Consider the following 144,179-nt stretch of genomic DNA (forward strand, 5'->3'; position numbering starts at 1 on the left):
GGGGAGTAACTTCAATGCCATAGAATCCAATTCCCAAAGCAGCCATTTTCTCCAGGGGAACTGATCTCTATAGGCTGGAGATCAGTTGTAATAACAGGAGATCTCCAGCTAGTACCTGGTGGTTGGCAACCCTATTGACTGGGTCATTGGGGAGCTAATGGAAAACCAAGGCCATTGTTACAGAATGAATAGAGTTGCCAACCTCCAGGTACCAACTGGAGATCTCCTGCTATTAAAACTGATCTCCAGGCAATAGAGATCAGTTCACCTGGAGCAAAAGGCCGCTTTGGCAATTAGACTCTATGGCATTAAAGTCCCTCCCCTCCCCAAACCACACCCTCCTCAGGCTCCGCCCCTAAAACCTCCCGCCGGTGGCGAAGAGGGACCTGGCAGCCCTAAGAACGAAGGACCATAAGCACTACATTCAGCAAAGTAAGTGGGTTACCATTCTGTCAAGGCAAGCTCAAATTCCCTATGCTTGTTAAAAGAGTTGGCTGAATGGAAAGTTATAAATAGCAGCTGCATGAAGATTCAAACTTTAGTTTTATATAGATTCCCCACCCCCCATTCTGAGCCAGGTGACTTGATCTGAGATTTTTCTTCACCTTCTGGTTCATCTCTTTGAAGAGTGCCAATTCAATAAAGAATTAAAGTTAGGCTTTTGGAAGCCTCGACCAAGAAGCCTTTTGAAATGAGGACTCGGTGTGCCTGCTTTCATCTCCTTGAAGCTTTTTTCCATTTCAACGAGTAACTAAAATCTCCGTTAGGAAACCTTAGGTGGTGTGACCATCGTAACAGAAAGACATTTTTCAAACAAACTGCCTATTATTAAACTTGGCATGCTGCTCTTCTGAGCCCACTTTCAACCCATGGGGGGAAGGCATGGGTCAGGAATGGCTATGGTTGCCAACTCTAAAATGGAAAATTCCTGGAGATTTGGGGTGAAGCCTAGAGAGGGTGGAGCTTGGGGAGAGGAAGGACCTCAGCAGGGCATAATGCCATTCAGTCAACTCTCTAAAGCAGCCATTTTCTCCAGGGGAGCTGATCTCTGTCATTTGGAGACCAGTTGTAATTTCAGGAGACCTCCAAGCCTCACCTGGATGTTGGCAACCCTAGGAATGGCACATTGGCTTGTGGGTTAGCTGTGGTACAGCAGAACCACCAAAAGCCATGATTCTTACCAGTTTTAGAAAGGACCATCCAATACCATTACCAATACCAGTACCAATACCAATACCTTTAATGGCATAAAAAAGGACTATAGAAAAGACTATATTCTCAGAATGCTATAAAGGGGATTAAGGTTGCTAGTGAATTTCGTTTTATTTATTGTATCATTAGAACATAAGAAGAGCCTGCCTGATCAGACCAATAGTCCATCTAGAAGAAGAAGAAGAAGAAGAAGAAGAAGAAGAAGAAGAAGAAGAAGAAGAAGAAGAGGAGGAGTTGGTGTTTATATGCCGACTTTCTCCGCCACTTAAGGAACAATCAAACCGTCTTACAATCACCTTCCCTTCCCCTCCCCGCAGATACCTTGTGAGGTAGGTGGGGCTTAGAGAGTGTGACTAGCCCAAGGTCACCCAGCTGGCTTCATGGGGATAAGTGGGGAAACAAATCCAGTTTACCAGATTAGCCACCTCCGCTCTTGTGGAGGCGTGGGGAATCGAACCCGGTTCTCCAGATTAGAGTCCACTGCTCCAAACCACCGCTCTTAACCACTATACCACGCTGGGTCTCTAGTCCAGCAACCTGTTTCATCCAATGACCGACCAGCTGCCTTTTATCCAGCCCTTTCCCTAAAGAGTTCAGGTCTGCCTGTCAGGTTCTTCGCTGAACACAAGATTCAGTCAGGCTCTTGACATAAGTTCAGGCCGTGTTCTGGCCACAAGTCAAGTCCTTGGTTCCCAGGGTTTGGAAGCTCCTGTGTATCTCCTGTTTGTGCCAGTGCTCACAACTGTGGCGTGTTTTGTCTTCATTCACGGGAACTGCTTATCTTGTTGCTGCCTAGCAATGTTTATCTTATTCTCCTGCCCTAATGTTTTTAAGCAAGTAACCTGTACTGGGTCTCCATTGCTAACCTTTCCTGCCTGCGTGCAGTCAATTGTTTTATTTTGCCTTTTAGCTCCTAATAAAGTATTACTGCTTCAGATCTGCCTGTCTGGATGAGTTTGCTTGAGGGATGCTAGGAGCAGACGCCTGAGTCTGACACTGCCAACCTAAGTCTCCCTTCCACATTTTATCCTCAGAACAACCATAAGACGGAGTGGCTTGCCTAAGCCGTGAGCTTCATGGCAAAGTGGGGGCAGTCCCACTTGACACTGCTGGATAGAGCAACAGCGGAGGAAGACAGGGGACAAATCTGATAAGACGCGGCAAAAGCTCATTTTAAAGCATACTCCACAGCAGTGACAGCAGCTGAGAAACAACACTTTTCTGCTACCATTGTGTTTGCAGTGTAGGCCAGTGGAGCTGTTCTGGGTTGTCAGAGGCATGTTGGGATCTGGAGGATGTGAACAGCCCTGTGTCCCATGGAAAGTGTGTTGAACCTGGAGTACATCACCTGCAGTCTCAGATAGTGCCTTTTATTCTGCCACCTTGGCATTCTACCACCTGCTTCTCCTGCATGCATAGGCCAGGCCTTAGTTTTGTTGAAGTGCTCAACTGATCTGTCAGCTGATTCCCATTATTCTGCTTCCTCCTACCTTGACCAAGAAAGAGAATTCAGGCCAAGGCCATGGAGGCAGAACTTTCCCTAAGGTTGCCAACCTCCAGGTACTAGCTGGAGATCTCCTGCTGTTAGAACTGATCTCCAGCCGATAGAGATCAGTTCCCCTGGAGAAAATGGCCACTTTGGCAATTGGACTCTATGGCACTGAAGTCCCTCCCCTCCCCAAACCCTGCCTTCTTCAGGCTCCGTCCCAAAAATCTCCAGGTATTTCCCAACCCAGAGCTGGCAACCCTAGACTCAGTTGATCAAGGATACAAGCTTACTCAAAAGGTACTGGGAAAAATTCACCATTTTCCTGGCTCTTGCAAGGATATTAAATGACAAGAGGAAATGCTCCCATGAGAACCGACTCTCTCGCTCCTTAACATTTCCAGACCTGCTTTATCGCCTACTTTGTCTGCTGGTAAACATTCCCCAGCCGTAAAAGTGTACGGCTTGCTGAAATATCAAACACTGACAAACACAGCAAACAGCGGTCATGGGACTGTTAAAAAAAGGCAGTAAAATGACATCCCAGGATGAGAAATATCCTAAAAGGATTCAGGATTGTTTTCTAAGAGTCAGTTTGGTATAGATTTGCTGCATCTTCTCTGATGGATTTGTGGAAATAGTTTTGGTGAATATCGTAAAACACTCTCACCACTGCGGCAGCCCAACCATTTTACAAGACTCTAAACAAAAACTTAAAAAATGATACTTTACCTGCAACCCACTCATCAGCAACTATTAATCTTTTTGTTTGAAAAATCCCAGACTTTATTGGCTCAAGACTTCCAAGGCAACCATATAGTTTTATGGATGGTATAATTCTAGTAGAAATTATTGTGATTCCATTGATTGGATTCCTGTTTGGCTTAGGAAAGCTCCATTTATTTCCCTAGTGACCTTTTCTTTTACCACCTGAAGTATCCCAGCAAACAACAAATAAAGCATCCATCACAGCAAGAATCTCAAAATGTGTCTGTTGTGACCTGGATGGCCCAACCTAGCCTGATCTCATCTAATCTCGGGAGCTATGTAAGATTTGCCCTGGTTAGTACTTGGATGGGAGACCACCAAGGAAGTCCAAGATCATGACACAGTGGCAGCCAATGGCAAACCACTTCTCAACATCTCTTGCCTTGAAAAACTCTATGGGGTCACCATAAGTCCACTGTGACTTGATGACACCTTTCCCCACCTATGAATAGTACGGGTTCATGGAAATTACACCAGATGCGCAGCAGAGGCACAGATCCACTGGAGCTTTTCTGTGGATTGAAAGATTTTTGCCAACCCCCTGCAGCTTTCTCCTCCCTCCTTCAATAGCCCCACATGCCTCTCCACATACTGCTCCTGAGAAGAGCAGGGGACGGGCTGTGGCTCAGTGGTAGAGCATCTGCTTGGCATGCAGAAGGTCCCAGGTTCAATCCCCGGCATCTCCAGCTAAAGGGACCAGACAAGTAGGTGACGTGAAAGACCTCTACCTGAGACCTTGGAGAGCTGCTGCCAGTCAGAGTAGACAATACTGACTTTGATGGACCAAGGGTCTGATTCAGTATAAGGCAGCTTCAGGTGTTCAGGTGTTCATTTTGGGAAGCATTTTGGGCTGTAGTGGGAGGGAGCAGACCAGAAAGTCATGCTCTGCGGAAAGAGATTCTTCTGCCCATGGAAAAGCTCCGGTGGATCCTAACCAGAATTTTATAAATCCTTGACATTTTGAACCTTGCTCTTTTTTTAAATGCAACTTTAAACTAGTACAGACTTTGCTGGCTACCCTTGATGGAGAGGTGTGATCTTGGTCCCATCCCTTTGGCCCTAAAAAGAGCAGGAGAGCAGCAGTTTTGAACTAGGCTGGTTTGTTGACTTGCAAGTTGCATTAGCTGATTCAAAATCCTCCAGGACTCACACAGGCTGCAGCCTGTGTGCTGCAGTGTCCTCATAATGTCAGCGCTTCGTACATTTGCACATGAGCAGATTATTAAAGACACCAGAAGTCTCCAGCGCTTTCTCCCCCACAAGGGAAACATATCTTGTAAAAGGTAATTTGAGATTGCCTCTGCTTGGTAAAGGGAACATTCACATGACCATTATCCATCCTACCAAATGTCAGTACCCCATTGTTTGGACATGAAAATCCCTCTTTTGTTTTCATTTCTCCTCTGTGCAAATCAAACCTTCAGTTTTTATTTTCATGCCATTTTTCTGTATGCTCATGCCAAATTTTCTCTTCACGTCCACTCCATTTTAATGTGACACGCAGTTGACACGTTTGTAAGAAATGCCGTAAAAGAAACAAATCAGCTGGAGGTAGGGTTGCCAGGTCCCTCTTCGCCACTGGAGGGAGGTTTTTGGGGTGGAGCCTGAGGAGAGCAGGGTTTCGGGAGGGGAGGGCCTTCCATGCCATAGAGTCCAATGGCCAAAGCGGCCATTTTCTCCAGGTGAACAGATCTCAGCTGGAGATCATTTGTAATAGCAGGAGGTCTCCAGCCACCACTTGGAGGTTGGTAACCCTACCAATCACACATATAAAGTTAAAGCACACATGCGTGCATTTATTTATTTAGAAGATTCCAATGCCAGTCCAAGCATGTATGGTCTGGCCCATAAAATGCTGTATGTCCCTGAATGCTAGCATGGCAATACTGCATGCAATTTGGCTATGGGTTGCCAGTACATGAGCAAAGACTCTTTGCCACCAGTCATCAGCAGCTGAACATCTGCTTCATTATTTAGACTTTAACCACACTGCAAACGAATAGGGACAAAAATGGCATTACTGTTAATTCCCTTATGAAATCTTGTTTCTTCTTATATGTTATATGCTTCCCCTCCCCATGCCCTGCCCCCCCCAAAGCGCTGAGGGGTTGAGGGCAGAGGCCTGACAACTAGGGTTGCCAGGTCCCTCTTCGCCACCGGCTGGAGGTTTTGGGGCGGAGCCTGAGGAGGGGGGTTTGGGGAAGGGAGGGACTTCAATGCCATAGAGTCCAATGGCCAAAGCGGCCATTTTCTCCAGGTGAACTGATCTCTATCAGATGGAGATCAGTTGTAATAGCAGGAGATCTCCAGCCACTATCTGGAGGTTGAGCAATCAAAATATACACCACCACACTATTACACACAGTCAGAAAATTAGTATGGAGTCAGCTGGTTAATTTCAAGTCAATCACAGACACAAAATACTCCAGAACTTAACAATTTATCACATAGGTGCAAAAGTGCAAAAGTGCAGCGAAAGACTTACAACTTACAACATACAATTCTATATACAACCCTATGTTCTCAATCCTATAAAGTAACAATCTCCACAATCTTCTCTTGAGTAATCTTCACAAAGGTAACTGGAGAGCAAAATTCAAAAAGTCCCTTGAGGGTAAGGTTTCAATAGTATTTCTAGAAGAATGAAGTGGGGGACGATCGTTTCAGTTCTTCTTCAGCCCCTTTTCAGTTTAATTCAATTGTATATGTTCACAACCTATCTCCATTTTTCCATTCAGGATAAAGATGCAGCCACGTACGGTATATATTTTTTCAAAGTTCCCACACAGGGTATATCATTTCACATATGTGGTTGCTCAGATGCTGTTATCATTTGGGAACAGTCTTATTGCAACATCTTATTCACAGCTCCACTTTCTGGTGACATGCTTTTGTCATTTTGAACATTCGTTGATAGGGTTGCCAACCTCCAGGTACTAGCTGGAGATCTCCTGCTATTACAACTGGTCTCCAGCCGACAGTGATCAGTTCACCTGGAGAAAATGGCCACTATGGCAATTGGACTCTATGGCATTGAAGTCCCTCCCCTCCCCAAACCCCGCCTTCCTCAGGCTCCACCCCAAAAACCTTCCACCGGTGATGAAGAGGGACCTGGCAACCCTATTTGTTGAACATTCTCCTTGGCACCAGCTGCAGCAGAAGTGCCTTTCTTTATGTCCGTGCACATCCCTGGCTGATATTAGCTAGTGACCCATAAGCCATTCCAATCATGCTCCAAAGCAGAGCAGCTCAGACTCATACATCCAAGCTGCTGTTAGGTCGTGTGCCCTGTTGAGACAATATAAGGCAGCTGCTGTTTTTCAGCCTGAGCAATGCTTTTGGGTAGATTTTTCCTAACCTACGGTGTTCATAGTACGTGCTTTCCATAAATTGCAAGTTAGATTATAGATCGAGGGAGAGGCAATTTTATTATCTGTTGCCTTCTGTTGCAGAAGGGGGAAAGGTATTGTTTCACCTTCTGATTATCTTTGGAAAACAAACTTAGTGCCAGCCTGGGAGTGTGTGGAAATTTGTGTGTGTGGGAGTGTGTGGAAATGGGAAGTTTGTCACTGACTTTGTTGGGAACAGGGACAGGTAGGGTTGCCAACCTCCAGGTACTAGCTGGAGATCTCCTGTAATTACAACTGACCTCCAGCTGATAGAGATCAGTTCCCTTGCAGAAAATGGCCCCATTGGCAAATGAACTCTATGGCACTGAAGTCCCTGCCCTCCCCAAACCCCACCCTCCCCAGGCTCCACCCCAGAAACCTCCTGCCAGAGGCAAAGAGGGACCTTGCAATCCTAGAGACAGGTGTGAAGATTTTACAGTAGCAGCCTGAAGCTGGTGCACACGCACACACCCTGCCTCACTGCTGTTACTTCTCTGCCTGGTTCCATCACCCCAACCCTCATCCATGCCTTACTGCCACCACCCCCTACCCAGGGAGGAGGAAGAAGAAGAGTTGGTTTTTATATGCTGACTTTCTCTGCCACTTAAGGAAGAATCAAACCTTCTTACAATCACCTTCCCTTCCCCTCCCCACAACAGACACCCTGTGAGGTAGGTGGAGCTGAGAGAGCTCTAACAGAGCTGTGACTAGCCCAAGGTCACCCAGCTGGCTTCATGTGTAGGAGTGGGGAAACCAACCTGGTTCACCAGATTAGCCTCCGCCGCTCATGTGGAGGAGTGGGGAATCAAACCCTGTTCTCCAGATCAGAGCCCACTGCTCCAAACCACCGCTCTTAACCACTACTCCATACTGGCTCTAGAGGAACTAATGTTTCCTACCCTTTTGCTCCCCCAGTGCTTTCTCAAACTAGCATGGCTTATGGTGTGCAGGGCTCAGGGTTGCGGGGTGAAGCATAGGGAGAGAGACATCACTGATGTGGTGATGTTGCTGCCCTCTCATGATGCTTTAGGGCAGGGGTGGGGAACGTCAGGTCCGGGGGCTGTATAAGGCCCTCGAAATCATTTGGTCTGGCCCTTTGTGGGTCCTGGCAGAACTCTAGTTCAGAAGGATCTAAGACTGGCGATCCACCCCCTCCTGCGAACAGGAATAGCCTCTATTCAAGGCAGATGTGAGTTTGTTTTGCAGAGAAAAGGAACCTTCTTTCCCCCTTGCAGAAGAGTTTTTAGCTATGGAGTTGCTAGGACCGCCCAAGAAACTGTGTTAACCCTTTCCCACCCGGGCCGTGGGGAAACGTATCCCCTCTGTACTACAAGAGGGTTGGGGGCGGAAGCAAGTAGCTATACGTGGCAAGACACTCGGAGCCGTCTCCAGTCGTGCCTCTTGTCTAAATGTTTGACCAAATATAGCAGGCTAATTTTTAAGTTGATAATTTTGTATAGCCCGCGAATGATGTTATAAATATCCAAATGGCCCTTGGCCGAAAAAAGGTTCCCCACCCCTGCTTTAGGGATTCCCCCAATCTCCACAGTGAGACCATAAACATCGAGGAAATTGCTAGAGCATCGTGGACACGGCAACTAAAGTGATATTGCCGGGTCTGCGATTCCATTCCTCCCCCACCCCATTTTCTCCTGCTGCAAGAGCCAGCGGGGGCTGGAGGGCTACCTGGCTAGCCTAATAGGGTTTTCCCTAATCTTCTGAGATTCGTTCTTCCTTTTGTAATGCCTGAAATTATTATATACTATGGGAAATATATTTGAACGTATGTTCTCATGTTCAGTCTGCACATTTGCAGTTATGAAAATACTAAGCCCAGAATGTAAGGGCTGGTTTGGAATGCTGTGTATTCATATGCACACACACCTGAGGACTCTTTGGGAATGGTGGCATCCACAACTAAGAGACCAAGCAAGCACTGTAATCCGTTGGTGCTTGCTTGGTACGGCCTGTTACCAATAGAGCTTCAGAGTTACCTATTACTTAAGGAATGTGTTTTGTACAAGACCTAGCATCTGCTTAGAAACAGCTTCTACCAATCTCTATACACTATGTTAATTCAAGTAAGAGAGATAACCAATGTCTAGTAAGTCTACGTAATTGGAACATCCCTAACCAGAAGTTATAATTGGAGTTGCAATCCTTTGTTCGGTGTGCGAGCTGTCCTCCGCTTTTGGGAAGCTCCCACCCGGTATGTATTGTTAAGCTTAATAAACAAACTGTTCTAAATTATCAACCTCTTCCTGTGTTATGGTTATTAGGACTTAAAACCATTTCACAGTCATAACACTTTGAGAGTTTGCATGTCATTTTGGTCAGCCTAGCAACCGTGCATTCACTTCTCCAGCTTCGGGGCAGGGATGGAGGCTGTGGTGAGGAAGAGATAAGAATGAGGGCAGTGGAGAGTAAGAGTGGTTTATTAATCAGTTTATGTAAAATATTTATATCCTGCCTTGTCTATTAAGACTCATGTTAAATTGGCATTAAAGGTTTTATATTAATTTTGTAGCTGTACTATACGAGTTGTGACAGTGATACATAGGGCATAGTAGGTGTACAGTTCAGATTGTGTTGTCAAAATCCTGGAGGCAGGTGTCATTGGAGGGCAAGCTGTAAACAGCATGATGTCGATGTGTTTCTCTGTGTCTTGGTTCAGATGTAACGCCTAACCCATGGTTTGGCGCCATGTACAATGAGTGTAGAACAGGGCCCCCCAACACGGTGCCCTTGAGGACCATGGATCTCACCAACATCTTTTCTGGTGCCCATCAAAGGTTTTTAGGAGGTGGGCGGGACCAACAAGGGCTTTTTGCCAAGCAAGGCTCCTGATTGACTATTGGAGATTTGATTGGCTGTGCAGATGGGTGTGTTTGTTAGATAATTTTGTATTTGATATCATGTTAAATTGGCATTAAAGGTTTTTATATGAATTTCTAGGATTTTGACGCTAGAGCGTACGACAAATAAAGGCTGGGTCACATTGCCGTGACAAGTCGCAGCATCTTTGCTTATGGGTGCTTTTTGTCTTTTCCATCAACATTTGAGAGATGCCCGATGACCTCGTTTACCACCTCTCCTCCCCCTCCCTCAAACCCCAGCCCCTTTAATTGGATTGAACATGAGCGCACAGGATGTGCCCAGCCGTTCTTCGATAAATCATAACCAGTGGAAAGTTCTATGCTTTCATCTGGAGCTTGAAATCTTTTCTCATCAGTCGCACAGGTGATTTTTCATTCTAGCAGCTTGCTGGTGGACAGTCACTTAGCAAATAATTCTTAACTGTGTCAACTCAATTGCCAGTTATTTTAAACTCCATTTTCCCCTCAGAAGTTATGACCGTATATCTCTCCCTAGAATTCGTTTCTGGTTCTTTTCCTGGAAATAGCATTGCGAACGTACAAAAGGGAGGTTGCCAGCTCTTTTACTGAAGATCCCCTAAACATTGAAATATCTAACTGGAACGGATTGACGGTGACCTTCACTATTGAAATGTCTTCTCCCACACAAAGTTAAACAGGGTGACAAGATTGTTCTGTTCTGTTCTGTTCTGTTCTGTTCTTCCAGGGACTGGTGCTTTTCAACCTGTTCATCAATGACCTGGAGTTGGGGTTGAACAGTAAAGTAGCCAAGTTTGCAGATGACACCAAATTATTTAGAGTGGTTAAAACAAAACCTGGCTGTAAAAAGCTCCAAAAGGATCTCTACAAACTGGAACAATGGGCATTAAAATGGCAAATGAGATTCAATGTGAGCAAGTGTAAAGTGATGCATATTGGGGCAAAGAATCCCAACTACACATATACACTGATGGCATCTGTGCTGGCAGCAACAGACCAAGAAAGGGAACTCGGGGTGGTAGTGGATAGCTCAATGAAGATGTCAACCCAGTGTGCGACTGCTGTGAAAAAGGCAAATTCCATGCTGGCCGTAATTAGACAAGGAATAGAGAATAAAACTGCTGATATCATACTGCCCTTGTACAAATATATGGTGAGACCACACTTGGAATACTGTGTACAGTTCTGGTCACCGCACCTAAAAAAGGCTATTACAGAGCTTGAGAAGGTGCAGAAAAGAGCAACCAAAATGATTAGGGGACTAGAGCAACTGTCCTATTGGGGAGCGGTTAAGACGCTTAGGGCTGTTTAGCTTAGAAAGAAGGCAGCTGAGGGGAGACATGATAGAGGTCTATAAAATATGAAGAGAGTGGACAGGGAGAAGCCTTTCTCTCTCTCTCATCATACTAGAATGCGGGATCACAGTTCTCTCCGAACTCTCTCAGTCCCACCTACCTCACGGGGGGGAAGGGGGAAGGGAAGGCGATTGTAAGCCAGTTTGATTCTTCTTAAAAGGTAGAGAAGATCCGCATATAAAAGTTTTGTATCCCTACTCTGTCATGGAAACTTGCTAGGTAAACTTGGACCGCCCACACGCCCCCTCTACCTTGAGCCCAGTCATACTTCTCTCAAGGTTTTGCAAGAATAAAATGGAGAAGGGGAGAATGTTGCAAGCAGCTTTGGGTCTCCATTGATGAGAAAAGTGGAGAAGGAGAAGAAGAAGAAGAAGAGTTGGTTTTTATATGCCAATTTTTCTTTTAGGGAGAATCAAACTGGCTTACAATCTCCTTCCCTTCCTGTCCCCACAACAGACGCCTTGTGAGGTAGGTGAGGAAGAAGAAGAGAAGGAGTTGGTTTTTATATGCCGATTTTTCTTTTAGAGAGAATCAAACTGGCTTACAATCTCCTTCCCTTCCTCTCCCCACAACAGTCACATTGTGAGGTAGGTGAGGAAGAAGAAGAGGAAAAGTTGGTTTTTATTTGCCGATTTTTCTTTTAGGGAGACTCAAACTGGCTTACAATCTCCTTCCCTTCCTCTCCCCACAACAGACGCCTTGTGAGGTAGGTGGGGCTGAGAGAGTGTGACTGGCCCAAGGTCACCCAGCAGGCTTCATGTGTAGGAGTGGGGAAAACAACCCAGTTCACCAGATTAGAGTCCACTGCTCTTATCCACTGGCTCTCTGAAATACACCACACTAGCTCTCCACAATAACCTTAGCATTTGTGTAGAGCAGGTGTATTTAGCAATGACAATCTCTGGGGCTGAGAAAAACCTCAGTGGATTCCACTACTAACTTAGAAGAATTCAATCTTGAAGTGGTATATGTATAACCCATAGCACACTGCCTATACAGTGTTGGTCACAGAAACCTAGCTCTTGCTATAGTTTCTTAAAAAAAAGAAAACCATCTTTGAACAAAACTAGCCCCTAGACATCAATTCAGATTTGTGACAGATGGAATCTCTTATTCCATTTCTTGAAGAGACTTCCTCTGTCTCAATTATCTGTTCTCTCACAATTGTAACTTCAATCGGCTACATTTTACAAGGCTGGCAGGCTTGCCAAACAAAACTCTCTCTTTCTTCTAGGAACCGGAAAAAGATATGAAAAAGGAAGATTCTTTGAGAATTTTGAGACTCACTGATAACATATTTCATCTGGGTTTGTATAGAATGAATGGGGGGGGGCACAGTTTTCAGTGCACACAGTTGGTAAGAGAATGACGTCGAAAGAAGAATTATCCTGAAATCAGCACTGAGTGACAGCACGGGGTAATTGTTAGACCTTTAGACTAGGTCTGGGGAGCCATGAGTTCAAATCTCTGTTCAACCATGAAGCTCACTGGGTCCCCTTGGGCTTGTCACTGTCTCTCACAGCCTAGCCTACCTCACGGGGTAGTTGTGTGTATAAAATAAGGGAGGGAAGAACTATGTGTACCACCCTGAGGAATGGGGTGATATAAAGATAATCACTGGAAAACAATTTAAGTGAGGCACTACTGTACATTTGCCCCAGTTGCCCAACCCAAATAGCTGATCAGTTACCAGCTTTAGCTAGTGAGTACAATGTATGAGGAACAGAATCCATATTCTGTAGGGTAGGACGCAGGTCACTGAGAGTGAGCCCAGATTAAGAATGGTTTTTCATTTTATTGGGGATGTGTGATTGATATGGGAATATGTGATTGGAAGCCAGTATGGTATAGTGGTTAAGAGCAGTGATTTGGAGCAGTGGACTCTGATCTGGAGAACCGGGTTTGATTCCCCACTCCTCCACGTGAGCGACGGAGGCTAATCTGGTGAACCAGGTTGGTTTCCCCACTCCTACACACGAAGCCATCTGGGTGACCTTGGGCTAGTCACAGCTCTCTTAGAGCTCTCGCAGCCCCGCCTACCTCACAGGATGTCTGTTGTGGGTAGGGGAGGGGAAGGGAAGGAGATTGTAAGATGGTTTGATTCTTCCTTTTTTCAAATATTTTTATTATTTTATATATGGGATACACACAAAAAAATGAGGGAAAACATAGGGGGGATAAGTATAAGGTAAATCCATCTGCAAGTCTTAATAAGGGTTTACAGCATAAACACAACTATGAATATATCTAAATAAGAGGTTACCACATATGTCTAAATAAGAGGGTACGACATTGACATTGCTCCTAAGTTATCAGTAAATTTAGTGAACTACATACTATCATTACCAACTTTGGCTCCATAACAAAATATTTAGCTTCTTGTTCTGCATTTTAAAACAATCAATAAACCTATTTAGTGTTGCATTCTTCCTTAAGTGGCAGAGAAAGTTGGCATATAAAAACCAACTCTTCTTCTTCTTCTTCTTCTTCTTCTTCTTCTTCTTCTTCTTCTTCTTCTTCTTCTTCTTCTTCTTGATGCAGAGATACATAAACTTCTCTGTTCTGTCAGCTCTTCCCTGGCACTGTGTAAAGCTTCTCTCACGCAGAGTTTCACACAGACGCTGCCTCCTTTGGGAGGTAATTAACGGGAAGGTAAGCTTGTGGATGCCCTGCGTGAGTTAAAGTTAGTGGTTGCACTGGTCTCAGGATGTTGAGAAACAAGAACTACAATCTACAAGACTGAATCCAGGGATTCTGCAGCATCTCCTCACACACAGTTGCGGTTTTGGTAACAAGGGAACAGCAGGAAATGTGAAATGGCAGCGGCTTTGCTCACACGTCTGGCTTTGTCCTTCTGTTCCCAGCTGTGTGCTCTTTTAGGATCGATGGTGCGTCTTTCGTTTTATACCCCCCAAAAAAAATATCCTGCGCCATTGAACTGCTTAAGGGATTTGGTGGTTGATAAATCAGTGACAGGAGCTGTAAAGCAAGTCTCCGTTGGCTCCTTTCTCGCAAGCGGCATGCAGGGAGAGCTCAAGGCATCTCTGCCGTTCTGGCCCTTTCCAATCATTCTCTCGGACCGCGGTGCAAAGAGGCAAACTAATGAGAGGTTCTTCGGCCTGGTGCTCCTGCCGGACAAGAACAGCCACTGTTAACAATGAATGCCTTCGGTCATTGTCTGGTTATTTGCTGCTCCCATTTCTTCTGTGTTGTCATTCACGGCCTGGGGAGTTTGTTTATTTGTGATAATCACTTGCCTGTAGATGTCATTTCCCTTCTCTTTTACTGTCTTTTCCTCTCTTTAGTGGTCTCTTCCAACTACCCTCCCTCTCTCAGATTATATCTGTATGAGTATATCTGTCTCTTTGAGTATTAGGGTTGCCAGGTCCCTCTTCACCACCGGCGGGAGGTTTTTGGGGTGGAGCCTGAGGAGGGCGGGGTTTGGGGAGGGGAGGGACTTCAATGCCATGGAGTCCAATTGCCAAAGTGGCCATTTTCTCCAGGTGAATTGATCTCTATCGGCTGGAGATCAGTTGTAATAGCAGGAGATCTTCTGCTATTACCTGGAGGTTGGCGAAACCCAAAACAGCACTATGACAATTTCATAGACCTACATACAAACTGTTTGCGGTCCTGATGAGACGTCACCTACTAGGGTATTTATACTAATTACTGATACATGTAGCTGATGAAGCCATAAGCTAAACGTGGTCCCGATCTAGACGACACATCCTGACATCTTCTCTTTGTGGCTTTGCTTCAATTGTACAGTATCCAGCTGTTTGGAACCTCATAACAAAAAATTTTGAAATTACTAAAGACTTTATATCAAAAATACCTTAGTGGATTATAAAATTCGACTTACTTGTTGTATTAGGATTTGAGATATCCTTCTATTGGTCAATTTTTGCTGGATTGCATATTGTAAATTTTGTATCTTGTTGTACTTCCATTTTGTACTATTTTGTATATATTCACCTTTTCACTTTTATAAAATTAACTTATTCTTTGAATTGAAATTGTCATAATGCTGTTTCGGGTTTCTCCAATTATCCTTACAGCACTGAGCCTATATTTCTTGTGGATTACCTGGAGGTTGGCAACCCTATGTCTATGTGTGACATCTATGTCCTGATTCTCTCTCTCTCTCTCTCTCTCTCTCTCTCTCTCTCTCTCTCTCTCTCTCTCTCTCTCTCTCTCTCTGTGTGTGTGTGTGTGTGTGTGTGTGTGTGTGACCCACCTACCCACACACACAAAATCTGAGGCATTTATGGGCTTTGTTCATCTCTGTGTAATGGAGTTTGAGATTCCACTGAAAACTCAAAACAGGACTTAGGTTTCTGCCTAAATCGTAGGCCTATTCCATAACAGACACTGCCTTCAGCCGTTTAGAAGGGGGTTAGGCAAATGCATGGAAGATAGGTTTATCAGTGGTTTTGTGCATAACACAGAATTCAAATTTCCATGTTCAAAAGAAGCAATTCTCTGCTGAACAGCAGCAGCTAGGGATAAAAGTCAGGAGGACAGCTGCCTTCATGCCTTTTTTGTGGGTTTCCTGAAAGCCTGTGGCTGGCTGTAGACCAAATGACACCTCAAGCAAAGCGTGTTCTTGGTGCCCTTCCTCCATTTGTCCCCGTTTTGAACACCTGACTTTATTTTATTACATACACAGCCCATTTCACAAGATTTTCATGCACGGTTCCTGAATAAAGATGACAAGTTTGCCCGCTCGCCTCTGTAAATCTTAAGAATGACATAAGTGGAACTGTGCACCAACACTGTGCAGATCATTATTAAACAGCGTCACAGTGGGTGTTACTGGCTATATAAGTGAAAATACACTATGGTCATTCATGCGTGGGTACTTTCACATTTGCCCCTGGTCTGTCTCAGTTGTTCCTTGGAGTTATGCATAGGGTTGCCAACCTCCAGGTATAGCTGGAGATCTCCTGCTATTACAACTGATCCCCAGCCAATAGAGATCAGTTCCCCTGGAGGAAATGGCCACTATGGCATTGAAGTCCCTCCCCTCCCCAAACCCTGCGTTCCTCAGGTTCCGACCCCAAAACCTCCCACTCTGCCATGGAAGCTTGGTAGGTTTTTCCCCACACATGTTATTTCCATTGGTTGTGGGTCCATACTGCACTTTTTTTTCTGTATGTGTTATTTCTATTGGTTGTGAGCCTCTCCAGAGGTAGTTTTTCTTTTCTTTTGTTCATGGGTTTTTCTCTTTCTAGTGGTCACTTCGATCCTTCAAAGCTGTTTCTCTTGGTGGGGAGGTTATGAGCACTTTTAAATCCAGGTGACTTTGGGCCTGTCTCTCTCTCTCTCAACCTAATTCACAGGGATTTGTTGTGATGATAAAGTAGAGGAAGGGAAGAACAATATTGTAAACCACTTTGGAGCCCGTTGTGGAAAAAAGCAGGGTATGAATCAATTAATAAATAGACATAGAAGAAGAGTTGGTTTTTATATGCCAACTTTCTCTACCACTTAAGGAAGAATCAAACCGTCTTACAATCACCTTCCCCTCCCCACGACAGACACCCTGTGAGGTAGGTGGGGCAGAGAGAGCTCTAAGAGAGCTGTGACTAGCCCAAGGTCACCCAGCTGGCTTCATGTGGAGGAGCAGGGAAACCAACCCGGTTCACCAGATTACCGTCTGGCGCTCATGTGGAGGACTGGGGAATCAAACCAGATTAGAGTCCACCACTCCAAACTACAGCTCTTAACCACTACATGACACTGGTGTTACTGTGCTTAGGATTGCTCTGTATGTCTCGTAAGTCCCCCTTATGAGAATTAATCATCAATCCACCATTTGGATGCACGTCAATGTGACCTCTGATCAGTTGAGTGCCATTAGATATTTCCAAGGTCATTCCAGAAAAGGGGAAGTTACCCAGCATTTTCAAGCCCAGTGATATTTTTCAAACCATTTAATAATTGATGTCAAGGACACTCTTGATGCTGGAGGTTTCCTCTGCAGCAAACTGATATGATCCTCTATGGCAATTGGCTGAAAATGAAGCTTTTAGGAAAGGATTTAAGAGCAGGTTCAGAATAGAGAAAATGGACAGAGACTTCATTGGTCAAGAGTCAGGGTTTATAAGTCTGTGAAGGTTCTGAGATACGTTTTTTAGGCAGAAGGAAATTGGAAATTGGAAACATAATTCATGCATGGGCGTTGGTTTGCAGGAATGTTGCTTAACGGTAGTTTTCCCATATGAGTATTTTGAGGTATGAATATTCAAACCCTTCTGAAAGCAGTGAGTTCAGCGGGGTAGCAATTTTTGAGAGGTATGGGCCGGTTAATACCCAGCAATTGTAGGACGATGGGGGCTATTAGTGTGGCCCTCCTGCTCCAACTCAATGAAAATAAATTGAACCTTTTATAAACCTGGGGTGAAAATAATTACACCGAGGATTCGTGCGCCACAAGGAGCTGCAGTATATTTCCCCCCTGCCGGAAATATTCAAGTCTGGTAGGCATATCACCGAACATTAAGATTTGCTTTTCAAGCAGGCTTTATTAATTTTACCCCCACGAAACACAACAGGTTTGTGGAGAGGCACTGCAGATCGGCAGTAAAAAATAATTAAATAAAGCCCAGGAGCCATAAAGGAAGAGGGGGAGAATATCCACCCTGCAAGAGGCACTAATCATTGGCTCTCTTGCAATCAAGGCCATCAGCTCAGGGAATGAAGAAAAAAGATGAGGCATTCCATTCCATTGTAGGTTGTTGCTTTTTAAAATCACTTTAATATCTATCAGTCCTCATGTTAATACACCCAAGTATAAGAAGAAGAAGAAGAAGAAGAGTTGGTTTTTATATGCCGACTTTCTCTACCACTTAAGGGAGACTCAAACCGGCTTACAAGTACCTTCCCTTCCCCTCCCCACAACAAGACACCCTGTGAGGTAGGTGGGGCTGAGAGAATTGTAACTATCCCAAGGTCAGCCAGCTGGATTCATGTGGAGGAGTGGGGAAACCAACCCAGTTCACCAGATTAGCCTCTGCTGCTCATGTGGAGGAGTGGGGAATCAAACCTGGTTCACCAACAGTGGAGAAACCACATGTGCAGCACATGGGTTATCACCCAAGAATATGTGCGTTGAAGTTACATATGTGCTGGACTGCAGTGAGTGTCTGAATACATGTCTGGAATAGACAAACATTGCCAGCCCATGGAGTTTTCTACCACTTACCTGCTTTCGCTTGCATAAATGTGTAATGTTGGAAGCAGCTATTAATTCATAGGTACAATTATCACTACCATCTATACCACTGGCACATAATTCGACAACATCATTATTGCAGTATAAGGTACATTACTTCCAAATGTTTTCAGTAATGTTGTAGGCATAATTTCCCTAAAGGACTGAGTTTTTACACACAGCCACCACAAATGGAAGAACTTTGCTTTAGGTGCCTTGCAAAACCAACAACAACCTGGTGGATTTTTATATGTTTTACCAGTTTTCCAAGGCAATAATTGCCAGCGGTGTGCCATTTTCAATAAACTATTTCTTAAAAAAAGCAGATTAACTGAGAAAGTAGCATCATGTCCAATTGTAAATTTCCAAATCTCACCATCAATTTCACAGCCAAGATTGTTATGACAATCCAACATTTTTGGTTTGGTTTACATTCATTGTCTTCTTATGACTCACACTCACAGCTATATTAAAGGCTAATGAAGATCTGGAGAGACTCGAACTGTTGTGGTGAACTGTGTGAACCCTTTCTCTCCAGTGTCAGAGGAGCATGCCTATTACATTAGGTGCTGTGGAACACACTAGGGTTGCCAGCTCCAGGTTGGGAAATACCTGGAGATTTTGGGGGTGGAGCCTGAGGAGGGTGGGGTTTGGGGAGGGGTGGGACTTCAATGCCATAGGGTCCAATTGCCAAAGTGGCCATTTTCTCCAGGGGAACCGATCTCTATCAGCTGTAATAGTGGGAGATCTCCAGCTAGCACCTGGAGGTTGGCCACCCTAGAACACAGGCAGGATAATGCTACTGCAGTCATCTTGTTTGTGGGCTTCCTAGAGGCACCTGGTTGGCCACTGTGTGAACCGACTGCTGGACGGGCCTTGGTCTGATCCAGCATGGCCTTTCTTGTGTTCTTATTGATAACTGCAGTACAATGTATGGCAGCTGCCTCTTGACTAAGAATTACAAAAAGGGGTGGCTTAGTTAAATTTTGGTAGACTTTGCTATGGTCTATGGCTTGGTTCTATGAAGCACTCTGGGTGTTAGGTAGTCTGTGCCACAAAGCCCTCTTCCCCTTCCTCTGAAACTGTCATTTGCTCAAGATCAGTGCATTTCTATTAGTTCTTGTGCAAATGAAAGTGTGTACACAGAATTCATTTGTAGGAACAAGCCACTGTTTCTATCCTCTAGTTATATGGTACAATCCTGCCCTACTCAGGCTCTGTCCCAAAATCTCCAGGTATTTCCCAACCCGGAGCTGGCAACCCTACCCTTCAGGGAGCTTCAAGACTGAGTGGTCGCAAAGTATGTTTTATGTTTGTTGCCAGCTAGTTGACAAGGGGTAGATTTGTTTGTTCAGAGAGGAGAGTGAGCATGATTCTCAGGGAGGCTGGTCTCCTTCCCAAGATGGATGCCTGGGTTTGGCCTTGTGCACTGTAACAAAAATAAAACCAGTTGTTCCCTTGGCATCACTGGTTTGGCTTCCAAATATTCCAACAGGGATTTGAATCTGTGTCTCCTGTCCTTTACAAATACATTGGAACTAATGGAAACATATGGCTTGGATCTTATGAATGAGATCATGTGCACTAGATATTCTTACCACAGAACATACTTCCTTTTCCTCTAAATTTCAGTTTGCGAAAGGCCCATTGAAAAGCATTGATCTTATGCGAACATAAGTTTTAGAGGAAGAGGAAACCCATCTAGGGTTGCCAGGTCCCTCTTTGCCTCCGGCGGGAGGTTTTTGGGGCGGAGCTTGAGTTGGGCAGGGTTTGGGGAGGGGAGGGACTAGGGTTGCCAGGTGCCCACTGGTGGCGGGCAAACCCCTGGCAATTGCCCCCTCTGCCCACCGACCACCTAAGGGTAGGTGGGCAAACGTGCATGCGCGTGGTATGCCCGCGAACGGCACTTCCGGTTTAGAACCGGAATTTTGCCTCACGAGGGGCCTTTACGTCTTAGTTTGAGTGGTAAAGGGCCGCTTAAATGCAAGATCCTAGGAGAGGCAACCCTAGGAGAGACTTCAATGCTATAGAGTCCAATTGCCAAAGTGGCCATTTTCTCCAGGTGAACTGATTTCTATTGGCTGGAGATCAGTTGTAATAGTGGGAGATCTCCAGCTAGTACCTGGAGGTTGGCCACCCTAAGCCCATCCAGAGCAGAGGCTGTTTCTGGCCCACGCAACTCATTCATAGGATCCAAACCTATGTCTTTTTTAAGGATATGCCTGTATTATTGTATCAATTCCCAATGACAATAACACAGTAGGAGGTTGATAGTTCAAAGCAGTTTGTTTATTAGGCCCAATATACACACCGGGTGAAAATTGCCCCAAATGCGCAGGACAATTCACACAAACATCAAAGGAGTGCAAGCACGGATATAATCTTTGGTAATGGGAGGTACAAAGGCGTAATACATGGCGTCAACCAATAATAGATATTTAAGGATTTGAATACCCTATTAGAGATTCGGAGGCGTTACATAGAAGTGGTGATTTCTTTCTCACTAATGAGCAGTGAAGACCCTCATGGTCAGGTGCTTCTCTATTTGATCCTAAATTACTGCAGTTCTTCTTATCTTGGACCCTGGCAGCTGCCAAGGCTAACTAAGAGAGTTTTCCTAGCTGGCCCTTATGAGTGGGGAGCCAGCTTATGAAAACATACTCGGGCCTTCTATGGATTCTCTAATTAGCTTCTAACGAGCAAAGCTGGGCCTCTTATACTCAAGGCCTTTAACATATATATGTGCTTGATGTGACTTTAATCATAGATGCCAACTCTTATACACTGAGTATGGCATATTCATAAGTGCAGATTATACTTTATTGATTACAAAGAATATATTTCAAATCAGAGAATATGTTTCCAATACATTTTTAGTGAATGAATACATTTCTTCAGTAAAAGAATACATTTTCAATAACATATAATGATTTCAGGCATTACATTAATATCTGAAGGAATCTGGCATGAGAAATGATATGTTATCTTAGCCGTAACTGGTGAAACACAGGGCCTAGAAGATGGTACTGAAAATGAGGATGTCTCCAGACTGAACTGCTGTGAAGTCCCTCGGTGGGTTTAGACAAGCCATTCCCTCTCAGCTACAACCCACTCATCTGCACTACTGATCAATAATTTAGCATTAAGAATTAAAATATCAAGATGAATCTTGAGTGCCTGGAGTGCTGTGATCAACCAGGGACCAGAGCTCAGACATAGCAGAGAACATGCCATACATTCCACGGCCAATCCCTGCTTTCTGCCTCTAAAGAGTATCGTGTAGCCACACTGAAAAAGAAACCTGTGCCTGTGGGCTCATACACAGAAGATGAACATCAAATGTTGCATCCGTAAAACAGAAATTGCAGGTTTGTGCCTCATCTGTTTGCCTCAGGACTGTGCTGGGAAGAGAGAGAGGGGATTCAATGCTTCAACTTCTGTTTGGTTTCACTGTCTAAAACCAGTCTGTCAAATAGAGGAGGGTGCCGAGTTGTTTTCTGTTGCCCCAGAAGGTTGGACCAGAACCAACGGGTTGAAATTAAATCAAAAGAGTTTCCGTCTGGACATTAGGAAGAATTTTCTAACAGTCAGAGCGGTTCCTCAGTGGAACAGGAGGTGGTGAGCTCTCCTTCCCTGGAGGTTTTGAAGCAGAGGCTAGATGGCCATCTGTCAGCAATGCTGATTTTATGACCTTAGGCAGTTCATGAGAGGGAGGGCATCTTGGCCATCTTCTGGCCACTGGGGGTGTTGGGGGGAGGTAGTTGTGAATTTCCTGCATTGTGCGGGGGTTGGACTAGATGACCCTGGTGGTCCCTTCCAACTCTATGATTCTATGATTCAGTCTCTCTCCTTTGCTGTTATCATTTTAATGGAAAAAATAAGTATTTGGACACATCTTTCCTTCTTTAAAATGCTAATTAAAACAACAACAATAACAAGGAATCCTGTTTCAATCTGTAAAACGGAAATAGGGTTAAAAAGAGTTAAATACCCACTCCCAACTCTGGACAGCCCCAAGGAAGGCTACAATTTGCATTACATAGCTGGAATGAGATACATTTTAAAAATCTTGTTTGGACCCTAGGAGCTTTAAAAAGTCACAACCAGTCAGACTAGATGGATCTAGAAAGATCAGTGTATCAATGAGAAATTTATGTTCAGGGAGAAATTTATGTTCAAGCTGTAAAAAAACAGATTAATATTGAATCAGATTCAGGGATATTGTGGAAAGTCATGTACCTTGATTGGTTTTGCATCACTTTAGTTATAAGCAAAGCTACAGTTTCCAAGTTCTTCCAAAGATGGGAACGACGTTGTCACCATAGCAACCTATTACTACAATTCAAAAGATGTAGAAGACAGCTCTTGAGGCTGTATTATCAACCCTTAAGGCTATAAAAAGCACAATAGGCTGGTCTCAATCACCAACTATTTATATTATAATACTTCAGAAATGCTCGTCTCAGCTCCCACAATCTCTCCAGTCCTCTCTATTTGCTCTTTAAGCTACAACTGAAAAGTAGAAGGGAATTCACAGAACATAAAATACCCCACAAGATCAGAATTAGGGTTGGTTTAGCATGCCATCCAGTAGAAATGTGCCCAAAATATATTTTTTGTTCAGGTTCAGCTCTTAACGTTTATTGTTTTAGCAGATTCTTTAATACCTTTCTTATTATTGATTTAGGTTTCCATTGGTTTCAACACATTCCCACCTGTAACGTTTCTGTTTGCTGCCCCAATTGGGTGAAGTTCTCCAGGACTGTACCCTTCACAAAAGGGACTCCTCTTTCAGCCAGACAGAAGAAAGCATCATAATTCCAGAGACAATAAAAGTAACAACATGTTTCAGGATCTCCCCCCCCCACACTTCCATCTCTGATGAAATTCCTAGGGATTGTGGAAGCAACATGCTCCCCCAGTCTTGCAATCAGGCTATCAATTTTATTCCCTGTTCCTCCACAAGAATGGTGGGCGCTAATCTGGTGAACCCAGTTGGTTTCCCCACTCCAACATATGAAGCCTGCTGGGTGACCTTGGGCTGCCAGCTCCAGGTTCAGAATTACCTGGAGATTTTGGGGGTGGAGCCTGAGGAGGGTGGGGTTTGGAGAAGGGAGGGACTTGAATGCCACGGTAGCCATTTTCTCCAGGGGAACCGATCTCTATCACCTGGAAATCAGTTGTAATAGCGGGATATCTCCAGCCACCACCTTGGGCCAGCCACAGTTCTGTCCTAGGGTTGCCAGGTCCCTCTTTGCCACTGGGGGGAGGTTTTGGGGTGGAGCCTGAGATGGGTGGGGTTTGGGGAGGGGAGGGTCTTCAATGCCATAGAGTCCAATTGCCAAGGCAGCCATTTTCTCCAGGTGAACTGATCTCTATCATCTGGAGATCAGTTGTAATAGCAGGAGATCTCCAGCTATTACCTGGAGGTTGGAGCAACCCAAGACAGCACTATGAACAAATTTCTTATGCAAAGAGTGAATTTTATAGTGAAAAAGTGCAAAATATATACAATTATATACAAATAAAGATACAACAAGATACAAATGTACAATAAGCAATCCAAAAAAGGCTATAGCAAGGATATCACAGATCCTAATTGAACAGGTAAGTCACAATATATGACCCACTTAGGTGTCTTTTGATAAGAAGTCTCTGATTAATGCAGTAATTAAGTCCAGTTGTCAAGCAACTATATGCAAGAAAATGGAAGAAAGCCACGAAGGGACGATGCCAGACGTGTCGTCTAGATCGGGACCACGTTTCGCCTATGGCTTCATCAGTGACCTGTATCTGTGTATCACAGCAAACAATATACAAAAACATCAGAGCTACTCACAAAAATGCAATAATTTATGACTATGCCAACATTAAAAAGAATATAAAGAATCTTACCAGTAATAAAAGTATCAAAACCCTAATAGGTAAGGTTTCAAAAGGACCACCAAAAGTTGTATATGGGTCTCAAAAGGACAGAGTGAATGTAAGAAAGAAACCATGGCAGTTAAAGGTAAGGAGGTTCGTGGTAAATCAATTGCAGCTGCAAGACTGAGCACTATGGAAGAAAGCTCTTAAAGGGAACTTAGCCTAAAAAGCAGGAATAATCAAGTTTGTTGTTTAATCCATCTGGGGATAATGTGCCCATGAGAAAAATCAATTTGGTCTCCATTTGATGCAATATTTTTTGTATATTTTGTGTATCATGAAGTCTGCCGCGAAATTGCCATAAAACGCAAAATGATAAATCTCTGTCGCTATGTCCTTTCTCTAGAAAGTATGCAGTGAGGGGCGCTTCTAAATTTTTCAAACGAATTCTAGAACAATGTTCAGCAATTCTAGTCCTCACTGGTCGAATAGTGCTACCAATATATTTCAAACCACATTTGCATATTACCCAATATACCACGTTTTTTGAGGCGCAATTAAAAAAATGTCTAAGAAAAAATCGGAACCCAGTGGTGGTAGATGAAAGTTCCTTTACTGAATGACATAAATTACATACCGAACAATTGCCACACCAGTGGTGACCTGTAGCTGGAGGCAAAAGAAAAGAAGTGGAAGAAGATGGCTGAATAGAAGTATCTGTGTGGATCAGGAAGTCTCGTATGGATCACGGATGATGTAAGCCACACACGGATGGACTTTGGCAACCAGCTAACGTTTGTACTAGATGCCAATGCTTTTTGACTATATTATTAATCATGAAATACTTAGGACTAAACTGTAAAGACCAGGTAATGTTGGTGGATATAGGGTATTGTTTTGACTCCAGTAAAACTTTCCTATCAGTCAGATCGGCTCTAACTCGGGCTGACTGTAAAACCTGGGCAGGATATCCTTTAGCCACCAAGGCATTACTCAAATTAGTAGCTGTACGTAAATAATCTGAATGAAACGTGGAGTTCCGCTTTGTCCTTAAAAAATGACTGTAGGGTAGATTTTTAATTAAATGTGGGGGATGGAAAGAAGAAAAGTCCAGACCGGCATTCTTTGATAGGGGTTTGGCGTAAGATTTAACAGCTAAATTTGACTCTGTAGTCAAGAAAACCTCCAGATCTAAAAAGGGAATGGAAGTATCACTATATAAGCCAGTAAAGGCTAAATGGGTGTGACAAGTGTTAATCCATTCTAAGAACTGTTTATAAATGGTGATTGTCTTAAAATTAAAAAATAAATCATCAACAAAACGCCTGTAAATCAAAATATAATTCAAAAAGGGATTATTATGAAATATGAACCGGTTTTCAAAATGAATCATAAAGATATTAGCTATAGAGGGAGCGCATGCCGCCCCCATGGAAACTCCATTAATTTGCAAGTAAAATTGGTCTTTGTATCTAAACAAATTATGCTCAAATAAATAATATATCCAAAAGCTGTAACAAAAAATTGGTAGGAGGAGATGGATCGTTCCTTGAGTCCAAGAGATCTTGAATGATGTTTCGTGCCTCACTTAAAGGAATATTTGTGTACAGAGAAACGACATGTAATGTCGATAGAATGCTCTGAGCTGGAATCTTTTCCCCTTCAAGTTGAAAGACAAATTCTCTGGAATCTAAAATGAAAGATTCGGTATAGTTCGGCTTCGGCAAAATTCGGCCCATTTTTATTCGGGCCATGCCGAAGTCTGAACTCCCCCACTTCGGATCCCCAGAAATGTGGGGGGATCCAGAGTTCGGGGGAAAATTCCCCCCCCCGCGTGCCTTCAGGGGGATTCCCTGAAGGCGTGCGGGGGGCCCTTTAAACAAGCCCCTCTTTAAACAAAGGGGCCCTTTAAACAAGCCCCTTTAAACAAGCCCCTCTGCGCAGGCAGCGCAGAGGGGCTTGCCAGCCCCCCACCAGCCCTGCTGGGAGTCCCGGCCGGGAGGCGCAGATCTAGTTAAAGGGCCCGCCGCGCGCCTCCAGGGAAGTTCAGCGAATTCGGCTCCCCGGTTTCCCCCCCTTTTTGAGTTTGGTTCGTCTGAACCGAAAAACCGCCGAATTGCAGGAAATTCAGCTGTTTTTCAGTTCGGACCGAACCGAATGAACAGCCCTAGTTGTGGGGAAAGGAACGGAAAGCAATTGTAAGCCGGTTTGAGTCTCCTTTAAAAAGATAGAGAAAAGCGGGGTATAAAAACCAACTCTTCTTCTTCTGATAGCCATGGATAGGTCTATCTTGTATGCATTTATCTAACTCTTTTGTACCAAGGACTTTGTGTACTCCATTACTATTATTTTTTAATCGGGCCGTCTTCTCACTTCAACCTTCTGTTAATCAGAGAAGCCGCAGGCCATGAAACCTCAGTAGACAACACTTCACTCATTTGCAAGCTAAAATTAGAATAAATGCTATAGAATGGCACAAATTATAGAGTCAAAAGAGGAGCTTGAGGCCTCTTCGGAGAATAAGTGACCTGATGGTGTCTGCTATTCAAAACGTCCTGCACGATTTCCGGAAAGTGATTTAACTGGATGACTCAGATTTTTCCGCATATCAAATGCTCAACTCTTATCTCTTGCTACTTAGGGAAAGGAAAAGAGATCTCATGCCCTGTGCCGCTTCAGGCTCAAATGGATTTATCTTACATCCTCCGACAAATACATGTGTCAACTTAGCTCCTTAACACAAAGTAACTCTTACTCATTGTCAACCTTGCTTATTATTTATGCTCATTTTTTTCAAAGAAAACCTGTGAAACAGGAAGCAAGAAGCAGAAAGCATATTGAGGCAGGCAACAGCCCATTGTTTTTTTGGTTTTTTCGTAGTGTTCATTTGAAAAAAAAATTACCTTCAAAAATGTACACACGTGGTATTTTTTATTTCTTTTTGGTTTCACATGTCATTGAGAGCCTTTTCGTTCTGTCCATTTTCATGGTTGGTGTTCAGGAGCCATTTGTTTGTCTCACATCATGTTTAGGCCAGTCACGCATCATGTCCCCTGTATGTGTCATTTATGTTATGGACACCATCAGAGCACTGAAAAATGCACTGGCCATTTATGCAGGGTCAATTTTGATGCTCCCTCAAAGCTCTTCTTTTAAATGCGACCTTTAAAATGCCTATTCACAGTCACGGTGCAAAAGGAGAAATTCCACACACACACGCACGCACGCACGCACACTTGCCTGCTCCTTCATTACTGTTTGCATAGCCATTAGCAACCACCATGTGCATAGTTAATGTGCGGCTGAAATGTTGCATGGTTCCTTGAGGGGATTCTTTGCAGCGGGGGCAGAGCAAACACAAAAGGTAGTGTTAAAGGGGCTCTTAAGAAATGCGAAGCAAGTATGCACCGGCTTTGCAGTCACTTCCTGAATGATGGTTCAGCGTGAAAAACTAAAAAAAAATATGCGGGGCACTTCAGCCTGGAATGTGCTGCTAATTACTAAGCATAAATGGCCACTGCTTTTGGTGGAGGAAAGCTGGTGCAAAGGAATCAAAGATGGCATAGCAAATGCTTGTGGACACAGTTCGTATAAGAGAAAAGGACAAGTGGAATGGGGATTTCGGAGTCAAAATGTTGGGATGCAAAATTTGATTGTGATCCCTTCTGATTGTGAACTTCCATGGCAGAGTGGGGCTTGAACCTGGTTCTCCCAGATCCAACACTCTAACCACTACTCCACACTGGCTGTTTGTTTGTGTCCTCTCCTACTAGTGCTTTATAATGTATATCGTGGTTTGGGCAGTGGCAGGAGAGAGTTCTGTGGGAATGGGGTGGTGTGGATATCATTCCTAGGCATTCCTGCACCACTGGCTGCCGCCGCCATGGCAGATGCATGTTTTTGCTCTCCCATGTGGATGCAGACTAAAGTTTAAATGAGTAGAACAGGGGTCCCCAACCTTTCTGAGCCCGTGGGCACATGTGAAATTCAGACATGGTATGGTGGGGGCAGCAACAAAATGGCTGCCATAAAATGTCTGTCACAGGATGCGGAGGCAGCCACAAAATGATTGCCACAGCTTAACTTCAGTGGCACACTGCGGATCCTTGTGCTGTGGTGACAGCTGCTGCCAAAGCAGTATTTTATAAAATCTGCACAGCCAATCAGATAGATCTCCAACAGTCAATCAGAAGCCTTGCTGGGAAAAAGCTTTATCTGGCCCTGTCCGCTTCCTAAAAACACCTGGCGGTAAGGTTGCCTCTTCGCCATCAGCGTGAGGTTTTGGGGATGGAGCCTGAGGAGGGCGGAGTTTGGGGAGGGACTTCAATGCCATAGAGTCCAATTGCCAAAGTGGCCATTTCCCCCAGGTGATCTGATCTCTATTGGCTGGAGATCAGTTGTAATAGTGGGAGATCCCCAGCTAGTACCTGGAGGTTGGCAACCCGACCTGGCGAGCACCAGAAAAAGTGTGAGCAGGCTCCATTGCCCCCACAGGCACCACTTTGGGGACCCCTGAAGTAGCATGTTGGTTCTTTTTTGGGCTCAGATGGAGGAGATACTCTTTCCAAGGAGATTTCTGTCTTGCTTTAATGTGAAAACTAACATCTTCAGCCTGCAGTTCAAGAATCTTCTGAATAAGTGATCCTTAGAAGGCTCAGTGACATGATTGTGTCCCTGCAGGATTGCCACACTCTTCTGCTTTATATTCTTCTTTCTGTGGGGTCTGAAATTGTGATGATACAGATTTTATATTCGAAGAGTCCCAGAGATCCTCATTTAAAAAAAAAAAAAAAAGGAACCAAAGAGGGATGTATTACCTATTAGAATTTCAAATGAATACGCTGGCCAGGTGTACACCAAAGATCTGAATTCTTGGATTAAAAACTTCATAGATGTATTGCCTAATGACTTAAAACTGTTAACTCTCATTTGTTTCATACTTGATGGTGGAAAGTGCAATCAAGTCACAGCCGATAGGGTTTTCAAGGCAAAAGATGTTCAGAGGTGGTGGCTGGAGATCTCCAGCTATTACAACTGATCTCCAGGTGACAATCAGTTCCCTGGGAGAAACTGGCTGCTTTGGCAATTGGACTCTATGGCACTGAAGTCCCTCCCCTCCCCAAACCCTGCCCTCCTCAGGCTCTGCCCCCAAAATCTCCAGGTATTTCCCAACCCAGAGCTGGCAACCCTAAATGTGGTGCCCGTGGTTTCCATGGTCCCCACCAGTGCTTCCCTTGGCACCTGCCAAGCTTCAGAAACAGGTTGGGGCCTGTGGGTCACCGGCTTGGGGAGAGACCCCCCTGTGCCTCTGGGAACCAGGAGAGGTCTAGCTAGTAGAGCCTCCTCGGCCTCAGACCACTCTGAGGGGCAGACTGAACTAGCCTCTCCCTCAGAGTCTGCCAGGGTTTCAAGCCTTGCAAGATACAGCCGGATGTGTGGTTCTCCTTCCTGGCCTCAGCTCCAACTGCCCTTATATAGGGGCTGAGCCCTGTAGCCCCTCCCTGCCTGTCCTCCCGACTCTGCCCCGAGTCCATGAAAAGCCTGGGATGGGACTTCCATCAGCCCCATGCCAGCCAAGTGGTGCACATCAGGGCTCCTCACGTTTTGGCCCCACATTCGCCATGCTTGCCCAATGACCAGCTGAGAGGCGGCCGGCCAGGAGGCAGAGGGGCCGGTTCATGGAGCGGTGTGACTCTTCCGGCCAGGGGGGAACTGACCGTCCAAGCTCTTCCCTCTCCTGCATCTTCAGGGCCTTCTCCAGAGGGGGCCCAGCATGGGCATTGTCCCGGGGACAGTCCTGTGGGGAGAAGAGGAAGCAAGGGTGGTGCAGCTACGAGAAGCGCAGCCCTTCCAGAGGCATCCACAGCTGGCTTTGGCGGTCCCGAGGTAAGTGGCTTGGAGAGAGGAGGGCCCAGGATGCCCCGGCGTGGGGCCATCGCAGGACAGGGCCGTAGTAAGGCAGGACTTGTTACTGGCTGCCCTCATTCAAATGAAAGGGTTTTCCACTGGAGGATCATGACAACTGGTAAGCACCTGGGCTTTCCTTAGTCAGTGTGTGGTTCCATTTCCCCTTCAGGCTTTCCTTCTTTCCAGAAGGTGTGAGGAGGGAGGTATTCCATTCAGCTCTGCCTCCAGTGGCTGCCATTTTGTGATGGCACTCACCACCCCCTTACAAACTTCCAAATGTGCCCACAGGCTCAAAAAGGTTGGGGACCCCTGGTCTCCACAGTTTTGGAGTTACAGTGCTGGTTCTTCTGCAAGATCAGCTTCTAAACAGCTGGGGACAGCTCGGGATACACTCAAGGACTGGAGAAGCTGAAGAGGGCCTTTGGAATATGCAGGATTTTTCAGGATTTAAAGGAAAAGGACAAGTGGGGTAGGTCATAGAATCATAGAGTTGGAAGGGACCGCCAGGGTCATCTAGTCAAACCCCCTGCACAATGCAGGAATTTCACAACTACCTCCCTCACACACACCCAGTGACCCCTACTCCAAGCCCAGAAGATGGCCAAGATGGCCCTCCCTCTCATGAACTAAGTTCATAAAATCAGCATTGCTGACAGATGGCCATCTAGCCTCAGCTTAAAAACCTCCAGGGAAGGAGCATTTACCACCTCCCAAGGAAGCCTGTTCCACTGAGGAACCGCTCTAACTGTTAGAAAATTGTTCCTAATGTCTAGATGGAAAGTTTTCTGATTTAATTTTAACCCAATGGTTCTGGTCCAACCTTCTGGGGCAACACAAAACAACTCAGCACCCTCCTCTATATGACAGCCCTTAAAGTACTTGAAGATGGTTATCATTTACCCCCTCAGTCTTCTCCTCTTCATGCTAAACATACCCAGCTCCTTCAACCTTTCCTCATAGGACTTGGTCTCCAGACCCCGCACCATCTTTGTGGCCCTCCTCTGGACATGTTCAAGCTTGTCTACATCCTTCTTAAATTGTGGTGCCCAAAACGGAACACAATACACTAGGTGAAGTCTAACCAGAGCAGAGTAAAGGTGTATGTCAAGGATTAATGGTCAGGAACCTCAGCGATATCTCTACCCAGGCTCTGATCCAATGACGTGTGTTAATCTGGATGTTCTCCGGTGCATCTGAAGCACAGCTGCACTATGAATAATAAATAATGGCAAGACAAAGGTATCCCTCCGGGATTGACATCACTTCCTTCACATTCAGTCGAATAGGCAGAGCTTTCATCATTTCTGTGACAATCCTTGCTATTATCAAGCCTCTGTAGGCATCCCGAAAAGAAAAGAAACAGGAGGGGAAATATAGATTTTATTCTTGGAGGTATGCGACATTGTGTTCTTGTTGTTGCTTTGTTTTTTTGTATTATAAATATTACATGGTGCAGGTCTGTGAGGAATTGAGAGCAGAATAAGCAATGGAGATATCTCGACTCCTTTCAATTGCAGGAGACTGCTGAGCTCTGGGAATAAATGAGCAGCTTCCTACTCAATCAGTCCTGAATGTCACCAGCCTAGCGCTATAGTGTACTTGACCTATAGGTCACATGAACACATGAAGCTGCCTTATACTGAATCAGACCCTCGGTCCATCAAAGTCAGTATTGTCTACTCTGCCTGGCAGCAGCTCTCCAGGGTCTCAGGTAGAAATCTTTCACATCACCTACTTGCCTGGTAAAAAGAGGTTAAAGCAATGCATTTTAATAGAATAACAGCAGCCAGAATGACATTGAATCTTAAACAAAAGCAGTGTTTTTTTAGATGTAATATCAGCATGGAGGAACCACCCAAATTCATTCCCCCCCCCAAAAAAAAAGTACTTAGGGAGGGCTTAAAAAGAAAAGAATTGGTAAGAACCAAACATTTACTGGTTCATGCCAACTAGCTATTGTATCTAGATACCATGTAGCATAAAGCTACTCAATATATAAATAAATTATGGAATTTGCTATCAGTGAATGTAGTGATAACCACTACAGCAGATAGTTTTAAAAGGGGTAAGATTCATGGAAGGTAGGTCCATCGAGTAAAGGGGACAGCCACATCTTGAGGCACTAAACCTCTGACTATCAGTGCTAGGAGGTGACATCAGGGGAACACTGTGGCCTCTATGTCTTATTTGTGGTCCCTCCAGGGCAGCTGGTTGGCCACTGTGTGAAACAGGATGCTGGACTAGAGGGGCCGCTGGTCTGATCCAGCAGGGCTCTTCTAGGGATGCCAGACTCCAAATGGGACCTGGGGATCTCCTGGAATTACAGCTTATCTCCAGACTACAGAGATCAGTTCCCCTGGAGAAAATGGTGTATTCTATCGTATCGGACCCCACTGAGATCCCTGTCCTGCCCATGCTCTATCCCCAAATCTCCAGGAGGTTCTCACCCTAGATCTGGGAACCCTAAAACCCACCACCACCACCATTCCCCACCAGTGGCCAGAGGGGACCTAACAACCTTATCAGCTAACCATTAAACCATTAAATGATGTTTCCTTGGCAGTAGGCTGGTGCAACAAATACCAACACAGCTGTCATTCAATGAAATATAATCCAGGTTATACGTAAGCCTGCTCCTTCATATATTTCACATCTGCTTTTAATTCTCTTCCTGTGTATGTGATTACATCTCTGCAATTCATAGCTGCGCAGTTGAAAGTCAACCCAATAAATTCAAAATAGGCCTACTCATCCATATATTAAACCTTTTCAACATGACTTTTTCATTGCCAATGAAATAATCAGCATTAGGCCTGAAGCCTACTGTGAATGTATCCTGCCCTTGTAATTTACATGCAAGATGTAACCCGTGTGCCTCTACCTTCCAGGAGCCCCCCTTGCACTCTTGGCAGAAACTCAGAAATTTCATCCTTTAATTTTTTATAAGTGTTGAACAGGCTGCCAGGTTGTTTGAAAGCTTCCATCTCTCTGGCACCTTTCTTTCCCAGTTCTCCCAGAGCCGAAGGACTTCTGACAAAACAAATTGTGGCACTTTAATCTCTTGCCCAACGTTCACTTCTCTCTTTGTTTCCTCTTCCTTGATCACAGTCTGCTCTGTGGTCACCTCAGACAGGCCTCCCCGATGCACCCTTAACATTGCTTTTATCAATGAATGGCCATGTTAACCTCCTTGAAGAAAAAAAAGGTAAACATGTTTTTCGGTGTATTATCATCCGATGTCCCAATCTGTGTGCTCACAGAGCCTTCCTTCTCCCTCAAAAACTGGTGGTTAGCATTATAGTGTTGTACTGAATCGCTGAACATTCTTGAGGCCCAGATCCAAATGAAACCTACCTTCAGAGAACTAGCACAACCATCTTGAGTCTCTCTTAGTTCAGCATAGGGTTGCCAACCTCCAGGTAATAGCTGGAGATCTCCCGCTATTAAAACTGATCTCCTGCCAATAGAGATCAGAGATCACCTGGAGAAGATGGCCGCTTTGACAATTGGACTCTATGGCATTGAAGTCCCTTCCCTCCCCAAACCCCGCCCTCAGGCGCCACCCCAAAAACCTCCTGCCGGTGGCAAAGAGGGTCCTGGCAACCCTAGTTCAGCACCTTAAGAAGATAAGAGGAGCCCTGCTGGTAGTGGTCCATCTAGTACAGCAAGTGGTTTCACACAGAAGCCAATCAGTTGCCCTGGAGGGCAAACAAGCAGGGGGATTGTAAATCAGAGACCCCTGAAGAAATGATCTGGAGACTCATTAAGATCCACATTCCAGAGATGCTGGAGGGATCTCTTTGGGTCCCAGTAGTGCAAGGCTCTGATCACAACCAAGGGTCCTATACAGAAGCACTCCTTATCTGGGGAGGTGGAGCCAGATTGGTTTGATGGCCCATTATTAAAGACCACCACCTGATTCTGACCTTTGTTTGAGCAAGTTGTCCACTTTGGAGCTGTCCAAGGTTCTGCTATTGATGCCCTGCCAAGCTCATTCCTTACTATCCTGGCCTGCCCCCAGCTTTCTTGGGATTCCATACAGCAAGACCAATCTGGCAGAAAACGTCCTGTCATCCCACAGCCCTCCACATGGGACTGCCAGTCAGATACAAACAGTTGATAGGTTGTCTTGGGCAATGTTAGGCATGCTAACCAATAACAACACCACTATTCTGAGGCTGCAATCTTTACCCAGGAGTAAGCCCTTTGAAAAGAATGGTATTTCTGAGTAAATATGTGTAGGATTGCAAAGAAAATCTTTAAAGAGGACAAGGTGTGTGTACATCCTGACCTGGATGCCCCACACTAGCCCGATCATGTCAGATCTTGAAAGCTCAAGCAGGGTCAGCCCTGGCTAGTACTTAGATGGGAGACCACCAAGGAAGTCCAGGGTTGCTATGCAGAGGCAGGCGATGGCAAACCACGTCTGAATGTCTCTTGCCTTGAAAACCCTATGGGGTCGTCATAAGTTGGCTGTGACTTGATGGCACTTTCCACCACCAAGCCAGTATCTATGGGGCTATAAACAAATCCAGGCCATGTTCACCCATAACTCTGGAGCTGCTTTCTCACAGCAAGATCCCCAAACACATGAAACCAACTTCTACTAAATCATACCTCTGGTCCGTCAAGGTCAGTATAGTCCATTCAGACTGGAAATGGCTCTCCAGGGTCTCAAGCCATGGTCTTTTACATCAACTGCTGACTGGTCCTTTTTAACTGAAGATGCCAGGGATTGAACCTGAGACCTTCTGCATGCAAAGCAGAGGCTCATCCACTGTGCCACAGTTCTACTAAATGCAATGTGAAAGGAATAGCAGAGTCTTCACTGACAAAAACTAGCAGCTCTTCCCATTTTCCATTTTCCATTATGTACACGATAAGTACAGTTGCGATGATAGTACACGCAAGTATCTCAAGTTAAGAATTTCCCACTTCACTCTGTAAATGTTGGGTTTGCACTCTGTGAATACTCAGGAGTTAAGCTGCCTTTACACATCACCTGGTCACAAACCTTCTTGTATCTCAAAAAGATCAATGGCACTAATAATAATAATAATTAAAAAAGGATAATAAAGAGATGCAGACGGGCTTGGCAGGGCATGGATACAAAATGAATTGTAAGATTTTTCCTATCTGTCCTTTCCCTTTTTTCTTATTTTGTACCCCATTTAAAAAATGAATTAAAAAAAATCTTTAAAAAAGCAAGCTAGTTCTTTTCACTACCGCCCCTCCCCCCTCAATTCTTTCTGAATTCCAAGCCACAGAGTTTGGGGCAATAAAGTCATTAGTATGATAATGAAGGCCCTGACCTAAATGGCCTAGGCCAGTCCAATTTCATCAGATCTCGGAACCGAAGCAGGGTCAACCCTGGTTAGTACTTGGGTGGGAAACCACCAAGGAAGTCCAGGGTCACTACACAGAGGCAGGCAATGGCAAAATCATGATGCATACCTATTATCTCCAGGATCAGAGGAGCATGCTTATTATACTAGGTGCTGTAGAACACAGGCAGGACAATGCTGCTGCAGTTGTCTTGTTTATGGGCTTCCTAGAGGCACCTGGTTGGCCACTGTGTGAACAGACTGCTGGACTTGATGGACCTTGGTCTGATCCAGCATGGCCTTTCTTATGTTCTTAAACCACCTCTTTAAGTTTCTTGCCTTGAAAACCCTACAGGGTTGCCTACGTCAGCTGCAACTTGATGGCACTTTCCACCACCACCACCACCAGGTGTTTGTGCCCCTCCTAGTTGATGTGTGGGCATAGATTTGGGCTCCACACACATAAGTTCATTTGTACCCAATACTCTATAAAGAAACAACTATACATCCATAACAAGAGATTTGGTATCTGACAAAGAGATGGCATTTGACAACATGAGCTTTGACTCACCAATTCTTATACCCTGGAAAATGTTACTGGTCTTTAAGGTGCTACTGGACACAAATTTTGTTCTACTACTACAGGCTAAGAGGCCCATGGCACAAAGTAGTAAGCTGCAGTACTGCAGACCAAGCTCTGCTCACTACCTGAGTTCGATCCCTACGGGAGTCTGTTTCAGGTAGCCGGCTGAAGGCTGACTCAGCCTTCCATCCTTCCAAGGTCAGTAAAATGAGTACCCAGCTTGCTGGGGGTAAAGTGTAGACAACTGGGGAAAGTAATGGCAAACCACCCTGTAAACATAGTTTGCCTAGTAAACGTCATGATGTGATGTCACCCCATGGGTCAGTAATGACCAAGTGCTTGCACAGGGGACGACCTTTATGTTTACTACAGACTAACGTAGCTACCCACCTGAAACTAATTATACATCCATGATTGTTTCTGAGGCCTTTCAGAAGAAGCAAGATCAAGGATAATGTTTTTTAAGAAAAACAACAACAACACAATCTTCACTTGCATAATTAGGTGATGTCAAACAAACAAGAATAGTCATTCCCATACGATTTACAAGATTCTCATGCCTCTGAGCAATGCAACTTTACTTTCTGCATATTTATCAGTTCCCCCATTAGTTCGCTGGCAGTACGTGTGTGATCTCTTGTTATGGAAAAAGCAGCTTCAGAAGAAGTGAAAAGAATAAATTAGCTCAATCACTGAACCTGATGAGCAATTGCAGGCTTTCTAATAAATAAATTAGTACTTGAGGACTGTTAATTTATTTCCCCCCCTTCCGAACAAATCTCTTCTGCATTGATGTCACATTACTTCTCCATCCAAAGCAGGTGAGAGTTGGAAAGCTGAGCAAAAGGCATAAATAAAAATGTCGTGCATCTGGAGGTGCATCCTGATTACAGACAAAATGCAAATGAATGTGAATTGATTTTCCGGGTCTGACATCAGATGCCTTCAGGAAAAGCAACATTATATTAATGTATTTGAACATTTGTATCCCACCTTTCCACCTATTGAAGGCAGCTCACAAGCAAAAGTAAAACAATCCATAGCAAACAAAAACAACCTAGTACAATTATTTTTAAAAAAAAATCAAACAGACACTTGCAGCCACACCAGAGAAACATTTTTTTAAATCCTAAAAAGAGCAATTGGATACAGCCAAAAGCTAAGGTGAATCAAAAGGTCTTTGAATGCAACAAAAGGAAAACAAAGTATGACCCTGACAAACATGTATGGGGAGGACATGGCAAAGTCTGGGTGTCACCACAAAAACATCCCTGCTTACAGAAGCCACCCAGTTCATCTCTAAAGGTGAGGGGAACATGAAGAAAAGCCTCAGTACAAGATTGTAGCATATAGCCCCATTTGTATGGAAGCCCTTCAGTTATTCCAGTCCTAGACCTTTTAGGTCTTTAACAAGAAACCAAAATTATAAGTATGAATACTGTTTCCGCCACAAAACTGTAGGAGGTTATGAAATGAAACTATTTATTTGGTGGCAAACACAGGATCCCCACTTCCATATTTCCTACTGGTGAGAAAGAAGTAGCATGGAGGGATTTGATTTCCCCTCCTCTACCTGCCACTGGAAAAGACAATATTGCTAGGAAAAATTGAAGGCAGCAGGAAAAGAGGAAGACAGATTGACTCAATCAAGGAAGCCAACAGGAAAATAGGAACACGAGATGGATTGACTCAGTCAAGGAAGCCTCGGCCCTCAGTTTGCAAGACCTGAGCAAGGCTGTTAACGATAGGATGTTTAGGAAGACATTAATTCATAGGGTTGACATAGTTTGGAAGTGATTTGACAGCATTTAACACACATACACACTAGCCATTGTTCCTCTGGAATCCCACCTGGTTCCTGAATTCCATCTGGCTTGGAAGTTAAGATTTGAGGACAAAAACATCTGGCTCATTACCTTTTAGCCAGCCCCACATCTGCAATACTGGGACAGTCACTGTCCTAACAGACAGAGGTGTGAGAATGTCTTCTTTGAACATTTGCAAAGCACCATATAAATGCTAAGAATTGACTATTCTTGAGACACAAACTGGATGTTAACATTTGTATGCTTAAAACGAAAGCCGTGCTGCTTATATCACTAAGTTAAATGCACTGAATCCTATGTTAAATATCCCTAATGCATAAAACAGAACTTAGCATGCAAATAGGAGAAAGGTATAATGCCAGCTTTTGTTTTTGGCCTTGTAGATTTACAAGCACAGGAACCAAGAAACAGCCAGTTAAAATTTTCACTGTGTATGTGTGTGAACATAAGAACATAAGTAAAGCCATGCTGGATCAGACTAATGCCCATCAAGTATTTGGGCAATATTTGGGTTTTGGGTTGACCGAATACCCAAACCTGGGAATATGCCTGAAGCCGAATAGGTGATTCCCGAAAAAGCTGAATAATTATTCAGCTATTCGCCTTTGCTCAGAGGCATGGCTCTGTGCTTTCTCCTATTTCCCTTTCTTTTGACTGGTTTTATTAGAGCCCCAAAATGTCTTCCAAAAATGTCGTCCTATCATTAACAGCCTTGCTCAGGTCTTGCAAACTGAGGCAAAGGAGACTAGTAAACCAGCTCAGGATTCAGAACATAATACATTTCAAGAAGGCATCAGCTGCATTCAGTCATCATGGTACACCACAGTTTGGGCAACAAAATTTATGAAACATAGCCAAGGCTGGGGCCAAACACAAAATGTTGGCAGGCTGCAAGCCAAGCTTCCTCCTATGCTGTTTGTGAATTGGTGGGCTACAGACTCAAGGGGTGGTTTTATCTTGTCAATTCAAACCATGGTTTGGGCTGAGGCTTGACCCAAAAAAAAATCATGGAAGCTTTTCTCTCTCTGAGAATTGAAGTCAAGCTGACTGTAGCTTCAAAGAATGAGAGAAGGAGATGGGAGTCATGCCTAGCAGTTTCAAGGCCAAACAATCTGGGAGGATGCTTTCCATCTCTTTTGCACAAAGACTTTGCACAAAGACCGGGGGAAGGTGTTTGCTTGATAGGACCCTATACAGCTGCAGAGTATACAGTCTCATTAGGGCAACTCATCTGATTGGCTGAGTCACCTGGTTAGCAACACAAATGATTGGTCAAGCTGCATCATTTGCTATACATTTGATTGGTCCACTAGAATCATGCCAACTCAGGTCATAAAGAGAAGTAAGATTGTTCAGTTTAGTTTTCGTCCTTTGTTTGGGCCACCTCTTGATTCTAGGAGGGCCAGGCTGGCCAGAGCACCCCTTTGGACTTAGACTCTGAAACTCTTGGACTCACTCTTGCCAGGTCACATCTGGATTTAGAGTCAATGCTGGTAAAAGTGCTTGGTTTAGATAATTAGCGTTATTGTTTTATCCTTATTGTTCACTGCTCTTTTATTGGGCATTCCTGCACAATTGTTCAATAGAACACTTTAAATATATTTTGTGGTATTCTTGGGTTTGAGAGCTTCAGTCTGAATCCAGTACTTTAGCCCATATTGGCTACAGCTACCAAAATAACTGTTTTCTGGAACTCACCTTGTAAGTGCCTTCCTTGCAGGGTTGACTTTTTGTTCATAGACCCAGGAGGGCTAGAGGCGTAGTCCCTTGGTGTCTAGCTGCTGGGACAGCAAGGAGACTGGTGGCAACATTACACTGGAGTGTGAGGATTCTTTTGGTTTTGTCTGGACCAACCCATGATGTTTAAGAAAGTCTTTGGCTTTAAAGTCTTTTGACAGTGGTACCTTCTGGGTTCTTCTGAAGCACCTTCTGGTCCAATGAGTTGAAGCAAAGCCAGGACTAAATCTATACTTTGAAGGAGCCCATGGCACCATGTTGGGGATCATTGTATTAGGGTAGCAGGCATCTCTTTGAAGCTACCCTTGGCTTCAGTATTGTGGCTGCAGAGGACAATGGGAACATTCAGTTAATGAAAATCGAAAAAGTCAAAAGCCTTAATAAACCGGACTAATTTTTAAAGCTCTTTACTTTTGTACTCGGTTCATTTCACATTTCTCACTGTTTGAGTTTCTAATGTAAAAATTATCGTTCAGTGTTTTGTAGAGTAATCATTATTTCAAAATTATATACCTTGAGTTGTTTCTATGGAAACACTTTCCCCCATGTGCTTGTGAAACACAAACTATGGGTGAAGGTTTTCCTTTCAATAAAAAACCCTGTGTATTCTAAGCACAGCACTGGAAGATGCTTGAAAAGGTGCAATTACTTAGCTTAGCAACAATACTGGACCAGATTAAAATACTATGATTTGACATGAACTAAAGAATACCTTCATTAATCCAGTTTGCTCAAGGAATGGCCCACAAAAGTAGGGCAATTTGATGCAGATATCAAGGGTCCCATCATGACTGTGACATAATTTTTTTTCTAGCTCTCAGGATATTCAAATTTGGATTAGGTGCTGAAGGAGCCAGCATGGTATAGTGGTTAACAGCAGTGGACGTTGATCTGGAGATCCGGATTTGATTCCCCACTCCTCCATATGAGCGGCGGACTCTAGTCTAGAGAACCAGATCTGATTCTTCACTCCTTTATATGAGTGGAGGGACTCTAATCTGGTGAACTGGATTTGTTTCCCTACTCCTGCACATGAATCCTGCAGGGTGACCTTGGGCTAGTTACAGTTCTCTTTGAACTCTCTCACACACCCCTACTTCACAAGGTGTCAGTCTGTTGTGGGAAGGGGAAGGGAAGGTGAATGTAAGCTAGTTTGAGACTCCTTAAGGTAGAGAAAATCAGGGTATAAAAACCAACTCTTCTTCTTCTTCTTCTTCTTCTTCAATGACTTACTGAGGCTTTACCATAATCTATTTCCTGGCATACTGACAATCTGAATCCTGTTTTTCTTTATTATTCTTTTGACAGCATCCAGGCCTAGTGAAATGGATCACCCAGTTATACCACCCTATTCACAAGCATTAAAGTTTAGCAGACGATGTGAGGGATACATACTAGCTGGAGATCTCCTGCTATTACAACTGACCTCCAGCCAATAGGGATCAGTTCACCTGGAGAAAATGGTCACTTTGGCAGTTGGACTCTATGACATTGAAGTCCCCCCCCCTCTCCAAACCCTGCCCTCCTCAGGCTCTGCCCCAAAAATCTCCCACCAGTGGCGAAGAAGGACCTGGCAACCCTAGTGATATGGAAGGGTGCGGCCCTGCTTAGAGAATGCCCCTGCTGCCAGCGCCTGTGAGTATAGACCTGGTAGTAGGAGCAATTGTGCTTCGCTCTGGTGCTGGGTACCATGTTTTTTAAATTCCTTTCTTTTATCCATGTGACAGGAGTGAAGACAGATTCCTGCCCTTGCTCTGATATGGCTTCCTATTCTCATCCCATAGTCAATGAGGTTTGGCTATGGAATATAGGCCTCCCTGGGGAGGGGGAGCCACTTGGGGTGGGGTGCAAAACTGGGGCAGAATAAAGATGAGTGGGGTCCATATATAAGGCTCATGTCTAAAGGATTTCTTTGCTCCTAATTCCCCTCCCTTCCCAAAACTCAAAGTTGTTTTTCTTGCACAGAAGTGGCTGCCAGGTTACACTCCTTTTTGGACAATGTGTAGTTTTGCCCCTAAGCAGGACCAGTGCAATCCTAAGCAGAGTTCTACCCTTCTAAGCCTGTTGGCTTCAATGGACTTTGAAGGGTCTAACTCTGTTTAGGATTACAGAGTGATTTTCTCTAGAACAGGTCTGAAAGCCTATTCCACCACTTTCCCAGAAATCCGTCGAAACTACTGCATTGTGTAGAAGTTATAATCAATTTTCCACGGAGGAGGAAAGGTACCTTTAAGCCACACGTTCCACAAATATAAATAGAATCATCCTCCAACTCTCATACTAGAAAAGGAAACATGAAAGGAAGTACGCAGAAAGAACCTCTTAGCAGGAATAAAACTAATTTACTGTGAAATTATAGTGGTTATTCAATGCTGTCCTCCTGTATTTAGCTATTAACCAATCAGTTTCACTTTCTCACACTCCTTCTGGCAGTGACTAAGTGGAGTGGATACTAGTGAAGTGTGTTGAGGGGTGAAAAGCGGTGGAGTTTTAACTGCAGGCCCCAGCTAGGTTTGGATGCTGTTCTTTCCGTTCCCTTCTCACACAGTTTGGCTATGTCAGGAGCTCTGTTCTGAATTCTTCAAATGATCCTCTGCACATTTCTGTGAAGTTCGTCGTTGTGGATGTGCACACGGTGTAGATTTTGATATGTGATTTGTTTGTATTCAATGTGTGGTACAATTAATGCTTTCATGGTGTTTCCAAAATGTGGATCCATTATGCTCCTTTTAAAAATGGCGGAAAAGAAAACACGCAGTGTTCTGTTCTCCAAAATGACCCACCCATTGTGGGCACTTCTGAAATTTTGAGAACGGGTCATGGATGTCATAACAAAATGCCTGCCATGGAGATGAGACCAATCATAATATGTCAGGAAATTTCAAAAAATTAGGCGGTGCCAAGCCAAGCATGCTCCTACAGTGGAGAAAGGTGTTTCCAAATAGGTATTCGCTATGGGCACAAAGGTAATCCTTCCTGGAGTCTTTGGAATACCCCCAATTTTAGTGATGGGGAGAAAAGCCAAGGTTATGTCTGTGCCTTGCAGATAAGGTTGCCAACCTCCAAGAACTAATCAAATATGTGAAGCCACTATGGCTAAGAATATTTCAACAAAAACCAATAACACAGAATAGCTGCATAGCGTTATATATTAGTAATTTGTTACTTCACAAATGCTAGAAACAACATATGAAGTAGCTCAGTTGCACTTAGAACACAGCGTGCAACCCTTACTCACATGTATATGAAATACAGCAAGTACTATTCAACTCAACACAATACAAAAAATGTCAAAAAGCAACAGCAACAAGACAGGATTCCGGTAAGTACCCTGTTTCAAAACAAATTTCCTCAGTTGTTTGACATGAAAGTCTGTTTAAATGCTGTCCTTCTTTCTCTGGCAGCCGCTTTTCCAGCGGTGTTGCTTGCTGGTTGCCACTTACAAAGCTTCAGCAGTTTCAAATATTTCCTTTTGGTAAGGTAAGTGTATAGGTTGTATATTCCAGCGATGTTCTTATTCCAATTGTTAAAAATGTTATATCACAAAATTGGGACATTGGTTCATTATCCATATACATGCAAAGCCCCCTTACATATTATTTAAAAAGACTCACCAACAATTTTTCATCGCCTATCACAACAGATTCTTTAGAAGGTTATTCTTTCAGTAACATTGTGTTGGATACATCTTAATTAAACCTCCCATTATTTAAGGGAAATGGCATTCAAGGAGTGGTTCAATTAGCAGGCAAAGTGCTGATGCACTTACAAAAATGCTGAGTAATCGCACATAGCATTCAATCCGTTGGGATTTACTGTATTAAACATAGTAATGAAGCGTGCCTTTTGTTGGCACAAGATTTTATCAATGTTATCCTTGGCAAATCACTTTTTTTGGTACTGCCACAAAGCAAAAAACCTTAAATCCGTGTCCCGATGTCTGAGCTGATTGAAATGTGAAACTACTGGTACCTCTAACACGTTATTTCTTATGCGTGATTGGTGTTCGCTGATCCGTAGCTTCAGCGATAGATTAGTCTTGCCTATATAAATCAATTGGTACGGGCAGATCAGGGCATAAATCACATCCAATGAATTACATTTGGTATATGATCTTATCTCAAATTTGAATCCAGTTTTTATACATGTAAAGCTCTTAACCGGTAAAGCATAGGCACACATGACACATGAGCCACATCGATAGTTGCTCCTTACACTAATGTCTATGATGGGATCGATTCTATCTGTGTGCACCAATCTGTCTCTTAAGGATGTAGTTCTTCGGTATCCTAGTAGCGGAGGTATAGAGCAGCCCGGGAGGGATGCAACAACATGCCAATGTCTATTAATTATTTCACATTAAATGGCCAGAATGATTAGAATTAAAATGTAGTAACACCATTTTATAGGTTTTCGATATGGTGAGGCACAAAATAGGCTAGTCTCCTCCTTGCAATATATGCCATTGATTGGAGGTGTAAGAAAAATGGAAGGAATTCCCTTCTGAATAGAGGAAGTAAAACCGAAATCAACTTGTTATGGATCCTTTGGCTCCATTGTTTAGGGAGTATGTTCAATTGTATTCAATGGGACTTACTCCCAGGAAAGTGAAAGTAGGCTCCTTTGAATAAAAATAAAACTCATTTCTGAGGAGATCTGTTTAGGATTGCTCATTTAATCCTCGCCCTTGCTTGGATGAGTTTCAGACCAAGACTATATCTGATTTTTATCCTATTTTCAGACATTCACCCTGGAGTCTCCTTCCTCTCTCCTCCCTAACTCTTCTTAACATCTTCAGTGTCAAAAGTTGATTTCCAAAAGTGTAGCCTTCCATAGGCAAAATGAGTCATATTAAAGACAAATGAATTGATTATGGCACAGGTTTTCATCTCCACTTTGTGAGATGCCGTTTAGATTGCAATTTTGTTCTGGGAAGGAACCTTTCATTTAGAGGAGGTTGCTTGTGAGACCGGCAAATAGGGTTGCCAGCTCTGGGTTGAGAAATACCTGGAGATTCTGGGGTTGGAGCCTGAGCATGGCGGTGTTTGGAGAGGGGAGGGACTTTAATACCATAAAGCCTAATTGCCAAAGCAGCCATTTTCTCCAGGTGAACTGATCTCTATCAGCTGGAGATCAGTTGTAATAGCAGATCTCCAGCCATAGGGTTGCCAGGTCCCTCCCTGCCACCGGCGGGAGGTTTTGGGGGTGGAGCCTAAGGAGGGTGGGGTTTGGGGAGGGAAGGGACTTCAATGCCATAGAGCCTAATTGCCAAAGCGGCCATTTTCTCCAGGTGAACTGATCTCTATCGGCTGGAGATCAGTTGAACTGGCAGGAGATCTCCAGCTAGTACCTGGAGGTTGGCAACCCTATCCAGCCACTACCTGGAGGCTGGCAACCCTACCGGCAAAAGACTTCAGGGGAGTTTGTTTTTGACACTGCAAAACACCTTGGATGCTGACTGCTGTGCGATCAAGAAATTATTCTTCCAACCAGTTTGCTTACTAAGGAAAAAAATTAATCAAACTGCACTCCCAGAAGATCTGCAAATCACCTCACATGGTTTCCCTTTCAGATCTCCAAGCTTTTTATAGCTTCCTGTTTGCTCCAGCAGAGGTCGCTGCACACCTCATAAACGGCAGACAGCAGCCGATCTAATTAATTATGAATAATACCATCATGCCTTTTTTTCCTTTGCAAGAAAGTGGGAGTGACGCTTAAATTTCATCTCCTGCTGGCTAAGCGAACAGAGCAGCAGCAGAAACTGCAGAAAGATCCCTCTATGGACTATTCATGTTTGCTGGCATTAAGCAAAGGTTTTCCCCCACAAATAAACCCCCTTTCTGGCACACTCTAATAAAAACAGATGAAGCAGAGAGATCAGAACATCACATACACTAAGAATGATTTATGCAGGTTAATTTGTTAGGGTCACTGTAGGGGGAAATAATTGCCAATGGAGACTCCTAGAGCAATGTCAAATCCAAGGAGACCTTCCAGGCTGGTAATCCAACTAGCTGAGAAGCTGGTACATATTCATTCATTTATTAAAACTTTTATACACCCCCTTTCCTAAGTCACCATGAACCACAAGGAAAGGGGGTGTATAAAAGTTTTAATAAATGAATGAATATGTACCAGCTTCTCAGCTAGTTGGATTACCAGCCTGGAAGGTCTCCTTGGATTTGACATTGCTCTAGGAGTCTCCATTGGCAATTATTTCCCCCTTCAGTGACCCTAACAAATTAACCTGCATAAATCACACTTCCAGTTAAAACCAAAATAAAAATAATAAACCCACAGTCTCTCCCATGGGCTGAGTCCAATGGGAGGGGCCATGGCTCAGAGGCAGAGCATCTGCTTGGCATGCAGAAGGTCCCAGGTTCAATCCCCGGCATCTCCAGTTAAAGGGACTAGGCAAGTAGGTGATGTGAAAGACCTGGAGACCCTGGAGAGCTGCTGCCCGCCTGAGTAGACAATACTGACTTTGATGGACCAAGGGTCTGATTCAGTAGAAGGCAGCTTCGTGTGTTCATGTGATCTGCAGATGCAAGGATTGTGGATCTTCTCTGTATTCCCCTCCACCCCAATTTTATGACCCTGGAAAAGTTAATTTTCAGGGCAGCAGGCCCGTATGGACAAATGGCCATACTGGTGGGGGTGATGACGACCCTGTCCTGGTGTTTCTTCTATAGAGTTTTATTGATGGAACAGAAAGAACTATCCCCTCCACACACACCCCGCTCCAATGCAGCCTCTCCGCCTGCATGGCTAATAACTACAGGGATCCAGGAATAAACTTTCCCAGGGTCAGAAAGCTGGGGTGGGAAAGAATATGGAAAAGAACTGTGACCCTCAGCACTTTCTGCTGATGGCTCCTTCCATCGAGGTTTTTAAGCAGAGGCTAGATGGCCATCTGTCAGCAATGCTGATTCTGTGACCTTAGCCAGATCAGGAGAGGGAGGGCCATCTTGGCCATCTTCTAGGCTTGGAGTAGGGGTCACTGGGTGTGTGTGAGGGAGGTAGTTGTGAATTTCCTGCATTGTGCAGGGGGTTGGACTACTAGAGACCCTGGTGGTCCCTTCCAACTCTATGATTCTATGATCACAGGATCCAACCTCGTATCAATAGTAAGCAAATCCTCTGAGTTCCACGATCATCTTTTGCCATGTTATTTGCTTTGTCTAGATTCAATGTCAGTTTCTTCAGTGACTTAGTGCTGTAATACAACAGAGATGCATGTGTTGGACAACGTCAAGAAAGAAAGGCTCCTTGCTCTGGGAAAAGAGCCAGCTTTAGTGGAGAGAGTCCTTTGGATCCAATCCTATGGTTTTAAAAGACTGTCTTCTCCTTCCTTCTTTACTCTTAAGAACATAAGAAAGGTCATGCTGGATCAGACCAAGGTCCATCAAGTCCAGCAGTCTGTTCACACAGTGGCCAACCAGGTGCCTCTAGGAAGCCCGCAAACAAGACAACTGCAGCAACATCGTCCTGCCTGTGTTCCAAAGCACCCAATATAATAGGCATGCTCCTCTGTTCCTGGAGAGAATAGGTATGCATCATGACTAGTATCCATTTTTACTAGTAACCATGAATATCCCTCTCCTCCATGAACATGTCGACTCCCCTCTTAAAGCCTTCCAAGTTGGCAGCCTTCACCACATCCTGCAGCAGGGAGTTCCACAATTTAACTAAGCATGATGTGAAGAAATACTTCCTTTTATCTGTTTTGAATCTCTCACTGCAACTTACCACAGGCAACAACCATAAAATCACAAATCATATGCATATACTAATAAAAACATTTAAAACGATAAAATATCAACTCATGGATTATTAAGAAACAGATGGCGCACAAAATTAACATAGAACCCATTGCTATATAGTAGATGTCAAAACCAAGTAGGCGGCCATCCCCCTATAAATATACCAATTATAAAAGAGAGGGGGAGGCCACCATTTATACCACCTGTGGCTGCCCTCAGTTGTAGGTCTGGTGGGATAGCTCTGTCTTACAGGCCCTGCGGAACTCTTCATCTATACCCCACCTTTACTTCATCTATACCCCACCTCTCTCCCCAATGGGGACCCTGAATGGCTTATATAATTCTCCTCTCCTTCATTTTATCCCCAAACGACCCTGTGAGGTAGGCTAGGCTGAGTGTGCATGACTGGCCCAAGGTCACCCAGCAAACTTCCGTGGCAGAGTGGGGGATTTGAGCCTGGGTGGCCCAGGTCCTAGTCCTGTGCTGTAACCACTACACCACTCTGGTTTTCAAGGCGTCAAAGGAAATAAGACAGGATGTAAATATTATGAATGAATGAATGAGGGGGTGGGGGAAATCCTTGAAATAAGGAACATGTCACAAGCCTGCTCTGTGGAGTTCTCCATAATACCTTTGAAGTAGAGTGGAGTGGATAATTCTTACACGATGATGTTCTTCCCCATGAATTCTTGGGAAATCCGCCTGTGAACAAAGATCCACTGTCGTTTAAGTGCAACTGCTTCTGGCAATCTAAAGACAGAGAGCTAGAAACGGCAAGGCTGAGTTTGATAGCAGCTGTAGAAGAGGGCATTGTTCCTGACTCCAGAACTCTCTTTCCTTGGAAGCTCACCTGATAACCTAACATTTCAGCTCTTAGGGTTAAGGGTTTTTTATATATATGTCCAGGCTTTTAGCTGAGTGGTTTATTTTTCTGACCACCTTTTTGTTCTTTTGGTCATGTTAATATTGTGTCATATTTGTATAGCCTATGAACCCTTTGAGGCTCTTTGATTTGTCTGGCCATTTTCTTGTTTTGTTGTCTTATGCTGTCCTTTTTCCTGCTCTTACTGATTCTTTTCTGTTGATTTGTTGCTTTTCATCTTTTGCCATCTTTATAGTTATTGGACTGGGTTGTTTTTTTTATCGGCCACTGTTTAGTTATTTGAATTGTCATTCATTAATGGCTTTATATTTGTTGTTCGTGTATCATGAGCTGCCACTGGGAGCTTCATTCTGGAGAGGCAGCATAGAAATGTGCTAGATATCTGTACAGACCTTCGCTTCAATGCATGTAGAATGTGTATCTACCATTATTAAGAATGTTTCTCCTATAAATGAGCCAGCACAGTCCATGGGAGGACTTAACCAGAGTCACTGCAGCCGTTCGCGTGGATGCAAAAGTGTGTTCAGAGACACGGGCAGGCATAGCAGCAAAGCACACACATTGCACCACTATCTTCAATCCATGGGCTGTTTTAAGCCACTGAAGAGCAATAGGGACCAGCTGTTTCAAATGTACAGTGCCGGGGAGTACTTCACGGAGGAATTACTACCTGCCTTTTTTGGATGCTAAAAGTCTTTATTCATAAATATGGGCAAATGCCCTCTATAGAATTTACTTCAGTATTTTATTAATTACGCCTACAATTCTATACATGCTCCAGAGGCAATGCTAGTAATACTGGCAAAGGGAAAACTGGAGATGTCATCACCATCTTTAGTTATGCTAATGGCTTTGGCCAAGTAACAACGACAGGTTTAAGGTCTCACACCTAAGGGGAACAGAGACTTGGAAAGACTTGGAGAGTAATTTCTTCCTCTCAAGGCAGAAAGACCATAATTACCCCAGAGGGAGGATGGACTCTCAGAGCAAAGGTTATAACTTCTCAGGGCATGATGATGACAGTGACTCTTTTGCTCTGTTCTGGTCATCATTCTTCTTCCTTGGATGGGCACAAGCCACGAAGGACTAAGCCTTTACCTAGGAACTCCATCTTGTCCATGTGGCCAGGGACAATGGGGAGAATTCCCCACTCTGAGGACTAAGGATATGATGGACCTTTAAATGCTGCAATTTCATGTGTTAGTATCCTCTCCTAATTAAACATTGTCTAGGACAGGAGTCTGCAAACTGCGGCTCCCAAGCTGCATGCGGCCCTTTGGCCCGTTGAGTGCAGCTCTCCAAACTTGGTTCGGAGCCCCTGCTCTCGCGCCCGCTCGCGCAGGCAGCCGGGCTGCGGAGCCGGCGCGCCTGAGAGAGAGAGCGAGCACGGTCTCTCCCTCCCCCTCGCCATGGAGAATGGCCAGGTCCCCCTTTCCCTTGCCCTCAATGGTTGGGGGGCTAAAGCCTCCTCTCCCCTCTAGCAGCGCGATTGCTGGGTGGGCGGCTCGGCGGTTCCTGCCCCCCCGCCTATCAGCTGTTGGGCGGGGCGGGCTTCCTTTGGTAGACCTGGCCTCCGGCTGAGTCCCATTGGGAGGCCATGTCTACCCACTGGCTTTCTTGGCAGTAGACCTGGACTCCGAGGAGGGGAAAAAGTCCCCCTTCAGAGGCCAGGTCTACCAATTGGCCTCTATGGGCCTCCGGAGGCCAGGTCTACTGCCAAGAAAGCCAATGGGTAGACCTGGCCTCCCAATGGGACTCAGCTAGAGGCCAGGTCTACCAATAGGCTTTTATGGCGGTAGACCACGCCTCCAGACGAGGACTCCGGACGGGGAGGGGGAAATGGCAGGGACTTACAATTTAATTTTTATCAATAAATAAGATCACTATTAAGTATGATATCAAGTTTTATTCAGTATATCTATAGTTTAATTAAGACTTAAAACTTTAATTAAAGTTTATTGCTAATAAACAGTGTACCTACCTATATAGTTTAAGTTTAAGAAATTTGGCTCTCAAAAGAAATCTCAATCGTTGTACTGTTGATATTTGCCTCTTTTGACTAATGAGTTTGCCGACCCCTGGTCTAGGATAAGTACCAAATGTAGGATAAGAGTACGTAGAATGTTCATTTTTTTCTTTGTATCCTTGCTCAGCCTGATGCTTGAACAGACGATGTGTACTCTTTTTGTTTATTATACTTTCTTATATTTTGATGGTCGAAGCCTGATATTGGTAAACAGTCCACATCTATCTGGTCTTTCTTCCAAAAACCAATAAAGGGGAGGTGCATCATGAAAGCTTGCCATCTCTTGATAACTCGAAATTGTGAAGGTGCAGTAGATTGTCCCTATGTTAGCTAGTACAAGTGAAATGGGAGACAGAGCAACTATTTGGAGCTTCTAAATGGCAAGGCAGATAGAGAGTGCAAGATGTGCAAATCAATCTAGCAAGAGATACTCTCAAGTTTGTTGGTGTCAGCAGTTACTATACAGTGGGATGTTTGATACCCCCAGGAGTAAGGGAAAGGGGTAGGGTTGCCAACCTCCAGGTTATGGCTGGATATCTCCGACTCCTGCTATTATACCTGATCTCCAGGTGGACTCCATGGCATTATACCCCACTGAAGTCCCTTCTATCCCCAAACTCCACCCTCCTCAGGCTCCACCCCCAAAATCTCCAGCTATTTTCCAATCCGGAGCTGGCAACCGTAAAAAAGGGGTGTCAGCATCAGGCAGAAACCTGGGATGGCTGCAGGGTTTTCTGACTTCTTGGGACCCAAGGGAATGTGGCTTGTGAGTCAGTTCCTTCACAATAACAAATCTATCACTGAGATGGGAAAAGCTTAGAGGTTCAAGAGGTTTTACCCTTTCTTCTCAAATTCTTTTTCTGGCAGGCAAGGGGACTAGCTCACTCTCCCAACTTTGCTGTTCCTTTTCAGATTGTAATTCCATGGGAACTGTTGGATAAAGGGACACTGGGAGGAGGAGCTGGCACAGCATCCTCAGAGCCTAAGTAAATGTTAAACTATCTCCGGAACAGGTCCACCCAGGGTCCTCTCAAACCCCAGATGTGAGCTGGGACTTTCATATAGAAACTTCATTCTCAGGTGCATGGTGGACCACAATATGCAGGGAGCCTTCTCATCAGTTCAGTGACTTTTTCTGATTTTGCAACTAGGACCAATTCAGACTGGGAAATGACACAAAGGAAAATACTTAAGGTCCCCTCTCTCCATTCATAAGGTTGCCAGCTCTGGGTTGTGAAATACCTGGAGATTTTGGGGGTGGAGCCTGAGGAGGGTGGGGTTTGGCGAGGGGAGAGACTTCAATGCCATAGAGTCCAATGGCCAAAGCAGCCATTTTCTCCAGGGGAACTGATCTCTGTCGCCTGGAGATAAGTTGTAATAGCAGGAGATCTCCAGCTACCACCAGGAGGTTGGCAACCCTGTCAATTCACCATGGACCTATTCCAATCTGGGCACCAGTTCACCTGAAAATAAAATTTCTGGGAACTCCAGACATTGTACTGGGAACTCCAAACATTGAAATCCCAGAGCATATCTGGTATCAGGATCAGGCGTCTGTCCCTAGCATCCCCAAAAGCAAACTCGTCCAGGCAGGTAGTCTTGAAGCAGTAATACTTTATTAGGAGCAAAAGGCAGATTAAAAGAACTGACTGCCATCAAACAGAAGAAGGCTGCTAATGGTGATACATAGGCAGGTTACATGTTTAAAAGCACTCTAGCCTGTGAAAGTAAAACAAAGCGAGGCAAACCCGAGATAAGGGATTCCCAGGAAGCGTAGACTAAATATTACACAGCTGTGGAAAACAGGACGGATGAAATTGTACACGGAGTTTACAGGCATGAGAAGAACCAAGGTCTAGACACGGAGCCAGAGGCTGGCCTACTCATGTCAAGCAACCAGAAAAGGCCTGACAAACCAGCAAAGTCCTGACATCTGGTTTGGTGGAGCCTGGAGCAGACCTGGAAAAAAATGTCATGTATAGTTAGGCCTTCAGACCATGGGGCAAAGACCTGGTGACTCCAAAATGTAACCCATTGCTTCAACCTTGAACTTACAGTGGGGCTTGTGCTAGACTGAAGGTCAGGAAACTGCAGGCCCTTTTTCAGCCACATCAATTTTGAGAGCCAGCTAGGAATAATTTCTTTAATGCAATGATATCTGGATAATGTCTTCAGATGCCTTTAGCTGGTGTAGTTTTCTGTTATCTGTTTACATGGCAATATAGCAATAGATTGTTTGTATCACATAAAATAATCCTTTTCCCCTTAATGGGGTGCTAAGAGACATTTTATCTTGGAGAAATAATAGCAAAATATACTCCCATTATTGTGTCCATCTACCCTGGGGAGATGTTTGAACAAACATCCTTGAATCTAGTTAGGTCTATTAGCATTTTAATTATTTACTCCTGGTGGGAAGGCTTCTTCAATTATCCTTCCTTCCTTCTGCTCTCAGTGGTAGGCTACTCTGTGCCTTTTAGATCCAACCTATTACAAACTCAAGCATCAAATATTATGCACAGGTAAGCTGCATGGGCAGTGTTCTCTTGTAGACCATTGTGAAAAGGGGATCCATCATGAATAGGGTAGGTAATAACAGGTGAAGTCAAGCCTAACCATTGAAGCACGGAGATTCGCCCATGCTGTATACCCTGTCCAGAACACAGTGGGTCTTAGGGGACAGCCTCTAGTCCCCCCAGCATGGATGCATGTGCACACACACACACATTCATACTCTCTCTCTTTCCAGAAGCAGGAGTGGACCATTAATCCCTTGGTTTGGTACTAGGGTTGCCAACCTCCAGGTGGTGGCAGAAGATCTCCTGCTATTACAACTAATCTCCAGCTGATAGAGATCAGTTCACCTGGAGAAAATGGCCGCTTTGGCCATTGGACTCTATGGCACTGAAGTCCCTCCCCAAACCCCTCTCTCCTCAGGCTCCGCCCCCAAAACCTCCCTCCGGTGGCAAAGAGAGACCTGGCAAGACTATTTGGTACTAAATATTGTCGAAGGCTTTCACGGTCAGAGTTCATTGGTTCTTGTAGGTTATCCGGGCTGTGTAACCGTGGTCTTGGATTTTTCTTTCCTGACGTTTCACCAGCAACTGTGGCAGGCATCTTCAGAGTAGTAACACTGAAGGACACTGTCGCTCAGTGTCAAGTGTGTAGGAAGATATAGTCAGAAAGGGGTTGGGTTTGAGCTGAGTCATTGTCCTGCAAAAGTAATGTGCTAATCCTTGTCCTGTAAGTATCAAGATAATGTGCTAATGACGGTATGGTATGTTAATATGGAACCATTGTATCCTGAAGTGATCTGTTAATGTGTGAAGTCCAAAGCTAATCTCCATGGCTATTGTTGACTATAGTCTTTGTTACTCTGGAGGTTTTTAGGACAGGAAGCCAAGCCTTATTCATTCTTAAACTCTCTTCTTTTCTGTTAAAGTTGTGCTGATGTTTATGAATTTCAATGGCTTCTCTGTGCAATCTGACAAAATAGTTGGTAGAATTGTCCAGTCTTTCAGTGTCTTGGAATAAGACCCTGTGTCCTGTTTGTGTCAGTCCATGTTCAGCCACTGCTGATTTCTCAGGTTGGCCAAGTCTGCAGTATCTTTCATGTTCTTTTATCCTTGTTTGTATGCTGCATTTTGTGGTCCCGATGTAAACTTCTCCACAGCTGCAAGGTATCCGATATACTCCTGCAGAGGTGAGGGAGTCTCTTTTGTCTTTTGCTGATCGTAGCATTTGTTGTATTTTCTTGGTGGGTTTAAACACTGTTTGTAGGTTATGTTTTTTCAAAAGTTTCTCCATCCTATCAGTGACTCCTTTAATAAATGGCAAGAATACCTTTCCTATGGGAGACTGTTTTTCCTGAGTTTTCTGATTTTTGTTTGGTTTGACTATATCTTCCTACACACTTGACACTGAGAGACACTGTCCTTCAGTGTTACTACTCTGAAGATGCCTGCCACAGTTGCTGGCGAAACGTCAGGAAAGAAAATTCCAAGACCACGGTTACACAGCCCGGATAACCTACAAGAACCAATGAACTCTGACCGTGAAAGCCTTCGACAATATTTTGAACGCCTGTACGGGGAGGAAATATTTCAACAGACCCGGAGATTGGAAACACTTCGGTACAAGAAAGCACATCTACTTTGTTCTTTAACTTTTCTACTGCGATGCAGAGACACAGGAACCATTCCATCTTTTCTCATGAGTAAAAGAATCTTTAAAACTTCACAAGCTAACCGCATTTATGACCATCTAGAACGGGCTCTCTTACGAGAGAGAATTCACACTACCCGCAGAGAACTTGCTGCCACAGACAAGGAGTTGTTTTCCTTACATATCAATACTAGCCAAAAAATGAGAAGCCATGATTGGGACAAAATTGATAATCTCACCTACAGAAAAATGGAACAGGGGTTAACCAGCCATACTTCCAGACAGAAGCAAAAGTTTAACAAATTACAGGAAAGAAGACAGACCAGTCCAAAACTTGACAACAAACGGATTATCTTCAATCTGACAGACCGACAACTCTCACCTGAAGAAACTTCCATCTTAGCCAAGGGAGGAAACTTTGCAGTCACTCCCACTCAAATTCCGGTGGAAGACATCATTGCAAATGTAGAATCTGCCATTCATAATCTACCTGAAGAAGATGCTGAGGAAATAAGAGGAGAGACAGCAAGAATTCTACGAAAAGCAAAGCCCCCTGCTAGCAATATAACACGCAAGGAGAGAAATGCCATCAAGACCCTCAATGCAGATCCAGAAATCATTATTCTACCAGCTGACAAAGGCAATGCCACAGTGATCATGAAAACCGAAGAATACAAAAAGAAGATTGAGGAACTTCTGGACCCTGCCACATACAAAAAACTAAAACGAGATCCAACTTGCAAAATTACCAGGAAAACTAGCATACTGATCAAGAATTCCACTCTTCATCCCGACACACACAGAAAACTATGCAAGACAGAAGCACAACCACCACGATTATATGGACTACCTAAAATTCATAAGGATTCCGTCCCACTCCGACCCATCGTGAGTGCCATTGGTTCCCCAACATATGAATTAGCTAGATATTTGACCACCCTCCTGCAGGATCACATTGGAAAAACCACTTCTTACATCAAAGATTCAACTCACTTCATCAACAAAATCAGTCCGTTGAGACTCACTCCACAGGATATATTAGTCAGTTTTGATGTTGTATCCCTCTTTACCAAGGTTCCAGTAAAAGACACAATCTCATTGATTAACCAGATTTTTCCAGACGATATAACAGCCTTATTTCACCATTGTTTGACAACAAGTTATTTCCTATGGGATCAAGAATTTTATGAACAGATTGATGGAGTAGCTATGGGAAGTCCACTCAGTCCAGTAATAGCAAACTTTTACATGGAATATTTTGAAAAGACAGCATTAGAATCGGCACCTTACAAACCTACAGTCTGGTTCAGGTTTGTAGATGATACATTTACTATTTGGAGCCATGGTGAAGAAAAATTAATGGACTTTCTAAACCATCTTAATAATATCCATCCAAACATTCAGTTTACCATGGAAAAGGAAATTGAGGGTAAACTCCCATTTCTTGATACCCTTGTCATCCGTAAAACAAACTCCCAGTTAGGTCACAAGGTCTACCGGAAACCAACTCACACAGATCGCTACTTACACAAAAACTCCAACCACCACCCCCGACAGAAAAGAGGAATAATCAAAACATTAATGGACCGTACAAGACGGATCTGTGAACCACAGTTTCTCAAGGAAGAAACTAATCATCTAAATCACGCACTGCTAGCAAATGGCTATTCCAAGAATGAAATCAGAAGGGCCATTAAACCAGACAAAAATCAGAAAACTCAGGAAAAACAGTCTCCCATAGGAAAGGTATTCTTGCCATTTATTAAAGGAGTCACTGATAGGATGGAGAAACTTTTGAAAAAACATAACCTACAAACAGTGTTTAAACCCACCAAGAAAATACAACAAATGCTATGATCAGCAAAAGACAAAAGAGGCCCCCTCACCTCTGCAGGAGTATATCGGATACCTTGCAGCTGTGGAGAAGTTTACATCGGGACCACAAAATGCAGCATACAAACAAGGATAAAAGAACATGAAAGATACTGCAGACTTGGCCAACCTGAGAAATCAGCAGTGGCTGAACTTGGACTGACACAAACAGGACACAGGGTCTTATTCCAAGACACTGAAAGACTGGACAATTCTACCAACTATTTTGTCAGATTGCACAGAGAAGCCATTGAAATTCATAAACATCAGCACAACTTTAACAGAAAAGAAGAGAGTTTAAGAATGAATAAGACTTGGCTTCCTGTCCTAAAAACCTCCAGACTCACAAAGACTATAGTCAACAGTAGCCATGGAGATTAGCTTTGGACTTCACACATTAACAGATCACTTCAGGATACAATGGTTCCATATTAACATACCACACCGTCATTAGCACATTATCTTGATACTTACAGGACAAGGATTAGCACATTACTTTTGCAGGACAATGACTCAGCTCAAACCCAACCTCTTTCTGACTATATCTTCCTACACACTTGACACTGAGCGACAGTGTCCTTCAGTGTTACTACTCTGAAGATGCCTGCCACAGTTGCTGGTGAAACGTCAGGAAAGAAAATTCCAAGACCACGGTTACACAGCCCGGATAACCTACAAGAACTATTTGGTACTGTTATGTACATTTTGAGTGTAAGGTTAGCCCGGTCCATAAAGAAATATTTAGATTGCATTCCTTGGATGTGTGCTTTCACAATTCAATACATGTTTTAATAATATTCTAATATCATAGGCCCTCATAGGTACTCACTTGGTAGGGTTGCCAGGTCCCCCTTCGCAACCGGGGGGATGTTTTGGGGGCAGAGCTTGAGGAGGGCAGGGTTAGGGGAGGGGAGGGACTTCAGTGCCATAAAGTCCAATTGCCAAAGGGGGCATTTTCTCCAGGGGAACTGATCTCTGTCGGCTGGAGATCAGGTGTAATAGCAGGAGATCTCCAGCTACTACCTGGAGGTTGGCAACCTCACTGGGTGACCAATGGCCAGTTACTCTCTCTCTTAACCTCAACTACCTCACAGAGTGGTTGTTGAGAGGATAAAATAGTGGAGGGGAAATGATGTTGTAAGTTGGCTTTGGGTCCCCATTGGGGAGAAAAATTAAAAAGTGTGAGAGGTTGGTGGGGGTGGGTGGGTAAGTTGAAGAAAAGAAGTGGGAACCAGCAGGGAAATGGGATTTCCCTTCCTCTACAAGGCCTCATGGGTCTTCCTCTTCTAGAATCCTGAAAGAAAAGGTGTGGGGAGTTGAGGTGGAACTTTTAATTTTCCCATCTCCCATAATTCCTTGCCGCCCCCTCCCCCCGGCATTGTATGCTTCTCAAATTCTCATTTACATTTCATTGTCGTGTAGACTTCTACAAATCTCTTTTTTCTGACAGATTCAAAGATGATAATTTGTAGTTAGAACTTTGTGTAACCCACTTCCATCATGCCACTCAGATGTCATGTTTTAATGAGAACATTCAAAATGATGATCAGATTTATAAATTGCTATTTTAAAGAGACACCATTCAAATGCCAGCTTCCCCAAAACTACCGAACATAGAACAATTAGTAGGAAAACTGCTCTTTATAGAAGACAAAGTCCACCAGATAGATCCTTCCCACACATCCATCTCAGGCTTTCTCCATTTCATCGAGACTTTTAAAGGACCAATCTCTGATGGCATGTTTCCAAAATGTACAGCAACCCAAAATGTTCCAAAAAGCACTCTGCATAAAGAAAATAATGTCAAGACAGTTTTCATTTTGCATGTTTAGCATAATGACCCATTACAGTTTTGAATAATAACATTTAATATGATTATCTGTGATCTTTCCCCAGCAGGCAGTCCTGCATTAACATTTATAAGCATAAATATAACTCTTCCATCATATGTTACCCATGATATCATTTTGTATGACTCACTTGCTTTCTTCTCCTCTTCCTTTTAAAATAATGCTTTACAACTAATGGAAAAAAATACAAGTCTGCATATAGTGATTGAAACTTTAATTCCAACAATGCAGATATAAGGCCCGGTTTCTCTGTACTTATAATTTTACTGGCTTCCTTCTTTGACCCCAATATAATTGGTTATTTTGTCATTCCAGCAGCTTGCTGTGTTCTTTCTGAGCATGCTTTACATTTAAGGGGATTTGTTTTTCCAGTTGAAAAACAATATCCAGCTTAGCTACACATTCCAAATTAATGATGAAATTCGGTTCGCAGTTTTCAACCTTTATGTGGCATGATAGAATATTTCCATAGAGAATCCATAATGTGAAGCATCTTTGATAAAACCACATTATTGTATGCCAAATAGTCTGGGACCAGGATATTTGAATGATATAATAACAATTAATATTTAGCCATACTTTGTTTTTTCAAAAAAATTAGATGGGTTAGTGTTTAAACAGGGCGCCCACGGACTTTGGCATAGCCCACAAGGTGTCAATAAGGGCCCCTTCCTCTCTCTCGCACCATCAGTTCCAACCCAGCAACTGTCAAACTGATGCAAACTGATGCAAACTGATCCAAATACTAACAAAGGCCAACAAAGGCCAACCTGCTACTTAGGTCACTTGTTGTAGCAGGGTTGGCCTTAGTGAGTATCTGGATGGGAGACCACCAAGGAATTCCAGGGCTGCTGTGCAGAGGCAGCCAATAGCCAACCACCTCTGTTAGTCTCTTGCCTGGAAAAACCTAAGGGGTCACCATAAGTCAGCTGTGACTTGATAGCACTTTACACTCACACAGATATGTATCTAATATCTGGTTTATTTGAAGAATCTGGCATTGCAGGACTTTTGTTTTGGAAAGCCTGGCTTGTAACACCCCGCCTCTGTCGCCTCTGCTCAGCAGTCCACATTTTTGGTGCTCCCGTTTGACAGACAGACATCCAAGGACTGTATCGAAAAGATTCCAGGCCTTGTTCTCGCCAGGTGAGGGCAGTCCTATTCTTTAAGAGCAGCAACTAACTGTGAACTTGGGAGAAAACCAGGTTGGCCACCCACGCATCTAGCTAAAGAGATTCTGCCTGGAGATTGCTTTGAATATAGGCAGAACCACAGTGTGTGTTTCTCTCACTCACTTTGTGAATGAATGAGAGGGATATTTCATTCAACAGAATGCTGTATCTCCATTTTTCTTCCCTCTTGAAGAACTACAGAACTAATTTAAGCTGGGGATGCTGCCATTTTTTGACATAACTAACTGTGCATCTTTAATGTATCAATCCCACCTGCCACCTCTGAATTTGGGGCAGTGTATATGGGGTTCTCTTTCTCTCATTTTAATTCTTCTAAGAGCAACCCTGTGAGGAAGCTAAGGCTAACAGCACCAGTGAACTTCATGGCAGAGCTTTGAACGCAGATCTCTTGAGATAATCCACTGTTCTAGTTTTTATTCCATCCTGGGAAAATTGGCATGCAGAAATGTAATAAAGTGACACTTTCCCTAGCTAAGTGATGGGAAATGTTTTGCCTGTTTATTTTCTGCATGTCAGAGTGATGTTAAAGGTATAGGAGTCAGAGAAAAGGTTCTCTGCCATTGGCAAAATGGATTCTAACTGGCGAGCCCTTTCGCTGAAATAAAACCATAAGAGCATAAGAAAAGCCCTGCTGGATCAGACCGAGGCCCATCAAGTCCAACAGTCTGTTCACACAGTGGCTAACCAGGTGCCTCTAGGAAGCCACAAACAAGACGACTGCAGCAGCACCATCCTGCCTGTGTTCCACAGCTAATATAATAGGCAAAACACCATTTCAATTCTATTTGTTTGTGCTGCAACAGACTAACACATCTACCCTTCTGAAATTATTACTCTAATGACTTCAGGTGAAAAACCCCTAGCAGCTGTGATGTCAACAGTACAGATTTGACTTCTGCGGAGTCAGACTCTTGGTCTATCAAGCTCTGTGACTGGCAGCAGCACTTCTGGGTCTCAGGAAGAGGGCTGTCACATCACTTACTTCCAGATCCTTTAACTGGAGATGCTGTGGATTGCACCTGGTGAAGCAGGTCGTGCTGTTCAGATAACAGGCTCTTAGAATGTATCACTTACTGAGAAGTGAAGTTATCTTATTCAGCCAGTCATCGAGTAAGCAGGACTCAACAACTTTACCTACTTTTAAAAAGCAAGTCTTTTTATTGACATACTTCTAGTAAAATATGTGTAAATGCAGATTATCAAGTCTTTAACACTTCTATAAAAACTCTTGTCAAAGTACAATGTCACATGTGGTGGGAATGCCCAGAGGTTAGGGACTTTTGGACACAAATACTAAAAATTATAAGGAGAACATGTAAAGTATCCTTAACCATAGATTTTAAGCTAATGTTAATGAGCACAACAGGGAACTCGGGGGTAAACAAGAGGGATCAGGCCATATTCAAGGCTATGTTATTAGCAAGCAAAGCAGTAATAGCTCTGGGTTGGAAAGATAAAAGTAAATGGACTATAGAAATCTGGCACAACTATCTGTTTGAATTTATACAGTCGGATATCTTCGAGATGATGCACCAGAAGACTTCATGGGAAGACAAGAGCAGGGAAATCCTGAGTAGATGGAAGACCTACTTAGAGTGGATATCAATGGAAGGAAGAAAAGACATTCGGTGGAAGATTCAGACTTTATGCCCGTGGCTGGGGTTAAGAGACTTAAAATTATAAGGAGAAGGAGTGGGGCTAGGGAGGGGGATGGGAGGGATGGAAGGGAATGAGAAAAGTACGTTATACAAACTATGTATATAGAATAAGAAATATATATTGAAACTTGTATAAAAAGAAACAATAAAAAGTACAACGTATATATTTACAATATATGAAGTAAAAGCAAGCAAGTCTTACATACTATTCAGTTTCAAAATCCAACTTCTAAAATATAACAGTCACATTATTCTGATTCAGTTCAAAGTATCTAATTCATAAAGTCTAGAGTAATGAATTTAAGCCATACATACCAGTCAGCCTTTTCTTGAGAGCCTTTGGAAGGTTCTGATTCTCTGGGCTTACTGTGGCTGTATTTATACTGTTTCAGACTCATTAAGAGTGTTGATTTTACCATCAGGAGGGATATCTTCCTCCCCACTTTCAGATAACATGAGCAGTGCAATAATGTCTTAGTTGCAGCTGTTCAGGTTATTAGCTTCTCCCCATGACCAAATATGGGCTTCCTTTCCTTTCAGTCTATTTTGCTTAAAGTATAAACAATCATTTCTGAGCTCCGTGATCACTCCATATACTCAGTTTTCATACCATTCTCATCTTCAGTACAATACGTATTAAATGAGACTATTTAGAAATCTACAATACAATATATAACTATATAAATCATAAAACACAATTATTGCTCACATTGTAACATGTAACCATCTAGTCAGTAGGAAACATAGCCTTCAGCAAGGTTATAGAAAGCAAGAAGCTTACTGCACTTATAGCCTTGAGGTCTTTGAGTAGACCTTCTCAAGGTTTGAGGATAGCAGGACTTTTCTGCTCTTGAGATATGAGCAGCTGGCAATTGAATCAGGAAGGGTAATTTCAGATACACCTTTCTGGCAGATAGTGAAGAATGACTCTGTTCTTCTTCCTTCAAGGACAAGACCAGGGTAAGTTAGTTATCTCTTGAAAGAATTCAGACCTTGAGAGAATTCAGTCAGCCTGTTCTAAGGACATTTGCATTTTGCAAGCTGTTGCCAGGCTCTTCATTACACAAACCTCTGCAGTTTGTGGTTCAGTTTGTATGTTGTGTTCAAGCTCTACATGGAATTAATTCTGCACATGTACACAAAATACCATAATTATGTCAGAGACCGTGACACTGGGACCTTCTGCATGCCAAGCAGACGCTCTGTCTCTGAGCCCACCCGTGCTTGTCACAGAGTCTCAGTGGCTTGTATAAAGCCTACATGTGTATAAATTTTACGTATGTTGGCTCAGTGTACACAGAACCAATGTACGCACAGAGATCAGGATAAGGGCAGCTGGATAAAGATTGCCTTCTCTCCATTCATTATACGTGGTTTCAGGCTCTGAAAAGGGCATATGTAGGCAGAGGGCCTGTCTTGTATTCCTACATTTCAGCAGGAATCTAACTTTGTAGGCAGGCTTCCAGCTATGATTACACAAAAGGGTTAGTTTTTGCTTAATATAAAGTCTTCTAATGTACTATTGCTAAAGGCCCATAATTTAGATACCGTTTTAGCTCATGCTGTTTCTAAAGAGTTCAACAATGTTCTGAATGTACATAATTACAAACATGCATAAGATGAAGAAGAGCTGGTTTTTATATGGCAACTTTCTCTACCACTTAGGGAGAATCAAACCGTTTTAAAATCATGTTTCCTTCCCCTCCCCACAACAGACACCCTGTGAGGTAGGTGGAGCTGAGAGAGCTGTGACTAGCCCAAGGTCACCCAGTTGGCTTTATGTGTAGGAGTGGGGAAACCAACCCGATTCACCAGATTAGCCTCCGCCACTCATGTGGAGGAGTGGGGAATCAAACCCAGTTCTCCAGATCAGAGTCCATCGTTTCAAACCACCACTCTTAACCACTATACTACGCTGGTATATACATATACCAGCATGGTATATGCATATGTGAAGAGTGTGTGTACAGAACGGTAATTGTTTATCAGTCTATCAGGTCTATCAGTGATGAAAGGGAACCTCCACATTCAGGGGCAATAAACCTCGGAATACCAGCGCTAGGAGGCAACGCCAAGGGGATGCCTCAGCTTCTAAGCCCTGTTCATTGGCCTTCCTGGGCAACTGATTGGCTGGCTGCTGTGTGAAACAGGTTGCTGGATCAGATGGCCGAGAAAGGCTCTTCGTATTGTCTTATGCCTGATCATAAATCATGCAATCTTTTATTGGAAATATTAAATTGCATTGGTTTTTCTGAGCCATTTGAAATTGATTCCTCTCCCCATTGCCCAACCTAGGGTTACCTATAACTGGTACAGCCTAGTATAGAATTCATTTGAGCAATGGCTGATGAATAGGGTTGCCAACTGCCAGGTAGTAGCTGGAGATCTCCTGCCAATTCAACTGATCTCCAGCCGATAGAGATCAGATCACCTGGAGAAAAATGGCCGCTTTGGCAATTGGACTCTATGGCATTGAAGTCCCTCCCCTCCCCAAACCCCGCCCTCTTCAGACTCCACCCCCAAAATCTCCCGCAGGTTGAGAAGAGGGACCTGGCAACCCTACTGATGCAGCCCTATAGTGAAATGTGTAAATTGTTATCTAGATCCCATGTTCTATGGATTTCTTTATCTTCACCCTCGTTTCTATAATCCAACTCTCGGACCAACCCGAAGTCCGTTGTTTACAGCAAGTACTGCGAATGACGTCGTTTACAGCAAGTACTGTGCATGAACAACCTACGGGCACAAGTGGGGCTTTTTTCTTGAGTTTGGACTAATACATCTATGACTGACAGTTCTATCTATTCACCCACTCTACCGCTAGTTCCCGTTTCTAGATTCTTATGTTGATTTTTCATGCTATCAGAATGTTTGTATTCCTGTATTTCTGCACTGATATTTGTATAGTGAACTTAGGTTATGATGTACATTAGTGCTTTAGTGCTTTAGGTATAGAGTTAAGAATTTAGGTTTTTGTAGTGATATTTTGTAGTACACTGTTAGTATAATACAAGTTTATTTTGAACACAAAAGCCCAGTGCTGTTCCTTTTGCTTGCTTCCTGCTATCACAGCACATTGCTATTTTTTTGGTTGCTTAACCTCCAGGTAGTAGCTAGAGATCTCCCGCTATTACAACTGATCTCCAGGCAACAGAGTTCCCCTAGAGAAAATGGCCGCTTTGGCAATTGGACTCTACGGCATTGAAGTCCCTCCCCTCCCCAAACCCCGCCCTCCTCAGGCTCTACTCCAAAAACCACCAGGTATTTCTCAGCCCAGAGCTGGCATCCCTACCCAACTCCATTTCTATAGGTATCTCTTAGTGCACTACAACTCCAAGTTCAGCTCAAGAAAATCCATTGGAGTTGCCTTGTGAGAGATGATTGAAAAATGTTGTCATAGCGAAGTTTACAATCAAATCAGGATCCCCTCCCACAAGTGTTCATAAAAGGAAATCCCAATCTATGGGACTTCCAATGAGCAATTAATTCACTTTTTCCCCAGTGTAGATGGGGACCATTTTTAAAATCTTTTGCCATGAAGTCACAGCTGACTTATGACAACCCCACAGGGTTTTCAAGGCAGGAGACATTTGGAGGTGGCTTGCCATTCCCTGCCTCCGCATCACAACCATGGTATTCCTTGGAGGTCTCCCATCCAAATACTTGCCAGGGTCAGGGTTGAAAGTGTGTGACTGGCCCAAGGTCACTCAGCAAGTTTCCATGGCATGAGTGGGGATTTGAACCTGAGTTTCCCAAGTCCTACTCCGCCACCTTAACCACTACACCATGCTGGCTCTCTCATGGAGACCATAGGGGGGAAATTATAAAAAGGTACAGGTGTGCACTTCCATGAGCCTGCAATTTAAGTGTCTCAGAAAAAACATCCCAACAAAATCCCAACAACCTGAGTTTCTTTGGAGTCTCAAACCTGTGGACACTGGAGGAAAATATTTCTGAGGTCCCTTGGTGTACTGAGGCAGTCTTTCATCGATCCCCGTGGCACAGAGTTCGATCCCAACGGAAGTTGGTTTCATGTAGCCAGCTCAAGGTTGACTCAGCCTTCCATCCTTCCGAGGTCGGTAAAATGAGTACCCAGCTTGCTGGGGGTAAAGGGAAGATGACTGGGGAAGGCATTGGCAAACCTAGTAAACAAAGTCTGCCTAGGAAACGTTGGGAATAAATGGAATAAATGGCTTGGAGATTGTTACTAAGACTTTCATTCCTTGGATGTGGCATTATAGGTATGCACATAATCAATAGAGAGTTTCCTCTTTATTATCCTCTTGCCAAATCCGTAGAGCATAACTCATAACCAGGATTGATCATATTCCATAGGGTTATTTTTCCTGGGAGAGTTTCTGTATCTAAGCAGCTTCCAGAAGCACTCTATTATATGGTCCATGTTGCTGAAGAATGGTTACAGCATGGAACATCTTAATGGATTTTCTGCATTTTTAGTTCTTTCCCAGTGTAACCCACCCTAGCTGCTGAAGAGAGATAAACTGATAAAAAAACCTATCTAAATAAAAAATTAATCGCATATTACCCAGAATCCTTGGAAGGAGATTGAGGATCCCAGCCAAAGGCATGAAGTTTTAATGTCTCATAAGAGCAGATTATTGTCAGGGTGATTTAAGAAGAACAAGAGTGTAATTGTTCCCGTAACATCTATTTATCTTCACGAGCAGCACTAAATGAACTAATGGCATCTTTAAAGCAAGACTATCAGACCATCTTCCAACATGCCATCAACATTTTGCTTGCTATTATTATCACTATAACTGAAGACTCTTTCTCTGTTCTGCATGGGGAGCACAGGTGTCCATACATAGTCTTTGTGCATGCAAAAGGCTCCCTTTCAGCTCAATGGAGGAGCGTTCTTTGAATGCCCAAAGTTCTCCCTTCCATTCAAGTGAATGAGGGAAAGCTTACATGTGCAGGCACTGGGAGTACGTTCTGTTGGTTGTAAACTGCCTTGAGTTCCAGGGCTGTCAGCCTACAATGGAACTGTGCTTCTTTGTTTGGCAGTTGAGATTATTTCGGATGGACTCTGCAGTTTCTATATTCCAGTGTCAGTCAGTTCGTCATTTATTAATACGTCACATAGCCAGTCATATACAGAAGAACAGAATCATCAGCAGTTGACTAAACTTCCATTGATATTAAAGCCAGAAATTCCAAATATAAAAATATAAAATACATAAATACAAGTATAAAAAGTATAAAATACATACAATCCTAAGAGGGTGCTACTATGTACATACCTAGGTGGTAAGAAATGTCATCCCATTAATTTGCACCTAATTTTGGACATGGCAGCACAAAATTTAGTCCACAGCCGGATGAATTTGCCATGGATCAATTCATAGTAAGGGCAGCGGATGACAATATGCTCCATAGTTTCTACATTCCCTATACAACACTGGCATAATCTCTCTGGGATGGGGTATATTCCAGTGAAAGAACAAAGGATGGACAACATGCAGTTTCCCAGAGAAGGTGCTGTAATGAAACACCACCCCAGCAGTGAGGAGGAGGAGGAGGTTTTTATATGCCAACTTTCTCTACTACTTAAGGGAGACTCAAACCGGTTTACAATCACCTTCCCTTTCCCTCCCCACAGCAGACACCCTGTGAGGTAGGCGGGGCTGACAGAGCATGACAGGCCCAAGGTCATCCAGCTGGCTTCATGTGGTGGAGTGGGAAAACAAATCCCCAGATTGCCAGATTAGTCTCTGCTGCTCATGTGGAGGAGTGGGGAATCAAACCCGGTTCTCCAGATCAGAGTCCACCGCTCCAAACCACCTCTCTTAACCACTACACCATGCTGGCTAATTGCCTGCTGGCATCTCACAGAGGAGGTGTGCGAAATCAGGTCTTAGCATCATGGCCTGGAAAATCTGCTTTCCACCCTTCTGTCTTGTAGACGTTTGGTGATATCTAGCCAGGTTAACGGTTCTGGAGCGCTCAAAAGCTTGCAAAGTGTTGTGTGTCAGTTTGGTTGGTTGCAAGAAAGGTATTATACACATTTATTTTTGGGGGGTGGAAATAGGCCCGTGGCATGATTTCATTACTGCACACCTCTTTGTCAGTCTGATAAACTCCTCTTCTCTGTATGGCACCAGCATCTGTAGCCTTAGTTCATGTAACTATTTGTTATTGCTCTCATCTCAACCATTCTCTTCTCCAAGATCAATCTTACAATAATTGGCTTTCCTGCAGAATGATTTCCTTCCAAGCATCTTCTTGGGAAGCTGGATGCAATACAGTGAACGTACAGCCTGTACGGTGCCCGTAAACAGCAGCTGTCTCTTAGCTTCAAATCTCTCCTTTCAGACTCCTTAAATTGGCCTGTCCTTTTTCTTCAGCCTGCTTCACTTCACCTTTAATGTCACTCGATTTTATTTCCTCACTGTTCGTCAAAGAAGATATTACAGGTTTTTTGTTACATTATTGAGTATACTATATCGCAGTAGAATAATACTGGTCTCAGCGTTGCTTGTCAAATAACCAGCCAGGAGTGCCTGACCTCACTGGCTGCCTGTTCATTTCCAGGCACAATTCAAAGTTCTTGTTCTTGTAATTAAAGCCCTTTAAGGCCAGCGTGGTGTAGTGGTTAAGAGCGGTGGCTTGGAACAGTGAACTCTAATCTGGCGAACCAGGTTTAATTGCCCACTCCTCCACATGAGCGGTGGCGCTAATCTGGGGAACCGGGTTGGTTTCCCCACTCCTACACATAAAGCCAGCTGGGTGACCTTGGGCAAGTCTCAGCTCTCTTAGAGCTCTCTCAGCCCCACCTACCTGACAGGGTGTCTGTTGTGGGGAGGGGAAGGGAAGGTGATTGTAAGCTGGTTTGATTCTACCTCAAGTGGTAAAGAAAATTGGCATATAAAAACCATCTCCTCCTCCTCCTCTTCCTTCTAAATGGGCAGGGAGCAGCCTACCTAAAGGCTCAGTGGGCCATGGTTCAGTGGTAGAGTATCTGCTTAGCATGCAGAGGGCCTGAGGTTGGCAACCTCCAGGTAGTAGCTGGAGATCTTCCGCTATTACAACTGATCTCCAGCCGATCGAGCCATTTTCTCCAGGGGAACTGATCTCTATCGGCTGGAGATCAGTTGTAATAGCAGGAGATCTCCATCTAGTATCTGGAAGTTGTAATCAAACAACGGCCTGCAAGTGCTATTCAGGAGTATAGAATTCAAAATATGGCACAAGACAACTTTTTCCCCAAAATTAGGAAAACAAAAATGCAAATATGCATTTACCTAAAAGCAAGATTTGCATATCTGCATTTTTGTTTTCCTAATTTTGGAAAAAAAGTTGTCTTGTGCCATATTTTGAATTCAGTATCTGGAAGTTGGCAACCCTAATCACCACCCTTTTGACTTTCCCCACCACTTTCCCCACCACTAATGTTAAGGGGTTAAAGCGATATTACTGCGATCCTAGGAATACTTTGCTAGCAGCAAGACCTATGGAATAAAAAGGGACTTACAGTACACCTGTTTAGAATTGCTTGCATTTTTTTTACATTAAAAAGAAAGAATAATACAAAAGCATCCAAATAACAAGAAATTAGCGGGGGAGAGGAAAAACAATCGAGGAGAGAAAAAGCGAGTAAATTGTGTTATCCAGCATTTTTACAGGCCCAACATCAAAACAATTTAATTCACATTTATTCATTCATTAACCTCAATTTTGTTAGACTCTGATTAATTCATTAAAACTGTTTGGAATGTGTAATACAAATTTACTCACTTACATCTTTTTATTTTAATACCATGGTGAAAGACATTACAATTATGGGATATGCCAGATGTGAGTTAGATAGCTTACCCTACAGTTAGGGTTGCCAACCTCCAGGTACTAGCTGGAGATCTCCTGCTATTACAACTGATCTCCAGCCAATAGAGATCAGTTCACCTGGAGAAAATGGCTGCTTTGGCAATTGGACTCTATGGCATTGAAGTCCCTCGCCTCCCCAAACCACGCCCTTCTCAGGCTCCACCCCAAAAACCTCCCACTGATAGCAAAGAGGGACTTTGCAACCCTATCAACAGTAGTTTGCTTTAGGTAGTTGATACACTGCATCAGGCCATTGGTCCTGCTAGCTGAATATTGTCTGTTCCAACTAGCTGCAACTTCCTAGGTGTCAGGAAAAGAAAGGTCTTCCTTGGTCCATGGCTGTTAAGATCCTGCTTTCTGAGAGCCAAACTAGACATTACAGTGTCCAAGGGACCAACCCATAGATGCCACCACCATTTTAGAGCTGAACTTGGGCTATTTGAAAATGCCACAATGGCCTGATCCTGGTGGGGCTCACAGCATGGTGTGACCAGGCACTCTTCTTCCCTCATCTCATGCCTTTTCAAGTGCCTAAACAGCCACTGTTTCAGAGCCTGCAAAGCCTTGGGGAGGGGGACAAGAACACCAGGTCCCACTAGGGTGCCAACCTCCAGGTGGTGGCTGACAAAGATCAGTTCACCTGGAGAAAATTGCCGCTTTGGAAGGTGGAATCTATGGCACTGAAGTTCCTCCTCTCCCCAAACTCCACCTACCTCAGGCTCCACCCCCAGAATCTCCAGGTGTTTTCCAACTGGGAGCTGGCAACCCCACCATGCTGCAGGCTGTTCAATATCAGGCCCTCACATAGGGTTGCCAACCTCCAGGTGGTGGCTGGAGATCTCCCACTATTACTGATCTCCAGCCAATAGAGATCAGTTCCCCTGGATAAAATGGCTGCTTTGGCAATTGGACTCTACGGCATTGAAGTCCCTCCCCTCCCCAAACCCTGCCCTCCCCAGGCTCCGCCCCACAAATCTCCAGGTATTTCTGAACCTGGAGCTGGCAACCCTACCCTCAAAGCTTATTTAAATGACCTGCGTGCAGCTCCAACATGACAGCAGCATCCATGGGTCAGATATGTGGATGCCATAACATCTAGTCTGGCCCGGAGATTTTTAATTGGAGTTGCCAAACAATGAACCTGGGACCATCAGCATGCAAGAAATTACAGACATGTGTACATAGTGACTAGAATCCACACACAAAAAACCCTGCCCTGCCAGATAAGACCAAGTTCCATCCAAACCAGTATTCTGTTTCCAGCAGTGGTCAGCCACAGGGACGTTCTAGGAATTACCTCTAATCATTATGGTCTTTACTAGAGAGATTCGTGGGAATTCCTAGATTGTCACCCGGAACTGAGAGCACATCCTCCCCAAACCACTCCAAGCATCACACCCCCAAATCTCCCAGCGTTTGCTAGGCAGTGTTGGAAACTCTAGACTTTGCTTAGAATCGCACTGCAAGTTCCAAGCCTGGAACACCTCTGTTGACAGGTCCACAGGGGACATAAGGACTTGTTAAGCATGAAGCTGCTCTCACTTTAAGCTTGACCTAAGGGCTACTGCAGAGCAGGTGTCAATTAACAGGGCAGGCAGCTGCTCCCAGGCAAGGGTGGTTGTGTGAATGGCAGTGTAACCCTTCCCTCTAATGCCCTTGCCACGACATAAAACACTCCTCCAACTCCGCAACTGGGAAAATACACTTTCTGGCCCTTGTACCTGTCTTTTTTCCCCCACGCAGAGTTAATTGCATCCTCTGAGAGGCATTTTAAAGGATGGAAGAGGCACAAGAGGAAAGAGTTCAACACCCTTCAAAGCCGCCTCCTGGGGTTGCTAATTATCTTTTGTAAAATGCAGAAGATAATAGACTGTGGCTTTTTTGTGCCTTGTCCATGTTGGCTGCAAATCTACACTTTCCGTTTTCAACCTTATTTCTTTTGGTTCTCTCCCCCACCCCCCGGGACTAACACTGAAGTTTCTTTCTTCTGCTTATCTACATTTCCATATAGATATTAGGAAGAATTTTCTAACAGCTTGAGCGGTTCCTCAGTGGAACAGGCTTCCTCGGGAGGTGGTGTGCTCTCCTTCCCTGGAGGTTTTTAAGAAGAGGCTAGATGACCATCTGTCAGCAATGCTGATTCTATGACCTTAGGCAGATGATGAGAGGGAAGGCATCTTGGCCATCTTCTGGGCATGGAGTAGGGGTCACTGTGGGTGGGTGGGGGAGGTAGTTGTGAATTTCCTTCATTGTGCAGGGGGTTGGACTAGAGGACCCTGGTGGTCCCTTCCAACTCTATGATTCTATGATCTGCACTTTGGGCAGTCCAGCATCCCAGGAAGTGTCCAACCAGTGGACACTTTGAGAAAATGCCGATACACTTATAGAGCATGCCCCTTTCACTGCCTCGGTCCATAAGCATCACCATAAAGCCTAAAGATCAAGACCGAGAAGCCGGGATCTCTGAAATGTCGCTCCCTGTCAGGCAATAACAAAAAAAAGAAACATATTTTATTAAACTCAAATGCCAATGGCCATCCTTCAATTGCCTTCAAGACGCTGACAGGTAACTTTATTGAAATGTTTTCATCAAAATTCATTGGGCCACCTGTCAGCGGCTCTATGGATTATCTGTCAAACAGTGTTTTTCATATTCAGCCACCTGTAATAAGGGGAAATAAAGGCATACAGAGATTCCTGGTTTCGCTCTGTTATCTCGTCATGTTCCTTGCTCTGCATGACTTTACACAAAACGATGCTGAGATCTGGTTCTTCGTTTGCCAGAAGGATTCACATTCTGGAGGTGGAACGTGCCATCAAGTCGTAGTTGACTTCAGGCCAACCTTGCAGGGTTTTTGACGCAAGAGATGAACAAAGGTGGTTTGCCATTGACTGCCTCTGCATAGCAACTCTGGGCTTCCTTGGTGGTCTCCCATCCAAGGACTAACCAGGGCCGACCCTACTTAGATTCTAATATCTGATGAGATGAAGTGTCAGGATATTTTGCTGCCCCCATAGTTCGATGACATATTGTTAGGGTTTCCAGCTTCAGGTTGGGAAATACCGGGAGATTTTGGGTGGTGGGGCCTGAGTACGACAGGGTTTGGAGAGGGGAGGGACTTCAATGCCATACAGTCCAATGGCCTAAGCAGCCATTTTCTCCAGGGGAACTGATCTCTGTCGCCTGGTGATCAGTTGAAATAGCGAGAGATCTCCAGCCACCATTTGGAGGTTGGCAACCCTATATATTGTCCAGTCTATCTGCTTCGGCGTAGTGTAGTGGTAGAGCCAGCATCGTGTAGTGCATCACCAATGTCTTCATATCACAATGACTTCTCAGACTCTTTGCACACAGAACTTTCTGCACATCCTATCAATTTCCCAGATATCCCTAGAAGCTCAGGGTTGCCAACCACCAGATACTGGCTGGAGATCGCCTGCTATTACAACTGATCTCCAGCTGATGGAGATCAGGACGTGGAGAAAAGGGCCACTTTGTCCGTTGGAGTCTATGGCATTGAAGTCTCTCCCCTCCCCAAACCCCACCCTCCTCAGGTTCCGCCCCCAAAACCTCCTGCCAGTGGTGAAGAGGGACCGGGCAACCCTACTAGAAGCTAGATTTCAGTTTAGATCCATTTTTTTTTAGCTGAAAAGGTCACATGTCTAATTCATAACTATGCAGCAGAATATATGGAATCGCTTCTGATTATCAATCTCATATCGGCCCTCGTTTTCGTTGCCACATACATGAATGCAGGGCTTTGGGGTGTGTGATGGCACTCGCTGGTACTACTGGCCCCTTTTTTCAGGGCTCTCCCGAGGGGAGAATTAATATAAACTGGCACCACCTTACGCATGAGTACTGGCACTTTTCCTTTTTTTTTTTAACCTTCCCCCAAAAGCACTGCATTAATGAAATGGCTCCGTTTTCTTCTGCCTGCCCCATGCCCCTGCTTTCAAAGGACAATGAACACGCCTCGGTGGTTTTATGAGGCTGTTCAATCGGATGACAGTGTTTGTATGCATCTGCTCTTCTAAATAATGTATATCATTTTAATTAGCTTCATTAGAGCCCTATTAACATCCAGCCCTCTTTTCAAACCTGACCGTCTAACGTGCTCATATATGCCCATGCATTTATGGAGTGACACCAATTAAACTCCCGAGCAAAAAAGATGGTAAAAGAGACCAATTGGGGAAGTATAACCTTGTTATCATTTCAATTTTTTTAAAAAAAGACAGACAAACACTGGAGGGTGCAGACATGCTGCAAAAGCGAGATCCACCAAGAAAGCAAAATGACGGACAATGCAGTCCTAAGCAGACTTATGCCTTGTCAGCCCATTGAGGTCAAAAAAGGTTTAGAAGGGGGTAACTGTGCTTAGGATTGCACAGTAAAGAAGGCTTACAATTTGCCCCCTGGGCTGGGGCAGGAAATTTCCTGTCCCCAGCCTCCATTGCTTACCGCCACGCTGGTGGCCAGCAGGAGAAATAGCATAATAATTGCCATAAAACTGTCGTGCTGGTGGTGCCCCCCGTTTCCCCCCCCCCACTCCCACTGATTGCCAGCTAGGGTTGCCAGCCTCCAGGTTGTTTATTTGGATGTGTTTATTTGGATGTAACTATACTGTACACAGAAGTGTCTATTTTTTGCTAAGCCTCCAGGAATTAGCTGGAGGTCTCCTGCTAATACAACTGATCTCCAGCCGATAGAGATCAGTTCACCTGGAGAAAATGGCCGCTTTGGCAATTGGACTCTATGGCATCGAAGGCCCTCCCCTCCCCAAACTCCACCCTCCTCAGGCTCTGCCCCAAAAATGTCCAGGTATTTCCCAACCCGGAGCTGGCAACCCTATTGCCAGCTGCTCTTTCCCCCCTAGTTCCTTTGTCCCTTCCACTCTCCTGTAGTCACTCCTAGTATACTCTAGGGTAGCCAACTCTGGCCTAGGAAATTTCTGAAGACTGAGGGTGATGTCTGGAGAGGGAGACATTTGTGGAAGGAGGTCAAAAGGGATGTGATGCCACTCTAGAAATTTAATTTCTCCTAAACTCTATAGTATACCATAGAGTTTGCCCTCCAAAGCTGCCATATCCTCCAGGGGGACCTGATCTCTGTAGTCTGGAGATCAGGTGTAATTTCAGGAGAACTCCAGCCCCACCTTGAGATTGGTAACCCTAGATACTCTGGTGTGTCAGCTGCGCTCTTCAGACAGCCCTCTCTTAGGATTGTCCATATGCTAGCAGTCACATCACGGGCTCTTCCTTTGGAATGGCTTCCCAGAGTAGATGCGGAGGGCACGTTCACTTCTTGCATTCAGTCAAGCATGTAAAACAGTTTTCTTGCAGAGCGCATTTGGTGGAGAGTAAACTATTTGGGCAGATCTGGCTGTGCTTTTATTGTGCATGTGGTTTTTTATCATCTTATATGTTGTTTTACCTTGTCAATAGACTAGGGTATCGTTTTTACCTGTTTGCTGCTTTCTGTAGCTTTGCTTGCTGCCTGGAGTCAAAACGGATAAGGTGAGATATACATGTTTTAAACAAATATTCTCACACCCTTCGCAAAAAAGAATTTTTTGCTTTCCGGGCATCCTCTTTAGCAACTCCTTAAATGCCCCTAGAAGCTAGTTTTTGGCATAGACTCGTTTCTTGAGCTGAAAAGGCCACATGCCTGATTTACAGCTGTGCATCAGAACATCTGGATTCCCATAATACACGAGCCTTCACTTATTAGAACAGCTAGATTTTAGTCCAGTAGCACCTCTCTTTGTCATTGGATGAAGACAGCTTTCATAGAATCATAGAATTGGAAGGGACCACCACGGTGATCTAGTCCAACCCCCTGCATAATGCAGGAAATTCACAACTACCTCCCCCTCCCACACACCCAGTGACCCCTACTCCATGCCCAGAAGACGGCCAAGATGCCCTCCCTCTCATCATCTGCCTAAGGTCATAGAATCAGCATTGCAGACAGATGGCCATCTAGCCTCTGCTTAAAAACCTCCAGGGAAGGAGAGCTCACCACTTCCCAAGGAAGCCTGTTCCACTGAGGAATTGTTCTAACTGTTAGAAAATTCTTCCTAATGTCTAGACTTCCTAATGCCTAAATGGAAACTCTTTTGATTTAATTTTAATCCATTGGTTCTGGTCCGACCTTCTGGGGCAACAGAAAACAACTCAGCACCATCCTTTATATGACAGCCCTTCAAGAACTTGAAGATGGTTACCATATCCTCTCTCTGTCTTCTCCTCTTCAGGCTTAAACATACTCAGCTCCTTCAACCTTTCCTCATAGAACTTGGTCTCCAGACCCCTCTCCATCTTTGTTGCCCTCCTCTTGACACGTTCCAGCTTTTCTACATCTTTCTTTGACTCTTGAAAGCTCATAGCCCGAAAATCTTGTTGGTTTCCAAAACGCTGCTGGGTTTGAATCTTGCTCTTCTACTGCAGGCCAACATGGCTACCCTCCTGGAACTACCTGGCTCATTAGAAGAGTTTCTGTCAGGCTGACGGATTTGTCAACCAGGACCCAGGCTCTTGGGCTGACCTATAACGACAGGAACTTCAGGTGCATCCTGCCAAAGTAAAAATGAAAGTGTCAGCTGGCACAGTGGAAAACAAAGAGGCCAAAGAGACATCATTATCAGCTTCACAGAATGTACAAGCCCCATCACTGAACAGATCAGAAACATCTGGTGGGATGCTAACAAGCACAAAGCCCTACACGCGGTGAGCCTGATAATAGGAAGAACAGATGGGAACGTAAAATGGCATCATCTTGCAGAAGATTTGGGTCCTTGTTTTGACATTGGAAGCCCTGAGAGGTAGGGAACAAGCGAAGAATGCTAGGTGACCTTTGGAAACAAAGAAATGCCATTAGGACTCCAGAAGGGAGGTGCTTTCGAGTCGCGTTGAAATGTGGCAGAGAATAGCGCACAATGAATCAGGCAGCGAAAAACAGAGATGTTCTTTGCCCTTTGGAGATTTTTGTAAGAAGCTGGCCAGAAAAAAAAAAAGGAAAAGAGGGAAAAGAGAATTATTTAAAAGTGTTTCAGGATCAGTGTGCAGCTCAATTGTGAAGTTATGTGCGAAGTGGATTCAGATCGCTGGTGTTTAATTGGGCTTTAGTTTCATGGGAGTTGGGGGTCTCGTAGACCTGATCAGCCGTTAACAATCAATGCTGATAGCTAATAGCCCCAGTGAGCTCCATGGACATTCCACTTGATCGGGGCTAATTAGCCCCTAAGTGCTATTTAACTGATAAATCGAGAATCAGAGCACAGCCAGAGGAAACAGACATGTTTGTTATGGTAAATAAGAATCAGTAATCTACTGACCAAAGCTAGGAGATGGCTTTATTTAGTTAACGAACATGACCTTGAAGGCATTGAAGCAAATTGTTTTAATGTCTGGAAGGGTTCATAGAATCATAGAATTGGAAGGGACCACCAGAGTCATCTAGTCCATCCCCCTGCACAATGCAGGAAATTCACAACTACCTCCCCCCCAACACCCCCAGTGACCCCTACTCCATGCCCAGAAGATGGCCAAGATGCCCTCCCTCTCATCATCTGCCTAAGGTCATAGAACCAGCATTGCCTACAGATGGCCATCTAACCTCTTCTTAAAAACCTCCAGGGAAGGAGAGCTTACCACCTCCCGAGGAAGCCTGTTCCACTGAGGAACCGCTCTAACTGTTAGAAAATTCTTCCTAATGTCTAGACGGAAACTCTTTTGATTTAATTTTAACCCGTTGGTTCTGGTCCCCCCTTCCGGGGCATCAGAAAACAACTCGGCACCATCCTCTATATGACAGCCCTTCCAAGTACTTGAAGATGGTTATCATATCATCATCTTTTGTTTTTGTAATATACAAAAAGCTGCCTTTGTACAAAATTTGCGATCTCTGCAAACCAAACAGTTTATTTAGAAATGTATATCCTGCTTTTGTCTCTATTTTCCAGCTGCCAGATTAGTGGGAAAATATTGATTTCCTCATGGCTAGTGAGTGGCCATTTCTATAGCCCTGTCACCAAGACCAAGAACATACTTTAATGGTCTGTGAATTGTTAGTGTCAGAAAAACTGAAGCTGCATGAGAACATTTATAATTTTTGGATCCTTTCATTTAACAAATAAGTGCCTTGGGTTATCCTTTTACCCCCTTAAAGCTTTGTTGCCATCTTCCACAGGACTTACATTTTGTTAAATAAAAAAATATATCTTGCTATTTTCAAGCATAACTGATGAAGGGTCTCCCCCAGTACTATTTAAGAACATAAGAAAAGCCCTGCTGGATCAGACCAAGGCCCATCAAGTCCAGCAGTCTGTTCACACAGTGGCCAACTAGGTGCCTCTAGGAAGCCCCCAAACAAGACGACTGCAGCAGCACCATCCTGCCTGTGTTCCACAGCACCTAAGATAATGGGCAAGCTCCACTGATCCTGGAGAGAATAGGCATGCATCATGACTAGTATCCATTTTGACTAGTAGCCATGGATAGCCCTCTCCTCCATGAACATGTCTACTCCCCTCTTAAAGCCTTCTAAATTGGCAGCCATCACAACATCCTGGGGCAGGGAGTTCCACAGTTTCACTCTGCGTTGTGTGAAGAAATACATCCTTTTAAACATGGCAAAGATGAAGTACCTTTACAATACCCAATCTGTGGCAGGACTTGAAGCCTGGACAGCTGCTGCCGGTCTGAATAGACCATACTGACTTTGAAAGACTGATGGTCTGATTTTGTATAAGGCAGCTTCATGTGAAGGGTATAACTCCGCTTAGGATTGCACGGTGAGTGCCAGTCTCTGGCTAGGGAGATCTGGGTTTGAATCTCTGTTCTTCCTGGGCAACCTTGTGTCATTCCCTAGCTCTGAAACCTAAGCTCCCTCACAGGACTGTTGTGAAGTTAAAACATGTGGTAACTGTCTCGAGAGTCTCATGTATGTATGTTAGAAACAAGACGTTTCCTTCTCGTTTCACCTTTTGGTTCCATTTAAATAAATACAGAACAGGAGCCAGATCTTTTTTGGCTCTGCCAAAAAAGACTATACACAACCGTTCAGCTAAATATTGTCAGCTTCGGGCAATTTCCCGAGGAAGCCTGAGGGGCAAACTGCAATGAATTCATGCATGTTTTCCCCCGCCATTTGTTGAGTTTGAACTTCGGCTGAATGGCATCTTCTGGCTCCCTTGATGATTAAAACAATGTGCTGCATCTAGTCACACAGTCGGATTACGCATTCTTCCTCCAGGGAAGAACCAGGATGATCCAAAATTCATGCTCTGGGATTTACTGTGTCCAATTTTAACCATAAAAATCCCCTACAACCTTCTTATCAAAACATTTCATGAAGGCTTTAAATCTCACCCTCATCCACACCTCTCTTCAATCATTTCTGCCAAATAGGTATCATGCCATCCTATGTGGGGTTATGGAATAATCAGGAGCTTGCTAACTTCTGAAAGAAACGTGTTCATGAGGAGGGTGAGAATGAACACAGGTATTTGTGTGGGGAGTGGATAGTCAGTATGGGATTAGCTGGGCGTAAATAGTATAATTTCTAGTAGTATAATTGATTGCGACCCTTGACCAGTATTACTAAGTTAAAACATCATTAAAACAACAATAGTTCAATATAACAGAAAAATAGCTACATGAACATTTGAGCTAGTCAAATGGGTTTAGATAGAACTCTGCATCAGTTTTAATACCATTTCCCCGTGTCTTACATATCCCAAGACAGAATCTAGCTACTTGTTTGGATACCCAGTGGTTTCTATCAGACAACAGAGATTCCAGTTTTGCTGCATTTAGCTGGAGATAAAACGTTATATAGGATCCAGGCTTTGAGCTGCAATAAGTGTACAGAGACTTAGTACTTTTACTATTTTTTCAAGTGTTGTGTGCTCTTTATTTTAATTTGTTTTCATTATTACAACAACCCTGTAAGGTAGGTCAACATTATCATCACCTCATACTGTAAACTGGAGGCAGAGGCTAAAACTACAAAACTTTTGCTTTCCCATGACCAAAGATTTTCCTGTCAAAATCCCGTCTCCTAACCACCATGCTACTTCAGAGGCTGGAAGCACAGTGGTTAAAAGGCAGGAAAGCGAGGCAGGAGGGACGGGTAGGAAAACTGCAGAATGAGGCAAGGTTGCTCACTGTTAGTATGCAGAAAGATGCAGAGTGCTGAATTTCATGTGTTATTTAGAAACATGTATATGCCAGCTCTCCAGAGACCTGATCAAGATAGCTACTGAAAATTACTAGCCAGGTTTCCAGCCTGTTTTCTTCTGGGAGAGACTCTTTGAACTCTAAAGGCATCTTACATTAGGTGTGTTCAGCGACAGCCTGCCTTACCAAAGTTAGTACATGACCCTAGAGCACTGTTTTCACATGAAAGTGTCTTATTCTAAGTCATCGAAGACCATATCATCTACTCGAACTGGCAGTGGCTCTCTAGGGTGTCAAGTTGAAGGTCTTTACATCACTTGCCACCTAATCTTTTCTCTAACTAGAGATGCCAGGGATTGAACCTGATACCTTCTGCATGAAAAGCAGTTGCAGATGCTCTAAAACATAGCCGTGGCCCCACCCAGGGTGCGTGGCTTTCCATATTGTTTTTCTTCTTGCACTTTAGTTCCCCAATCTGTCTAAGGATCCTAATTAACCTCATTGTTCCACATGATCTTCATCTTGTCAGTTTCATTAACATGTCTCCGGCTTACGAGGAGCGGGCTGAGCTAATTTGATTCCAATCCCTTTCGTCTTGTAGAGTTTTGTGCACCCATTCTGTTTGCAAGCCCCTTGGAACCAGGAATCTATTTGTGTTCTTTAATTTGCAGATAAATGTGACATTTTAGAAAGACAATGTGTTTTCCTCGGGGGATTGTTCCCAATTGATTATGGAATAATTGCAATAATTTTAATGACTGCTATATAACAAGATCAGGGATAGAAAGCGTGATAACAATGACGATGATGGCATACTCTTTGACTGCACAGGCATTTGCTCTGTGTAATGGTAGAATTTATAATATAGAGATGCTCTCTTATACTTAACTGTCTGGAACGCTGGCAGATACCAGGGCCAGAGGCAGGTTGCGTAATCAGGAAACCAGTCCGAGGTCAGGTACCATGCTTTTCAAGTCCAAATGCTAGGTATCACTATCAGAGGAGCAATCTGAATTCAAGGAAGGGTTCAGTTCTGAGGTCAGAGTAACAGAAGTCCAGAGAATAACAAAGACATAAGGTAGCTGCAAATGAACGAGTTGCTCCCCCACAGCACTGATCTTGTTGCCTGCCTAAATAGGCCCTATCATAATACAGACCAGCTGTTGCTTATTAGGCCATTCAAGCAATGCTGGTTTCACCATCGCTGTGTGCTCTGTGCAGAGCCTGTAGCCTTGCACATTTTTGATGGCTTTATAGGTATGGATTGGCAGGCACTTTCCCCATCCATTAAAAATGTTTGCTGTCTTACCAAAAGTCTTTTTGCTCCTTCAAAATTAGCTTTGCCCAAATAAGGACATCCACTGGTTCTTGTAGGTTATTCGGGCTGTGAATCTAGAAAAGCCAACACAGAAAAGCCTTCGACAATATTAAGGACATCCACATTTGCCTCAGTTTTAAGTTTTGGGTAAAATGAAGTGCAACTCTACTTTCAGTGGCCTTACCCCTGTTCTCAGCTTGCATCCCATCTGGGTTTGGATAGGGATGATTCCGAATTGCTCATCTCTACTGCTTGGCATTTTGTACAAATGTCATATAAAACCATACAACATACACAACACAAATGAATCTAGAAAAGCCAACAACAGAATGCAGAGAACTTAAACCATTGATAAATGTTGCTCTAGGGATTTGATCTTGTTTTGAACTGGCCCCTCTTGGTAACATTTCCCAATCCTTTACCTTTTTGTTGATACGTAAACAAGCCTAAAGGGTTTATACTCCAATGCATCTGATGAAGTGAGCTCTGACTCACAATAGCCTACGCTAGGATAAATTTCGTTAGTTTTCAACAACTCCTGTTTTATTCTTCTACTCCAGAGTAACATACCTACCTGTACAGAATTATCATTGACAAATACGAGAATAAATATAAAAATAAATTAAATAGGTAACATTCATTAATCTCTTGTTTGGAATTGAGTCATTTGAATTTTATTTGTATGTAGACTGTCCTCCATTGCATCAAGCAATGAATCCAGAAGTCCTTTCACCACCTCTGTATCTTAGACCATTTTGACAGCATCCCACAGGGCATTTTGTTGACACTTATTGTTTCAGCTTATTTCCAGTCCTGCAGTTTTCAACACTATGTAATCATTTTCTTTAACGTTCCCTGCAGCAATTAATGACACATCCTTTTATTCATCAGCTTCTTCATCAGATAGCAGGGATGTTGGTCTCAAAAGAATTCTTTGGGCAACAAAAGCCAGAATGGCAAAGATGCGTTTTTCAAGCTGGCTTCTAAAGTGTATGTTTGTTATTCCAAATGGTGCTTTACCACAAGATTTACTCTCAAGAAGGGCCAAACTAGGCACATCTGAGACAGGGAGAGGCTAGCCAGATATCATCAGATCTCAGAAACTAAGTAGGGTTAGTCTCAGTTAGTACTTAGATGGGAGACCACCAAGGAATACCAGGGTCGCTGTGCAGAGGAAGGCAAATGCAAACCACCTCTGTTAGTCTCTTGCCTTGAAAACCCCACTGGATTGCCACGTCGGCTGTGACTTGATGGCATTTTACACATACACATATCCACCCATTATACCATAAACATCAACAACTCAAAAAGTCCCACCTGATACTGCCGACTATCTAAAAACACAAGGCAGGTGCCCAGAAATTTGCCAGCAGGTGCCATGGTGCCCACATGCGCAATGTTGGGGAACCTTGCCTTAAAGCGTGCATGCTATAATGTGCCAGGCAATGGAGGTCATATTTCTGTCCACTGCATCTATAATTTTGTAAAATGCATCGAATATGGAATAATGCTTAAAAACACTTATGCAGGCAGTGCAAGGGGCATTGAAGGGAACGGGAGGACCCTGAGCAGCTCCTTAAACTTATCCTGGCCTCAAACTAGGGTTGCCAAACTCCAGGTACTAGCTGGCGATCTCCTGCTATTACAATTGATCTCCAGCCGATAGAGATCAGTTCCCCTGGAGAAATTGGCCGCTTTGGCAATTGGACTCTATGGCATTGAAGTCCCTCCCCTCCCCAAACCCCGCCCTCCTCAGACTCCGCCCCTAAAACCTCCCGCCAGTTGCCAAGAGGGACCTGGCAACCCTAAGTTAGGGTGAGTGCTACAGCATCGTCTCAGGGCAATGCCAGCGCTTTCAGTTCACTCCAGAAATGATGTCATCAATTGCTGCCCTCCCCATCAGCTGTTCTGCTTCTGCGCAGTGACCAACCATCAGCTGGCGGCAGCCGTAATTGCTGGGGTTTTCCCACCATGGGCAGGCACCCACCGAAGAAAAATGTCAGTTTTATTTCTTAAGTTACATCATTTATGGACTTGCAGCCTGGGCCAGTCCTTCTGGGTCCTGGGGGCACAGTAAAATGTATCCCTTTTTTCTCTGAATGCTTGGGCTCAGGAAGACGGTGCAAATTTTTTAAAAAATTAAATGCAATAGTATGTTTGCTGACTGAAGACTTTAATGTGATGTGACAAATTAATTGCATCACACTCATGCAGAGCTGCAGAGGTTCCTGAAAGAAGACGGGAAGGTAAGCACATTTACTCTTCAGGCACATACTGGGCCATTTTAAACCACGATGCAATTTTGAGGCTATATTGATCGGTGAAACTCAATGGCAAATTGAGAGACGAACCAGCGTAGGTAATTGATCGAAGCTCCCCAACAGGTGCTGGAGAGGGTTCAAAACGTCCAAACAAACAGCCTGATTAGTATGCAACAGAAAAGTAAATTAATTTTGACTAGGAAAGAACAGAGAAAGGTACATTAAGAGTCAGGTCAGGTGTTTTGTTTTCCCTGAGGATTGTAATGTATTTGGTAAGAGGCTTGCTTACATTTTCAACTCCTCAAAGAGTGAGGCCAAGATCAAGAATTGGACATCCTTCTTCTCTGCCCAAGCACCGCAAAAGAGACTGGTAGTAGAAGAAAGAGGAATTAGCAGGAAAACTTCCAAAATTCTCCTCAACTAACACTCTCTTGGTTATTAGGGTTGCCAGCTCCGAATTGGGAAGTTCCTGGAGATTTGGAGGTGAGGTCTGGGGATAGGGTTGCCAACCTCCAGGTGGTAGCGGGAGATCTCCCACTATTACAACTGACCTCCAGGCAACAGAGATCAGTTCCCCTGGAGACAGTGGCCGCTTTAGAAGGTGGACGCTATGGCATTATATGCCAGTGAAGTCCCTCCCTTCCCCAACCCCCTCCCTCGTCAGGGTCCACCCCCAAATCTCCAGGTATTTCCCAACCCAGAGCTGGCCACCCTATCTGGGGAGGGTGTGTTTTGGGGAGGGGAGGGACCTCAGCGAACTACAATGCCGTAGAGTCATGCAGAAAAGCAATACAGAAATATGGTTTGAGAATAAAGGAATGGTAGGCATTCTAGCCTCTCAGCTGGATGGCCCAGGCTAGCCTCATCTCATCAGATCTCGGAAGCTAAGCAGGATTGGCCCTGGGTAGTACTTGGATGGAAAACCACCAAGGAAGCCCAGGGTTGCTGTGCAGAGGCAAGCAATGGCAAACCACCTCTGAATATCTCTTGCCTTGAAAACCCTTCAGGGTTGCCATAAGTCAGCTGTGACTCGACTAAGGTTGCCAGGTCCCTCTTAGAAACCGGCGGGAGGTTTTAGGGGTGGAGCCTGAGGAGGGTGGGGTTTGGGGAGGGACTTCAATGCCATAGAGTCCAATGGCCAAAGCAGCCATTTTCTCCAGTCGAACTGATCTTTATCAGCTGGAGACAGGGCCGGATTTAGGTTTCATGAGGCCCTAAGCTATTGAAGGTAATGGGGCCCTTTATATGTCCAGCTGTCCTTTGTCAACAACAAATTGTTGCTGTTTTTTGTGTTGAATGTATGCTGTATGGTAATTTATGGACCTAATAGGTATCTAAAGCCATTTGCACATAACAAAATATGTATTTTATCAAAGTAATTGTTGAACTGAAATACAATTAAGAAGAAGTATATTAATCGTGAAATAATTGTTAAGCTCTAACTTAAAATGATTTTTTATTCATAACAAACTTAATAATGCAAACACATTGGCATTTGGCAAAAACAAAAGTTCCTTTAGAAACACAATTTACAAAGACTCATAATCTAGTCTCTAGAAACACTGTTGCAGTATGTAGGTTTTATTTGTTTTTTTATCTTATATTTAGGAAATGTACATCCAGGGTTTTTTCCTTTAATTTTTTTGGGGGGGGGGCCAAGAGAGTGGGGCCCTAAGCTATAGCTTGTTTAGCTTATACGTAAATCCGGCACTGGCTGGAGATCAGTTGTAATAGCAGGTGATCTCCAGCTAGCAACCCTAGACTTGACCGGGAAAGAAAAGGCATTCCTCCTAGTTGTAGGAGTTGTTCTTTGTGTGAGAGACAAGGTAGATTACATGTTTTTATAGGCCCTTAAATCAGGGCTTTCATGTGCATGGTTAGGATGGTCAGCTTGCAGGTGGGGCCTGGAAGTCTCCCAGAATTACAATGGAGCTCCAGACTACAGAGACCAGTTCACTTGGAGCAAGATGCTGTTTTGGATGGTGTACTCCATGGCATTACATGACATCCCCTCCCCACAAGCACTGCTCCCAAATCTCCAGGAATTTCCCAAGCTGGAGTTGGCAGCCCCAGTAACAGTGCATGTGTAAATGTCACAAGGAAAATAAATGAGCATGTGTTTGTTGGTTTAAAGGAAGAGATTGGCCAAGGGGAGAAAAGAGGAAAAGGTGGTAATGGACTGGGTTCAGGGAAGGAGGGGTGAGTAATTGGGCAGGTTGAGGAGGAGGGAGACAAAAATGGGGAACTAGTAGGGTTGCCAGGTCCCTCTTCGCCACCAGCAGGAGGTTTTTGGGTCGGAGCCTGAGGAGGGCGGGGTTTGGGGAGGGTAGGGACTTTAATGCCATAGAGTCCAATTGCCAAAGCAGCCATTTTTCTCCAGGGGACCTGATCTCTATCGGCTGGAGATCAGTTGAATTAGCAGGAGATCTCCTGCTACTACCTGGCAGTTGGCAACCCTAGGAACTAGGGGTGGTGGTGGTAAAGAGAAGAAATACAGTGATCGGGTGAATTGGGTAGCTGGATAGTGGAAAAAGCAGGCAACTAGGGGAGCAGTCCTAAGCAGATCTACCCAGAAGAATGGACCCTTCTAGTCAATGGAGTCTACTCTCAGGAAACAGGATTGCAGCCTAGGTCTCTAGACATGGGGCAGGGGGAGGAAATCACAAGCACAGCATGAGGGTCACAGTTCCCTGTACCTACAGTTCTCCCTGAACATTATCTGGCAGCCTCCTATGGAAAGAACGCTTTAAAGGTCACAGTCATCCTAGAGTTATGATGGGGTTACCTGTGCATGTGTGCGTGCGTGTGTGTGTGTGTTAAGTGCCATCAAGTCGCTTCCGACTCATGGCGACCCTATGAATGAAAGTCCTCCAAAATGTCCTATCTTTGACAGCCTTATTCAGACCTTGCAAATTGAAGGCTGTGGCTTCCTTTATTGAGTCAATCCATCTCTTGTTGGGTCTTCCTCTTTTCCTGCTGCCCTCAACTTTTCCTAGCATGACTGTCTTTTCCAGTGACTCTTGTCGTCTCATGACGTGACCAAAAGACGACAGCCTCCGTTTAGTCATTTTAGCTTCTAGGGTCAGTTCAGGCTTGATTTGATCTATAACCCATTGATTTGTTTTTTTGGCAGTCCACAGTATCCGTAACACTCTCCTCCAATACCACATTTCAAAAAAATCTATTTTCTTCCTATCAGCTTTCTTCACTGTCCAGCTTTCACACCCATACATAGTAATAGGGAATACGATGGCATGAATTAATCTAGTCTTGGTGGCAGTGACACATCCTTACACTTCAAAATATTTTCTAGCTCCTTCATGGCTGTCCTTCCCAGTCTCAATCTCCTTCTGATTTCTTGGCTGCAGTCTCCCTTTTGGTTGATGGTGGAGCCAAGGAATAGAAAGTCTTGAACAATTTCAATTTCCTCATTGTCAACCTTAAAGTTGTGTAATTCTCCTGTAGTCATTACTTTTGTTTTCTTGATGTTCAGCTGTAGTCCTGCTTTGGCACTTTCTCTTTTAACTTTCAGCAGTAGTCATTTCAAATCTTCACTATTTTCTGCCAATAATGTAGTGTTATCATCATCATATCTCAAATTATTAATGTTCCTCCCTCCAATTTTCACTCCACCTTCATCTAAATCTAATCCAGCTTTCCTAATTATTTGTTCTGCATATAGATTGAAGAGATAGGGAGATAAAATACATCCTTGTCTGACACCTTTGCCAATTGGAAACCATTCCTTTTCTCCATATTCTGTTACCTGTAGCCTGGTGCTCTCCATTAATATTTGTTTAGTGGGATTAGTCATATCTTGTCTCAGTAAAGATACTCATGAGATGGCTTCTACTAGTAAAAACAGAAAGACCATAAATTTAAGAAAGTAAAATAGTCCAGCTTTTATGAGTTCATTATCTGTTGTTTGGTTCTTTCTTGTGCATAATTATTTATTAAGATCATTTGTATCCTGCCTACGTACAGCTTGCTGCATCAGAAGGCTTACAGCTTTGGACTAGAATCTGGGAGACACAGGTTGAAATCCCCATTCAGCCATGGGATCTTGCTGGGCAGCCTTGGGCCAGTCACACACTCTCCGCTAGACCTACCTCACAGGGTTGTTGTGAGGATAACATGGAGGAGAGGAGAATCATGTAAACCACTTTAGGTCCCCATTGAGGAGAAGGGTGGGGTACAAATGAGGTAAATCTTGAAGTGTTGAACTAGGATCTGGAAGACACAGTTTCAAATCCCCATTCAGCCACGGAATCTTGCTGGGCAGCCTTGAGCCATTCACTCTCAGCTACACCTACCTCACAGGGTTGTTGTGAAGATAACATGGAAGAGAGGAGGAGAGAAGAATAATGTAAGCTAGTTTGGGCCCCATTGGGAAGAAGGATGGGGTATAAATGAAGTAAATAATAGGGTCTTGGACTAGGATCTGAGAGATCCAGGTTCAAATCCCTATTCAGCCAAGAAAGCTCATAAGAACCTAAGAAAGGCCATGCCGGATCAGACCAAGGCCCATCAAGTCCAGCAGTCTGTTCACACAGTGGCCAACCAGGTGCCTCCAGGAAGCCCACAAACAAGACAACTGCAGCAGCCTTGTCCTGCCTGTGTTCCACAGCACCTAATATAATAGGCATGCTCCTCTGATCCTGGAGAGAATAGGCATGCATCATGACTAGTATCCATTTTTACTAGTAGCCATGGATAGCCCTCTCCTCAATGAACATGTCCACTCCCCTCCTAAAGCCTTCCAAGTTGGCACAGCCATCTCCACATCCTGGGGCAGGGAGATCCACAATTTAACTATATGTTGTGTGAAGAAGCTCGCTGGGTGACCTTGGGTCAGCCATAACACTCTAAGCCTAATCTACCTCACAGGGTTGTTGTTGTAAGGATGAAATGGAGGAGGTGATAATTAGCCACTTTGTGCCCCCATTGGGGAGAGAGGACGAGTACATATGAAGTAAATAAAGAAGTAAATACGTTCTTACGAAACTATTGGCCAGTGATACTGATTGAGCTGTAGACGCCGGCTGCAGCCGCCTCCGCCATTCTAATCTAAGATGAGGCTGCTGGTCTCAGATAGAAGCATCACACAAAGTGGCTACATTAAACAATTTGCTTTCCAAACTGAGAGAGATGTCAATTCCGGTGCCTGTTGTGTTATTGCAGCATTTCTCTGGGGTTTTGTCTTCCCATTTTGGCAAATTGTTTTATTTCCAGCGGGCATGCTGCCTCATTTCCGTGCGATAATATATGTTTTTAATCTGGACTCCGAACGGCATTTATCTGGGAGAGCTGAGATTAAAAAAGAATAATAAAGTGATTACAAGAAGAACAGTAATGGGACCCCCTGAAAATTCAATGACCGCTGTGCCTCCCGTCCGTGTCCCACATCTTATCTTTCAAAGTTAATAATGGCTAAAGGCTTTTAGTACATGTAGCCCTTAGAGCGATAGGCATTTCTTCCCTCAGTATCTCAGGTTTCTCGCTGGCACATTTCGGTTGTCTTTAAATTGAATTATTTTTTCCCTACCTCCAGCTTTATGACAGCTCTCTTTTATCACTTTGAGGTTTCATTTCAAATGCCAACTGCAAATTTTATGGCCAAAATTTTCTCAGTGGTTCCCCCCTGTCGATTACTACTATTTATGATTTATAGACCATTTTTAATTTGCAAAGTGCTTTGCTGTCACGAAGCTCCTGTGACAAAAATCATATTGATTCCTCTTTAACAAACAAGAATCTCTGGTAGACGGATACTGAGATGACTGAGACCGTGTGATCAGTATTAGCCTTTGGCAAAGGTGGGATTTAAACCCAGGTTTCACGCAGGTGCATGAATTCTCACATTACCCAATGAAATGGCTATGCAAAATACTCGTATTTGTTAATAGCAGTATTATAATGTATACTGTTTGCTTGCAGTTTTATTCTCTAGGCCTATGGGCGGGCAGACATTTTGCTTGAACTCTCTGGAATACAAATGATGCTGTAGATTGAGACAGGTAGAGGCGGAGGCTATGACCCCCTGCTGTGTTTCCTTGCAATAAGCAGCATGCTTGCAGAGGACAGATGCCAGTTTTGTTTGTACAGAGACAGCCAGACAGAGGCTCAGACCCCATGGAAGGGGTCCTGTTGGAAGGAATAGGAACGTACAAAGAGCCCTGCTGGATCAGGCCAGTGGTCCATCTAGTACAGCCTACTGTGTCACACTGTGGCCAACCAGCTGCCTTGAGGGCCAACAAGGGAGAGGGGTTGGTTTTAATGGTTTTAAAATGTGAATTTTATCATGCATGTTTTGTTAGCCTCCTTGGCGGCCCCTGTAAGAGCAGAAAGGTGGGATACAAATTTTGTTAATTATTATAATCATCATAATCATCATCATTAGTAATAATAATATTTATTAATAATTATGAATAACAATAATTTAATAACAACAATAACAATATCATCAATGATAATGATGATGATGATAAACAGGGAGGAGAGGCTGAGGCCCTTCCCTGTTGCTGCCTTCCAGCACTGGTATTCAGAGATTTACTACCTCTGGACATAGAGGTTCCCTTTAGCCACCAAAGCTAGAATTCATTGATGGACCTCTTCATGCATCTATCTAATCCATGAGGTCCAGAAGGGGTCGTCCTTCTCCTCCATAGAGAAGCACTGTAAACTTTACCATACTTCTCTATGGAGGGGGGTGACCCCTTCTGGGCCCCATAAAATCAGACCCCCCGAACCCAATCTTCACCAAACATTACGGCTCATGCAAGGAGAGTCCCTTGAAGCTACCCTGAACATTTTGAACTCTACCTCCAAAAATATCCCCACAGGAGATTTGAAAAAAATCCCCATAGGGAAAAGCCTGGGGAGAGCCGAAGCCGAAAAAAACTGAATACCTATTTGGCTGATTCGGCAATTGGTTATCCGGCTTCATTTTAATTCCCAGGTTTTGGTAATCGGTATAACCAAAACCAAATATTGCCGAAACGGATAATTTCAGGTTTATTTTCAGTTCGGGTTTATCAATATGCACAACCCTACTGAATACCCTTTTTCAGCAGCAGTCTCACGTTCAGGTCTGCTTAAAGGCTTTATTAAATTTCCAACGATCTGTAGGACATGTCACTTATTTAATTCTGAGTAACTGCTTGTCAGGAGGGAAGGCAGCATGGTATAGCCCAGTCTTGTCAGATCTCGGAAGCAAAGCAGGGTCAACACTTGGAAGGGAGACCACTTAGGAAGGCTCTGCAAAGGAAGGCAATGGCAAACCAACCCTGCTCAATCACTTGCCTTGAAAGCCCCTTGCTGGGGTTGCCGACTTGCCATAAGTCAGCCGCGACTAGATGGCACTTTGCACGCACAACTGCTTGACAGCACTGCTGACCACTGGAAAAGGTGGAATTAAAAATGAAATTTGGCAATCGTCCATAGTGGACAAGGCCCACAAGCAGAATTTTGGTCCAGCAGTGGCAACAAGAGGAGTTTATCCCCTTTAGGATTCCCGGCAACATCTCTGAGGGAAAAAAAATGAATATGTCTCTTTTCTGTCATGAAACAAAAGGCAACCAGGTCTGATGTATTATTTATGTGCTAGCAGAACCAAGGATCTCATTAGTTGCATTTGTTTAGGCTGGAATTCCTTCATTTTGCATTGAAATGTACAATCAGAATTCAAACATTGTTCTTGCCAGCTTCTTAAAGGTCTGAATTATTCCTAGCCGATCTGTAACACAGTGTCATTAAAAACACAATGCTCTGGTGTCCAATTAGCGATTCTTTCCTTCTTTGCTCATTCACGGTTGCCTTCTCCAACTCTTGGCAAAGTTTTTGGTTCGGCTTTTTAGAAGATAGAATTTTTAAAAAATAATTACAACACCAACAATCTTGGATAGAAATAGTTTAAATGTGTAAAGCTGAGCAAACCTGAATATACTTATAGAACTCAACTCCTAGACATTGCAGTGTCTGTTCATCCATCCTTTGAATTCATTTACTCTGCAGCAACCTGTTTTGTAATGTAGAAGGAGGGCTGTGGCTCAGTGGTAGAGCCTTTGCTTGGTATGCAGAAGATCCCAGGGGTGTGCATTCAGTAACCCTGAGCCAAAGCGCCCCTCCCCCAAAGCCATTTTGGCTTTCTGAGGGTTATTTTCAGCCGAATATCAAAACCGGGAATCCAGCCTAAGCCTGATAGCCGAATAGCCGAAAAACTATTCGGCTTTTTTGGCTTTCGGGTTTTTCCACGGCTTGGGCCTATTGAAAGAAATGGGTAGACGTGGCCTCCAGTGGAGGCCACGTCTACCCATTGATTTATATGAGATAAACTGGTAGACCTTGGAGCCTAGGTCTACCACCCATTGGAAACAATGGGAAAAAATGAGTAGACCTGGCTGCCGACTGAGGTTCTCGACGAGGCGCACACATCAGACAATATTGCTGCCTACATCAACACATAGTCAGTGGGCAGGGTAAGCAGGGGCATCACCATGGGCCTCATGGTGACAGATAGTGGCACAAACATCAGGGCAGCAGCAGCTGCAGCATTGGGCCATGAGTGCATCTGCTGTGCAGCCCACCTTCTCTGCCTCATGGTTAGGAATGCCCTGGGTCTGGGCTTTGCGGATAATTCCAGGCTGGATGCTGCGACTCATAATTTCTGGCATCTCATCCAAAAATGCTGGCATATGATGGGTCACTTCTCACAAAGTGTGAAGGACACCCATCTGCTGTGTGAGAAGCAAGCACTGAAAGGTGTGCTGGAGCATGACCTGTTTGGTGATGTTGGCACTCGCTGGAACTCCACCCACCCCATGCTTGAGTGTTTGGTGGAGCAGAAGAGAGCCTTCAATACCTTGTTCTGTGAGAGCAAGATGTTATGGAAAGTGAGCCAGCTCAACCAGGATGAGTGATTGACTATCTCTCAAACTGTGAAGGTCCTTAAGTCCTTTAGGGACTATACGCAGTTGCTCCCATCTTACACTGCAATACCGGATCTGGTCATTCCCATGATCCAAATGGTTTGTGAAAACTTGGTCAAGTTGCCAGAGCCAGCTGAAGGATGTGCAGACTTGGTTCAAGCAGTGTGCGCACTGGAGAAGAGGCTGCTAGACGGTGGGGCATCCCATCTTTAGCCTCTCACCCAGCAGCAGGTCTGCATGTTGGTGACCATGTGTGACCCATGCATCAAGGGCAGGATTGCAGAGCTGGCCAAGGAGCTCATACACTGGAGAGTCGAGCTCTCCCAGTGTGTCAAGAATATGCAAGCCCAAAGGGGCATGTTGCAGAGAGATGAGAACATGGGGGCAAAAGTGAATCCACTGTTGTTGGTCCCTCACCTCCCTCACCCTGTAAATATAGTCTGTCTAGTAAACATCATAATATGACATCATCCCATGGGTCAGTAATAACCTGGTGCTTGCACAGGGGACTACCTTTAAAGAGTTATAGCTGTAGTCTGGGATAAGCTTTCATGTCAGACCATGCTAGTCCACGCTAGGGATTTGGTCCACAAAAACCTATATCAGAATGTATGTTATCTGTTTATCTTTAAAGTGGTCTTTAAACTCTTATCAGAACACTTGTTAATCTGCTGCAGCCTTGCCCTAAACTCTGTCCTGAATTGCCCTTTGCCACTGAGAAAATACTCCAACAGTAACTCTGTTTTTATCATTTATTGACTTTATGTAATGCCCCTCTTTCTCACTGAGACTGAAGGTGGAGTACACCGTTAGAAACAAGGCAATGGAAACAATACAACACGTACAGCAAATAATGTGATAAAAGCTGGATGACAAAATCAGCGAATATACTAGAAAACTGTATATATTCAATAAAGCAGGATTGCAGACCTGTAGAACAGGGCAACAAAAGAATATGATATAGATAATGAAACATGTGTCTAAGGTAGCACAAGACTCTTTGTTGACTAAGAGATCTAACACAGACTGTTCTCATTTAGAGGATAAACCATTTCAGTACTTTTATTCCTGGCATTCAAGATATAGAAGGTGCTGAAAGCCAGGAGTGGATTAGGAAGATAAGACAGCCCAGGAGCATGCCAGACTGACAGGCCCCTGCACCACTTGTAGAGCTGTTGCAAACTGGGGCTTTTTTCTTTTCTTGGAAGGAGCATAATTGGTGAATCAGCCAAAGCAGATTAAACATGCTCTTGACTACTGCTGGGCATCCAGAACGCATCCAAACTACCAATCTGGACTTTTGGGGTAAGTGTGACCCTCCTGGTCCAAGATAAACATTTCCACCATTTTCCTTGTCCTAGGACTACCTGCATGGCGTAGTAGTTAAGAGCAACAGACTCTAATCTGGACAACCGGGTTTGATTCCCCACTCCTACACATAAAGCCTGCTAGGTGACCTTGGGCTAGTCACAGTTCCCTCCAAACTCTCTCAGCCCCACCTACCTCACAAGGTGTCTGATGTGGGGAGGGGAAGGGAAGGCAATTTTAAGCTACTCTGAGACTCCTTAAAGGTAGAGAAAAGCAGTGTATAAAAACCAACTCTTCTTCTTATGATCAATTCCATCTTGTCTGCATGAAACTTCAATTTCTTTACTCTCATTTGATCCATTAAGGACTCATAGAGACCTATGGGCAGTATCTTCAAAACCTGAACAGATGTTTTGGGGAGGGGAGAATGAGGAACTGGGGCTAATAGTGGTAACAAGACAGCCGGTCCTAGAATGTTCAGACAAACTGCAAACTAACAAGTCACAGGGATCAGACAGTATTCATCCTATAGTTCTTCAAGAACTCAAATGGGAAATTGCTGAAATTCTAACAATGATGTGTAACATGCCCCTGTACCAGAGGACTGGAGAATGGCCAATGTAACACCCATTTATGAAAAGGTTCCAGGCGGACCCAAGAAATTACAGGCCAGTTAGCTTAACGTCTGTTCCAAGTAAGTTGATAGAAAGTATGATTAAAGATTGTCAAACATACAGAAGGGCAAGTCCTGCTGAGCAAAACCCAACATGGCTTCTGTAAAGGTAGGCCCCGTCTCACTAACCTTTTAGAGTTTTTTGAAAGTGTCAGTAAGCATGTGGATGGGGAAGGAGCCTGTGGACATTGTGTATTTGGATTTCCCCCACTACACTGCATTGGTCAGGCAGCACCTGGAGTATTGTGTGCAGTTCTGGAGGCCTCGCTTCAAAAAGGATGTGGACAGAATGAAGCAGGTGCAAAGCGATGAGAATGACCAGGGGCCTGGAGGCCAAGCCCTATGAGGAAAGGTTGAGGGACCTGGAAATGTTTAGTCTGGAGAAGAGGAGGTTGAGGGGGGACATGATTGCTCTCTTTAAGTATTTGAAGGGCTGTCACCTAGAGGAGGGCAGGGAGCTGTTCCTGTTGGCAGCAGAGGATAGGACTCGCAATAATGGGTTTAAATTGCAGCCGGAGAGGTACCAGCTGGATATTAGGGGAACGTTTTTTACAGTAGAAGTTGTTCAACAGTGGAATCAGCTACCTAAAGAGATGGTGAGTTCTCCCTCGCTGGCAGTCTTCAAGCAGTGGCTGGACAAACACTCATCAGGGATGCTCTAGGCTGATCCTGCATTAAGCAGGAGGTTGGACTTGATGGCCTGTGTGGCCCCTGCCAACTCTATAATTCTATGCTTGCCTGTTTGAGCGTGCCCCTGCCAGAGCATCCTCAGTCAGTTGCATTTTGCTCTACAACATGGCCGTATCAGGCACTGACCTTGCGTGTACCTCGTGACGGCTTTGCAAGCAGCGCCTCCTGGATATTATCAGTGCGAAGATTTTTCACTCCGTTGGAGATAAGTTTTAACGTTGTTTTAAACCTTTTAAACTTTTAAAATTGCTCTTTTAAACGGTTGTTTTATTTTGTGAGCTTTTATCATTTCCTAATTTTAAGTTGTTACTCTTCTGGATAAGAAGAAGGATTGAAACGGCTGGCCGCTAAACAACCTACTCCCTGTACGATTGCTTGATTGTTTAATTGCCCGGTGTTTGGGTCTGCGAAGTTTGACTGTTTGCCAAGATAGAATTATAACATCTCTAACATTCCAAGCCGGACATTCTGTGATTTTAATGTCGAGTTGGTGCTGCATGAGTGAAGCAGGAGCTCTGGAATAGAAGAGTGCGAAAGGCAAAGGAAACTCAAAGGAGCTGAGTTATACGTTGGGATATGGGCCCTAAAAGAGCTTACCCTTTTGAAGAGGACTGTAAAACGCCTGTGTGTAAACAGTCAAGGTTGGAGGACTTTTTTGCCCCATTTCAGCATGCAAATAGATTTGAGTGCCTGGCTGTGGAAGAAAGTGTCTGCCTCTTGGAACAAACAATTAACTCTGATAATGGAGCAGCTACTCAAGATTTGTGTTCCCCATCTCCACAGCAGCAGGCTAGCAGAGCTGATGAAATGAGTCTGCTAGCAACTCAGTCCCAATTAATTGCGGAGTCTCTACACAATATTTATGAGAAACTTGATAAGATAATAGTCTTACTTTCTGAAAAGGAATCCAGCTATCCATTTAAAAATGAGCCGCAAGATTTCAAAGAGAAGCAGACGAAGACCAGAAGTATGGACAAAGGCAGAGTTTTGGAATTGAGACCTAACCAACAAATGTACTTGGAAGGCCTGGATAGAAAGTCAGAAGGCCCTGGGTCACTAATTTATGATTCTAAATGTGTTGTTGTTAATGTCTTCCCTTATCAAGGAAGACATATAAATTGGTCGACAAGGCGATGGGCCACAAATCATCTGGCATTTCTCCTCAAAACTAACCCATCTGCATTAGATCTTATTAAGGTAGAACGGATTTTTGGGTCCCTGCGACATGAACGTTTTCTTTTGTACTTTCGATCCAGCAGCATTCCATCCCAGGTGCTTGCTCACGGATATGAATTTATTAAATATGGGGTCAGGTTTCAGAGACATTTTAAAAATCCTACAATCCAACCTTTAGTAAAATTGAATCCCCAAGCACCATGTCAAAATTTGGGTAGAAATAAATTAAATAATAAAACAATTCAAAGAAAAGACAGTCCAGAGGGATCAGAAAATTTAATGCAAGTTGTCCATTTGCATTCTCCTAGTAAGGTAGTGAACTTGCAAACTCCTATAACTCCTAAAATTATACTCCCTGCTATATCTAAATCAAAGGAGGTATTGATAAACTTGGAAACTTCTGGAACAGTTGAGGACATGGAGTCTGCTCTTTTATCATCTTTTGGTGCTCTCCCTCCTAGCGAACAAGATGAGTTGATAAACCGACTTAAAGTCTTAGTGATTTCGCTCGATGATATTAGGAAGGGCAGTTTGGTACAAACAGATCCAAAAATAGAACACCCCCAAGTTCATGTATTCCCTCCTAAAGTTAGTGATGAACTCCCTCAAATAACAGATCCTCTGATCCAAACGACAAACCACATCCCCTTAGAACCAGTAGTTTTAATCAATAATAGAAATACTAAGTCCAATTCAGCTCCCTGTCAGGGAACTATGGGATCTGCCCCTCTATCAGACTGACTGTTTTCGCCACCACCTCCCTATATTAAAATTTTATCATGGAACATTACAGGTTGGTGTAACAGGTTGAGAGATCCTGGTGTCAGGACCTATTTGTTGGAATTTCATATTATTCTGGTACAAGAAACTTGGGTTAGGGATACTATTGATGTACCTGGGTATGTTGTTTATACTGTAGATGCCGTTTCTGGTCCAACCCGGGGTCGTCCCAAATCGGGGTTGGCTTGCTTGGTTTCTTCAATTTTAAATTGCACAAGTATAACTTTGATCCCTTCTTTTAATTCTGTAATTGTTTTATTGCTGAAGTTCCCAGGGTTCTCTTTTATAATTATTACAAGCTACTTCCCTCCACTAAACTCAAGAAATGACATTAGGATTCTTTGGGACAAATTGGGATCCCTTTTGGATAAGATTACTGTGCGATATCCCAGAATTCCATTATTGGTAGCAGGTGATTTTAACGCCCGTATTGGCACCAATGATGAAGCTGGGTTAGTTTGGCCCACGACGGAGCTGCCCCCCCCACATTTGTGTGAGAGATTCTCAAAAGATTCTAAGGTTAATTTTGCAGGAAAACAATTGTTTGAGTGCGCTGTGAATCAAGGTTTGGTAATTTTAAATGGGCACAGGCAGTTTGATCCCACAGGAGATTTTACTTGTGTAACGTTCAAAGGGGCCAGTGTGATTGATTACATGTTAGTATCAGAAGGTTTGCTACCGCGAATTCACGATTTTAAGATAGGAGAGTATTATGGAGGGGACCATCTTCCCTTACAATTAACTCTTTCATTGTCTCCTGATTGTTTTTTATTCCCCGGTTTATCAACAAACCTATTACAAGGACGAAAGGCCTTGAGGCCCGTTAGATGGTCACCTGAGTTAACTCCTATTGTAGTGAATATTATGCATTCAAATCAATGTCGGTCCGCCCTTACTGAATTTTTTAAACAGAGGGATACGGTGCAGATGATAGAATCGTTAACTAATATTTTAAACCTTTTTAAACCAATCTATTCAAAACCATCATCGTCCCGAGGATTCCAACATAAAAATAGCTGGTTTGATGGTGAGTGTAGAGAAAGTATTAAAAAAATAAGATCTCTTCACCGCTTATATAAAAATACCAGCTCAAATATACATCTGTTAGATCTTATACGGCTAAAGAAGTCATTTAGGTCCCTGATAAAGTTTAAAAAACAGCTGGACATATATAAATGCTGGAAATTACTCATCTCAGCAATAAATAATAACGAAACCCAGACTTTTTGGAATCTAGTGAATAGAGGACTCTCTACGGTGGCTAGTATCCCTTCATGCATTACTCCTGGGATCTGGGAAAAATACTTTACTTCTAATTTTGTAACGGTCCCTGGTTTTGATTTGGATGAGGAACTGGTTGAACCCCCCCAAATGGATAGTTGGCCACAGGTCTTCCCTGAATGTGTGAGTGCCTTAATTAAACAATTTCGGTCAGGTAAAGCTCCAGGTCCTGATTTAATTCCGGTTGACCTTTTGAAAGTAAATCTGTCTTGGTGGAGCCATATTTTGGCCTCACTTTTTACGCAAATAAATAACACAGGAGATATTCCCGCAGCATGGAAACATGCAATAATTGTGCCACTTTATAAAAAAGGACCAAAAAACGATCCCAAAAACTATCGTCCTATTAGTTTGCTTTCATCAATAGGTAAAGTATATGCAGCCTTTTTGCAGTCAAAATTATCGAATTGGCTAGAAACTGAAGAAATAATACATCCGGAACAAGCTGGGTTTAAGAAAGGCACCTCTGTCTTGGAACATTGTCTTGTATTATATCATCTTGCAGATAGGTATTCTTCATACTCAGGGGGCTCTTTGTATGTTGCCTTTATGGATTTAAGGGCAGCTTTTGACTCAGTGCCTAGAGGCCGACTGTGGGCTAAATTAAAAACCACAACCATAGATAAGAGATTACTTTGGCTGATTTTTAAGCTTTATGAGAACCCTACCGCTCAGGTCCGTTGTGGAGTTGAAGGCCAACTTACTAATAGTATTCACCTCTTAAAGGGGGTGAAACAAGGTTGCCTTTTGGCCCCCATGCTGTTTAATTTTTATTTTAATGATGTGATTCCGTTTATTCAAAAGACAGCTTATCATGCACCAATATTAGCTGGTCATGAGGTTCCCATTTTGCTCTATGCGGATGATACAGTCCTTTTGTCTAGATCTGAGGTGGGCCTTCGTAAGACTATTAATAGGTTTATTGATTATTGTAACCAGGAGGGTCTATCAGTTAACTATAGTAAATCAAAAGTAATGGTTTTCTCAAAGAAGATCAAAGTAAAACGAAATCCATGGAAAGTTGAGGGGGGTGAATTAGAGATGGTGTCCCAATTTAAATATTTGGGAGTTACTTTTAGTCAAAATTTGTCTTGGAAACCTCATCTTAGCTTGGCAAATAAAACTGCCAAAGTTAATTCGAATGCTTTGTTAAGATTCTTTTATTCCAGGGGAGGCCAATATGTTCCTATGGCTATTACAGCTTTCAATGCCAAAGTAATCCCTCAGTTTCTATTTGGAGCTCCCATTTGGATTAATGAAATCACGGAGTCTGTTGACAATATACTTATACATTTTCTGCGGCGTTTGACAGGCTCTCCAAAGTGTGTGGCGGGAACGGCACTTAGAATGGAACTTGCACAGTGTTCTTTTGAATCTAGGGCCTGGATTGCTGCCTTCAAATTAAGGCTGAAGGTTCTCTACTCAACTCCTAACATCCAAGGGGGCCTGTTACATAGATTAAAGGAAGATAACTACAGAGGGACGTGGGGAAGACATATAGATAGTAAACTGGTACTGCTTGACCTTCCACCATTAGTTCTTAACAACTTAAACTTTTCTGAAGCACTTAAATTAGTAAGGTCAAGGGTGAGAAATCTTGAGTGTGTTAGCACTACATTCCGCGCTAGGCGCGTATGTTCTACCCTTGCACTGGGGATTCCCCCTCCTGAGTTCGTGCCCTCTTATGTGAGCTTGCTGACAATCCCAAGCCATAGACGTGCCTTTATGCTTGCCAGATTAAATGCTTACCCAACTGCAGAGATGTCAGGTCGTTTTGCGAAAACTCCATACTCAGATCGAGTTTGTGAATGTAAATCTGGAGATATTGGGACTTTACACCATCTCTTATTGTTTTGTCAGCACTGGTCAGCTCCTCGGTTGCGTTGGATCACCCCAATATTGTCTAAATACAAACTTCCCTTGGAGTCCTGGGTGATATCCCACATAATGGGAGATATTCATCCTGATATCACTAGTTCTGTTGCAAGATTTTTGGCGGAGGTGATGTCGCTCAAACGTCAAAATAAAACAAGCACGTAAACTACGAGTTGAATGTTGAAACAGATTTTGTGATTTCAATGAGACTGGTTCAGGGGGAATATATTGTTATGGTATTAGTGATGCTATGTTTAGTAATTGTTTCTACTGTGTTTTAACCTTAAGTATACGTTGGGTGTTGTAAATTGATTATGTGTTGTTGTATTATGTATTATTGTTATGGTTAAGCTCAAGACCTTTGGTCAAAGGAGCTAGTAAATAAATGGAAATGGATATTATCAGTGCTTGATGCTGAAGCTGTCAATCATTAGGTTTCTCCCCCCCCCCCAGCACCCAGGCCGTCTCGCTCATCAGTGAATAATCAGATTCCCAGCTGCACTGAAAACGCCTCCTGAATAAACATTGGGAAGAAAAGACTTCTTATGGATTTGGTTGCAATTTTAATCATGGATTGCTGCTGTTTCCCCTTCAGAGATGCAGCTCAAGAAGAGTTTTGACTTCCTTGTTGAGCAAACAGCTCACAGGGAAAGGCCAGCCCCTTCCCCCCACTAGAAGGATTTTTGTCCTATAAAAGTAAATATCTGTCTCATCCACAATCAAATGAATCAGACATTGCAAAAAATGGATTTCAAGGGGGATTATATCTTTACCATTCCTCAGTTTAGTTCTTACATAGTGCACTGGTGACAACCCAGCCTTAAACTCCAGACAAGCTGGGCAAGGGGTAGCATATAGATATTAAATAATAAAGGAGGGAATGCACCCTGCGGAACCCCACACACCAGGGCGCGCTGCTGTGATACCCCTTCCCCAAGCACCACTCTCTGTTCCCAACCATGGAGGAAGGAACACAGCCATTGAAAGGCTATGCCTCTAGGGTTGCCAGGTCCCTCTTTGCCACCTGCAGGAGGTTTTTGGGGCGGAGCCTGAGGAGGGCGGAGTTTGGGGAGGAGAGGAACTTCAATGCCATAGAGTCCAATTGCCAAAGCAGCCATTTTCTCCAGGTGAACTGATTTGCACCGGCTGGAGATTAGTTGTGATAGCAGGAGATCTCCAGCTAGTACCTGGAGGTTGGCAACCCTATGTGCCCCAGATTCCAATACTGTTGAAGTGGTGGTCTAAAAAGGTCATAGTCAACCATGTTGAAGGCTGCCAAAAGATATCAGTAGCCCCGACCGCCTCGATCCAGTTGTTGATGGAGATCATTTGTGAAGGCGACCAGAGCCGCCTCTGTCCCATGATCAGCGCAGAAACCCAACTGGAATGGGTCCAAGGCCTATGTCTCCTCCAGGAATGCCTGAAGCTGTTCACCCGCTTCTCTCTCAACTTCCTTTCCCAGGTATGATAAATTTGATATCAGGCAGTAGTTGGCAAGATCTCGCAGATCTAAAGGTGGTTATTTCAAGAACGGCTGCACCACTGCCCCCTTCAAACTCCCTGGGAAGGTCCTGTGCTAAAGGACAGATTGATATTCTCTCCCAGGGGAACCTGGACCGCATCTCGACTGGCCTTAAGCAGCCAGGATGGGCACAGGTCCAGGAGGCAGGTGGTGGGCCTCACAGCCATCGGGATCCTGTCCACATCGGCCTGGGAGAGCCGAATGAAGTGGTCCAATATTGGACCTGAAGACAGCCAAGGGGCCTCCAGTTAGGGTTTCCAACCTCCAGGTGGTGGCTGGAGATGTCCCGCTATTTCATCTGATCTCTAGGTGATAGAAATCAGTTCGCCTGGAGACAATGGCTGCTTTGGCAATTGGACTCTATGGCATTGAAGTACCTCCCTCTCCAAACCTGCCCTCCTCAGACTCCAACCTCAAAATCTGTTGCTTCTGAGACCAGGACACGGAGTAATTGATTTAAACGAAGAGAAAAGTGTTGCCAAGTGCCTGGAGATAAAAAATGTCTGTTTAACAAATTAGGGGAAGGGCTGTGGTTCAGTGGTAGAGTATCTGCTTGGTATGCAGAAGGTCCCAGGTTCAATCCCCGGCATCTCCAGTTAAAGGGACCAGGCAAGTAGGTGATGTGAAAGACCCCTGCCTGAGACCCCGGAGAGTCGCTGCCGGTCTGAGTAGACAATAGTGACTTTGATGGTCCAAGGGTCTGATTCAGAATAAGGCAGCTTCATGGTTCATGTGTGTTCAGTGCTTAATGGGATGCTTTTTACCAGGCAATGTCATTTAGCTCCATGCCATGAAAAACAGCAGCTGCCCATTTCCACACATGATGCCTCTATTAAAAGGACAGGACAGTTCCCCCCTGGCCTGTTGGCAACCTTAACATACACAAAAACGCCCTGCTATATCTAATAGTAGTCTGTCTAATCCAAGCAGCATCCTGTTTCACACAGTTGCCCTGGAGGGGGGGAGTCAACAGACAGGTCAGAAACCAAAGCTTCCCTTAATGCTGACTTCTAGCACATGCATTCAGAGGTTTTCTGCCTCTCTGGATATGGAGGTTCCCGTTCCCTTACTCACCATGGCTAGTAGCCACCAATGGCTGTCTCCTCCATGCATCTGTCTAAACCCCTTTTAAAGCCATGTGCACGTGTGGCCATCACTATATCCCCTGGTACAAAATCCCACAGATTAATTACTCATGGAGTGAAAAAGTACCTTCCTTTTGTCCATCCTGAATCTATTACCCATCACCTTCTTTGGGTGCCCCTGAGTTCCAAGAATGATGGGGAGGGAAAGTGTTTCTCCCCCCCCCCCCCGGCATGATTTTAGAAATCTCCAGGTCAGATGCTGCTTAAAGTCTGTTGGTCAGCAGCACCTTTGCTTGGTACTGGCTGGGCAAACTCTTGGTGTGCCCGGATCCCACCGCAGCCATGAGAACCAGCATTTATGGGTTTTTTGTTGTTGTTTTAAATACATTTTATTATTTTTAAACACAACATACAGAACATAAACTACATACATTCCCATTCACATACTGCTTGGGCTCTTTCCAGGGTTAATATTTAACATTTTTACCATCACCAATCATCTTACTTGCTATACATTAATGTTTAATATTTCTAAAATCGTATTAGTCGATATAGTGACTATCTAACTTTTCTGTTATAGGCTATGATTTCTTAACATAATGGCTAATTTCTTAACAATTCCAGCTTTCACAATCTTACTTTCCAAAATAACTATATCTAATCACTACTATCAATCAATCGATCAATCATTTATTTTACGGTGATTTGACCAAAAAAAAAAGAACAGATCTAATCAGGAGTAACATAAATTTACCATAAAAACAGTATCAATCAGTCAGAGAATCCACATAGTATAATATATCAATAAAGTCCCATATCTAAAGAGGCAAATAAGCTAGCTTCTAAAATATTTATCTAATCACTACTATTGCATACTGATGTCTAACTCTATAACTTCAGATTTGCATATTCAAAATAACACATCCAGTTCTTTTGAAATCTGTTTATTGTTCTTCCTCTCAGAACCAGCTTTTATGTTAAGAGGGATCACAGGTGTTTGCCACAAAATACTAACAATGCCACTCTTATAGCAATTGTAGACTTGCTGCCCACTAGATGGTGCATTGTTATTTGTCAAAAATGGCTTGAGCCGGTGCTCCTCATTGCTATTTCCAGAAGACTCAGCGGGTCTGACTGTTATTACAAGAAAGAAAAGAAAAGAAAAGAAAAAAGAAGGAACTCCAACTTGTGCTGTTAATCTTGACTAGCATTCACTACAAGAATATGATGAAGCAGCAAATTGCTTGTGAAAGCTTGTTCAACAAGACATTTGCTAATCTTTACAAGTCACCTGGTTCTTTTATGTTGCTCCTCAGTATCACTTCTTTGTTGCAAAACAAGCCGGTGGGAGGGGAGATAAGAGGCATGTGTATGTTTCTCTCCCCCACCCCCCGACTAAATGAAGTGTGTTCATTTATTTACTACGTTAATCAGCGACCTTCTTACCAGACACTCAAGTGAACATTCATAAGAACTCACATGTAAATCATATGGAACAAGAAGGCAAGAGATCACTGAAGGAGCTGAATGATACCAGCCCAAACCTAGGCTGGAAGGCTTTTGAAGATCTGCACCTTCTGGTGAAGAGTTAGTGAAAGGAAATGCTGAGACTCTTTCAGGAAGGCTTTTTCATAAAGTGAGGGCCACCAGTAGGAAGACCCTGAACTGCCTAAGACACAAAATAAAGACAAAGCATGAGATGGAATGGAAAGGAGGACATTTTGCCCAAGGTAGAAGAAGAAGAGTTGGTTTTTATATGCTGAATCAAACCAACTTACAACCACCTTCCCTTCCCCTCCCCACAAAAGACACCCTGTGAGGTAGGTGGGGCTGAGAGAGCTCATAAAAGAACCAGGTGACTTGTAAAGATTAGCACTATGTCCACAGGCTGCAAAGCTGGACCCCCTCCCCCCACGGCAGTTGCTGATGGTTTGGGGCTGTGGTTCACCCATTGTGTGGTTGCCACCTCTCTAACTTCCAGTCCTCTGGAAATTCAGAAGCACCACACAGTTGCCTAGGCAACTAGGAAACTTTCCCTAAATTCCAAATCTAAGATGCAGCAGTGTGCCAGAACATAAGGAAGTGTCCCAGCATTGCCTAGGCAACCAGGCAACTCCCAGCCTTCCAGCACTAAGCCCTGCACCAGAGGGAAAGGACGCATCCCCCCCAATGCAATAGGCAAACTGTGCAGTCCATACTCAAAATCCAAGTACATCTGGGGCTATTATAGAGGCCAATCTATCCCCATATAGCAGCCTGAATAGCCCAGACTAGCTCATCAGAGCTAGATAGCTAAGCAGGGTTGGCCATGGTTACTGTTTGGATGGGAGATCACCAAGACCTGGGTCTTCAGAGGAAGTCAATGGCAAACCACCTCTGCTAACCTCTTGCCATGAAAACCCCATGAGAGGTCACCATAGAATCATAGAGTTGGAAGGGACCACCAGGGTCATCTAGTCCAACCCCCTCCACAACGCAGGAAATTCACAACTACCTTCCCCCACACACACCCAGTGACCCCTACTCCATCCCCAGAAGATGGCCAAGATGCCCTCCCTCTCATAATCTGCCTAAGGTAATAGAATCAGCATTGCTGACAGATGGCCATCTAGCCTCTTCTTAAAAACCTCCAGGGAAGGAGCACTTACTGTCGCAGTCTCTGACATCTTACAGCACATGAACTATGATGTTGAGTTGTACATATGCAGAATTATTCACTATAAAACTAAAACTACACATACAAACAACTAAACTACTATATAACTAAAGGTTTAGTTACTTTTAAGAAGAAAAGAAAGCCTGGAAATATTAAACCAAAGACTTATGTTTCTGAAAACTACTGACAAATATAGTAGGGTAAGAGGCTCCTCCACCCTTTTAGTGGAGGAGAGCAGAGCCCTTTTCATTTTTAACTATAGAAGGTCTTCCTACCCTTCCAATGACATCATAAATGGAGATGCTCTCCACCCTCCACACTACAAGGTTATTCAATGCTAACTAATGCAATATAAGCAATGTAATTGTGTTTTTTGATTTAAACATGTAACCATGATACTATTGATTCATAAATGAATGTAATGAATGCGTATTGTGCTGGAGATAAGAATGGTATTAAAATTGAGTATATAACGTTATCACAGAGCTCAAAAACTGATTGTTTATAGTTTAGTAAAGTAGACTAAAAGGAAAGGAAGCCCATATTAGGCAATGGAGAAGGACTCCTCAGTCCAATGGAGGAGGACTCCTCAGCCCAACTTTTGCTCTGAATCAGCATTATTGAAGGGTTTGAAACAGTATAAATACAGGCACAGTAAGGCTAGAATTTCAGACCTCAATCAGAGTGTCTCAGAAGAAAGGTGTCGGTATGTATGGCTTTGAATTATTATTCTAGAATGTGAATTAGATACTTTATACTAAATCAGACTAATTTGATTGTTATAATTTGAAGTTGGATTTTAAAACTGAATAGTATGTAAGACTTGCTTGCTTTATTGCATACACTGTAACATACATTGTCACTGCATACATTGTAACTGAATGTAAAGACTTTGAAACTTGCATTGACACATATATACACATTTTTACTGTAAGTACATCAATAAAAAGACTTGCTTTTTAAAAGCAGGTAAAGTCGTTGAGTCCTGCTTAGTAGGTGACTGGCTGAATAAGATAACATATCACTTCTCAGGAAGTGGTCCATTCTAAGAGCCTGTCCCTTTAACAGCACGAACACCTCCTGAAGAAGCTTGTTCCACTGAGGAACCACTCTAACTGTTAGAAAATGTTTCCTAATGTCTAGATGGAAACTCTTTTGATTTCATTTCAACCCGTTGGTTCTGGCCCGACCTTCTGGAACAACAGAAAACAACTCGGCACCCTCCTCTTTAAGACAGCCCTTCAAGTACTTGAAGATGGTTATCATATCACCTCTCAGTCTTCTCTTCGGGCTAAACACACCCAGCTCCTTCAACCTTTCCTCATAGGACTTGGTCTCCAGACCCCTCTCCATCTTTGTTGCCCTCCTCTGGACACAATCCAGCTTGTCTACATCTTTCTTAAATTGCGGTGCCCAAAACTGAACACAATACTCTAGGTGATGTTTAACCAGAGCAGAGTAAAGCAACTTGGACAGCACTTATCATCATCAGTTTATCCCCAGATTCCTGCTAGGCAATCAGGGACAACTATGGTTCAGTGGTAAATCATCCGCTTTGCATGCAGAAGGTACCAGGTGCAATCCCTGGCACCTCCATTTGATAGAATTATGTTATTGGTCATGTGAAAGATCTTGACCTGAGATCCTGGAGAGCCACTGCCAGGCATAGTAGACAATACTGACCTTCACAGACCCATGGTCTGACTTGGTATAAGGTGGTTTCACATGTATGTGTAAAGTGCCGTCAAGTCACAGCTGACTTACAGTGACCCCGCAGGGGTTTCAAGACAAGCGATGTTCAGAGGTGGTTTGCCATTGCCAGCCTGTGCGTAGGCTGATAGAGTTCTGAGAGAACTGTGACTGGCCCAAGGTCACCTAGCAGGCTTCATGTGGAGGAGTAGGGAATCGAGCCCAGTTCTCCAGATTAGAGTCTTGCTGTTCTTAACCATGCTGGCTCTCTATGTGTATATGTGCAAGTCCTTAATTCATAACAAAATACATGAACACAGGAAACCACCTGATACTGAATCAGACCTTTGGTCCATCAAGATCAGTATTGTCTACTCAGACAGGCAGCAGCTCTCCAGGCTTTCAGGTGGAGATCTTTCACCTCACCTACTTCCTGATCCTTTTAGCTGGAGATGACAGGGATTGAACCTGGGACCTTCTGCATGTCAAGCAGATGCTCTGCCTCTGAGCCATGTCCCTTCCCCTAATGTTTGAAATGACTTGTCTGATGCCAACAGGACATCCACAGTGACAGCCCTCCACTGCCTAGACAGCAAATCTGTCTTCCTCCCATGTTAAAATCTAATGTCACAACTTGGCCTTTGAGCTCACTAATGAAACCAGATTTTCAAATGTGGCCTTCCATCACTGAAAGTCTGTCCCTCTAGTTCCTCTACCCCATGCCCCTGATTATTCTAGGAATATATTTGGATTAGAGCCTGTTTCTTTCCAATAAAGGATTGTGTGGGTTGCAAAACGTTCAAAATTATCTAATTTTCCTCTCAAGGAGACATTTTCACAAATCATGAGCAGTGTTTTTAGCAACACGTCCCCCATTAGAATCAATGGGAGTCTCATAACTAAAATCCCACAGGGGGTCTGAAAATTCATGGTTTAAACTGGTTCTCTTGGCAGCCTCCCTCCCCCCCTTCTGCTGGAAATTGCTAAGTGTTGTTTTTCCCCTTCTGTATATATAGCTGCTTAGTTACCAGGATGGTTACTACACAAGACAGTTGTTGAACGCCTTGAATATGGATGGTCATAAAATTGCAGTCTCTAAAAACAATTGGAGTTGGCTGTGATAGACTTCTGGGAACTAAATACACCTCCCACCAACTGGGAGACAATGCTGTTCCTCATACTGTTTGGTAGTTTACAAGTAGCAAAGCAGAAACAGAGGGGTATTCTTCACAGAGATTTGCTGCTGTTTCAATGCTGATTTGCATCGGAGTCAAATTTTGGTTATTCACTGCAGATCCGTGGTTTCCCCCCTTTAGCAAAATAAGCCGGGTTAAAAGAGAGGCAATCCAAACCACTTTTGAAACGATCTTTCCTGTGGACACGCGCGGATGCCCATGAAAAAATGTTTGCTTTGCTCCCCGGGACGTCTCCTTTCTCCTCCCCCAAGAACGGTGATTAGCTGGGGGAGTTTTGCGCTCGGACAAGAATACCGCCCCTTTGGCTGGCTGCCTGCCTGCCTAGAATCCTGGCACTTCTCTCCCTCCGTCCCCGCACGCCTTCCCTGCCCCTCTCCCAGGATGGGTCTTGGAGCTGGGCCCACACCTCCAAGCCCAGGGGGACGTTGGACGGACGGCTCCAGGGGGAGACTGGCGGGGCCACGCCATGTGCTCCTCGCGCGCTGGGGTGGTGGTGGTGGCAGCTCAGTCTAGGGCAGTGGGGGGGATCTTCAAGAGAAGGGGCTGTTGGCCCTTCTGCCCCAAAGGGGAGCGGGGATTTTTGAGAAATCGGATGGGGAAAATGTGCATCCTGAGAGTGGAAAACCCAAGTCAAAACTCCCTCCCATCACTTTTCTGAAGAGGGGCGGCCAGCCTCCTCTTATCTCCCTCCTCTCTCTCGATGCACTGTGGCCGGATCATGGCCAGCGCGCAATCCAGGGGCCTTCTTTCCTCTCCCCCCCTCGCCATGCACACTGGCTGGATCGGGGCTGGCATGCAAGCTAGGAGCCTTCCTGTCTTTCACGATGCAATGTGGCTGGATCATGGCCAGCGCGCAATCCAGGGGCCTTCTTTCCTCTCCTCCCACCCCCCATTCTCACTTTCAGCTAAACACTTCTCTGGGCACATGGATTCCCTGCCCCCCCCCCCAATCCTGTCTATCATTAAAGGGCAATGGGTTCCACACCTATAGAAAATAGAGGGAAGGTTTGAGGAAAGCGCTGCCTTCCCCCCCCCCCCAATTTGGAATCTGACTGTTCCCAAAGCAGAACAGAAGAAAAATGGAGGAGACCAGAGGGACTGGTGCTTGTTTTTTGTGCTGGGGCTGGTAAACCGCACGAGGTATTCTGCTGGGCGGAGTTGGGGCGGAGCTGGGGGCAGGCATAAACAATGAGCCTGTTGGAAGGGGAGGGCTCCTGCAAAAGGGACAGACCAAACCGTTGTCAAATACAGCGTGCTTTGTTCCCATGAAAAACCAAAACTACAGATAATTGATGGGGATAAATCGCGGCCATGAAAAAAACATTTAAATCGTGTTTTTCTTTAGTCCGTGGCAAAACAGAAGCAAAATCTACCGTGAAGAATGCCCCAGAGTGTATTTTAACCCTAAACATAAGAAGAGCCCCACTGGATCATACCAGCAGTCCATCTAGTTTCACAACATGGCCAACCAGTTGCCTTTGGGGAGCCAACAAACGGGACCCAGAAGCCAAGGTGTCATGGGTCAGCCTGCTGAAGCTTCTGCCAGGGATCAGTCTGCTGAGGATTCCTCAGGAGTAGAAAATCTGGAAACAGCTGTCAGTGACAGGGAGGAACTACAGCAGGCAGAGCAGGTGCAGATAGATGACTGTGCCCCAGGCCTACAACCACCCAGGGCTGAGGACTCACCTGGGCCCAGCAGCAGCCCACCACCAACACTGCAGCAGTGACACCAAAGGTGCAGAACCCTTCTCCTCCAGTGTAGGAGAAGTGTCAGATTACAAGCACTACAGAGAACCCTGGCAGCTGACAGTGATGGGGATGATGAACTCCTTCCTGCAAAGGCTGCTGAGTTAGAGGAACCAGCAACAGCTGGGTCCTCTTAGGCTTATTTAAACAAATGTTAGCAGCCAGGCTGATGTGGGAACAACGTGTGTTTTCACTTTGTGTTACCTGCTTGGAAACCTTTGTGTACCTTTGACTTTGGACTGGACTTTAACTATTCTTTTGCACTCTGTTTACCTTGGAACTTGTACTGGGACAATGGTCTTGCATTATGTTTTGGCTATTTGTACCTGGACTCTCTCAATACTTTGGCTTTTGAACTCAGGCTGCTCTTGACTATGCTCCTCTGGCCCTGAGACCTGACACAAGGCCTTCCCCTGATGCTGAGCAGTACCAGTCCTTCTTTGAAGACATACAGCCAGTTTGGAGAGGCATGTGGGGTTACCAACCTCCAGATACTAGCTGGAGATCTCCTGCTATAACAACTGATCTCCAGCTGATAGAGATCAGTTCACCTGGAGAAAATGGCTGCTTTGGTAATTGGACTCTATGGCATTGAGGTCCCTCCCCTTCCCAAACCCCACCCTCCTCAGGCTTCACCCCAGAAACCTCCCACTGGTGGTGAAGAAGGACCTGGCAACCCTAGAGGCATGGTATGATCCAGGGCATCTGGATCTCAAAACTTCAATACCTCTCTTATAATAGAAGCCAACACCAAACATGAGTGAGCCTATTACTTGGTAAATCCAGATTTGTAGTCCTATTCACTGATAGTGAATGGTTTAAAATATCCAGTAATTGCAGTCCTAAGGACTGGAATTATATTCTCTGAAAGCACTGTACTCTTAAATCGAGTGAAAGGTAAACAGATAAGATGCCATGGAAGAGCAACACATACACACAGCCCATGAAGCTGCCTTCTACTGAATCAAAACATGGGTCCTATCCAGGTCAGCCTTGTCTATCTGACTGGCAGCAGCTCTCCACAGTCTCAGGCGGAGACCTTTCATGTTACCTGCTACATGATCCTCCTAACAGGAGATGCTGGGGATTGAACCTGGGACCTTCTGCATGCCACGCAGATGCTTTACCACTGACCACACCATGGGATAATTTGTTGTGCATCTGACAAAGTGTACTCTGGCTTGTGAAAGTTTATGCTGTGGTAAATAGGCTACTCTTTAATGTACCACAAGGCTTTTGTTTTGCCTGCAACAGGTTAAGACTAATCGAAATAGCAGACTGGTCTTTAATATGCAAGATGCTCTCTTGCAAATGGTTTGCTAATTGATTGTGGACTTTGGGAATATCTGTCCCTCTCAAAATAATTTGATGATCTCTGAGTGCACATACAAGGCTAACCTGATGGGTGTGAAAACTGGCCAATGAAGAAAGCTAACAAGCAGAAAGTGGTTTCCTTTGAAATGTGGTGTTGGAGGAGAGTTTTAGAGATACTGTGGACCACCAAAAAGACAAATCAGAGTGTTCTAGATTAAATCAAGCCAGAACTCCCCCTAGGAGCTAAAATGACTAAACTGAGTCCCTGGAAAAGACAATAATGCTATGAAAAGTGGAAGGCAGCAGGAAAAGAAGAAGATCCAACATGAGATGGATTGACTCAATGGCTGTTTATGCAGGGCTGTTTCCCCACGGTCACCCCCATGACTGCTTCGGGGCTTCCTTTTGATTATGCATGCCTTTCCCAACCATCCGAGGTTGCCTTGCACTACCCACAAGTTTCTGCATGTTTTGCCCACATTTTCTGGATTCGGGCTAAAACAGCATCCAGAAAACATGGGCAAAAGGCGTGGGTAGAGTGAGGTGACCTCTGACAGTCAGAAAAGACATGCATAATCAAAAGCAAGCCCCAAAGCAGTCAGCGGGGTGATTGTGAGGGAAACAGCCCTGCCCAGATGGCCAACCAAAGAAGCCACAGCCCTCCAACAGCAAGACTTGAGCAAGGCTGTTAACAATAGGACATTTGGGAGGTCATTAATTCATAGGTCTGAAGCAACTTTACAGCACTTAACACACACATAAACTGAGGTAACTTACCAGGGTGGTTTGCCAAATGGTAAACTCAAGGAAGAGCCACCATTCTGGATGTGTGTGTTAAGTGCTGTCAAGTTGCTTCCGACTCATGGTGACCCTATGAATCAATGTCCTCCAAAATGTCCTATCTTTGACAGCCTTGCTCAGATCTTGCAAACTGAGGGCTGTGGTCGAAGGCTTTCACGGTCAGAGTTCATTGGTTCTTGTAGGTTATCCGGGCTGTGTAACCGTGGTCTTGGAATTTTCTTTCCTGACGTTTCGCCAGCAACTGTGGCAGGCATCTTCAGAGTAGTAACACTGGACAGGAGACACTGTCCTTCAGTGTTACTACTCTGAAGATGCCTGCCACAGTTGCTGGCGAAACGTCAGGAAAGAAAATTCCAAGACCACGGTTACACAGCCCGGATAACCTACAAGAACCAACGAGGGCTGTGGCTTCCTTTATTGAATCAATCCATTTCTTGTTGGGTCTTCCTCTTTTCCTGCTGCCCTCAACTTTTCCTAGTATGACTGTCTTTTCCAGTGACTCTTGTCTTCTCCTAATGTGACCAAAATCCGACAGCCTCAGTTCAGTCATTTTAACTTCTAGGGTCAGTTCAGGCTTGATTTGATCTATAACCGACTGTTGTTATTTTTTGGGCAGTCCACAGTATCTGTAACACTCTCCACCACATTTCAAAGGAATCTACTTTCTTCCTATCAGCTTTCTTCAATGTCCAGCTTTTATACCCATACATAGTAACAGGGAATACGATGGCATGAATTAACTTAATCTTGGTGGCCGGTGACACATCCTTTCACTTCAGAATCTTTTCTAGCTCCTTCACAGTCTCAATCTCCTTCTGATTTCTTGGCTACAGTCTCCCTTTTGGTTGATGATGATCCATTCTGGATAATCCTTGCCAATGAAACTTTCACAACTGCACAGTGGCATGTCTCTAACAGTTATGGATAAGATGTTGAAACCAAGCCGTGGGAAACAAAATATCACCACTGGTGCAACTTCTACTGTTATGTGAAAACTGTGATGTGAAAAACTACCTGCAGTAAAATCTTCCTCTCTGCGCAACTTTGAACTGCTGGACTTGGCAACCCTCAAGCTGCAATAGGGTTCAAGTGGCTGAAGGAGTTTAGGATGAGCAATGTGTATTGATTCAAACTCTCTGGCAGCTGGCTTCCAATCGTAATGAATTGAGGAACCACAAAGATGTCCCGGCCTGGTGAAGTCTGTTTTGCAGCAGCAGTAAATCAAAAGTGTTTGATCAGCAAACTGTGCTTTTATTCACAGATCAGTTTGACTTTGTGTCAGCAGGAATGGCAATTATTGCATTCTTTTGTACTTCCAATAAAAGCTTTACAGTGTTCTGTTGTATTTCATTTCCAGGATCCAGATGAAAGACGGAACAGTAAGATAGAGCACGCATTGACACAGACATCATTTGATTGAAAGAGAGATATTTCAAGTTTTACAAGGCACATCTGACCACTCTGAAAATTTGAGGAGGAGAAGTGCCAAGAAGCCAATAGCTTCATTTAACTTTGATTGGTTGGTGACAACTCCCCTTCCTGCCTTGCAATTAATTAACTGAAGGGAAGGAAAAAGACCCAATGTATTTTGTACAGCTGAAAGGTGCTTACCCCCAAGTTATCTCCTCCAACTTCTCAGCAAATTGGTCATTCCATTTGTATCCCATACCTCCTCCAAGGAACCATACATGCTCATGCCAAGCTGAGCCAACCAGATCACCCAAAGGTCCTCAGGCATGGATTCCCGATGCTGCCAAGACTCAACCAAAATATTGTATGAAAACAAATCACATGATTTTCTGGTTCCATGGAAAGTTTTGCTGGAATGTTGTCCTATCTGGTCCCCCTCTCTCCATGGTTCTGGGACCCCATGATGCTCAGTGCTCTGGAATGTTGTCCCATCTGGTCCCCCTCTCTCTGTGGTTCTGGGACACTGACGGCTCTCTCTGAAAATCTTAAAATGGAGAAATAGCTATTCTTGACAAGCCCAGCAAGTCTACGGCAGTGTATACAAACTGAAGGACACTTCCCCACACATGAACACATGAAGCTGCCTTATCCTGAGTCATACCATTGGTCTATAAGGTCACTATTGTTTATCTTGACTGGTGGCAGCTAGCCAGGGTCTCTGGCAGAGATTTTTCACATCACCATCTACTAGATCTTTTTAGGTGGAAATGGCAGAGATTGAACCTGGGACTTTCTGCATCTGTCTATTGGAGAGTGCTAGGCAGGGTCTGCAAGTCCCAGATTCAAATGCCCACTCCACCATGGAAGCTTGCTGGATGACCTTGGGCCGTCACAAAGTTGTTGTTCTGTGGATAAACTGGAGGAGGAGTGAATGATATCATAACGTTGTTTTGAGTCCCCCACTGAGAGGGAAAGCAGGATATAAATATATAAATAAAATATCTATATACATCAATTAAAGAAAACAGACTGAGCCATGGTCCTTGCCCAAACAATATTTATCCATCTCCGATACGATGCAACTACAGTGGGATGCTTCATTTTGGTGGGGATAGCTCTTGCACAATACGGAAATGTCAACGAAAGAATAGAAAAGGAGAGGGTAGCACAGGGAGAGTTTTCAGGCTACTGCATCAGTCCCACGAAGGGAGAAAGCAAACAGCTCAGCAGGCAGTGTCTTGCATTATTGGATTAAAACGGTGCTTCAGTGCAATAGTTTTCAAATCATATTCCGGAGAATTACTTGGAAGCTTATATGGGATCCTAGGAGGGAAAGGGCAGTAATCTCAGATTTGCTTCCCTAAAACACAATTTGCCCACCGCTATCAATCTTCCTCTGCAATGCAGTTGCAGAAGGCAAGCCTAGTTCCTAAAGAGATGGAAAATCTTTGTCTGGGCTCCGTTAGTTTAGACTCTAGGTGGCTGGGGGCTCATACGATTTAATTCTCCTCTGCACAAAAGAAAATGCCTAATGTGTCAAACAATAGCCATGGACAGCCCTTCCCTTTGATACTTTTATCTGTGGAAAAACCTTTGCGCTCTGGGGTACAAAAATCATGCCAGCCCACATACACTCTGAACAGCTACAAGTTGTTGAGGGAGAAGTTGGCACGAGAAGATCATGAATGTGGTCCTAGAGCATTTCTGTAAGGAATGTGCATCTCTGGGAGGAATGAATATACATGGCAGACCAACAGGAGTGGCGGTCATTAGGGAACACACCATCCCTGGTCACAGCATGCTCCCAGGAGAAATCCACTACATTAGATTATTTTGAAAAGCATTTTTTCAATATTGACTGTAGTAATTAATTATTTGAAAGACATTGAACGGGGAAAGGATTCCCAGCAGAGAGATATTTTCCATCTAACACGTCGCCTTGAAACCCAGAGCACTCCCAAAATTCCATTTTTGGTTATTCTCGGAATATTGTGGGTGTTTAGGGTCATTTTGTCTATCCCCAAACCGATACAAAATAGCACAGTTTGAGTAGATTTTTGGTTCAGGAATATCTGAACACACATCCTTATTGATAACAGGTAAAAGAAAAAATGGCTATTAATAGCCAGGATTGATTAATCTTGATTTTAGATAGTCCTCAGATTTTAGAATGAGAATTTAATGTAACTTAATGTAATTTAACTATATATTTTATTCTGATTTTATTTATCATATTTGTTTTTTATTTCTTTGTTGTTATCATTGTTATGCTGGTCTATAACCGTAATAAAGTATAGCCAGTACTAACAAATCCCTTCTTCTGCATAGCATTGCTTCAGCCGTGCTTTATTTCCCTTGAGATAAGTCCCTGTTATTTCCTTGTCACATATGGAGAACTGAGGCTGCAACTGCGACGTACCCCAGAGAGACTCTGATTGAGGGGAGGGGCTGAACCCAGCCCCACCACCACCACCAGCCAAGATGCTGGCAATGAGACTAAACCACTTTTATGTATATGGAATGAAGTGAGCGAGTTGAATGAACGGGTGAAATGAATGTTTGTCTGGAACAGCGACCCTGTACTTTGAGGAGCTCTTCTACAAAAATAGCCCCAAATACAGCCAGTTTGGTTGAAAAGGATCGGGCTTGCCTGTAGCCAAAGTGGGTGGGTTCCCTGGGCTGTCAAAGGGAGCCCATAAGATGCCAATTGGAAGAAGTATAATTCTACATGTCAGTGACAATTTTGCATTGATGGGGTGAGCCCTTTGAGCCAAGCCGCACGTCGCAATTTTGCCCTCCCCCGCCGCTTCTGGCTTGGCTCTCTTCCTCGATTCATCGGGAGCCACTTAACCTCCAATTTTCTCCAGAATGGGGCACATGTCAGATCTCACCATGAGAAGGCGTGTGTGAAAGACATAGTAACCAAGCAGAAAATGGTGGATGAGGTCACCTTTCTAACTATTACCTTTAAAGAAATAACAGCAGAAATAACCTGAGACCAATTAGTCTTGACAGCTTCTTGAAACAAGGCAATGAGGGAATTGGCCTCAACTTAGGCTCCCTACAGTGGAGTCATCCTGTTCAGGGAAAATTACCTCAGAGTCCTTAATTTTTCATGTAGCCTTTTCCTATAATTGCTCTATGTCTCATGCAAAAAAAATGTCTCACATAACCACTTCTCCAAACATAAAAACATAAGAAGAGCACAGCAGGATCAGGCCAGTGGTCTATCCAGTCCAGCATCCTGATTCACTCAGTTGCTAACCAGTCACCCTGGAGGGCCAACAAACATGGCAGAGAGCCCAGACTTTCCCATTATGTTGTTGATATTCAGAAGTTTGCTGCCTCTGACTGTGGAGGTTTCCTTTCATCACCTTTGCTAGTAGCCATTGATGCAACTATCTTGTATGAGGCCGTTGAACGCCCCTTTTAAAGCCATCTATGCTTGTGGCCATCATTATATCCACTGGCAGTAAATTCCACAATTTACTCCTTGAGTAAAGAAATAATGAAATAATATCCTTGGATTTCATTATATTCCATACTGGCATGTCTGCTCTAGTTCATAATCTTTGAGTAAGGACTATCTGTTGCTGAAAACCTCAGCCCCATGCCAATAATTTTAAACAATTAGTTATACTCTACTACACATACACAAACACTCTTCCATTTGCTTCTATTTTCCCAAGGAGCTTCTTGAAATTAAAGAAGAATTCCTCCAGTGAAACCAATAACATTTTGGAAGAATTCTTCATCTGAATTTCTATTTCTAAGCTATTTCTAAAACTATTTCTAAAAAGCACTTGTACAAATCCATGTTTACCTCAGGCTACCATTTTCCCCTCATGCTATTCAATAATGCCTGCATCTACCTCACCTCAGGTCGTCATTTTCCCTTCATGTTATTCAGTAATGAATGAGCTCTTCAAGTTCCTCCAAAGTATAAAATGAAACATTACTACCTGAATCTTCCTAGAGAGAATCAAATTAATTTCTGAAATGGAGATGCTGGAACTCGTACTGGCTTGGAAATCCTTATGGTTTCCAGGTCCAGATCCAGAGACGGTGCCTGTCTCATTTAAAGATTTGCATAGTAAGGAAATTCTAGCTTCTGCAACATTAATAATAGTATAGCAGTCTTCTTGAAGTCTGAACCTGGCAATCATGCTTATGCTGTCAATCACAGATGTAGAGAAAAGAAATATGATTTATGATTAGTTTTCCTTTATTATTAAGCTCATATGGCCAAAGATCTTGAGCATGAAGAATACATAAAAGATTAAACAATATTAAAACATGATAAAATCTTAAAGGACTTAAAACAGTATAATATTAAAATATAAACAATAAAATAGATAATACCTCCACTTAAGAAAATAAATACAGCGCATAAGAAAATAAATACATAGACCCATCCAATTCATATATAATCAGCAATAAAATCATTTTAATGTAACTTTAAATTGCCAGATATTTTGCAACACATTTAGTTATTTCTGGGTCGGAGTCTGCTAGCAATAGTGATACCACCCATGGTTCAACAGGAAGCCAATATCTAGATAAAATAGGAGCAATCCAGATAGTCTTGGGTGCAATCCATTGATCACAGAATAGAAACAGGTGATCTATTGTCTCTATTGCCCCTGATATGCAACCACAGAAGTGATCTGAGAATGGAATCTTATCAAATTGTCCTCTCAGTTCTGCTGTCAGCAGGACATTTACCGGTAATCTGGCGAGCATAAAAGCGTGCCTATGACTAGGGTTTGGGAGGAATTTCAAATATGGAAGGTAATTGGGAGGAGAAATTCCTAGCATAAAAGTCGAGTACCCTTTCCTTGCCCAACTCAATGTACTAGCTCGGTCAAGGTCAATCACCCTCATATTAATCAACTTCAGCGCTTCCTGGATACCCATATTCCTGAGGGTTGTAAGGGAAAGGCCAAGAAATTCAATCTTATCATCTATACCCTTCACCCAGGCACTTCTAAAATTGTCTTACTATTTCTTATTACAGAAGTCTGCTTGTGTCCAGTGGCACTAACGGAGCCTTGGATTTTGCCAATTTACATATTATGAAATGTACAGGTTAGATCCCCACCCTGTGTTAGATGTTACACACTCAGATGTGAGTTGCAGGTTCTCCTCAATTCCCATACGTGCAGTGCTCAATTAAGATGAGAACCATGGTATGTGTGGAGGAGGGACATCGGCCTCCCTCTTCTACTTTCCCAACCTGAAACAGTCCTGTGGATGCTATTTAGGGAGACAACACAAGGAAATGTTTCATGTTGGGAAAATGATGCAGGGGGTGGGAGGCTGAAGGTTCTTCTCCATGCACACTGTACTCCTGATCCAAAGCAGTTACCCCATGAGCAGGAACTTGCAACTCCTGTAAAAATTCATCTTCATGCTCACTCACATTGAAGTCATTAGGAAATTATTCCTGCAGCATAATGCTGGTTATAGACTCTACCTTTGAAAGCCAATCTCTACAGTTGTGGACTTTGACACAGGTTCAGATTCTTACTCTGCTACAAATCACTGTGTTGTGTGTCAGCCCACCTCTTAGAGTTCCCAGGTCCCTCTTCACCACCCACGGGAGGTTTTTGGGGCAGAGCCTGAGGAGGGCGGGTGTAGGGGAGGGGAGGGACTTCAATGCCATAGAGTCCAATTGCCAAAGCAGCCATTTTCTCCAGGGGAACTGATCTCTATCGACTGGAGATCAGTTGTCATAGCAGGAGATCTCCAGCTAGTACCTGGAGGTTGCCAACCCTACCAAACTCTGGACACACTGTTTAAGGTATCTCAACCTTGACTCCTCATCTGTAAAATCAAACTAATCATAACACTGGCCTACTTGACAGAGCTGTTGTGCAAACTTAATCAGATGGGCCTGGTAAAGCCCATGGCGTGCTTTTTTTTTTTTTTAAAGGGGGCAATATAAATGATTAATAATAACTCTCTTTGGCAGGTTCCGCATCAGATTTTTGGATGTATTCCCCAACTTCACTCATAAACATCAATTTCTGAAACTTAGCCTGTCAAAGAGCTTAATTATATTCCTTCTCCCTGGCAACTGCTAATTATATCCTGCATTGCCTAAAGTAAAATAACTGGGCCAGCTATTTCCCCCACGTCAGCACCCGCCTCTGAACTGACAGGACTCTTTTCAAGAGTCTTCTGACCATTGCTGCTCATTTTCAGCACTTTACTAAGACTGTATTATACGTAAATGCTAAATGGGCTAATATTCATGATTGCATCAGCCACTGAACACGTGCCTCGTAATGCATTTGATTACTTGTAATGTGAGAAAACGGTAATTTTGAGAATAATACTAGACTGCACAACTGTTACTATGGATCATAATGAAAGGCAAAAGTGACAGCTTTCATATATCACACACACACATACACACACACACAAATAACACTGAAACTCAGAAACTGAAGATTATACACACTATTGATCCAACAGGACTCCTCTTATGTTCCAAGTTATTGTCTGATCAGTTACCTTTCTCTGTTTTACTCCCTTTCAAAATCATGGGGTAACTGAATATTAAGAAGAGAGGTAAGTTGAGATCAACTATAGATGAGTTAGGAGCACCTTCTTCCTAGGGTTGCCAACCTCCAGGTACTAGCTGGAGATCTCCCGCTATTACAACTGATCTCCAGCCAATAGAGATCAGTTCACCTGGAGAAAATTGCCGCTTTGGCAATTGGACTCTATGGTATTGAAGTCCCCTCCCATTCCCAAACCCTGCCCTCCTCAGGCTCCGCCCCAAAAACCTCCTGCCGGTGGCGAAGAGAGACCTGGCAACTCTACTTCTTCCCCTCATGTGTAACTGGAATCCCCTCCAGCTTCCTCTGGCTGTTGGAGATGCGACCATTGGGGACCATTGAGGAACCCCAAAATGATTAGGGGACTAGAGCAACTGTCCTATGGGGAGTTTAGCTTAGTGCTGTTTAGCTTGGAAAGAAGGCGGCTAAGGGGAGGCATGATAGTCTATAAAATTATGCATGGTTTGGAGAGAGTGGACAGGGAGAAGCTTTTCTCCCTCTCCCATAATACTAGAACGTGAGGTCATCTGTTGAAGCTGGAGGGTGACAGATTCAAAACAGATAAAAGGAAGTATTTTTTCACACAACACATAGTTAAATTGTGGAACTCCCTGCCCCAAAATGTGGTGATGGCTGCCAACTTGGAAGGCTTTAAGAAGGGAGTGGACATATTCATGGAGGAAAGGGGTATTCACGGCTACTAGTCAAAATGGATACTAGTCATGATGCAGACCTGTTCTCTCCAGGATCAGAGGAGCATGCCTATTATATGAGGTGCTGTGGAACATGGGCAGGACAATGCTGCTGCAGTCCTCTTGTTTGTGGGCTTCCTAGAGGCACCTGGTTGGCCACTGTGTGAACAGACTGCTGGACTTGATGGGCCTTGGTCTGATCCAGCAGGGCCTTTCTTATGTTCTTATGTTAACTCAGCAGAATTCTCAGTCGACAGAGAAATACCCATCTCATTTGGTGAAGATAATGTGTAGCAGAAAAACATAGGAGGAAAAGGATCTCAAAAATTAACCACGTAAAGAATAAAACTATTAAAAATGCCAAAACTTAATATAATACAAAAATGTGCATATATGTATATGTACATTTACAGAAATGTACAGAAATATAAATAAAATTCAATCAAAAACACAAAGATCGAACCACATGCACAACTTTCCACAATTTGGAAGAAAGTGACTTTAAACTATAACCAGCTTTTTGGACTTCAAAAGATAGAATTAAGTTTTCAGACTCTGACTACAAAAGCTGAGCATTAATGTTCATAAGAGAATGTCAGTATTATGATCAGTCCCCTGTGAGGTGAACTTCAAAAAAATAATTCCAGATCAATACTGGTTAACAATTACTTATAATCCCATCCTTATTACACTCAGGAGATCATAACGAAAGATTTAACACATACAAGCACATACATTTTTTCATTATATTCGTGGTACCAATTAATTTTTAGAATCTACTGTGTAGACTAGGTTCTCAGAGATTTTACATTTACAGACCTGGGAAAGGAATCTGAAATATGAACCATTCTAGGAAACCTGTGTGCACACTAACAGAAATGTATACACCATTCTTAAAATCGGCTCCAGGAGCAAGATAAGGACAGAGTTCTACCAAAACAGGTAGTAGCAACAGGTGAACAGAGACAGTGAGAAAAGGTACACTGTATATTGTGGCTTTATGGCCATGACTGGGAAGAAAAAATCGAAAAGCTATCTTTCTATAAGCAACGGACAGATCTTCTGCATCCAAGGGCAGAGTCTGGAGAGGTTACAGATTCCAAAAGCTGTTTCCCCTCAGCTGAGGCCCCAATCCCTCCATCCTTGTTAAACTGAGGAGTGGGGGGGGGGAGACCCCAAAAATAAATAAATAAATTAGCAAAAACTCTTCACAGAGCTCAGCTACAACACAGCAGCAGCCAAGGAGGAGGAGGAGGAGGAGGAGGAGGAGAAGAGTTGGTTTTTATACCCTGATTTTCTCTACCTTTAAGGAGTCTTAAACTGGCTTACAATCGCCTTCCCTCCCTCTCCCCACAACTAGGGTTGCCAACCTCCAGGCACTAGCTGGAGATCTCCTGCTATTACAACTGATCTCCAGCCGATAGAGATCAGATCCCGTGGAGAAAATTGCCGCTTTGGCAAATTGGACACTATAACATTGAAGTCCCTCCCCTCCCTAAACCCTGCCCTCCTCAGGCTCCACCCCAAAAACCTCATTTTTCTTTTATGTCACCCTAAAGATACCCTCAGTTTTTGAGGTGTTAAGGCCATTGTCGCATTTGAACTTTGTTCTTCTTGCACATCTGCTGTACAGCCTGCTGTTGAGTGCGGGGGAGTCTCGAGTGTCAGGCTTTCAAGTCCAAGGTCTGTAATGAAATCTGAAGGAGAAAGATATGGTGATGGGCCGGATCACACCTCCAACAAAATATACGTCTTATTTACAAGACATTTCTAGGTCAGGCCACAGGTAAGTATTCAGTTAGTGCTTTTATTTATAGTTCCAGGTACACTCTGATGCGATAGACTTTGATGTGGTAGACATGGTGAGGATGCCCAAGATGAAAAAGAAAGTGCAAATGTGGGGGAGATTGAGGGTTGCCAGGTGGCAACCCAATGATCTATCTGTGCTTTTATCATATGTTGAGAGACAAGGCAGCTGCGGATCCTTATACTTGTCTCCAGGCCATTCCACTAGGCAGGATGCGAAGGCTTGCCTCAGGAAACAAATATTTGGGAAAGAGTTCAAGGTAAGCAGTTGTTCTGCTCGTGTGTGAGTGTGTGTGTGTGTGTGTGTGTTAAGTGCCATCAAGTTGTTTCTGACTCATGGTGACCCTATGAATTAATGATCTCCCAAACGTCCTATTGTTAACAGCCTTGCTCAGGTCTTGCAAACTGAGGGCCGTGGCTTTCTTGATTGAGTCAGTCCATCTTGTGTTGGGTCTTTCTCTTTCCCTGCTACTTTCAACTTTTCCTAGCATGTTGGTCTTTCCCAGTGACTCTTGTTTTCTCATGTTGTGACCAAAGTACGACAGCCTCAGTTTAGTCATTTTAGCTTCTAGTGAGAGTTCAAGCACTCCAATGCTTTGCATCAAACTGCACTGGCACAAGGCATAACTCTCCATTGTAACCAGGCAGCTGCTGATAACCTTTGGTGGGATCTTTGCTGAATATATCCACTGCATCTTCTTCAAAGATGCTGAAGGGCTGCAGGGCCAATGTCACAACAAAGGTTGCCAACCTCCAGGTGGGACCTGGAGCTTTCCAGGAATTACAATTGGTCTCTAGACTTCCAAAATAAGCTCTTGAAGAGGAAGCAGCACCTTCTGGGATTCAAGGAAATCTTTTCTAGGAGAGGCAACCAGCAGAGCATGTGTCCTTGTGAAAAACAAGGTAGGTCCTTTCCGAATCAGCAAGGCCTGTGTCTCTTTTCCAATTCCTGTTGGCAGAAAATCAGAGCAATCACAGCATCAGAAGAGTGGGCACAGGGAATTTCCTAAAGCATTTTGCCATCACACATTTTCTATAATTAGGCATTCCATTTTCTTTCTGGGTCATGCCCCTGTACCTTTGTGAAACTCTAACTCTTTTTTCTCTGCTTTCCAAGAAAGGTTTCTCAACCCCTCCTTTTTTGCCAGCCTGCTGTTAAGGACAGAGGGAGGCGGGGTCAGATGTCCTTAAATCTTGCCCTGCTTTTGTCCAGAGTGAGATACGCATTTATTTTATTTTATTTTATTTTTAAAGCATGTACCAAGATGCCACAATGCAAGTGTCCAAACAATATGCAATGGTTTGTTTGTTTTTAAATTACAATTGTGTAAAATAAAAATTATGACTGAAAAAAAATGGTTACAAATGAAACAAGGAAAATAGCAGGGAGGTAAAAAGCACAATGCGTTTCCAGTTGTATTAAAGACCTTCAGGAGACATCCAAAGCTTGTTCTCAGAAGTTAGGGAATCGTCACTGCATCAAGAAAAAGAAGCAAAAGTCTGTCTGCCTCTCTCATTAAACTCATCCGAAGGGTCCCTAGACTACCAAGGAAGATTCTGCAAAGAAAGTCTATGGCAAATCACCTCTGCTTCTCATTGGCCTTGAGAGCTGGGGTCTGGGTCGCCATAAGTTGGTTGCAACTTGATGACACCAGTGTACGTATGTAAAGGCTCCCTACAGGACAAAGATCACCACACTGAACTTCAAGAACTCACCATAAAGGAATGACTCTGCCTTCAAAAATGCATCCAGCATCATTTGCTTATAATTGTCTTTGGCTAACTTTAAAAATTCCTAACAAAAGCTCATGCCTGGAGCTATCTTATGCTCTGTGGGGACAGTGGTTTCAACTGAAAATCCTTGCAAATGCATTGCAATTGGATCACATTTATTCCAAAGGAAATCAAAGCCTCGGACTTGCTTTCTTTCAACTGCTGCAAAATCCAGGTGTTTTTTTTAAAGCCCCAAACACCTCAATTCCAAATACATTTGCTTGGAAATAAAAGTCCGTTTTGGGCAACTAAATTTTAAAAAGGAAAAAAGAACTCACCATAAAATGGATAATCACATATTAGGTGTGTTTTTTTTTTTTTTAACATTTCATAAGCATGTTGGCAAAACGCTTAAATTGATTTGGCAAATAAATTCATTATTCATAGATTCCCCAGCACCCAGGAGAGTATGCAAAGACAACAGATTTAGCAGCAAAGGTGCACAAAAGCCAGCCTAAACAAATGTAATAAATGGAAGCTGCAAAGGGCATCAAGTATGGTTGCCAACCTCCAGGTGGTGGCTGGAGATCTCCCGCTATTACGACTGATCTTACATGAACACATGAAGCTGCCTTATACTGAATCAGACCCTTGGTCCAACAAAGTCAGTATTGTCTACTCAGGGGTCTTTCACATCACCTACCTGCCTAGTCCCTTTAACTGGAGATGCCGGGGATTGAACCTGGGACCTTCTGCATACCAAGCCGATGCTCTACCACTGAGCCACAGCCCCTTCCTGATAGAGACAGAGATCAGTTCACCTGGAGAGAATGGCTGCTTTGGCAATTGGACTCTATGGCATTGAATTCCCTCCTCTCTCCAAACCCTGCCCTCCTCAGGCTCTGCTCCCAAAATCTCCAGGTATTTCCCAACCCAGAGCTGGCAACCCTAGTAGCAAGACATGCTAGAAAAAGCTCTTCTGGATGTCTTAACTTAGCTGCTCACAGCCCTTTCCAGGTAAAGAGCTCTGTCAGGCTAATGTCAGTGTCCATGCGGACAATGTGTTCAAGAACAAGCCATGGCTGAGCAGCAGAGCACCTGCTTTGCATGGAGAAGGTCCTAGTTTCAATCCTAAGGATTTGTAATTAGAGGAGCCAAGCAGTAGTTGATGTGAAAGACTTCTGCTTGAAAGCCTGAAGAGCTGCTGCCAGTCAGAGTAGACAATACTAACCTTGGGAGACCAATGTTCTCACTCAATATAAAGCAGATTTGTGTGTTCCCTAAACCAGATCTTTCATATGTAGACTGTTGATTGACTGATTTAGTGCTCTGAATGAACGTGGCACGTTACAAAGACAGGTACCTGCTCCGTACAATCTAAAACTTGACATAAGGGGAAATATTGAGCTTATTATAGAAAAGGAGGATTAAGACCTTTTGGAGGAATTGGAAGGAAGAAAAAGTGGCATCACACAGGTAGATAATTACACTGTCCCAGACATTTGAGAACAGGGTTTGTTTCCCCACTCCTACCCATGAAGCCAGCAGGGTGACCTTGGGCTAGTCACAGCTCTTGGAGCTCTCTCGTCCCCACCTACCTCTCAAGGTGTCTGATGTGGGGAGAGGAAGGGGGGGTGACTGTAAGCCGGTTTGATTCTTCCTTAAGTGGTAGAGAAATTTGGCATATAAAAACCAACTTCTTCTTCTCTCAGATGTTATTCTCTTTCCTAATCCCTATGACCTTTCTGTAAGCAACTAGGTTTTTAAAAGGCGCTTTTACATCCTGTGCATTGACTGCTCATCCACATGAGCTTTTGTGTTATTTATTTATTTAGAAAAATTCTATCCTGCCCCTTTGCCCAAAGTTCTGTCAGGGCAACTAACAGCATAAATCAATCCAAAACACAACACAGCATTAGACTACTTAGGCAGAAGGCTTGTATATATGTGTTGGGCGTGTATATATATATATAGATATAAAATGCCACACACAAAAATCTCCAAGGTTGAGTCCTCCCAAATGGCATGGACACATAAAACCCCCATTTAGAAATTTAAATAAAATCAATTTTTCTAAAACAAAAATAGTTTTTATGCTGTATCCCTTGCTGAGTACAGTGGAAAGATAGAAGGCAGGGCAGGATCTTTTTTTCAAAGCTTAATAATGAAATTGCACCAGCTTCTTGTGAGCTGTATAATTTTCAAAGAGCCATTCAGATGCCAGTGTAATGTGAAATGAATGAACACTGTAGGAAGGGAAGTGTAGGTGGGCAGTAGCCAGGCAGCTGGAAGTTGAGTGTGACTGATGAGTTGATAGGCAGCTATGTGCAAAGAATGAAAAATGTACTGGAGAAATGCAATTGAATGCATTTGACAAGAAGCTCACAAGACGCCATAATCGCATGCCTCTCTTTCAAAGAGATTTTGTCCAGATGGCTTGTTATGAACACCTTTGTCTAAGAAGCTTAATGGCAACATTTGTCTTGGTGCTACTTCTGCGATTTAAAAGTCTCTGTTTACGTCTTCCAAGCTTTCTGCTTCATGCACAAAAGATCCCGACTTCCCCGTTCCTTTCTATGCAGAGGTTCAGCACCATGGACACCACCCCCAAACTCCTTTAGACAAGGGATCCCAAAAGGCACTGGGGCCAATTTTGAAAGAACCTGCTGTTGGAGGGCTGTGGCTCAGTGTTAGAGCATCTGCTTGGCATGCAGAAGGTCCCAGGTTCAATCCCCAGCATCTCCAGTTAAAGGGACTAGGCCAGTAGGTGATGTGAAAAACCTCCCCCTGAGACCCTGAAGACCCACTGCCCATCTGAGTGGACAATACTGACAATGATGGACCAAGGGTCTGATTCAGTATAAGGCAGCTTCATGTGTTCATGTGTTCATTTTCTCAGCAGCGCAGGAGAAGTCAGCTCAACATGGCTTCTTTCCATGGCACTGTTGTAACATATAGATCCCAAGCTTGTGTGGGGAGACATGAGTGATTTCATCCTGAAAATTATGGGCCGGGTTGGGGGAGGGCTTGTGCAGATTCTATACTGAGGATACAATTTAAGTAGTAGTTGAGTCTGTGCATTCAGAAATTCTGACATGTTTATTTCAAGGCATGTGCAGGAAAGCTGCACATGTGAATTATTTCTCGCAAGAGTTAATGGGTGGGCCATGCAACCCAAGAATACCACTTGTCCAAGTTATGTACAGAGCAGCATGTCACCCCTGGTCAAATGCCTGTAAATGCTAATTGAGGTTTCGTCCTGAGAAAGCACTCGTCTAAATCAATGACAATCACGGCTCCTTCCTCTGTGACCATTAGGAAGGCTCAGTGTGGAAGGAATGATGAATTTTGGCACGGCGCACAGACATCTAGTTATCCTCACTCCTCCATCAACATCATCCTGATGTGTGGCTGATGGAACAAGCAAGATCAGTGAAACCCAGACGGAATGGCTCTCCTCAACACTCTTAAAGTTTGCAACATCATCAGAAAGCACTGCCTGATTATTATTATTTTTTAAAAATAGTGAGTGTCCTTTCATACCATTGTGCTGAGTTTACTGTGCAGGTTGCCATGGACAGGAGATGATTTTTCTCTGGAGCATCCCACTACCCCGTGTAACAGAATTAAAATATAAATGTTTAAGCCAGAACTGCTGAAGCTGTATGCACCTAATAAGCTACTTGTGTATCCGGCTCCGTCATTGCAAGCTGTGGATGAGAAGAGCATTGCCTAAACAATCCTGTCTCGAGTGAGTATGTGTATATATATATATATATATATATATATATATATATATATTTTAAAAAGCATTTAATGCATTGCTTGCTTTCGGGTTTAGAAACGTTACAGGTAGGGAGCGAAGTCTTCCGTCCAGTCACCGCGGTGCTGCAATACGGCATCTGAATTGCCTGGTTTAACGTGATTTAACATGCTCGATTGTTGCATTCAGCAGACATTGCTGCCTCCAGAAAAAGAAGCTTTTTTAATGCATTATGGTACAAGATGGCCAATTAGAAGGGCACGGTTGCCGAAAGCCACGGTGAGAAAACTATTCATGCAATGATTTATAACTGAGTGTCAGAGTCAGGTTTGTGAAGGCAGGGGTTAGCGGGGGGGGGGGGGGAATTGAGTTGTCCTTTCATTTGCATAATGCATGTCATGGAACGGGATCTCTTTCATCTCCTCTGAGAATGGAATGTCTATCACCAACCCCGGATTGGCTGTCAAGTAGGAAACCAGTTCTGTCATTTTTGTTTGGGGGGGGGAGGTTGCAATCACAGCCGGGAATCCCTCTCCGATTTATTAATTAGAAAGCTGGCGCTTGCCTGATAAAAGCATACTTTAGCTGTTTGGATTAAACATTTGATGAATATTTGTAGAGCGGAATGTTTGCTTAATGATGCAAGGCATTAGTTCCCTGACTGCTGACAGTCCTCAAACAGTTCCTGCGATGCATAGATGAAATAATTGCTCCTATAGGGAACAACGTAAGCACAACTTGATTGGCAAGCAAGACTGCCAAAACAAACATCTTCTACTGTAGGATGTTCTCGCAGCTGTCATGGGGGCATGACAGAGTGCGAAGGGATGCCTCTCTTAGGGACACTGGCAGCTTTTCGTGGCATCTTTCCAGTTCCACTGGTCTCGCAGTATGGAATATAGAAAGGGGTGCAATTTGGCAAAGAGGAACACAATGTTTTCTGCACATGATGGCTTGATGGATGCTTCTCTATCCCTTGAGGTGTCCTTCACAAGCTACCTACATGGCTTTGTGCTCGTAGATGTACCTTCTGCGTGTGCAGAAGCAAAGGGTATAGGGTGGTCTGTAGCCGACACCTCTGGATCTGCGCGGCTGATGCCTTGCAATGATTCTCTCGATGCACCGCCAATGTAATTTAGCAGCATTATACATTTTACTTTCATCTGATCAATACTTGCTTGGGCTGCAGGCTTTTATGGATTTACTGGCTTGATTAATTGATTCAAGGGCAATTGCTGATCTTTGAAAAACATACTCTAGATAATCAGGGAAGAAGCAAGCTTTTGGTTCAGACATGTCTAGGACTCCAATCAACAGTCTTACTTGGGCAAAGAAAATTAGGGTTGATGAATCAACCAAAGTGGGAGTCAGGAAGGAATCCAAGTTACTTCAGTGTCATGGAAGAGGGTATTTAGCACCACAGTTTCTGAGGGGCACATTCCCTGCATTTCTTGATTTTAAAGTTATTCACAAACAAGTGCAAAAGAACACAAACTGATTTCAACAACAGAACCTCAGCATTCTCAATTTAATTCTTGTGTCTCATTTTAGATAAATCAACAATTGTATAAATAGTGTCTTCTAAGTTTAATGTTCATAGAAGTTGCTCCTTCCAGCTCTTGCCTTCTTCCCCCTACTTGTGCTGGTTCCTACCTCTGTCATGAAGATGGGGTTAGAGTGGAATGCGAAAAATTGCTGCTTCCTTCAGAACGAGCAATATACTGCCCTCGATACAATGACCACATTACCTAAGTCCTGTTCGTATGTTCATTTTGGACTGATGAATCACCATAATGTGGCTTTTACGCTTCACTTTCTCATAGTGAACATTTCTTATAAATGCACTATACACTTAGTGACATCAAAAAGTTATTACATCCCCAGGTCATTCTCCTGAATTTAATAAATCTAAGCTCCTAGCCGGCAGAGTTACCTTCTGCAGAAATGTTCACCATGAGAAATCAGTAGGTTGTGTGAAGCTGCATTATCATGAATTAAACCATTGGTCTACCAAGGACATTAATGTCTACTTTGACTGGCAGTGGGTAGAGTTCTTTTGTATCACCTACTACCTGACCTTTTTAAATGAAGATAGCAGGGACTGAACCTGGGAACTTCTGCACACTAAGCAGGTGATCTGCCACTGAGCCATGCTGGTCTAATCCAGGCCTGTGCAGTTTTTGATCCACCTTACTGAATACAGCTCACCAAATATCTCCTGTGGCTTGTCACAAGTTTTATAATCCTTCCTGTTTGGAGTCCTAGAAAGGCAGTGAAACTGGGGGGGGGGGTGCTCACTATGCTCTTTGGTGGTCTGCAGCCACTGGCTGGTAGCCTAGTTGAGAACAACAAGAAGATGGCTAGCTAGTAGGAATTATGGAAGATTTATTCAATGGAGCCTGAGTGTGCTGTAGAGATAGGGCTGCCAGCTCCGGGTTGGGAAATACCTGGAGATTTTTGGGGTAGGGCCTGATGAGGGTGGGGTTTGGAGAGGGGAGGGACTTCAATGCCATAGAGTCCAATTGCCAAAGCAGCCATTTTCTCCAGGTGAACTGATCTCTATCATCTGGAGATCATTTGTAATAGCAGGAGATCTCCAGCTAGTACCCAGAGGTTGGCAACACTAAGCAGAGAGTGCCCAATTTTTATGGGAGTGGTCATCTGTGCTTTTGATGGGAAGCAGAACAACCGTCCTGAACTTTTTAGAGGGTAGCACAACTCCATTGCAGAAAAGCAGCTCAGTGAAGGAGGATTTTGTTGTGGTTGAAAAGTAGAAAAAGTTGTTACAGTGTGCTACTAAGCAGACATTCAGCCTTCTAAATCAGCTGAACTCAGCGGGCATAGAAGGATACAGCTCTGCTTAGGGCTGAACATAAGTGAAAGCAGTATGAATTTGGGCCCAGTTCACATAATCAAACTGGTGTGATTTATTTATTTGCTTACTTTATTTACAGTCCACCTTCCTCACTGAGACCCAAGGCAGATTATGCTGTGTAAGTCCATGCAATCAATTGGATGAGACATTTAATAAACAATGTAATGGGACTGGAATAACAGCAGTCAGAAACAAAGCATGAAGTGTTAGGCGTGATAGGTGCAACAATGCTGAAAATGGTATTACACAAGTATAAAAACAAAGTAGTGAAGAGTAGGATAATACATCCAGCAAACAGATATTTCCTATACACCGTATAGCTCACTGTTCCATTTGAAATGCCCTCCTGAACAATTCTGTTTCACATAGTGTGCAGAAGGAGTCTTCCTGACCATCTCAGCCAGCCCATTACACAAAATGGAGGCTCCAACAGAGAGTGTAAAGACAGTTGTCTTGCCCATTTGCAGGGCAGTTCCTGTAAAAGACCCTACTCAGATAGTGGAGAATATCAGGAGAGGTGGTTCTGAAGATATCAGGGACCCAGGTCATGAAGGGCTTTGTTTGTGCTGGCCAGAACCTTGAATAGAACCTGATAGCTGAAGGGAAGCCAATACAGTGACTGCAAAATGGGTGTAATATGCGTGCTTCAGCTAGCTCCTAATAATAGCTGAGCTGTGGCATTCCGTACCAAGTGGAGTCTCTGACTTGACTTCAAGAGCAGACCCATGTAGAGTACTTTACAACATTCTAACCTCAATATTACTATGGCATGGACCCAGGTTGCCAGATCAGCCAAATCAAGTTAGGGAGTGATCATCCAGGCTAAATTATGTTGGGAAAAAGTACTTTTTGCAGCTGCATTAAGTTCCTCCTTCAACAGTAAAGCTGTATCCAGTATAACTGTAGACTCTTAACCAAGACAGTTGAACCCCATCGAAGGTGTACATTGGGGAAAGCTGGTGTAGAGTTTGGAATTCAGCAAACTGATTGAATTATGCCCTGATAAGGCACTCAGCTTGCTACTATTCAATCCACTTCGAATGGCAGTTTCTTGGTGAACATGTAAAGCTGCCTTATACGGAGTCAGACCATTGGCCTGTCCATGGCAGCATTGTTTACTCTGACTGGCAGCAGCTCTCCAGGATTTCAGGCAAAAGCCTTTTGACATCATGTATTTCTGGGAACTTTTCTAGTGGAGATCCTGGACATTAAACTTGGCACCTTCAGCATACAATGCAGATGCTTCTGCCGCTGAGCCACAGCCTATGGTTTAAGAAAAAAAGCTACAGTGTCGAAATGTAAAAACATCAACTGTACTGGAAGCTGAGTGCCTGTTGATTCCGCGATCAACACATGCCAACCTCTACGCAGATTAATTTGGTCCGTAATGGCAATGTGAATTGATCATACGATGTGAAGAGGCGCAGATGAAAGGTGCACATTAAGAAACAGTGGTATGGTGATCCCAAATGTACAGCTGGTGAAGGCCAGGGCACCTGCCAATGTTTCCTGGTACCCACTTTCCTCTTCTCCAAAACTCCTTTTCCCCAAAGGAAAAAAGCCTGTGATGCTGGCTTTCCTCCCCTGCATTGATGTGGGAAATAGGGCTGTGCACCTTTTTTTGGTATTTTTCAGGTTCGAGTTTAATAAATTGAGAATTTTTCAAAAAAAATTCCCAAAAAAAGCCAGATAGAAGGGATTTGGCTTTTTTGAAAAATTGAAAATTTTCAGGTTTAGTAAACATGAAAAATTTGCAGCACAAAGCTATTCCCCCTCCCCTGAGAAATATCAGCCGAATATACACCCCTAGTGAGAAGTAGTTGAGAAGCACCCCAGAAGTTTGTTGACCAGACCCCATCCTTGCTGCTCTGCCTACCTCTCATCATGGCTGCTATGTCTACCCACCTCCATCAACAGTGCTGGCTCCCCATGCCTTTCCTTCATCCCCTCTACCCCCCTCTTCATTGCTATGTATATTGCCCCCATACTCAGCACTACTTCCCCTTGCCTTTTCGTCCACTCAACTCTCCCCCCACCTCCAGCGTGGTGTAGTGGTTAGGAGTGGTGGTTTGGAGCCATGGGCTCTGATCTGGAGAACCGGGTTTGATTCTCCACTCCTCAACATGAGCGGCGGAGGCTAATCTGGTGACCCAGTCAGTTTCCCCACTCCTACACATGCACCCAGCAGGGTGACCTTGGGCTAGTCACAGCTATCTTAGAGGTCTCTCAGCCTCACAGGGTGACTGTTGTGGGGAGGGGAAGGGAAGGTGATTGTAAGCCGGTTTGAGTCTCCCTTAAGTGGTAGAGAAAGCCGGCATATAAAAACCAACTCCTCCTCCTCCACCTCCTTCTCCTCCTCCATGGCACTGCAAACAGCTGGACAGCTTCTCTGCCTCAGTGGCAGTGGCAGGAATGGCTCCCCTGCCCACCTGCAGCTTCATTCCCTCAGCACTGACAGCAGAGACAGCTTCTCCGCCTTGGTGGCAGCAGTGGTTTCTCTGCCACTGCAGCAGAAAAAGTAGCTTTTCCAACTCTGCAGTGGCTGGGACACCTTCTCCACCTAGTTGCAGCTTTGCCATCATGGGGAGGGCAGCGGGGACAAGTCAAGTCCCCCACCACCCCAGACAACTCGTCAATGCAGAAAAGGATATGTGCTATTCTCCCCCATCATCTCTACTTGCTTCTTGCCCCCTCCCCTTATTCTCTGAGGTACGCCTCCATGGCTGGTAACTACCATGCAGGTGCCAAAATAGGGTACTGTTACTGATGGGCTGCATTGCATCATGCTGAAATGTACAGAAATATTGCTCTGACTGCTTGCCTGACTCCTCTCAATACATTATCTCTCATTATTCCAATTTATTCCAGCTCTCTAAGCCCTGCTTTGGAGTTCTGTCACTTTTCATTTTGGTCCCAACCCTCTGAGCACAAAGGATTCATTCTCTTCCATCTGAGCTTGGTCCCAAGTCCTGATCACATGGAAAGGTTTACATGTGTTGCCCTAAGCAAATTCGGTACCAAGCATCACCCAGTGGGAAACCATGGCCTCCATCATAGGTGCTCCATCATTGATGCTTGCCTCCAAATTCCCCAATGTTTTGCGCAACCTCCCAATGTTTTGCGATTGGTCCCCCCACCATAGTAGCCATTTTGTAAAAGTGCCCACGACCTCATCTCAAAATTCCAAATGTCCCCAGAGGCTCAATAAATTTGGGACTTTGGCTGATGTTCCCCATGTTAAAGGGGTCTGGAAAATGTGCACGTTATTTGATAAGCACTAGAAATGTGTTGCTCACAGCCCCATCTCTTGAAAAAAATAGAGTGTTTTAAGCCCTGTGAAACTCTACACACATCAAAAGTCAGATTCTTTCTATCGCCTGGGGCAAAGAAACAACCCTCCCATATGCTTCAGATACCATTGCACCATTTGAAAGCATCTTCAGCTCTACTCCCTGACAGGCTTGATCCTTTGACTTATTTATTGTTTTGATGAAACTTTAGCATTCTGTATTATCCTTGGCAGACACCACCACACAAAGAAAAACAATCGGTTACTCATTCTCAAACTAGCTTTCTCAGTATATTTAATCATTTTTTTAAAAATTATTGATGCTTTAATTACCAGCTAAAGGAAAGAAGCCACACAGGTGTGCATGTTTCCATCCTGATATGCAAACATTCTGCCAACTTTCTGTAGGCTGTGGGCTAAACTATCATAGAATCATAGAGCTGGAAGGGACCACCAGGGTCATCTAGTCCAACCCCCTGCACAATACAGGAAATTCACAATTACTTCCCCCCCTCATCCCAACTAACCTCTACTCCACGCCCCAAAGATGGCCAAAAAAAAAAAAAAAAAACCCAACCTCCAGGATACCTGGCCAATCTGGCCTGGAGGAAAAGTGCTTCCTGACCCCAAAGTGGTGATTGGCACTACCCTGGCCATGCAAGAAAGGGCCACGAGAGTCAAACACTGATGTAAACCTTCCTGCCCTCCCTCTTATGATCTGCGTAAGGTCACAGAATCAGCATTGCTGACAGATGGCCATCTAGCCTCTACTTAAAAATCTCCAAAGAAGGAGAGCCCACCACCTCCCGAGAAAGCCTGTTCCACTGAGGAACCGGTCTAACTTCTAGAAAGTTCTTCCTAATGTTTATCCGGAAACTCCTTTGATTTAATTTCAACCTGTTGGTTCTGGCCCAACCTTCTGGGGCAACAGAAAACAACTCAGCACCGCCCTCTACATGACAGCCCTCCAAGTACTAGACATGATGGTGTTGCTGTGGCCACCGCAAGGATGCTACCACCATTTTAAAGACATTTAAAAATACTGCAAGGGACAGATCTTGATTGGCTCCAGAGCATAGTGCTCTTGTTCCCCTCCCCCATTTAGCTTGCCAACCTCCAGGTGGTGGCTGGAGGTCTCTTGCTATTACAACTGATCTCCAGCCGGTAAAGATCAGTTCACTTGGAGAAATTGGCCACTTTGGCAATTGGACTCTATTGCATCGAAGTCCCTCCCCTCTCCAAACCCCACCCTCCTCAGGCTTCGCCCCCCAAAATCTTCTGGTATTTCCCAACCTGGAGCTGGCCACCCTACCCCCCCATGCACCCCCAGGGAGGGTGTGAAGTCGTTTTGGCCGTTGAAAAGGCACGGGTGGGGAAAACGAGTGCCTCAGCCCACCACGCTTTGGGCCCAATCAAGCATGAGGACACTGTCACATCTAATTTGGCTCTAAGATGATGCTGGTGCTATGGGGAGACATAGAACAAGAAGGGAGACCCTCCACACTAGGGCAAGGGGCTGTGGCTCAGTGGTACAGCATCTGCTTGGCATGCAGAAGGTACCAGGTTCAATCCCCGGCATCTCCAGTTAAAGGCACTAGGCAAGTAGGTGATGTGAAAGACCCCTGCCTGAGACCCTGGAGAGCCGCTGCCGGTCTGAGTAGACAATACTGACCTTGATGGACCAAAGGTCTGATTCAGTAGAAGGCAGCTTCATGTGTTCATGTGTTCACCCTGAAGCACAAAAAGAGAATTCACGGTTGCAGGAAGACAATACATTTGTTGAATTTGTTTTCGTAACATCCAACACGCATCTGTTTTGATCTATCCTATTCTTTGGGGAAATTTGAGACAGGCAAAATAGATACTTCAATCTGAACCGAATCACAACGAGATGTTATAAATATTGATTAGTTCCTATCACCTATCCCTTAAAAGTGTTTATATCCATTCGAAAAGACAACATATTGGATCATCATGCCATTGTCAACCCGGCTAGTCGCTTTACACAAATTGCTGTACATAGAAAATGTTCATATTATGATTGTTTTATGAACATTGTCTCCATGAAACAATTTGTATAAAGCTGCTAGCAGTGTTTAAAATATTATGGTGATCAGATGTGCTGCTGTTTGAAATGTTTTCTATTTTGTTTTAAAGGATGGGTGATTATACCAAATATATTCTTGTGATTTGTTTTAGGATTTAAATGCCTCGTTTATGTGTTTGAAGTTTCCCTTGAAGCAGAGAACAGACCAACCCCTGTGCATATTTAGTTTTGGGGAGTTTTTTAATCGCTCTCTATAATTAACATTTTTCTGTACTGATAGGGTAGATACATTGGGGAGCACAGGCAGCATGATATAGTCCAATCTTGTCAGATCTTGTAAGCTAAGCAGGGTCAGTACTTGGATGGGAGCCACCAAGAAAAACTCTGCAGAGACAGGCAATGGCAAACCACCTCTACTTCTCACTTGCCTTGAAAACCTGATGGGGTCGCCATAAATTAGCTACAATCTGATGGCACTTTACACACACACACACACACAATGGACTACTCAGGGGAGGGAAGGCGGCTTGCTATGGCTTGATCTCATCCTTAGGGTAGGGGCTGTGGCTCAGTGGTAGAGCATCTGCTTGGCATGTAGAGGGTCCCAGGTTCAATCCCTGGCATCTCCAGTTAAAGGGACTAGGCAAGTAGGTGATGTGAAAGACCTCAGCCTGAGACCCTGGAGAGCCACTGCCAGTCTGAGTAGACAATACTGACTTTGATGGACCAAGGGGCTGGTTCAGTGTAAGGCAGCTTCATGTGTTCTTGTGTTCAGGTCTCGGAGCTAAGCAGGGTCAGTACTTGGATGGGGGGCCACCAAGGAACACGCTGCAGAGGAAGGCAATGGCAAACTACCTCTGCTTTTCACTTGGTGTGAAACCCCCTTGCTGGGGGCACCATAAGTCATTGTGACTTAATAGCACATACGTATGTATGTAAATACATTCACTCCCTTCTGTTAGGTTGGATCCAATGACTCCCTTTATGATAGATAGATAGATAGATAGATAGATAGATAGATAGATAGATAGATAGATAGATAGATAGATAGATAGATAGATAGATAGATAGATAGATAGATAGATAGATAGATAGATAGATAGATAATCTTTATTACGGTCAATGACCAGCACAAGTAATCCTATAAAAGCACCTGTTTACATAAATATAGAACATCTGTATATCAGAATAAAACATGCTAATTCACTTATTAACATGAATAAAATCACTTCCGTAAAAGGGGAACACATATAATTAGAGCTGTCACCCCTCCTTTCAGGACTGTGGATTGGCGGGGACCCACCTCCGCCGTGAATCCTTTGCAGCAGCACAAAATCTAGCCACTGAGTATGCTATATCGGAGTTTACGTCTTGTAAAAGAGTTGGAATGTAGGTGTGTTCCGCATATCCAGAGAATTTGTGAATTATTGGCGAGATAAACCTTTCTTGGATAGCTGTATAATATTGACAATAAAACAAAACATGTTCTAAAGTTTCTGTGGATCCAGAACCACAGGGGCATTTCCTTTCCTCATATGGGACCTTCTTGAACCAGCCTTCTTGGATGGCTGAAGGGAGGGCTTGACATCTGGCCAAGGTAAAGGCTCTTCAATGTTTAGGAATTTCAAGACTGGTTAAATACTCTGTAGGAGTAGTAAGATACCTCCTGGATTCACTAATGATGAAGATAGGTGTTTTGGCCAGATCTATTTGACGTTCTGTGTCAATTATACGCTGTTTGATCAATGCCTTGGCCTGGGAGTAGCCCATGTCAATTAGTACCTGTGGTGTGAATCCTAATGTTGACAATTTATCCATCACTGCCCGCCCTTTATGATAAGGTTTCTTCCAGGTTGCCAATGGAGCACAGTCCTTCTCCATTGGCAACTTTCTCCAACAGAGAACAGTGTAGCAGAAGGGAGTCATCGGGTCCAATCCGTGGATTCTCACTTCCCAGACACAGGGGAATATCCCGCTTTTGTCCCTCAGATGTTTGGACACAAGAGGCACCTAGTTCATTGGCTGTCTTCAGTGTGTAAGGTGGACCTCACTAGAAAGCACCTACAGCTGTCAGTGGAGCTCTGACTTCTGTCTTGACATCTCTCTCCTCATGGTGCAGTTGAGGGTGGCTTTGACCCAGCGATGCATAAGCAGAAACGTGAACGGACCTAGCACAGTTCTGTTTGAGCTAGATCTTGTGCAACACCAAATGCTTTCCTCCCTACATACTATAGTGGTCAGAAATTGGTTGTGCAGGATCTTGCCCAAGAGAAATACAGTAAGTCTGACTTAGCGCAAGTAGTTACCAGCTTCTTCTTGCATTTCCACTTGTGCAAGAGTTCTAGTCCAAGTGGAAATATTGCACTGGATCTAACCCCAAAGAGTGACAGCCCATTCTCACTGCCAAGTTTAGAAAGCACTGGCCTGAACCCCAGTTGTCAGTAATCCACAGAGACCCTGGTGTCAGGAACAGCAAATATGCGGTGAGCTCAAAGCCCAGAGATGATATTGACAGTGCTGTACTATTCCCCGTATGTGGGAAGGGCTGTGGCTTAGTGGTAGAGCATCTGCTTAGTTTGCCAAAGGTCCCAGGTTCAATCCCCAGCGTCTCCAGTTGAAAGGATCAGACAGAAGGTAGGTGATGAGAAAGACCTCTACCTGAGACCCTGGAGAGCTGCCGCCAGTATGAGTAGACAGTCCTTGCTTTGACGGACCAGCTTCATGCGTGTCCATTCCCTTGCTTTCTCTAGCATGGCTCTATCTCTTTCATGTAACATTATTCTGAGCTGTGTTTTACAAGCGCTCTCTCTCTCTCTCTCTCTCTCTCTCTCTCTCTCTCTCTCTCTCTCTCTCTCTCTCTCTCTCTCTCTCTCGTTGGTTGGCAATGCCTTCTGCACAAGAAGAAATGCCTTCTGCACAAGCATTTAACTCGCAGGCGATTGAAGCCAGCATTAATGCTGGTGGGGAAAAAGGCACTTGAGAGAGATGATAATGCAACTCATCCCTGAAAAATTTTCCTTCCAGCCATATTTATAATATGTTTCCAATGAAGTAAATGGCACTCCATTACAGAGGCAATGAGTGGGGCAGTCAGAGGAAATTGAGGATGGCACGGAAGCTCCGCATCTGCATGCTACGGAGTAAGTAAGCAAGCCAGGCCCCCTGCCTCTTCAAAACCTGCAATTTGGGCTTGTATTACTATAATTTAGGCAGTATGGAAAAGTCAGACCTTTGCTTGCATTCCGCTGCTATGATTTGCTACATGGGGTGCGCATGTGTGTCCAGAGAACCTTTGGCAAAACACCAGCAAAATGAGGCCTGCTAACTCCTCAGTAGAAAGGGGCTCTTGTTTCTTTAATGGCTCAGTAAAAGAAAGAAAGTGGGTGATCACAGAATTGGGGATGTAATCACGGGGACTGGTGTTCCAGTTTGGAGGCTCTGGTTTCAGGCAGAGGCTCCCCGCCCACTGTCTCCACCCAAATTTCGAAGGATGCAACAGGAAGGATGCACCTTCCCTTTTGATAGCGATAAAGCATTGGTTTTGCATGCAGGATGACCCAGATTCAATCCCCAGCATCTCCGGTTTAAAAGGATCAAGGTAAGTAGTCGGTGTGCTACCTGAGACTCTGGAGAGCCACCTCCATTCAGAGCAGATAATGCTGACCTTGAGAGACCAACGATCTGATGCTGTATAAGGCAGTTTTGTGGGGCACATTAAAGTCCTGCTCCATTCTCCAAAATTTCTGGATGCTGCTGTTCTCTCAAAACCAAGCACTTGAATGAAATGTAGAACTATTCTCTCCAGGATCAGAGGAGCCTGCCTATTGTATTAGGTGCTTTGGAACACAGGCAGGATAATACTGTAGCAGTCGTCTTGTTTGTGGGCTTCCTAGATGCTTCTGGTTGGCCACTGTGTGAACAGACTGCTGGACTTGATGGGCCTTGGTCTGATCCAGCATGGCCTTTCTTATGTTCTTATGTTCTAGTCATGATGCATACCTATTCTCTCCAGGATCACAGAAGCATGCCTATGATATTAGGTGCTGTAGAATACAGGCAGGATGGTGCTGCTGCAGTCGTCTTGTTTGTGGGCTTCCTAGAGGCACCTGGTTGGCCACTGTGTGAACAGACTGCTGGACTTGATGGTCCTTGGTCTGAACCAGTACGGCCTTTCTTATGTTCTAGTCATGATGCATACCTATTCTCTCCAGGATCACAGGAGCATGCTTATGATATTAGGTGCTGTGGAACACAGGCAGGATGGTGCTGCTGCAGTCGTCTTGTTTGGGGGCTTCCTAGAGGCACCTGGTTGGCCACTGTGTGAACAGAGTGCTGGATTTGATGGACCTTGGTCTGATCCAGCATGGGCTTTCTTATGTTCTTAACTTTGAAAAAGTTGTTCTTGCTCATTCAGTTTCATGCCAAGATTGTTTTTGAGGGAGTGGGAGGAGGTGTCTATTACACCTTAGAACCACAAGGTCCCATGTAAGCTGTGAAAAAGCTACTGGGGGCTTTACTGCAGATAAAAGGCTGCTAAGGATTCCGAATGGCAGACAAACAGATGTCATCTTTGGTGTGTGCATTGCGCTCCCATGTATTATGCATCATTAGTACATGTTGAATTGTCTTGCCAGATGTTCAGATCTGACTAGAAAAATCCAGATCAGTAGCAATTTCCCTGTGATGAGATTCATTTGGGGTGAATCCTATGAATGAATAAGTGGAAGGAGCATGTGTAAGTGGATCTTCCTCACCTCCTCCTTCCCCAAGCTGCCTCCTCTCCATAGGCCACCAAAACCCTCTGCTCTGGGTTAGAGGGAACAAAAACCCACATGACTGGCTGAAGTGAGCAAGGGGAGTCAGGCAAAACTGTGCTCATTGTCAGAGCAGCTGCTTTTCATGCAGAAGGTTCAAGGCTCAATTCCCAGCATCTACCGTTAAAAGGATCAGATGGTCGGTGACATGAAAGACTGCTACCTGAATCCATGGAGAGCTGCTGCCATTCAGAGTAGACAGTACTGACCTTGAAAGACCAATGGTCTGACTCAGTAGACTGGAGCTATGTATGCACTGTGACCCATACTGGTTCTGCTGATGCAACTGCCCTATGAGGAGTGGTTAAAACGCTTAGGGCTATTTAGCTTAGAAAGAAGACAGTTAAGGGGAGATATGATAGAGGTCTATAAAATTATGCATGGTATGGAGAGAGTGGACAGGGAGAAGCCTTTCTCCCTCTTTCACAATACCAGAACACGGGGTCATCTGCTGAAGCTGAAGGGTGAGAGATTCAGATAAAAGGAAGTATTTCTTCACACAATGCATAGCTAAATTGTGGAACTCCCTGCCCCAGGATGTGATGATGGCTGCCAACTTGGAAGGCTTTAGGAGGGGAGTGGACATGTTCACGGAGGAGAGGGCTATCCATGACTACTAGTAAAAATGGATACTAGTCATGATGCATACCTGTTCTCTCCATAATCAGAGGAGCATGCCCATTATATTAGGTGCTGTGGAACACAGGCAGGATAATGCTGCTGCAGTCGTCTTGTTTGTGAGCTTCCTAGAGGCACCTGGTTGGCCACTGTGTGAACAGACTGCTGGACTTGTTGGGCCTTGGTCTGATCCAGCATGGCTTGTCTTATGTTCTTATGTCTCCCATTGAATGCATATGATCCAAGAGGAGCTTGGCACTGGACAAACAGGACAGGACAAGGTTTCCATTGGTTAAGAAGTAATTGTGGAGGGGGTGTCAGACACCCCTCCCCAGTGAGCAGCCTATCACATTCATTCTGATTTGGATACTTCTTGAGGAACAGTCTGTGCCAGCAATGTTGTAGCCTCCTCTTGTCCAATTTTATTAGCTGTTGACAGCTGAGAATGTGGACAAAATGCTTGGAGCTGTTTGCTGCATGACATGCTCACAAGGTCCCTATCCATCTTGGGTAGTGTCAGCCTGTTGAACCTGGCTATTGAATTTTACTGTGTGATTGGAAATGCTCCTCTACATGACGGATGAATGCAATCAGTCCTTAAAGAAGGCAGCAAAACATTTATTTAAGAAGCTTTCCAAAGAATTGGGGAATTTTAAACCTGTGTCTGGTTTCTAATTAGGGTGGTCAAGTGGATATTGGTAGACCAGCTCCAGGTGCTTTGGGGATAAAAAAAAGATTATCTGCATCCATTTCAGTCTGACTTCTAGCTGGCACATGGGAAATAAATTGTTTTGATAGCCCTTAGAAGTTGGTTTCCCCACTCCTACACATGAAGCCAGCAGGGTGACCTTGGGCTAGTCACAGCTCTCTCTGAACTCTCTCAACCCCACCCACCTCACAGGGTATCTGTTGTGGGGAGGGGAAGGGAAGGTGATTGTAAGCCGGTTTGATTCTTCCAGCATGGTGTAGTGGTTAAGAGCAGTGGTTTGGAGCGGTAGACTCTGATTTGGAGAACGGGTTTGATTCCCCACTCCTCCACATGAGAGGCGGAGGCTAATTGGGTGAACTGGATTTGGTTCCCCACTCCTACACACAAAGCCAATTGGGTGACCTTGGGCAAGTCACACTCTCCCAGCCCCACCTACCTCACAGAGTGTCTGTTGTGGGGAGGGGAAGGGAAGGTGATTGTAGGGAAGCCAGTTTGATTCTGCCTTGTGGTAGGGAAAGTCGGCATATAAAAACCAAATCTTCTTCTTCCTGACTTCCTCGGGCAGGCCATTCCATAAGGTGGGAGCCACAACAGATAAAGCACAGGTATGGGCAGTGGTTGATTTTGCCCATTTGCAGTCCAGCACCTGCAGAAGACCCTGCTGGCATGAGAGAAGTTGGCATGACAAAGCATAAGGGAAGAGGTGGTCCCACAGTTCAATGCACAGCCCCTGATGCCTACTTCTGCCTCCAAGAGCCTCAACAAGATGGCATGATCTACTGCACAGGTCCCCAGCATTTCTGAGCCTGTGGGCACCTTTGGAATTCTGACTTAGGGTGGTGGGCGCAACCACAATATGACTGCCACAATGGAGCCAGCCACAAAATGTCATGTGAGGTCATGCATAACTGTAATAGTAACTCTTCAACATGTTAGGCAGAAGCTCTGTTTAACAGGATGCCTTTTAAAAACAATGCGTGAGCACCAGGAAAGATGTTGGTGGGTCGCGTGCCATGATCATTGGGGGCCTTTGATCTACTGTAATAGCAATGCATCTTCCCCTGCTAGTTGTGCGGGGTTGGCGGAGGACCACCTAACCAGGCAGTGTTAATTGGGACAGGCACACCATGTCATTTTCTTCCAAGCATATTTCTGTAATGCAAGCCGGGTTATTTTCTTTTTCCTGCAACATCTCATAGAGGTGTGTGGTTTTGTACTTCGCAGATCTGGTATTGCACAACATTCATGTAGACATGGGGAAAATAGGGGCCATTGAATCATCGACTCTCGGGATGCTCCTCCCATTTGCACTGGAGGAGGAGGAGAAGAAGAAGAATTGGTTTTTATATGCTGACTTTCTCTACCACTTAAAGAAGAATCAAACTGGCTTACAATCACCTTCCCTTCCCCTCCCCACAACAGACACCCTGTGAGGTAGGTGGGGCTGAAGAGCTCTAAGAGAGCTGTGTCTAGCCCAAGGTCACCCCAGCTGGCTTCATGTGTAGGAGTGGGTAGCCAACCCGGTTCACCAGATTAGCATCCGCCACTCATGTGGAGGAGTGGGGAATCAAACCCAGTTCTCCAGATTAGAGTCCATCACTCCAAACCACCGCTCTTAACCACTACACCACTCTGAATACTGCATTCATCGAACATCCTTTTCCAGGTAATGATTTCTCCAGGTAATCAATCTCCCAGCCCCCCACAATCAACTTGCTAGTGACCACAAAAAGCCATATAAACAGTCTAGGGGCACGTCCGCATAAATAAACTCTAGGGAGCCCAGAGGGCCAATTCTCTCACTGCCTTGCATACAGCAGCTGTCAAGAAAACTAATGGGGTTTCAGGTTATTTTTGCGGTTATTATTTATTTAAGATAATAGTGGCAAAGGTGACTCTTATCCACCATTTTCTACTCAGTTACTTTCTTTCAAACGTGCCTTCTCGTGGCGAGATCTGACATGTGCCCCATTCTGCAGAACAATCAGATATTAAGCGGCTTCCAATGAAGCGAGGAAGAGAGCCAAGCCCGAAGTGGCGGGGGAGGGCAAAATTGCAATGTGCGGCTTGGCTCAAAGGGCTCATCCCGTCAATGCAAAATTCTCTCTGACATGCAGAATTATACTTCTTCCAATTGGTTTCTTACGGGGCCCCTTTGACAGCCCGGGGAACCCACCCCCTTTGGCTACAGGCAAGCCCAATCCTTTTCAACCAAACTAGCTGTACTTTTGGCTATTTTTGTAGAGGAACTCAGCGAACATTTCAAACCACTGGGTCACACTTTCAAACATTCATTCATTTCACCCATTCATTAAACCCACTCACTCCATTTCATATGCACAAAAGTGGTTTAGTCTCATTGTCGGCATCTTGGCTTGGGGAGGGAGGCTGGGTTTAGCCCCACCTCTCAAATGGAGTCTCCCTGGAGTAAATAGCAGTTGCAGCCTCAATTGCCCATATGTGAAAAGGAACTAACAGGGACTTATCTTGGGATGAATAAAGCACTGTTAAAGCAATGATGTGCTGTGTGGCTATTAATAGTCCATTTTTCTTTTAACTGTTATCAATCTATATTAGATGGGAAATATCTTACTTCTGGCAAACATTTCCCTAA

The sequence above is a fragment of the Euleptes europaea genome, chromosome 6 (genome assembly GCF_029931775.1).
Source record: "Euleptes europaea isolate rEulEur1 chromosome 6, rEulEur1.hap1, whole genome shotgun sequence".
Lineage (NCBI taxonomy): Eukaryota > Metazoa > Chordata > Lepidosauria > Squamata > Sphaerodactylidae > Euleptes > Euleptes europaea.